We start from the raw sequence: 144,179 nt of genomic DNA, 5'->3' as shown, positions 1-144,179 counted from the left end.
TCAGGTAGTGTAGCCAATCAGGCAGCCTATAACAGGCCAGCTGTGTTTGTTAGGGCCCACAGACTGGCTCTGCCACAAGGCCTGATTCCTGACGCTATATTCAGAGAGTACAACCCTCCATCCCATGACAAGGGCATTTTAGCCACAGGTTGAGGAGTGGGCTGGTAGAAATCCCTGCAGTAAATAGTATCCAGCAGTAACTTCAGTTATTGCCTCAGTCTTCTGGCATGAAGTACAGTATCCCCCAGTGTGTGCCTGGAATAGGGGAACATGTTCTTTGAGACAGAGTGCTCAGTTCTGCAGAAGAAAGGAATATTTCACTTGGACCTGGCTCATTTGAATCATCATCAAAAGTGGATCTTTGGCTTAAGTTATCCTTTCTTCTGTGCACCAAATAAAATCATTAGTCAAGATATTGTTACCAGCTGATCTGTCCCATTTAGCACTGAACATTCAGAAGCATCCTCATTTATTTAACATATTTGTTCCAATTTATAGGAGTGCTGCAATGGCACCCATCCATATACTCTCGATGCCCTCGACATAATTTAAAAACACAAGTTGTGACCATTTAAGATTACCCACCATGAACCTTCCTCTTCCTGAACTATTTCCAACCCATATAACGACCTTTATCATGCCATAATATAACAGCTTTATTTCACTTTCATTTTTGATACAAATTGTATCACAGAACTCTTTATGTATTTTTATATATGTATTTGAATATCACAAAGTTAAGAAATAGTTTTTCTCTCTCCCATGTATTAACTTGTATAGGACTGAGGGGAAAAGATCTGGTTCCAAACTTTTCCATAGGGAGTTAGGGCATGTTTGCACTCGCAACATTAAAGTGCTTCTGCGTCAGGTCTCTCGCAGCACTGAAAAAAACCCACCCCCACGAGGGGAGTAGCTCCCAGCTGTCACTTTACAGCGCTAAAACTTGCAGTGCTTGGTGGGGGTGCGTGTGTTTTTTCACACCCCTGAGCGAGAAAGTTGCAGCTCTGTAATGTGGCAGTGTAGACAAGGCCTTAGAGAAAGCAGGTAATAAATATAACAACAACTAGCTCTCATATAGCACTTTTCATCAGTAGATCTCAAACTGTTTTAAAAAGGAGGCCAGTATCCTTATCCCCATTTTATAAATGGAAAATTGGAGGTACAGAGATTAAATGACTTGCCCAAGGTCACCAAGGAGGCCAGTGGCAGAGCCAGGAATAGAATCCAGGAGTCCTGAGACCCAGGCTAGTGCTCTATCCAGTACGCCACAGGCGAAGCAAAAGAAAAGGTGCTAATAATCAGCAGTGGTGAGGCTGTATGACGTGAGAGAGCAGAGGCTGGAGGCAGATGAGTGAAAGGTGATAGGGAGGGGAACAGAGGTAGACAATGAGCCTAGTTCAGTACTGCTGAAACTGGATACAACTCCATTGACTGTAATGGGCATAAGTATCACAGTGGGAGCTGCTGAGCAGTTAGAAAATCTGGACTTTATTTAATTGCTTAAATTGGAGCCAAAGTCTTATGAAAATGTGGCCCCGGTTGTGAGGGGGGAACACCTGAAGGTCTGGCCCTGAGCTCTTTTGAAAATTTAGCTCCACACCCTTGATTCTGACCTTGTGTAATGCCAGTGTAACTCCACTGAAGTCAATGGAGGTAGTGAGATCAGAATCGGGCTCTAAATCTTCTGCCACCATCACCCAAAAAAACCTCTCATGGACACAGGTAACTCCTAGGAAATAAAGTGAGATTAGAATGCTCTAGAGGCAACCAGGACTCCTGGGGGTTTCTTGGCTCTGCCACTGACTTGTTTTGTGCTCTTGATCGAGTCACCTAGCCTCTCGGTGCTTGTAAAATGGAAATAGTGATATTCACCTACCTCGCAGGATGTCACAAGGCTTAATTAACTAGAACCTGATTCTGCAACCCTTATGTTGAATACTGGCTCACAAGAATGGTCCCACTGAGTTCAGTGGGAGTAAGTATTACTTGTTACAAGTAGGCTGACAAAATCAGGCTCTTAGAGTTCGTAAGGAACAATGTGTACAGATCAGCAGAGCAAGGACAACTTAAATATACAGTTGTTAACAAAGGAACATTAAGTGAATCTCTCTGTTAATGGCCATTACCTTAGCTTCCTTTTATCTCTCTTCCCTCCCCTCAGTGAACCTTGGCAACATGTTGAAACTCTTCCAGAGAGGAAACAAAAGCTTCTAACAGGTGACAGGTGTAGAAATCTCACAGGGTATGTCTACACTGCAATTAAACACCAGCTGCTGGCCCATGTCAGCCGGCTTGGGCTCACAGGGCTATAAAATTGTGGTGTAAACATTTGGGCTGGAGCCCACGCTCTGAGACCCTCCTCCACTGCAGGATCCCAGAGCTCAGGCTCCAGCCAGAGTGTCTACACCTCACTTTTACAGCCTGAGCCTGAGTCAGCAGACCCAGGCCAGATGTGGGTGTTTAACTGCAGTGTAACAGGTTTCAGAGTAACAGCCGTGTTAGTCTGTATTCGCAAAAAGAAAAGGAGTACTTGTGGCACCTTAGAGACTAACCAATTTATTTGAGCATGAGCTTTCGTGAGCTACAACTCACTTCATCCGATGAAGTGAGCTGTAGCTCACGAAAGCTCATGCTCAAATAAATTGGTTAGTCTCTAAGGTGCCACAAGTACTCCTTTTCTTTCTTCTAACTGCAGTGTAGACATACCTACAGCAGCCTCTCCATGTAGCGACAGCAGAGGGCTAACTCTAAGGTCATGCCTCTGGTTTTTCTAATTGCAAACACAGTAGCAGCTTTGTTGAATATTTGTACTGAAATACAAGAAAATAAATGTTTCCAAACTAGGCTGATTATATATGGGACTTTTATGGTCCCCACTATCATAGCACCTCAATCTTTTAATGCATTTATCTTCTCAACACCCCTGCAAGGTAGGGCAGTGCTATTATCCTTATTTTACAGATGAGGAACTGAAGCACAGAGCATCTGAGAGTCTTGCCCAAGGTCACACAGGAGTACCCACCAATCCATTTCTGCCAAGGCCTAGGCTAGTGCTCTAATCACGGGACCACCCTTTCTTATTTAGCTGGGTCCAGTGGATTGCATAGGTATAATGGAAGACAGGCTTGGGACTTTGGGTGGGATCCACAAAATTACTTAGGTACCTAATTCCCAGTTTTGGCTCCACTGAGACCCACAAAATGCCCGCTGATCCCTGTAGGCCCCTAAATTCACTCAGTGCCTAAGTTTTTAGAGTAAAAGATTTGCCCATCCAACAAGCTGGAGACTCTAGGTCCAGTCCCCCTGCTCCAATCATTCTTTATCCAGAGTGCAACAGCTTCAACAGGAGAGGTTGAGGGAGTCCCACCACAGAATATCCCAGAACTAAGTGGTTAGCGTATTCTCCTCAGAGATGGGAGACCCTTGTTCCGGTGTTTTCTCCCCCCTGGTAGAGAGGAGGCAGTTGAACTTGGGTTTCCTACATCCCAGGCAAGTGCTCCAACCACGCAGCTAAAAGTTATAAGGTGCGCCCCACCACCTCCTTGTTGGGCTGTTTTGTGTGGCACGAGGCAGGCACCTAACTCATTCCTGCAAGAAATGCTTTAGGCACCTAAGCTGTCTGACGCCAGATGGCCAGTTCCCATTCATGGGTCGCTAAGCAGAGCTAGGCACCTCCCTGCAGCCTGGACTTAGGGGCTTACCTCTGAGACAGGACAGGACTTATGACACATCCTTGTCATCAGCATTTCCCATTGGCTAGCTTAGGTGGCTCTCCACCCAGTGTGCTGGCTTTTGTGGATCACATTCTGAGGCACCTCTCTCTCTCTCCCCATTCACCCAAACCTCTAACTCAGCTTTTGTGAATCGCCGTGTTGTTCCTGTGATTTTTCTAGGAGCCATGACACTTAGCGTTGCAAGACCTAAGTCCCTTTGTCAATCCCACCCGCTGTCTCTAGTGTAGTTAACATTTCTGCTGAGCCACGAGCCAGAATAGACGCCAGCTCACTCTCCCACAGCTGTGACTGATTTGCAGGGCTAACGGGAGTTAAAAGCAATAGTGATTTATTTGGATTCCGAACATAGGGAGATCTTACTCTGAATCCACCCAGGGAGCAGCGCTGAGGGGACAGAAGGTGCCAAATGCAGCCACTTTTCAGAGTTAGGGTGATCTTTAAACAAATGTTCTCCTTTTCTTTTCTGTATTACTGAGTAAGGCATTACAATTTGCCATTGTGGCAAGGAGGATGAGATCTGCTTTTCGTTCTCAACTCGGAATATTCGCCTTGGGAGGGTTTAAGCTTTTAAACCTAAAAATGAATTCCTGCTGTTTTGCTTCCTTTCTTTGCAGCATGTGTTCCACAGCTGGGACAGACATTGGAGTGATTACAAAAGCTGGGGAGGAAATTAGTGGTACTACAGTACTTTCTGCATAACCTTTGTCTGTTTGTCTTGATGATTTTTTGGATCAGCAGCATCCTTCTCAAACACATTGTACTTCACTAAGCCTTCCCCCTGCTCCAAGAAATTGCTAGGAAAAACCAATTTCCCTGCTCCTTATTACAAGTAGTAAATATTTATATTATGGGCACATCCAAAGACCTCAAGTGGGACAAGGCCCCATTGTGCTAGGTGCTTTATAAACAGAGATACATCCCTGCCTGGAGGACTTAGCGTTTAAAGACTCAAACAGAAAAAGGCTAGGGGATTGGGATACAACATACACACAAATTAATATGGTGAAGAATTGGCACAGTTTTTAGTTACATGTATTAGATTACACTCCCCACCCAAAGCTGGGAACAGAACCCAGGCGTCCTGCCTTCCAGCCCTTCCTTTGATGTTTTCCCAGGCTCACAGACCCCTCAGCACTGGAGGGGGGGCAGTTCCTGACCTCCCCCTGCTTCCTGTCCCTCATAGTCGCCCCCTGCAAAAAAATTCACACACCCATAGCCAAGGGTGAAGTCACCCACAGTCAACCCTGCACGTGCAGTTCTTGTGCTACTGACATCTGTGGCAGCTACTAATATTTATCTGTTTTAATGATTCTGCCTTCAGTTATTGTCAAGCTTTTGAATAAGTCAGAATGAAAAGAATGATAAAAACCCAAAGGCATCCCACTAACTATATTTAGCGTACAATATCCTCCCCCAGGCAGAGTTTATATTCCCCAGAGATTTCATAGTGTCCATCATGGACTTCGCTATTGGTATAAATTTTATGAGAGGTGCTCAGATACTGTGGTGATGGGCCAAAATATAAAATCTTAAAGTAGATGAAAATCCCTGTATCCATTTCACAAGTAACCATATAAAATAAATGAGGTCAGCATTTTCTCCTGCTTAAATACTTTTTATTTAGGGATAACTTGAAGACCCCCCTTATGCAGAATAAGCAGCATTGTGCTTAATTTGTATTGTTCAATTGCTTTGTGCTCTTCAGATGAAAGACATTATGTGAAAAAACGTTATCATCACTATTAATAACTTACTTCAAGATCTGTGAATGTTAGTACAAAAAGCCCGTACTTCTTGAAATACAACAAACCTTCAGAAGTTATAATTATATATATAACTATATTTGTATATTATATATCTTTTCTCTCTCTTCTTGGACCAATCTTTATAAAGTGGAGGGACTACGAGCCTGATCCAAAGCCTGTTGAAATCAGAGGCAAAGCTCTATAGACGGACTGATGTTGATATCAGGGCTCCCAGATCTCTATGCTTACAGAAGTGCTACAATAACATGGTTTGTTTTCTATCAGGGTCTTTAAACTTTTTCTTCCAGCTCCCAGAACTCTGTAAACAGATGCTTAATTAAGACAAATAATTATGATTTGTACCTTCCCCCCTCCATATAAGGCTACTTCATTTGATCACTGCTTACTGACATTTTTCACTGTATCTTCTTATAATTATAGATACAATAGAGTTTAAAAAGAATGTAACTCTAGCTAGTGATAAGGTTTGGTGGGAGCTCCCTTCTCTGCTAGGTTGTTCCAGACTCTTGCAACCTTTAGGGAGGCAGGAATTCTGCCAGGAATGACAACAATTGATATATCTGCCCCAATGCCTTTATTAGCACGTGGCTAATGGCTTAAGTGTGGTGCAGGTTAGTGGAACTATGCACTCAGGTTGTTCCCTGGGTCTGTTCCCCAGCCCCAAGCTCAAACTCTCAGCCTGCTGCATCCCAGCAAAGGGTAAATGCCATTTCCTGCAGCCCATGCCATCTCTTCTACAAAATTCCAAACCTATCCTCCTGTGTCGGAGGAGAGCTGGCCGCAGGAAGTAGAGGAGGGATTTCCTGTCCATTTTCTAGCCAACCGCGGCCCTGAGGAATGGAGAGGCCAGCCTCTCTGCTCTGCTCATCCCCAGCCAGCCAAAGCTCCAGAGACTGGACCAGCCTTCCCAGCACTGCTGCTGATTTGTAGTGTCAGGACTCCACGAAGTTGACTATGAAGCTTGATAGGTCATAATTCTATGGGCTATTCCCTACAGTCCAATCCTTCTGCCACTGAATTCTGTGGGAGCTTTGACACTGACTTTGATTACAGCAGTTCCAGGCCTGTAGCTAGTTTGTTGCTGACCGTGCTAAGGGACAAGTGCTGCTAAGGGATTTCTACAATGCTTCACTAGTCCTGGAGTGGAGTGTTCTACACATACAGTGCTCAAAGCTTCATTGCCCTCACTGGAGCCAGGACCTATTTAGCAGTGCTGAAATTGATTTAGTTGGGGCTAATTACATGCCATTTCCCCAGGGAGCACTGTATCAGTTTTGGAGCTCTTGGTGGGATAGGACTTAAACAGCACATTAAGTAGCATTTCTGCTGGGTTTTGTACCAAATTTAGACCTACTACAGCTTTTCAGCACTGGCTCCCTCACTGTGATGATGCTGGAGCCACCACATGGGAAGTGGCATTTTGCTTTGGGTCTCTTCCATGGTGCTGCTTAACGGTACATTTAACTTTCTGGTGATGTCTTCGAAAATCATGCCACTGGGACCCATTATCCTGTCCCGCTGGCTGTTACTTACCATTACTAGGAGCAATTCTAAAAGTGGTCGAAAGCAATTTTCAATTAATTTTACAACCTTGCTGCTTCTTTCTCATTTACAATATAAGAGCGATCAAAGGATGGGCAAAATATTTATATACGCAATGATCCAGTTATCTCATTGGTAGACATTACCCCACCTTTGATCCCAGCTTATCCACAGGAGAACCAGATTGCCTCATAAAAGAGCATATCGCCTTCCATTACTGCTGAAATAAACTAGTATGTCAGGCTCTTGCATTGCAGAATTGTTCTTGACAGAGGAATCTGAATCCTTGGGCAGGAAACAAAGTTTATTTTCTCTGTCTTTGAATTCTGCATGTAAAATAATGCCTGGTTTTATTGTACCTTATCTTCCTTCTTTGTGTGTTTGTGAGTCTAACAGGACCGATAAGGTGAAATAACTCAAACCTGTAATACTACACAAATAACTCAGATCAGTGCATGAGAGGAAATAGGTTTCAGAGTAACAGCCGTGTTAGTCTGTATTCGCAAAAAGAAAAGGAGGACTTGTGGCACCTTAGAGACTAACCAATTTATTAGAGCATAAGCTTTCGTGAGCTACAGCTCACTTCTTCAGATGCATATCGTGGAAACTGCAGCAGGCTTTATATATATATTCTCTGTGTATATATAAAGCCTGCTGCAGTTTCCACGATATGCATCTGAAGAAGTGAGCTGTAGCTCACGAAAGCTTATGCTCTAATAAATTGGTTAGTCTCTAAGGTGCCACAAGTCCTCCTTTTCTTTTTGAGAGGAAATAGTTTGTCCTGCTATGTTTACCAAAGGATAATAATGCAACTTATAGAGAAATTGACTGTCCGTCTGTGATGTTATTTGAAGGCAGAATTTTCAGTGTGCAGATGCCTCTTGGCACAAGTAAATAAAAAAACAAAAACCACCCCCCGCCCCAGAACTGTGCACTTATTTGCATGTGCCTTTGCTGCAGTTGTATGATTACATTTGCATGTAGGTTTACTACAACTAGGAGTGTAAATAAGTACTTGTACATTTAAATATCCATTACCATGCACATGTGAAGCAATTTCCCTTTGCAATCATGGCAAAAGAAACACTGAAAAAGTAGATTTCAATGTATAAAACTAGGAAACATGTTTAGAGGGGCCAAGAACTTTGGCTTTTCCATCCCCTTTCATCCCTACAAATAAATCACTGTTTTTGCAATGCAGATTTGGTTCTTTTCACTTTGACTAGCCATTCCCTTCAGAACATAAAGAGCAAACTGGCACATAATCTCAGACAGGATATCCTCTGGGGAAAAGACTCCATGCTACATACAAACAATAGATTTCTGACTTTTGAATCATAGGCAGCTTTTTAAAGGATATATGGTATGCCCATTCTTTATCTCTCTGTCCCTCTCATATTTTGTATATGTCTATTATCCACATAACAGCCATCAGCATAGTATCAGGTCCAGGGCATCATTTGCTTCCTGTAGGATGTGAGTAATTCCCATCCACTTTTGAGGTGCTCCAGTTTTGAATGCCTGAATGATCCATTTAAAATAATTTGGGGTGAAATCCACTACTCTGCTATGAGCCAGCCCAAGGCCCATGCATGACTCTGCACCGGGGCATATTTCAAGTTTGATCTTGTATTCAGAAAATCAAGTAAGAGAGGAACAATGTACTGATATTTGCAGGTGTGTTGTAGCCATGTTGGTCCCAGGATATTAGAGAGTCAAGAAAGGTGAGATAATATGTTTTATTGGATCAACTTGTGTTGGTGAAAGAGACAATCTTTGGAGCTTACACCAAGCGAGCTTAACTCTCACCAACATTAGTTGGTCCAGTAACAGATATTACCTCAGTCACCTGGTCTCTAACCTACTGATATGTGATTCTCTTATACAGAGGTGCAGATGATCATGTTTTGCTAAAACACAAAAGTATTACTAGGAAATAAAAAGTTATTGAAAGGGGTGGGTCACTATTTCAGTCAACAAATCTAGGACCTTAGAATCTTCTTCACTCCTGCTCTGTTTGGCTTGGTTCCTGTCCTTAGACCAACAGATTTTTTCCCCCTGTGAAATACGTCTGGATTTGGAAACAAACTTCCCCAAAGCTCCATAGCGGGTGTTCAGACTCAGATTTCAAGTGGGGGTCCATTTAAAAACAAAGATAGTCTCTATATGACACAATATATTGTTAAAACTCAAAGAAGTTATATCATCTGTTTCACCTTCTGCCTTTTTATTTTTGGCACTTCCGCTTGGACTTGTTTATTGCGTGCAGGTTTGACCCTTCACACATTGAACTCAATAGCAAAACTCCTCTCAAGTTCATTGGGAGCAGGATTCGGCCCTTGATGTCAAAATGCACGTTGTTCATATGCTGAATTCAGACCAATAGTTTTGTTGTCTCTCTCTTTTCCCAGAGAGATTAAAGAACCAGTGAGTCCTTCTAGAGTTGCTGTCACAGGTCTTGTGCCAGAATTACTTACTGCTTCTTTGGTGTCAAGATGCTTGCAGATGTGCAGTGATATCATATTGAAATTCTTCCAAAAGTACTAAAGAGGCCTCTTGAAGAATTTTTGGATCACCTGAAGCACCAGGTGGTGTAGCAATTTGTTCAAAGTAATGACCATAAAATCCTAGGAGATTCCAGCCACCCATGCAGTATATATTGGACACGAAACAACACATGTTAAAGACTGTTCATATTCTGCTCTCAGTTATGCTAGTATAAAACTGGTGTAACTCAGTTGACTTCGGTGGAGATGCCAGTATAAATTAGGAATAATGTCACTGATTGTAGTGGTGTCACTATATATTTACCCCAATGTCATGAAAAGTAGGATTTGGCTTGCTCTCTGGATTCATACTGCTCTAATGCAGGGCGGATCTGAACCTTGGGCTCATTAGCACTCTTCATCTATAAAGTAAGAGAAAAATGATTGAAAATCTAGTCCTCACTGGGTAAACATTTCCCAAACATGTTTTGAACTATGGTGCTGGAAGCTGTTTGACCTTGTCTACACTTACAGTTTGGCCTGCAGTTGGTGGCTCCCAGAGTCCACAGGTCCATAGGAGGAGAGCAGTGCAAATCCCTGGGCCCAAAGGGAGTGACTTTATTTCAAGTTTATTTGAATTTAATAAAGTAGAACCCCATCAGAGTAATTTTGGACTGTATGGAGTTGTTGAGGGGCCCTGAGAAAAGAGAAACTGAGGCAGAGAGTGCCTGCCACACCACACTAAGTCAGCATGGGGCACTATAGAGCAGACATACTTTGTGACACAGATCAACTGTGGTCAGACATCTATTCTTACCAATGGGCAACTTTTGTAGCGTAGAAAAGGCTTAAGTTTGTCTGACAAGGCACAGGAGAGAGATTCCTTTAGGAAGCCTTCTCGGTGTTAAAACGAAGTGTCAAAATGCAGTACATGTGTCCAATGGAAATCAAGGGGAATTTTGCCATTGACTTCCATGGACCCAGAACTTGGCCTGGACTTAGCAAGCAAGTCTAGGATGGTAATAATTCACTCAGCAGCATGAGATGATGAATTTAAAGAATTATAGTGATTTTTCTTGGACATGATATACTCACATTTTATCTTTCTGGTAAGTTCATTAGAAGTGATTTGTTGACCTACCCATTTGAGTGAAGCCTGTTTACCCTGCATTTTGGAAAGAAAATCATTAGTAGAAATCCATGCTACTGTGAGTAGGTTCCATGCAAACCCAGATGTCTTTTCTCTGGCAAATGTTGTGTTATCTTTGGTGTGCCCTTCCCTGCAATGAAAACAGAGCCACTCACAGGCTTTACTAGCATGAAGATAAATTATATTTAGTCCAATAGAAGAGAAACAGGAATAGGAAAATGATACCATTTGTCTCACAGCCAAAGTAACACCACTGTATGAGCAAGAAAAGAGGTGGTACTGTTAGCTACTTGATAAAGCAGAAGACTAAGGGCTGGGAAGGATGGTCTAGTGGTTAAAATGCTAACCAGGGCTGCGGGAGACCTGGGTTCAACTCTCTGTCACAGACTCTGTGTGACCATGGATAAATCACTAATGCCGTGTCTATGCTATGCAGCTTTGTCAACATAAGGCAGCTGATGTTGCCCTTAACTAATGAGGTGTATGCACGGCAATGCTTATCCTGCTGCTTTAACTTGCTGGCTAGGCCAATATAATGAAACCCCCACAATGAGAGGCTTAGAGCGACACCGGCTCGGTATAAACATTGCATTGCTTACATTGACCTAAGAGGCCTCCAGGAGGTAACCTGTTGTGACCACTCTGGTCATCGTTTTGAACTCTGCTGCCCTGCAGCTGGGTATTCAGGTGAAAGCCCCTGTCCCTGTTAAAGCCCTGGGAAGTTTTGAACTTTCTCTTTCTGTTTGCTCGGTGTGGAGCACTCACATAGCAACTGCCCAGCTGAGCATGCCAGCTCCATGCAGCAAACATGCTCCTGCCTGGAGTACAAGGGAGGGAGTGGATCTCCTGGGTCTGTGGGGAGAGGAGGCTTTGCTGGCACAGTACAGCTCCAGCCACAGGAACTTGCTTGGGGAATGGAGGGCAAGGGCTATGATAGGGACATGCAAGAGTCCCGTGTAAAACTCAGAGAGCTGCAGCAGGCATAGCAGAATGTAATGGCCGCGGACATGCTGCCCCTACAAGGAGAGGCCTTGGGTCAGAGTGGTGGTGAATAGCCCCTCCGCCTTTGAGCTCCTCTGATAGCCTTGTGTTCATAACACACAGCACAGTGCTGAAGAGCAGTGCAGGATCCATGCTTTCTGACAAACCAAGCTGAAAGGTTATATCATGTGGGGTCCTGCGGGGATCCATCCTAGGTCTGGTTCTATTCAATATCTTCATAAATTATTTGGATAAGGGCATACAGAATACACATATAAAGCTTGCAGACAATATCAAGCTGGGAGGAGTTGGAAGCACTTTGGTGGACAGGATTAGAATTCAAAATGACCTTGACAAACGGGAGAAATGCTCTGAAATAAATAGGATGAAATTCAATAAAGATAAATGCAAAGTTCTACACTTAGGAAGGAATAATCAATTGCACAAATACAAAATGGGAAATGACTGCCTAGGAAGGAGTACTGAGGAAAGGATCTGGGGGTTATAATGGATCACAAACTAAATATGAGGCAACAATGTAACTATGTTGCAAAAAAAGCAAACAACATTCTGAGATGTATTAGTAGGTGTATTGTAAGCAAGACATGAAATGTAATTCTATTGCTATATTCAGCACTGATAAGGCCTCAGCTAGAACCCTGCCTCAGGGCAGGGGACTAGACTAGACGACCTATCAAGGTCCCTTCCAGTCCTACACTTTTGTGATTCTGTTCCTGGGTTCTGTTCCTAGCTCCATCTACAATTTGTTTAGTGTCAGGTTTTTGACACACTTGCTCATGATGAGGAGTACTTTACTCTGCACTTAGGCCCACTGGCTTCAGTGGAACTACTCAGAGAAAGATAGTTGTCAATGAGCCATTTTCCAAGCTGGTGTAAACCTCAGCTGAGGACCTGGCTTAGAGAGAGTCCGAGTGTTAGGCCCAGACGCTTTGTGACGCTGGGTCTTCCTTGAAGTCAATGGAGCTGTGATAGTTTACACCAGCTGAGGATGTGCCCTGGTGCGCCTCAATTTTCCTATCTTTGCAATGGGCTAATATACCCACTTTGTCTAAGTATATTAATGAATTGGAAAGCATTTTGAGATCCTTAGATGAAAGAAACTATAGAAATGAAAAGTCCAAGGAGGCCCAGCAGAAGGCAATTTACAAATAATATATCACAGGTGGAATTCTGTAAGTGTAGCATTTATCTTTCTGGGAAGAGTGTTGGAGTTGCAATTTTCATGAAAAATTATATCAAAAACTCTCAAATTCAATCACAGCACATTGAAAACTAATTGCATTTCACATTGATAGGAATGTCTCACCTCAGGTCCCAAGAGGAAATGACCACGTCAATGTGCAGTTACTCTAGTGGGTACATTTATTTCATTTTTCCTCTGGCAGCCACTGCAGGATTTGCAAACATTTAATGATTCTAAGAGCAAGCGCATTATAATCACAGAGCAAAGGGAAAGCACTTTTCCTGCCAATGAGGCATTTTATTGTCAAAATCCTATTGTTGTAGTCACACTCACCACCCTTCAAAGTGGTTAATGGATAAATCAGATTTTTGTGTGTGGCATGTCTGTAGGTGGAGTCTACTCCCATCCTTATCTAAGCAGTTGATCTTTCCCACCAAAAACCTGGTGCCAGGGTGTCCCATAACTCACTAACTGCTGGAAGCCCACTTCAGAACAAACAAATTGAATTACCAGGAGGATATTTACAATTGCTGACCAACCCAATTTCCTTGGTAAGCCTCACAAGACAATGCACTCCAAGCATTGGCCTCCAATTGTACTGTCACAAATTGATCCAAGCCCAAGAATGGGAAAATACTGTGTTTAGCTTTGTGATATGCAAGCCAAACAAGGGAGCACAGTTTCTCGAGGGTTCTTTTGCTTTGTGTTTGTTTGTTTTTGTAATGATATCATTGGTAGATGTGAGCTCAGAGCTTCTCCTCCTTAAACATCCTGCCCAGTCTGTGGACAACAACTTATGCAGCATGCTTTGAGAGCTGGCAATAGACTGTGATTTCCCAACTATTCAGAAAGATGGGGGCACGGTTCTTTGATCATAATCCTGTATATCACGTAGTGTGCTGGGTGGAATTCATGATCTCTAGGCTGAAACTTTAATTCCTATATTGATCTCATTAAAATATAGTTCCTCCTGTGTTTGGAAAACAAGCTCCAGTTCCATTGTGTGCTAGCTTTGTGATACAAGAATGTAAAGGGACCTTCACCTCTTTTTGGAAGTATACTGCTACACTTGATACAGAGATGGGCCTGGCTCCTGTGGGATGCTGAGCAATGCTAATCGCCTGTGGGAGCTGCAGGCAAGGCACGCTGATCTCATGAACATCCCTGTGTGTGTCAGTTCCAATTCCAAATGTGCATGAGGAGTTAGGTTTTATGATGAACAAGGGTACAATTCTCCTCTGGGTCCAGGATATGAAAAGGAGGCCAGGATGTGAAAGGCAACTGTACAGATAGCAAAATAAGTCTTTGCTCAATGGTACTGATTTGGACACATTATTAATAGAGGTCCCTTCGAAAATTCCAGCCATAAGTGGTGAAGTGGAAATCTCATTTTCATCGTCTTTCTCTATGGGCAAATAGAGCACAGGTGATAACAGTTCAGTGGACTCCATGCAAATCTCATTCAATTTGCCCTTAAACAACTGTTGTTATTCAGGGAGCTAACAATGGACATGAAACAGCATTTGGAAAATGTTAAGCAATATACTGTATAGCAGTACACGCCCAAAACCTGCTTTAGTAACTGCTCTTGCTCCCACGGGGAGAATTTTCCATTGACTTCAGTGGTACAGAATCAGGCCCTTAGCTCTCAGGGTTGCTATAGCCAATTGTGTGTATTGCATCAATGGGGCTGATTCACTTCATAAAAACCACCTGGAGAGTTAAGGTTTTTGAGTCAAAATCAGCCATTACTGCTGGTTTTAAAACCAAAATTCTGAATCAGAATAATCCTTCATCATGGATTTTGTTAGGAAAATGCTACTGATAATAAAAGACCACTCATTAAACAGGGTGACAAATCTATCCCTGCCAAACAGTCTCCCACACTGAAATGAAGCATGTTGGAGGTTTTATATAGATACTCAGGGCCTGAGTCTCATTTACATTTAAAGTTACTCTACACTACTCTGGCAGCACAGCGAGGCCTTGAGGTAGGAATGAGTTATGCTTCCACTCACTTTAAGGCACCTTTACACCACCAGAGTGATCTCAAGTGATCTTACTGTCAATGAGAATCAGACCCTCAATTTCACTCTTGAAATTGTTGGTGTTGAATGCAAATTTTAGTTATAGGTGGAGCTATTGTTTTATTTAGACCATTCAAAGACTGCACATCATTACTCCTGGGGGAATTCTGCGCCACTGCACATGCGCAGAACTTATGTCCCCTGCAGATTTCTTTGCTTCCCTGCAGAAAAATGACTTTCTGATGGGGAATCAAAGGCAGCCACAAGAGTGGTCACACAACCCTTCCCAGCAGTATGTTTCAGGGGCCTAGGGCAGCCAGCAGAGAGGTAAATCACTGCTGGGCAGCAGACAGGACTGGGGAAGACCCGGCTGGTGGCTCCTACCCTGTTCCAGACTCAGCTGATAGTCCCAGCTGGGTGGGGCGGAGGGGACTTCCTCTTCCCTTGCACAGCATCTAGGGCCGGGTCAGACCCACCCCCAGATTTCTCCCCTAGCTGCAGGAAGCTCTGCAAAGTCCCTGCCCCCCCCTCCCGCTTCCAGCATCCATTGCTCCTCAGCTGCAGTGGGAGGGATCTCTGTACAGGGAGCTGCTCCCCCATTTGCCCAACCCCCCGTGCATCCAGACCCCCTCATACTTAGATCTTCCTGCTGAGCCTCACCTCCCCCACACTCAGAACCCCTCGCCCCCATCAAGCCCCACTCCCCCTGCACTTGGACCACCCCGCTGAGCCACCTGCACCTGGATCCTCACCCCACCAAGCCCCAACCAGCTGCACCTGGATTGCCACCCCACTTAGCCCCAGTCCCCCAGCATCTGGACCCCGCATTGAGCCCCCCACACCCAACACCCCTGACAAGCTCTACCCCACACATACACTCAGACCCCCCCCTGCTGAGCCGCAATCACCTTCCCCTGGACCCCCCTGCAGAGTCCATTACTGTTACACCCAGAATCCCACAATAAGCCCCCATGCATCCAGATCCCCCCTGCACCTGGATCACCCACTGAGCCACCCATACCCAAACTGCCCCACACAGAACCCCTCAAGCCACACCTGGATCCTTCCACACTTGGATCCTGCCTTGCTAAGCCTGCCTGACCTCACCTGGTGCACCTGGCACAGACGGGCAAGGCACCCACCCGACCCTAAAAGTCCCTCCCCCAGCCTTGCAGGAGGAACCACTGGACCTGGGATCCACCTGAATATGGGGAACAACTAAGTCAGTGGTTCCCAAACTTGTTCCGCTGGTTGTGCAGGGAAAGCCCCTGGCGGGCTGGGCTGGTTTGTTTACCTGCCGCGTCCGCAGGTTCGGCCTATCGCGGCTCCCAGTGGCTGCAGTTCGCTGCTCCAGGCCAATGGGAGCTGCTGGAAGCAGCGGCCAGTATGTCCCTCTGCCCTCGCCGCTTCCAGCAGTTCCCATTGGCCTGGAGCAGCGAACCGCGGCCACTGGGAACCGTGATCGGCCGAACCTACGGACGCAGCAGGTAAACAAACCTGCCCAGCCCACCAGGGGCTTTCCCTGCACAAGCGGCGGAACAAGTTTGGGAACCACTGAACTAAGGAATAACAGGGATGGGAGTAGAGGTCACAGGTTCAAAACCAGGGATCCAGAGAGGCGCGGACAGATGGGCAAGGCCCTGGGGTATTTCTGGGGCAGGCCCAGTCCTTGTACTGTGTCACAGTTGGGTGCAGCCTCACCGCTAAGTCCATGTCTCGGGGGAACTGCAAAGTGATCTCCCATCTCTGTGCAGTCAGTGGCCTGTGATCTCCAATGCCATGCTGGCACATTTATTTGACAAATAAAATTTGTAGAATTTTACAGAATTCTAAAATATTTTGTGCAGAATTTTTATTTTTTTGGCGCAGAATTTTTTATTTTTTGGTGCAGAATGCCCTCAGCCATGTCCTTACATGTTATGGACGTATTTATCACTTCTGTCACACAGGGGTGCCCAGATTCTGCACAGTGAAGCTGGTGTAAATTAAAATCAGTTACTCCAGACTTGCACTGGTGTAACACAGCAGAATTTGACCCATTGTGGTCTCATTTTCATTTCAGTAGTGTTCCTAGGAAAATTCTGCTGTTCTTTACACCAGTGTAAATCTGGAGTGACTGCACTGAAGAAAGTTACTTAAGTTTACATCAGTGTAAAGGAGACCTGAACTTGGCTCTGCATCTTAAGTGATAATAACTCACCCTGTATTCGCTGCCAATACAATAATGACTTCCAGCAGTACAAATCTCTCTCCAAAACCTTTATAAACCTTCCCTCATAGGTTATACAGGGATCAAGGTCTTAATGTGGAAAATTTGTAAAACAGACAAGCTGTGCAAGATGTGAGTTTTGTGTAGCACAGATTTTCTTAACACTGTACTCATTTGTTTGCTTGAAAGCCTCCATGATTCATTTAATAGATTAAGAAAAATCTGCTAAAAGAGAGGCAGACGGGCAGATTCTGATCTAAGTCAGGTGCCAATTCAGCAAAGCACTTAGATCCAGATTTTTAACACCATCCTGGCTACTATGGATGTAGAAGCCCTCTACACCAACATTCCACACAAAGATGGACTACAAGCCGTCAAGAACACTATCCCCGATAATGTCACGGCTAACCTGGTGGCTGAACTTTGTGACTTTGTCCTTACCCATAACTATTTCACATTTGGGGACAATGTATACCTTCAGATCAGCGGCACTGCTATGGGTACCCGCATGGCCCCACAGTATGCCAACATTTTTATGGCTGATTTAGAACAACGCTTCCTCAGCTCTCGTCCCCTAAAGCCCCTACTCTACTTGCGCTATATTGATGACATCTTCATCATCTGGACCCATGGAAAAGAAGCCCTTGAGGAATTCCACCATGATTTCAACAATTTCCATCCCACCACCAACCTCAGCCTGGTCCAGTCCACACAAGAGATCCACTTCCTGGACACTACAGTGCTAATAAACAATGGCCACATAAACACCACCCTATACCGTAAACCTACTGACCGCTATTCCTACCTGCATGCCTCCAGCTTTCACCCTGACCACACCACACGATCCATCGTCTACAGCCAAGCTCTGCGATACAACCGCATTTGCTCCAACCCCTCAGACAGAGACAAACACCTACAAGATCTCTGTCAAGCATTCTTACAACTACAATACCCACCTGCAGAAGTAAAGAAACAGATTGATAGAGCCAGAAGAGTTCCCAGAAGTTACCTACTACAGGACAGGCCTAACAAAGAAAATAACAGAACGCCACTAGCCGTCACCTTCAGCCCCCAACTAAAACCCCTCCAACGCATTATTAAGGATCTACAACCTATCCTAAAGGATGACCCAACACTCTCACAAGTCTTGGGAGACAGGCCAGTCCTTGCCTACAGACAGCCCCGCAACCTGAAGCAAATACTCACCAACAACCACATACCACACAACAGAACCACTAACCCAGGAACTTATCCTTGCAACAAAGCCCGTTGCCAATTGTGCCCACATATCTATTCAGGGGACACCATCACAGGGCCTAATAACATCAGCCACACTATCAGAGGCTCGTTCACCTGCACATCCACCAATGTGATCTATGCCATCATGTGCCAGCAATGCCCCTCTGCCATGTACATTGGTCAAACTGGACAGTCTCTACGTAAAAGAATAAATGGACACAAATCAGATGTCAAGAATTATAACATTCATAAACCAGTCGGAGAACACTTCAATCTCTCTGGTCACGCAATCACAGACATGAAGGTCGCTATCTTAAAACAAAAAAACTTCAAATCCAGACTCCAGCGAGAAACTGCTGAATTGGAATTCATTTGCAAATTGGATACTATTAATTTAGGCTTAAATAGAGACTGGGAGTGGCTAAGTCATTATGCAAGGTAGCCTGTTTCCTCTTGTTTTTTCCTACCCCCCCCCCAGATGTTCTGGTTTAACTTGGATTTAAACCTGGAGAATGGTCAGTTTAGATGAGCTATTACCAGCAGGAGAGTGAGTTTGTGTGTGTATGGGGGTGGGGGGGATGTGAGAAAACCTTGATCTATGCAGGAAATAGCCCGACTTGATTATGTAAAGAGTTGTCACTTTGGATGGGCTAGCACCAGCAGGAGAGTGAATTTGTGTGGGGGGGTGGAGGGTGAGAAAACCTGGATTTGTGCTGGAAATGGCCCACCTGTTGATCACTTTAGATAAGCTATTACCAGCAGGACAGTGGGGTGGGAGGAGGTATTGTTTCATGATTTCTGTGTGTATATAAAGTCTGCTGCAGTTTCCACGGTAAACATCTGATGAAGTGAGCTGTAGCTCACGAAAGCTCATGCTCAAATAAATTGGTTAGTCTCTAAGGTGCCACAAGTACTCCTTTTCTTTTTGAGATTTTTAAGTGTAAATCCACAATAACTTCACTCATTTCAATGAAGTTACCTATGACTTTTAGAGGAGTTATTCCACCAAGGTGAAATCAAATTCTGGCCTCAAAAGAGAGAGTAAATTATCCATTTAATGAGATCTGGCTGGATTCTGTAGGAATCGTATACTCTACTTTTTCCTCGCTCTCATAATTAACTGCAGGCAACCCAGACTAATAACTAAGACATATGACAGACACATTGTGTGTATTTATACTGGTTCATGTTGTAATCTCCTTCAGGGTATGACCCATCCTACATCACTCAACAGACCTACTCTATCACAATCTGGCCTGTTTCCTTGTGCAATTATAACATATACAGTGCTTTTCAAATTACTGTTACTGCACATTTGGAAAATCAGAGGAGAGAAACTGGTTACATGAAATCAGCCTTGCAGGCTCTGTGCAGATGTACCATTGGTTAGGGGTTCCTGCAAACATTTATTGGCATGGAGTACAGACAGACAATTGTTCCCTATCACCAATAACGGCATCTTCAGAGCATGCCTGGAAGTTATGAGCATTCGCGTCTGCTTCATTTGCCATGCCTGGTGAATTACACATATCTCAAAGCCTGAGTAATTCATCATTTTGACCATCGCAAAAGATCATGCAAAGAGATTAGAGTGGAAGTAAAATCGGATTAAATTGTGGGTGGAAATCTGATTGTAAAGGAATAACAAAACATCCTCTAACATTATTTCAGCTTTCCTAATGCCTTAAAACAGCTTGTACATATGGTCCTCTGAGGCAGAAGCTGTTAAGGTCAATTTACATCTGCTTAGAATTGTTTAAAAATCATGGAGAAGATTCTGACCTTATTTCTAAGACCAGATCCTCAGATGGCATAAACTGGCATAGCTACATTGCCAGTGTAAATCTAGAGTAACTCCCCAACTTCAACAGTTACTCCAGATTCACACGGGTGTAAGCAAGGGCAGAATCATGCAACCTATTAGTACATTAGGGAGGCAGAATGGAGCAGTGGACTGGGAGTCAGGATGGAGACTGAGATTCTCTCCTCGTTCCGCCACTGACCTGCTGTGTGACTTGTGGCAAGTCACTCCAGCCTCTGTGCCTCTGTTTCCTCTTTGGCTTTGCCTGCCTTGTCTATTTAGACTGTGAGCTGTTTGAGGCAGGGACTAGGGGTATGTACATGTAAAATGGGGCCCCTCGTATTGGCCGGGACTTCTAGGAGCTGGCATAAGGTAAGTAAAATCTTGAAGCAATTTTTTTTCTTTCATTAGTTCAAGAGGGTTTTGTTTGTGTGTGTGTGTCTCTTGAAACCAAGAAAATCAATGAACCATTGGAATTCACACTGGAGTGGCCCCACTTTCTGACACCAATGGTAGTTAAACATTTTCAATTTCCAGTTACTTGGATTACTGTAGCTGTTGAGGAAGGAAGGCCCAGGAGTGGGACAAGGAAGGAGAAATACCTGTTGTTGAGTTTAACAAATTACAAACTTTGGGCCAGATCCTCTACTAGTATCAAAGGAGCTAGCCTGATTTACACCAGCTGAGGATCTGGCCCAAGAAGTAAAGGCCAAAATGCATGGTCCTTAATCGAGGAAAAAAAAATCCCCACTGACTTCAGTTAAGGACCTTGGAAACTGGCCCTAACTACTCTGATACTGATTGTCTCCTAGATCAGGGGTTCTCAAAGCCGGTCCGCCGCTTGTGCAGGGAAAGCCCCCAGCAGGCCGAGCCGGTTTGTTTACCTGCCCCGTCCGCAGGTTCGGCCGATTGTGGCTCCCACTGGCCGCGGTTTGCCGCTCCAGGCCAAAGAGGGCTGCGGGAAGCGGTGAAGGCCGAGGGATGTGCTGGCCACCTCACCTCCCAATTTCTTAAACGGAAAATGAGGGAACTCAGCACTTTGCAGGCTCTATGGTGCTTGTCCCAAAACAGAGCTCCTTCCATCCTTTCCAAGGACAGGATTGCGCCCCAAATAAGCACACAGGGTTGCAGAGATTTTTGAAAAGGAGATCACCTCAGAGATTTTGATTCATGATTTTGTAACATCCAGGCTTGGTTATGAACATTTTTCTCTCTTCTGGATTTCCTGCTAAAATGGTGTATAGGCTGCTCCTATAAAATGCCTCTGAAAGGCTTTCTGCTAACCTAGTAAGCCCCTGACCTAGACAGAACACCCCAAGGAGTGAGAAGATAGGTCAGCCTGTCTGAGAAAGGGTATCCAGCTCTTCTGGTGTCACCAGAAATAACTCCTTCAGCAAGTCAGGCAGGAGCATGGAGTATTTGAGGGTAACTCCTGACAAGGATTCAGGTGACACACCCAACTGGTAGCTACCTGGGGGCAGCTGAGCCTAATCAGGTAATGCAAAGAGAAGCTGGGTTAGCCCTAGAGGAGCCAGAGTATTGGGATCTTGCTGACTAGGCTCCAGGAGTGGGAGCTTTGTTTGTGTATTTGATTTAGCTATAGAGATGGAATGTAACTGGCAGAGACTTTTGTCAAGTTTGTGTTATTCAGGTAAAACAAAGCTTCTGAAGCAAGCCCCTGTAACAGGCTTTTGTCTTTACCCTGAAGCTTCTTATGATCTCTCTCTAGACTCCTCCCTGGCCTTGCCATGCTGCTTTTCTGCCAACAAAGGTATTTTCTGTTTGTTTGTTTAACATGAACATGTATGTGAGAAGATATAGACTGAGAGCACCATTCATTTCATAAGGGGCTTTGAACATCTGTTGAGTTATGTCTGACCCACCCAGTGCCTTAGAACTATGGGGACCTGAAGTTTGGGACACTGATGAAAGAGATGAGTAGGGGCCAGCTAGAGGGGGGTGATGACATCAAAGATACTAGAGAGCAGGAAACAATAGCAGTGAGCATGGAATGCGACCTGTGGTCTACTGCCTTAGACTCTGGGATGGAAGCAAAGGGTTGAATTGTGGAGATGTCGACGGAAGACATAACAGGGTTTGGTCTTCCTAATATCTCAGAAGCTTCTGTTTCCCTTGTGGCTGCTAATCCCTAGCTTGACCCTTCACCAGACCATGGAATTGAAGATCCTGGAGTGTCAGACTAGGAAGAGATTCTTGTTATATATAAGCAGATGGAATCTATCACACACTAGCCACCTCCATCTCTGCTGTGGCCTGCTGTGTGCCTGGTTATATGCTGTCATAAATACGTGTGTGTGTCTGGGAGTTGCTCTAGTCCTCTGTTTTCTCTTCCGCCAGAGGTGGCTTCTATGGTGGGAATGCAGAGAACTCTTGAAAATACTAAGAATGTTGTGCTAGAAATTGATCAGCTGGTGCATGAAAGGGTTTTAGGCTCTTGACATTTTGCCAAAACCAGATTTCCAGGTGAGATGAATTAGCAAGTTTTCTCTCACAGTTTTACTTTCACCCAGCCTCACTCTGAAGTGCATGAACTCAACTTGCTTTTTGGCTACTCTTCTCTCTTCCTTATTATTTGTAACCATTGTAAAGGACTCTGTCCCAGATCCTCATAGCTATTTAAATCCCTAACTCCCATTGAGGATCTGGGCCTTAGTCCCTGATCCTTCATACATCTAACCATGTTGTCAGAGGGTGAACTGCCTCTTTAAGAATCAGCCTGAAGCCAGGGCATTCTGGGACTTGTGGTTCCCAGGGAGCAAAGGAACTGGCACAGCGAGATAAGCTAGGAGAGTTCTCACGGGGGTTAGTAGAAGCAAACTTGGTGCAGAACCAAGAGGGTCTTAGTGTCTCCTCAAGCAGAGATGCTGGAAATGGCTTAGAGGAATCATAGAATCATAGAATATCAGGGTTGGAAGGGACCTCAGGAGGTCATCTAGTCCAACCCCCTGCTCAAAAGCAGGACCAATCCCCAATTAAATCATCCCAGCCAGGGCTTTGTCAAGCCTGACCTTAAAAACTTCTAAGGAAGGAGATTCCACCACCTCCCTAGGTAACGCATTCCAGTGTTTCACCACCCTCCTAGTGAAAAAGTTTTTCCTAATATCCAACCTAAACCTCCCCCACTGCAACTTGAGACCATTACTCCTTGTCCTGTCCTCTTCTACCACTGAGAATAGTCTAGAACCATCCTCTCTGGAACCACCTCTCAGGTAGTTGAAAGCAGCTATCAAATCCCCCCTCATTCTTCTCTTCTGCAGACTAAACAATCCCAGTTCCCTCAGCCTCTCCTCATAAGTCATGTGTTCCAGACCCCTAATCATTTTTGTTGCCCTTCGCTGGACTCTTTCCAATTTATCCACATCCTTCTTGTAGTGTGGGGCCCAAAACTGGACACAGTACTCCAGATGAGGCCTCACCAATGTCGAATAGAGGGGGACGATCACGTCCCTCGATCTGCTCGCTATGCCCCTACTTACACATCCCAAAATGCCATTGGCCTTCTTGGCAACAAGGGCACACTGCTGACTCATATCCAGCTTCTTGTCCACTGTCACCCCTAGGTCCTTTTCCGCAGAACTGCTGCCTAGCCATTCGGTCCCTAGTCTGTAGCTGTGCATTGGGTTCTTCCGTCCTAAGTGCAGGACCCTGCACTTATCCTTATTGAACCTCATCAGATTTCTTTTGGCCCAATCCTCCAATTTGTCTAGAGGAATGCTTAAAAGACTGGAAAGAACTCCCAGCAAGAGGTGGTGTTTTTCATCTCAAAAGATGGAGACTGGGGAGACCTGTAGCAGTGTGTAGATTGCAACCAGAAGGCATTGGAGGAAATCCAATGATCAATATTTGTGAGTCCCTGTGGTAAGGGGAAGAAGTTTTCTGGCCTTCTGTTAGACTACTTGGAACTCCTGGAAGAACAGGGGAGCTCTGTTCTTTAGCTCATGGGTGAAGCTACTACCCATTGAAAGGAAACTCTGCAGCAACCATCTATCATGCTTGACCAGATAAGTTACCATGCACGTAACTCTCTTCATATGAGTGAAATCACTGAGATTGCTGCATATGAGTGATGTTTATGGATGTACTTCAGCATTTGCAATCCTGGGGCAGCATCTTGTATTTAGGTCTTTTTTTTTTTTTTCTTTCTAAACAGCTAAAATTCTAGAAATGGAGTAACTATACTACTCCGGGGAGTTAAATCAGAGTCTAAATCCCACTGAGGAGAATTCTAAGAGTTCTCTGATGTCCATATCTCTCTAAACCAAACACAGATTTATAACCTTTGATTTCTTCGCAAATGAAGCTCCAGTCTCCAAACTCTCAAAGGATTTTTTAAAAAAGTTAACGATATTGAAAAAGGGGGGTGTGGGGAAGAACGTGCTAGCTATGTAGTTTCACTCTGTGTCTTTAAGCTATTTATTCTTAATTCTGCTTCTCATTATGCTCCTCTTGAGCTTTAGATGGAAAGGAAGAAGTTATTAAAAGTCCTCTGAAGGCTCTCTTGGTTGGATGAGTCTAAACTGAAATTCCTGGAGGATTCCTGAGGAATCTGGAGTTGAATCTCATATCTGGGACTTGTCTATATTTGACCAAATCAATCAGTGTATCCTCTTCAAGATCCCTCTAAAAACGACTGAACGCTAAGTGAATACTAGAGGGTGTTCTGAATTTTCATGTGAACATGCTTTGTGTTCAAGATCCTTTTTATATATTTCAGCTGATTGGTAGAAACTTCAAAAGTGTTAGCACCAAGCTGCTTGGTCAGGAGTTAGTGCCTTCTGCAATGCCCGCTGAAGTCAGTAGGACTTAATGTGCTGGGAGAAACTACTAATAGGGATGAGAGATTAAGCTAAAACTCCTTGTACGGATTACAAAGTCCCTGCATAACAATGCAGCTTTACAAGATAAAGTCAACAGAGACAATAGTTTATTAGAAGGAAGTTTAAACCCTATACTCCCACATGGATGTGCTGTACATAAAGAGAAAGTATTCCTCTTAAGACTTGATTCAACTTCTACTGAATTTAAAGACACACATAAACATACATACACCTATATATAATTTTTTTAATCGTTTGACAGCCCTAATTTATATAATGATTAATCGCACTTAATCACACTGTTAATAGAATACTATTTATTTAAATATTTTTGGATGTTTTCTACATTTTCAAATATATTGATTTCAGTTACAACACAGAATACAATGTGTACACTGCTCACTTTATATTTATTTTTGATTACAAGTATTTGCACTGTAAAAACGCAAAAGAAATAGTATTTTTCAATTCACCTAATACAAGTACTGTAGTGCAATCTCTTTATCATGAAAGTTGAACTTACAAATGTAGAATTATGTACAAAAAACCTGGTTTCAGAGTAACAGCCGTGTTAGTCTGTATTCGCAAAAAGAAAAGGAGTACTTGTGGCACCTTAGAGACTAACCAATTTATTTGATCCGATGAAGTGAGCTGTAGCTCACGAAAGCTTATGCTCAAATAAATTGGTTAGTCTCTAAGGTGCCACAAGTCCTCCTTTTCTTTTTGTACAAAAAAACTGTTTGTCATCAAAAATGAATCTAAAATTTTAGAGCCTGCAAGTCCACTCAGTCCTACTTGTTCAGCCAATCGCTCAGACAAACAAGTTTTGTTACATTTGCAGGAGATAATGCTGCCATCTTCTTCTTTACAATGTCACCTGAAAGTGAAAACAGGCATTCTTATGGCACTGTTGTAGCTGGCGTTGTAAGCTATTTACGTGCCAGATGTGCTAAAGATTCATATGTCCCTTCATGCTTCAACCACCATCAGAGCCGCCCCTAGGGTATGGTGAATCAGGGCAATCGCACTGGGCCCCACGCTTTGGCTGGCCTGGGGGGTTAGCGGGGGGTCTGGTGTTGGCAGCGGGGGTCGGGCCCACACTCAGCGGTGGGAAGTAGCAGCACCGACCCCAGCCCACCCCGCTGGCTTCTGGCATCGCCCGGGGGGTTGAAGCCAGAAAGAGGCGGAGCAGGGGTGGGAAGAGGCGGGGCGGGGGTTTGGGGGAAGGGGTGGAGTGGGGTGGGGCCTGGGGTGGATGGGGGCATGTCCTGGACCCTCCCCCCCCCCCCCAGGGATGGCCCTGACCACCACCTAAGTGACACAGTTCGGATCCAGATGACTCTGAACACCAAGATTTGAGGGTGTTTGGGTCTGAATGTCTGGGGTCAGGAAAATTTTTAAAAGAAACTAGACCCAATAGGGCAGTATCAGAATTTACCTCTGTAATCAAAAGTGTGCTGTGTAATGCTGCTGATTGCCTTTAACAGCACAGCTTCAGACAAGAAACTCTCCTAGAATGGGAAAACCTCTTATTCAAACACCACAGTATAAATTCCAGCTGCCTAAAATGGTGTCATTCTTATTCAGGTCAGTACTTCTGACTTCTTATGCTTGTGAAATTCCCAGGACAACTAAAGCCTGTAGCAACTCCAAAGATTGCAGTTTTCCATATTGTTTCTATTTGATGTGATGTTGATTTTTTGAGGCAGTATTTTCTTCAGTGTCCTTCAATCAATATCTAATAAAAGGAGAAAGGAAAGGAATCTAGTTGTGGATGTGTATTTTCTCTTTCTGAATACTTATTCAGTTGTTCTCCTTTAACGTCTTCTGCTGACTCTTGCACCCTAAGAGCTGAATGGAGTTAAAGTCCCATTTTTGTAACCCTTGCACTAAGTAGCACGAACCTGAAGTGAATCGGCTTAATCATACATCGGACTGGTACAAAATAAAATATATACTGGTGAAGTAGCTGGACTTCAAAGTCAGTTGTATATGCCATTTAAATACAATAACCCTTCGACTAGCTTCTTGGAAAACCATTGTTATACATGCAAACTACATTTGAGAATGGCAACAAGTGCTGATTTTCAACCACTGAACTATCTATGATGTAACACGGGTAATAGCTTTTACACTAAACTTAAATGACTGCATGGCAAGTTACATTACTAGAAAGTCTCGTAACGTTCCAGAGTCCTGGGGCTGAAGAAGTGGCACTCATAAATGAGTTAACTTGAGAAAGACAGCTTTAAGAAGCTGTTACCCTTAGGGAAAAACCCTGGAGAGGTTAATATGGATAGAATCAATAGGAGTTAATTTGTGTACCATAAAAATTATTCTAGAAGATCAAAGAAGGTAATAAAGAATTACATCTCTTCTATAGACTTTCTAAACCATCCTGTAGGACTAAATAGAGAATCATATAAACTCTATTGAATTATAGAGGCTGGCTTAAAAGTTGTATAGAGGGCTATTTCTTTCATTTCTCTAGGACTTTCCCATAAGGGAGCAATTACATGTTAATGATCCATTGACATCTGGTTGGTGACTCTCCAAAGTGGAATACTGTGGCAGCTCACAATTTTCTCTCTGCCATATGCAGTTCACTTACTCTGATCCAGCAAAGCATCTAACCATGTGCATAATTTTAAACACAAATTGACTTACTGAAGTTGGTACAATTATTAGCATTCTTCAGACTACATATGTGCGTACACAGCTTGTATATGAGGGTCTTAATTCCCTTAAATCATCTCCTTTCTTAGCTCTTAATTACTCCTACTCTGAGCATAATACAAACTCACCACACTTATTTGCTTTTAAAAATGAAGGCATATATTGGTCATTTGAATGCCTGTTCCCTCTTGAACATGTTAGGATTTAAAAAATACAAAGCAGTAGAGAGGTCTGAAAAATGTATGCCTGTGTGTGGGGGAGGGGGTTAATGAATATGATATACAAGACATGCTCTGACTGCTGCTAAAAATTATTTCCTAAGTTTAAAATTTTAGTAAACTGACTTAGAGAACCACAACAATGTAGCCCAATGTTTCCTGTAAATACCTCAGCTCTCTTAAAAGGAACTGTGTTTATTTTTCATTGACCTTTTCCTCAGGAACTGTGCCAGCACAAATTTGGAGAAACTGGATTTTTTTCTCTGGAAATGCTTCAGAGGTAAACATGTTGTTTTTTGAAATGGCTGTAGAAACCGCATCTTACATGTACCACACAGCATATTGTTCTTGTGTACATCTAGTATCAACAGTGAAATAGCTTGCAGTTAGCTTATTGGAAAGAAGTGCCTTCTGCCTAGGTTTGAGCCATCTGAGTACACAAGGCTTCAGCATTCATCAGTGGAAATACCTTTGTGCAACAGAGTAGCATGCGCTCAAATGAGTAACATCTTAGTCCAAAAGCTCTCTTCCTTGTGGCAGGGAGCACTAAGTTACCGACTGATGGTTTCCTGCCCCAGTCTACAATGCGATACGTGGACTGAACTCGTGTCTTTATGAGAAATATTTCTTCACCTGGACACTTTTTTTCACATCCACAGTTGTTATAATGCAAGAGTCTTCCTGTCAGATCTGACATCCCAGCCCAAAGGCTATGCTGAAAACCATTCTGCTGTTGTAATGAACTCAGCTGTCATGGAGTTTACTGTGCAGACACAAATTACTATGAGCAGCACTATTGGTACCATAGGCACCCTTGCTACTGGCTGACTAATACTGTATTCAGGTTACATATGTGCTTACACAGCTTGTGAATGAGGGTCTTAATTCCCTTAAATCCTCTACGTGTAGAAAGGAAAGATGGTCTCGCAGTTAAGGCACTTGACTTGGACTCAAGAAATCAAAGTTCAGTTTCAAACTCTACCACAGGCTCTATATGTGGAGGGAGGAAGGGGAGAGGGCAAAATTGGTTTATTCTCTGTTGCTAAGTTCCTCATGTGAAAAATGAGGGGTTAATATTTTAAAGCCTAACATGAGTTTTGAGTGTACATTCATTAATGTTTGTAAGGTGATCGGCTCTTACTGTGATATGGGACATACAAATACTTAAGGATAAAACCAATACCATCCAACAAATATCTCATAAAGGCACAATGGATGAAACATAAGACTATACCTGTGTTCAGTAAATGGTCTAAAATGAGTGAGCCAATTTGGTGGTTCTTAAAATCTTAAAGGACTGGTTCAAATTCCTCAAATCGTTAACACACACACATTCTCTGGGAGCATTTTTCCATGGAACCTGGGGATGTTGTAACACTGCAAATCCAAAATTAGCAGGGGTAAGTGGAGGAATCATTTATCATCTTCTGGCCTCCTGAACCATCTTTTTAAAATGTCATAGATACATTGACACTTCTGCTGATGATTTTAAATAGTAACCACTGTCCAGCATCAACTGCTTTCTGAGCAGGCCAATATGTAGTTTCGGTCTGACTTCTTCTATATCAGATGACTCATCAGCATGCCTGAGAAACTCCCTGAGACTACAGACTCCAGTAGCAACCCCACAACAAACAGTTGTCCAGGGCTTTTGATAGCATATGGGGTTTAGGATGTAATCCTCTGGTTGCTCAGAGAATTGCTGCTAAACTTGATGAGATGATAGTTCTTGTTGGCCAGCTGTTATAGGTGTCCTGTGACTAAACCACTGGATTAGGTCTTGAGTGATCTAGGTTGAATTCCCAACTTTACCACAACTTCCTGTGTGACCTCAGGTAAGTCACTCAAATTGGTTTGTCCAATTTTGCCATCAGTAAAATGTGGACAGCACTATTTCCTTTGCCTGGCTTGTCTGTTTAGATCCTAAGTTCTTCAGGGCAGGGGTGGTCTCTTACTAGGCATATGTATTGTGCCCAACAATAGGACTTGCTATTGTAACTCAGTAATTTAGCTGGGGCCTCTAACTGCTATTCAAACTATCCCTTTTAGATACTTACAAGGGACCCCAACTACCATAGCAACTGTTTCATAATCTTTTAAAGGTCGTATCCTCACAACACGCCTGTGAGATTTCAAAGTACTACTTACTTATTTTATGGATAGGAAACTGAATCACAGGGAATCTGACAGAGCCGAGACTTGAACCCTGGTCTCCAGTGTTGCAGACAAGTGCCCTTACCACCGGGCAATTCTTCCCCTCTATTGGAATTCTCAATACACTATGGGCTGCCTCAGGGGTGGCCAACCTGAGCCTGAGAAGGAGCCAGAATTTACCAATGGACATTGCCAAAGAGCCACAGTAATACGTCAGCAGCCCCCCATGAGCTTTCCCCGCCCCACTCCCAGTGCCCCCCAGCCACCGGCAGCCCCTCCGATCAGCTCTTCCCCTTCCTCCCCGCGCCTCCCGCTCAGTTGTTCTGTGGCATGCAGGAAGCTTGGGGGAGGGGGAACAGTGAGGGCACGGCAGGCCCAAGGGAGGGGGCGGGAAGAGGTGGAGTGGGGGCAGGGCCTGTGGCAGAGCCAGGGGTTCAGCAGTGAGCCCCCCCCCAGCACATTGGAAAGTTGGCACCTGTAGCTCCAGCCCTGGAGTCGGTGCCTGTACAAGGAGCCGCATATTAACGTCCGAAGAGCCGCACGTGGCTCCGGAGCTACAGGTTGGCCACCCCTGGAGTGGCTCAGTATACCCTTATGGCTTTGGGCTCTTACATTGGGCTAAAGTTCTGTTTGATGGAGGTATATCGTTGTTGTCTGTCTATATCACGGCACCCATCAAATAAAAATACACTCAGCCATAGACCATTATGGTACATTTGTGTTGTCAAAGTGCCGCTTGATGTGCCCTAAAGAGATGGAAAGAATTTTATTATAGCCCAGTTTAAAAAAAAAAAAAAGGAAACTAGCTACAAAAGGCTGCCTTAAAATAACATGAAGGTTCTGACTCTAATTGGGAGGGGAAGGAAATTCCGAGTTCAGGCTGTCCCACTTGGGCCTGCGTTCCCGGTTGTGCTATGGTGTTCTGGTAAGACATATGAAACGCTGATCCAATACCCTTATGATTCCTAGGCACAGAAGGGTCAGTTAAGAAGAGTGGCAGAATGCACTCTGAATGGGTTTATTTCAGTCAGTTCGAGACTGGCTCTTCAGATGATTGTCTTGATACTTAATAGGTAATGCTTAGCCCTCTCCTAATTTCTTTAGCATGGCCAATATTTCATTGGAATCATCTGTCAATTCTGTATTTTCAAATTCAGGATACAAAGTTCCTAACGTGAACTTGGCAAATACTCTTTCACCCACGCTATCAAGTGCAGGAGCTTTGGTTGCAAAAGCCCTGTATGAGTTCCAATTCTCCCTCCTAAATGCTAATTGCAAAACTTATGACTCTGCCTTTACCCTCCTCTGGGGAAGACACTGCTAAACAAACATCTAGACAAAGAGAAACTGCAGAACTTCCCGTTACATCACTTAACCATTCTGTGACCCTCTTGCAGCTGCATCACGCACCTTAATATTTCTGTAAAAGCAATCCAAGACCCTGAACCTGCGAACCTTTACACTCTGGTAGTCTGTGCTCATATGTAGTTTCACTGGCTTTAGTGGAGCTATAGGCTTGAGTAAGACAACTATGGAGTAAGGGTTTGTAGAATCAGGTCCCAAATTCTTTAAATTATCAGGATCATTTTAGTGCACTGATAAAATATTTTTTTCCAGCTGCTAGAATATCAGACATTTCTGAGCACTAGTAGGAAAAAGAATTGTAATTGAGTCATTCATTAGGACAGTGACGTTCTACTAGATGAATAATTTCATATTCTGTACAAATTGGCATCCCATCAGTTTTATATAAACCCTTCAAAGAAGCTTTTACTTCTGGCGCTCCCAGTTTATATAAACTTGATGTAACAGGTACCCAAAACCATTTGTCAATATGAAAATGTAGCTAGTATCTTGGAATAGGAAATCAACTTCCTGTAGTAAAGACAATACTAAACTCTCATTTTCCAGTTCCGAGAACATAACACCCAGACCAGATATAGCAATCTCTTTTTTTAAATACTATAAAGAGTTTGTCTTCCATGGAGACTGTAAAAAAAATATTTTTTTTTGAGTTGGGGAGTCAGCTGAAGTTTGATGAAAAGTTTCCTCCAAAAATTCTGAAATTAAAACTGTTTCCATTTTGAAATCATTTGGCTTCTTGACAAGTGCTAAAGCTGGCCAAAACATTTTGGATTTTTCTTTAAATTGTCCAAAATGTGGAAGAAAAAAAATTAAAAACTTTGAAAACGTTTTTGCAGGAACAGATCCTTGGCTTGTAATTTGAACAGGTACATAAGGGAGGGGTGAAAGGTCAGGGAGATACCAATTTAGATATAGTCAGGATAAGTAGGAAGTATAAATCCCTTCCAGATCTCTGTGTTAGCCTTGAGCACCCATTCAAAGTACCAACAAAAAATGTTTGGTTCTAATAAAGATGGGTTAGAATTGTACTGAATATGGGCACAACCCTGCAACAGTTATACCCCTTATTACTTAACAGTAGGACTGTCTTGCCTGCCATTGCACTTTTGAGTGATCTGTTAGGTCAGAAGGGTGCTCTACAAGGATGCATTCTCATACAGGCTGTAGTCTCATATAATTTGCTATTGAACGCTGTCTTTGGAGTCAATACCCTGAGTTACGAAGTGAGCCTACATTGCTGAGAACAATGTTTCAACGACTAATATTATTAACTTCTAACTAGTATATACATGTGTTTATAAACAGGAGTGGCTGCTCCTTATTATCCATAGTACTAGAACTGCTATCAGTACCTGATGTGGAATTAATTGGTCCCCTGTATTCAACAGACACTAAGTTATGTCTTTGTATACATTCAGATGGATTTTTAATTAGCAGCCCCTTCCTAGCACCATCTATTATACAATAAGAAAAGGAGTACTTGTGGCACCTTAGAGACTAACCAATTTATTTGAGCATAAGCTTTCGTGAGCTACAGCTCACTTCATCGGATGCATCGGATGCTGTAGCTCACGAAAGCTCATGCTCAAATAAATTGGTTAGTCTCTAAGGTGCCACAAGTACTCCTTTTCTTTTTGCAAATACAGACTAACATGGCTGTTACTCTGAAACCTATTATACAATGTTTATCGGGACTTGCAGCTCACTTCCTCCTTTAAGAAAAATATTGAAATTGGTACAATAAACAACTTTCCCAATAAACAAATCCATATGCACTCCTGTTTTAGGAAGTCCTCAGCCTTTCTTTCAAAGCAAACAAAACCTGATTTTACTTATTTAATAGTAGTGGTTCGGGTGGGCTGTTTTTTTGGGTACTGCAGGAAACTTGACTGAAGGCTTAAAAGGTCATCTACCCTGATATCTTGCAATATTGTGGGGCTTGAATGTGATGTACATGTGTGTTTGAGATCTCTCTTGGTGTATCATTTCTTTTTATCCCCCTTGAATCTAGGGGTTGCCCTCAGCAGACCTCAAAGTTTAAAACAAAGTCAGTTTAAAAACAGCCAAACGCTACCTGCTCCCAAGTGTACTCTATAGAAAACCAGCAGCCCACTGGAGCAAGTATTTCCATTTTTCGGAAACCCCTTTATAGTCTTGGTGTCCATGTGTTTCCCTTTGTAACAGATTTGCTATGGTACCTCAGCATTGTGAACTAAGTAAAAGTCTCGGTCCTGCAATAGTGTGAGGGCAAAGACTCACGGAAGTCAATGAGACACTGCACAGGCTCAGGAGTTATGTATATCACATTGTGGACACATGTGTTTCCCTTAAACAGTGTCCTGCAGATCCTACTCACTAGCATTATTCTTAAGGTGCATATGCTTACCATCACTGTCACTTAACCATTAAAGTGATTAGTCTGGCAATTTCTCAAATAGCTCTTGTAAAATTGAATTTCATTTATGAAAATACCAATCTTGGTTTTGTTTTATTTCTCATGTAAATTCTACTACACGGAAACTGAATGGAAAAGCTTTAATGTCAATTACAGTAAAGTTATGGATTTGGGTAATGTCACTGCAACTAGCAATATGGGAAAATGTCTATTTTTAATTGGGGTTGAATTTGTGCTTCTGCGCAAGGGATAAGACCAGTGTCCCAGTTAAGTAGTGTATCTCCTTGTGCTGACCCTCTGCAAAAGGGTGCATTAGAAAAAGCCTTCCTGTAACCGTTCATCAATGCTGAAGTGATGTGTAGCTGCTTTGTTGACTTTAGACTGAGGCAAATTTCCTAGGAGCTACTCAGCACCTGGCCAGGTCAGGTCCAAAGTTATAAACCTACGATATCTCTCCCCCATTATATGTGCCATTTAAGCCTGTATACAGTGTGGAAACAAAGAACCAGCTGCATGTGTCTTGTCATAGCAAGCGGTTGCCAAAATATTTTTTTGGCTTTGGCAAGAAGAGAGGAAATCTAATTATTTCTTAGCTTTCAGTCTTCAGTACGTCAAGGCTTTTGGAGCTTAATGCATATACACTATAGGCCAGATCCTCAGCTGGTGTAAACTGGTGTACGTCTGTTTGGCTACAATGGACTTGGGCCAGTTTACACCAGCTCAGGATCTGGATCCGAGTTTTTTAGCATCAGAATGAACTTGGAATCTGTCTTCACAAAGCTATTACATGGGCAGAGATGCATAATACTTTGGATGAAGGATGACTTTTAAAGTAGCATCTTTCTGTTGGATTTGGGCATCATATGGGCTATTTAACCTTGTGCAGAAAGAGACTCATTGGTAATGGATTTTCAGCAAACCATCAAATACACTTTTTTCCCCCTTTCCTGGGTGCAGATAGTTGCAGGCATAGGCACTGACGTCCTGAGTTCCCAGGGGGTGGGGTGCTTGAACCCCACTCTGCCCCAGGCCCTGCCCCATTCCACCCCCTCTCCTCAACTCTTTCTGCTCCCCTCCTTTCCCTCCCCCCAGCACCTCCTGTACACCACTGAACAGCTGATTACCACCAGGCAGGAGGCGCTGGCAGAATGGGGGAGGAGCTGATTGGCGAGGCTTTTTTTTTTTTCCCATGGGTGCTCCAACCCTAGAACACCCACAGAGTCAGTGCCTATGATTGCATGTGAATTTTATAGACTCTAGATGTTTAACTATGTGGCTTGTAGGTGCATTCAGGGAGCTAGATGTCTCTGAGCTACACAGTGAACTTGCAATTATTTATACTTCTTTGGCACTGGATGAGAAGTTTACAGGTAAACCTCAGAAGTGACATTGTCTTCTGTATTACCCACAAAGAGAAAACACCCAAATCAGTGCTTGGTACTCTACCAGAGAAGCTTTTTTCAAAATAGGTCTTCAGACATAGCAACGACCCTGGGAACATAAGAGAAGATTTGTAACGAGCTTTGAAATTTTTCAACAAAAAACATTATAGATGTGGAAGTGTTAAGTGAGTAATAAATGGATTATGATTAAGCACCTCGAGGTTGTTAATGTCCTCTACATGAAAGGAGAGAGAATTTCCTTTCTTCTTTTCTTGATAGCACAAATTAAAAACAAAGCCAGCTGTTCGGTCTAAAATGACTTTAGTTTAAATCTTTCTTGCTCAATAATCTTTTCATTATATGCTTCCTGCTGGGATAATTTTGAGCCAACCCATGCTACTAACCATGCAGTACAGTCTCTTAGCAGTAAGTATGTGCTCAGTCAGTTCAGAATCCACTCTTTTCCTCAGCCTTGAATCATTAAAATTTCTTTGTCTGTCTAACAAAGCAGAGCAGAGATTTTTCTTTTTAAAGCAAGAAACAAAGCCCCCTTCATGAGAGGCTAATCGTGTGCTGGACACTTATGTAACATTCTGCAGGGGAGTCACGAATAGGACAAACAGAGAGAAGCCCACAGTGGGAAGCATACGGATCTGTATGTGTAACAGGCTCTGCCTGTTGTCCTGAACTGGGTTACACTTCTAACATAGGCCCTTCCAGTCCTACATTTCTGTGATTCTATAAGCTTTCAAACTGCAATAAGTCTCCTCCACCTATGGGCCTGGTCCAAAGCCCATTGAGGTCAATGGGGAAATGCCCAATGACCTGAATGAGCTTTGGATCAAGCTCTATATAGGGTGTGTGGAGAGGGGGGGAGGAATATGAAACAGATCAATCAAGAGGCCCAAGTAACAAATCTTGGATCTAGATTAGCATCTGACCCTCCAAAGTTCGGGAGGGAGATCAGGTAGTTCTACGCCTGATGGTCCAGTGTGGATAACAAGAACTGTGACAAGCGAGTCCAGCTAGAATAACGGGCTCGCTGGCTCATGTTATTTCAGGGAGAAGCTGTTTCAGTTGAATGGGGTTACTGATCTGTGGCTATGCAGAATGCAAAAATGAACTGGCAGGATCATTTTAACTCTAGTTATTGAACTACTTTTGCATTTTGTTCATATTAATGTCAAAGAATTCCGTTCTGTGTCAAGGATGATGACTAAATGCTCAGAACTCCACATCTGGATCTTTAATGTGGCTGCCACTGTTTTTCATTGCAAAAGATTCACTTGCAAAAAATGACAAATTTCACCCTGGATACTCTTTTGAATAACCACAGTCTCAAAGCCCTGGTCTATGGCAATCTGTATTTATTGATGTATGTATGGGACATCATCATTTTCTTTGTTCTGCGTTCCACCCACCCCCACTCCCCAGGGACCACTAGAATGGTGCAACGGGTCATATACAATTCTCCTTGGATACTATAATCGCATCTAAAGTTGAGCTGGGTAAATAATGGAAAATACGTTCCATTTATATTCATTCTGCTTTGAAACTCACTTGCTTCCTCTTTTACAGCCATTTTGTGTGTTCATGTTTCGTTTGGCTTTTCACAAACATTCTAGTGAATTGCTAAATGAGTGAGAAACCAGAAAATGTTAAGCAAATACTCATGAAAAACACCCTTTGAGTTCACAAAGATAAGTCTTCAAACCAGATGCCATGGGCCAGGTCAGAATGGAAGGATTTTATATTTGCTCTGCACTTGCTGCATATTGGTGTAAATGAATACATAAAGTGCAGGGCAAACCTGAACCTGGCCTGATGAGTCATGATTATCCACTCTGGAAAAAGAACTACGCCACGAGATATGAACGAGCTACAGCCACCAAAGCCCAGATCTACAAAGCTGTTTAGGCTCCTAACTTCCATCGGGGCCCAAATGACTCCGTAAATTTCAATTAAAAATTCCAACCTGTTCAGATAATTAGCATAATCCATTGGAAAAAAATGTTTTAAATGATTCACCGACCTCTAATCTAAACACAGAGTACTCCAGATAACTTTTAATTTATATAGATATAACAATTGTTCGTGATGGGTTATACATCTGCATTCTGTAATTCCCCAAACTGCCTTTCACATGACTTGTCTCTGAATTGCTTGGTATTTTCAAGTGTAATTACTAAGGGTCACATTTTTAACTTTTGACTTCAATGGGAGTTAGGCACCTACATGGTTTTAAAAATCTAGCCCTTAACAAACTTATTTAACTGTGTATCTATATGTTACTTTATAAATACATGGCAAATATCTTGGTTATATGGTGTTTGGCCTTTTAGAATAAAGTAATTCAAAGAATGATAATGTAATTCCAGGGAATTTGTTGATGCAGATGAGCATGGACATGTTATCATAAGCCCTGAGCGGGGCAGAAGTATCTTAGAAAACTCCATCTCTGACTATGTTGCTGGAGGACTCTTTCTGTGTAAAAGTGGTCTCTCATTATCTGAAGGCAGTTAATAGATTACATGTAGAGAAGTCAACTGTGCCCAGATCTTGCAATAAATTGTTCTGCCACAACTTCCCCCTATGCATTTGTCGTAGTATGTTGTTATATTAAAGAAACTTCAGATGCTATTGAAGCAAACAAATGAATGGTGCTAATTTTCTGGCCTTCCCCCCCTCCCCAGAGAGCTCTAATTCAAATTCCTCAGCTGACTGCTGATAGGTCCTTTGTTTCAAGACATGTAGTGGAAATGTTTTACAGTGCATCAGAAAACACTTTTTGTGTCACAGAACACCCCCTTTTAATTAGAACAGTGGCTCATCAGTGGCTGGGACATGTGCTGAGAATGGAAAAAAGAACGCTTACCAAATACCGCCCTTGAATGGAAGCCAGAGAACTGAAGAAGAAAGAGAGGAAGACTGCGAATTACGTGGAAATGAAGAGTTCTGAATGACATGAAGCACCTCAACATGAAATGGGAAGATTTGGAGAAAAGGGCAGTTGACAGACAAGGATGGCAAATGTGAGTAGCCCAATGGTGCAGCAAAGCACAGGATGGACTAAGGTCCAAGGAAGGTCACGAGAATGAGTTCAATTATTTCAGATGTAAATTTTCTTTTAAATTGGTTATAATCTCAATTTCCCATATTTTAGAGGATTTTTTCCAAATATTACTCAACACAAATAGATTTGCCTGTTTGCACTAGTTCAGTTGGTTGTCCCTTAAGAATGCATTAAAATGAATTAATCTTCTAAAAGGTTGGTCCTCGCTTCGAATAGACCTGTACTATAGCGTGGGGGGACAGGAGTTTAATTGTTTCACTAAGAACACTGGACGTGACCAGGGCTAGCTCCAGCTTTTTTGCCACCCCAAGCAGCTAAGAAAAAAAAAAAAAAACCTGATTGAGCTGCCGCCAAAGTGCCGCCGAAGAGGAAGAGAGGGAATGAAAGACCCACTGCTGAATTGCTGCCGAAGACCCAAACGTGCCACCCCAATAATGCACGAAGTGCCGCCCCTTTCTATTGGCCACCCCAGGCACCTTCTCCCTTCGCTGGTGCCTGGAGCTGGCCCTGGACGTGACTCTGATGTATAGTTCTTAGAGACCCCAATAGAAAGCACAGTTAAATCCTCCAGCAGGTTTTGTTTTATTACTTCCAGGGAGAAGTGTTCCTAGTCACATTATGTGCAAGAAATATGATGTAAAGTGTAATTCTTTGAAGCTGTTGCACCTCAGCGTGTCTAAGCATATCAGGAACCTGTGATCACCCAAGGCCCCACAACATCATATCCTCACTGTGCTTCCAAACATAAAGGGGACCAGGATGCCAGCAAAACAATGTGCTGACCAATCGACTAACTCCAGACCAGTTGCAAAATTGTGATGGGACTGAAGCTACCTTTGGGGGAAAGTTTGCTTTAGCAACAGAATACATACAGTGCATCAAAACAGCCCGAGCACCTCAAGTCCTTCGTATCGCAAATAGCTCGAAATCAACTCTTCTGCAAAGCATCAGACAATGGCCAACTGCAAATGGTCATGTTCACGGCTCGAACAGCATGCACACAGTGGGTTTTCATAAACTGATCAGCACTTTAAACAGGAAAGGCCAAATCTACTGTGTTATTGCCATGTAACCTTATTGCCTGCAGTGGCATGTGCTCTCAATTACACTCATGCAACAAAGTTGTTTGTTTTGTTTGTTTAAATGCTTTTGGACCCAACCAAGTTGATAGAATCAGGGAAATTCCTATTGGTCCCCAGGAAAATGACTAAGTTACTTATGTTAAAGAAGGCTCGGTACATTTTCATTAGCTGTCACTTTCTCCCACTCGATTGGACGCGTTTGGCACCGTTGCTGTAGTGCTGCCATGCCTGAGGTCTGCTGACCTAACTGACTAGACCACAGAGGACTTTTCCCACACACGCAGTCTAACAGGCTGACTGTGTTTGGATTCCTTGGGGGTTTATATACAGTAGAGCAGACCTCCCAGCGAGCTGAATGTGGTTCTGCCTCTCCTAGATCAATCGGTGGTGGTGGTGGCGGCAGCTGACCTCTTGTAACACAAGAGTCTAAATAAAATCCTCCTGCTCATTCATTTAACGTAGTAATGAACATGTTCCATTTTCAGAATGTATGCTGCTCAACAGTACAAGACTGACTTATATTTAGGTGGACTAACAACAGTGGGATTCCACTGTGCAACTGAGATGAGACACTCTGGAAAAAATTATCCCAGCTGCTAAGTTCCCATGACTTTTGGTACACTTTCATACACTGTAAGAGACCATTATAATAATCTAGTCTGACCCCTGCATAACAGAGGCCATAAAATCTTACCCAGTAATTTTTGCATCGTGGCAGTGACCTTATGGCTGAGCTAGAGCATATCTCTTAGGCTTCATCTTGTTTATAAGACTTCAAGCGATAGAAAACGCGTCAAATCCAATGCCTTTAAGGGCAAAACATCCATTGACTGAAGTACTCCTCTGTGGTGGTTCTGCTTTTAGTGGAGTGTGACAGGGCGCACTCACCCCGCATTGACCTGGCAAGGGTTAACCCTACATTGTGGGCTGAGGAAGCCATGCCCCCTCAACCCTACTGGGCATGCTCTAAATGCACCAGTATAAAAGGGAGCAGCTCAGCTCAGTTGGGGCTGATCGCCAGAGAGGAAGGACGCACGCTGCTGGCTCCAGCCAAGGATCAGACAAAGCCACAAGCCAGGGGAGCTGGAGACACCACAAGCCAGGCAGATGCCAGGCCACCCACAGAGGCCCCGCAGAGTCCGGAGTCACTGGGGACAGCACAGCCTGGGGAACCTAGAAGCAGCTGAGATGCTCAGACCACAGCAGCGAAAAAGACAGTAGGAAGCAGCTCAGGGGAAACAGATAGTGGCCTGGTTAGTGAACCAGAACATTGAGTCAGCATGTTTCAGTCAGATTCCCCCCGCCCCAGCGCTGACTCAGGGGCACGCACTTCTGCCATACCTGGGCTGGGGCCCGGTGGAGAGAGAGGGCCCAGGCCACCACTACTCCCACTTTCTGGGCATGGCGGCCCCCTTCCCCGAATGAGGCCACTTGGCTGCAAGGTCTTACTGCCCTGGGAACTGGGACAAATCCAGTGGCTGTGGCCACTGGGCCATACTGCCCTCGAACTGGGACGAATCCAGTGGCTGTGGCCACTGGGCCATACTGGCCTGCGAACTGGGACGGTTCTAATTGACTTCGGCCACGAGACCCTACTGGCCTGCTAAGAAGGGCCAACCTATTGACTCTGGGCCCTGTGCTGCGCTTCCCAGCTAACAGGGGCAGATACAATGCAAGGCCTGGAGACCAAAGTCAGCCCAGCGAACTGGGGTGAATCCATTGACCCTGGCTGCCAGGTATTACTGCCCTGACAAGAGGGGGGATCCACTGACTCTGGCCATTAGGCCATACATTAGTCCCGCAAAGCGAGGCTAATACATTGACTTTGGCCATTAGGCCTCATTACCACACTAACAGAAGCGATTGTATTGACTCTGGTTATGGAGACATAGACTCAGGTGGCATACACTCTGTGCCTACACGCTCAGGGAGACAGGTCCCGCCAACCCTGTCACGCTGAGCTAAACTAAAATTGAAATTAAAAATACAAATTTTTGACCCAGTCTAGCTTTTAGATATATCAAGTAAAGCTATGTACAAGCAAAATAAATAGTACAACTACAAAGCAGAAAAAGTTGTCTCTAAAGTTCAATAGTTCTTCACGATGTGATTACTATTACATATGCAGTTAAATCATCAAAATCTGCCAAAGAGATGTTCTCACACACCGTAGTCAGATGCAGATCATAGCCCTTCGAGAACAGCTGTGTTTTCTGGAAATGACTTCATATTTCTGTGTGTTGTCTACCACACTGAATCTAACACTTTCAACAGCAAATAAAGCTCTTCCTTTCATCCCTGTATTCCATTTCCTCAATGTAGTAAAGGTGGTAGATAATTGTTAACTATGCAGTGAAATATTTTGGCTGCCTTTCCCTAAAACATTCTTTGCAATGGTTCAGTAGCTGCAAATGTCATGCAAGCCTGTGAAGTTTCCCCCCCGGATTGGAACAGGGGCTATGCACACTGGGTCTAATTTGCCTCCAATTTTCACCAGTTGCACTCTGGTGCAAGTCGTTTGATTTCAACAGCGCTATTCCTTCACACTAACAACTGTGGACATGTCTACACTGCACACTAAGTCTGAGCACTGGGTCAAGTTGGAGCCTAAGCCCTGCAGTAATCCAGACACAAATCAGTCTGACTCGGGTCACCAAGCCTCAGGACCCAGGTCCTAGGACCTTGCTAAGGGGAAAGGTCAGAGCCTGATTTCAACTGGGACTCATGTCCAATCCCTGTCATTTTGCAATGTGGATGCAGTTCATGACACAGACATGAGTCAGAAGGTCTGCATAGTGCAATATGGATGCATTAGCATGGCTGGGAGACTCAGGTCCTGCAATTGTAAGCCCATATTTACATTGCAGTGTGGACGTTCAAGTGTGGGCTTGGAAACTCTCTGAGTTCCCAAGCCAGGGTCCCACAGACCTGCGTTCACAGGGCTGAATTTATACCAATTGTGCTTATGACAAAGTGAAAAGGAGAAAATATGGCCTTCTCCACATGACTATGCAGGCTCCACAGGCAAGAGAACAGCTGCTGAGCAGAAGGAAGATTTGGGGATCTCAAAGAGAGGTCCATAACCCTCCCCATTAGAGTCTAGTTTGTGGTTCTGTGGCAGTCATGTGTGTGTGGGCACGCACTTCTGTGACAGGAAGAAGGGCAGAAATTTTACCCTCAGGCTAGGAATTGGCAGCGGGGCTTGGGAAATGGGGTTAGTTGGTTGGAAGAGGGTGCAGGCAGTGCAAAGCATGTGGAAAACTGTCCTGAGCAGAAGTTAGGGATTCCCCTTGAGCTGGGGACACTCTAAGGTGGGTTAGGGTATGTGCCCACTTCCATCAATCCTGGACCAACAAAGTGGCTCCTAGGGAACTATTCCAGTTGATGCAATTGCTTCAAGTTACAGCAGGGGCTGAATTGGCTCTGAAGAGCAAGGATGCAGAAAGTACAGTTGGGCTAGACCTGAGCCTTTGGTCCTTCATGCACAGTTTGCCATCACTGCCCCGAGTGGAGAATAGGTTACACGTCTATACCACGGATGGAGAGGGACTCAGCTGTGCCATTCATCAGAGAGAATGTCTATAGGATAGTAACTGTTTCAAAGTTGGTCCTTCCCTGCTCTTTATTAGTGTTACCTTGAAATTAATGAAGTGCACAGTGCATTCAGCAGCACTAGCTATGTGGATTCATGTATACCACCCGCCATTGTGGCACAGACCAACTGTGTTCTATCTGGAAAGCTGAGGCATCATCAACTTGCTGAAGCCAGGACAAATGCTGCGTTTAATTATACCTGTTCTTTCCCCAGCACCTTAACAGGAGTCAATGAGATTAGCCCCGCTACTTTTACTTCTTGCCAGGTAGCGACAGCTTTAGTATTATTCTGTCTTCCCCTGTCATTAGCTAAGTAGTCCCTCAACAGCTGACATAGCCACTACTTACACAAATGGAATTTGCTAGCTGGGTGGAATCCTCAAGCTTTCACAGCTGTGCACCATCTATGATCTCTACTGACAAGATCACATGGATGTCCTTTCTGCAGGTGTCCATCACAGTTCTAGCATACACTTAAGCAGCCCGTTCAGTCTGACAGATGGAAGTGAATGCGGAATTCCAACGACAAAACATTTCGTCAGTGCGGCTGCGAGAAAAGATATCCATGAGCTGACATTTTGTGCGTACTCAACCTGAAAGGGCCTAAGAAGAAACAGACTGTGATAAAGTGGCAGGAATGCAACGTTCCTTTGCTGAATTACCCTAAATCCAGGACCTAGAAATCAGAAGAGATGCAGAGTAATTACTGCTGACTCAAGCTGGCAGGCTGATCATGCTAGCTCCGAACAGAAGCTAATTGGGGCTGAGCATTGCTCTGGGACAAAGGAGAGCCTACACGGTAATCTTAGGACCAATCATGCTTTGGAAAAAAAGTCTAAATGTGTGGTTTATGTTCTGTTGCTTGAGTTATTAATAAAGCCACACCTCAAGAAGGAAAAAGTGGGGTTGATTCCCCTTTTACTTCCATCAGTGCCTAGGTACTGGAACTTGAGGTGGGGGGTGCTGCAGCCCCTGACTTGAAGTGGTTTCCATTATATGCAGGGTTTACAGTTTGGGTCAATGACACTCCCACTGTAAAAATTGTTCCAGCACCCCTGCATCAGTGTAACTCAGCACCCCTGGACCAACAAAGTGACTTAGTGTGCAGTATAGACCATGTCCACAGTTGTTAGTGTGAAGCACTCTCTGAAGTCAAGGACATAACTTAGCTTTAAGCTCCCTGCATCATTCTTATCATGTCTTGTTTGATGATCTGCTCCTTTTCCACCTCCTAATTGCAAATAGGAACTACAAATGACTTCTCTGTTCTTTCTGCTAGCTTATGTGGGAGAAATTAATATGAATAAATGTTGCTTTAAATGAGGCTGTCTCCTGAGCATACTGCTGCCTCATACTTGGCATTCTGCCTCCTCTGATGGCCATTAACCAGGAAGGCTGCTGGATCCCTGTGAAAGCCAAATAGATTTGTGGTGAATGGAGATTTTAGAAGAGTTGAAGGAATGTTGTACTGAATACTCAGTAGCTTTATATGCAGGATTTACCCAGGGCTGCTAATAATCATCTACACTGGGTTTTAAACCAATGGATTATTTAGGATTATTTAGTCTGCAGAAGAGAAGAATGAGGGGGGATTTGATAGCTTAACTACTTGAAAGGGGGTTCCAAAGAGGATGGATCTAGATTGTTCTCAGTGGTACCAGATGACAGAACAAGGAGTAACGGTCTTAAGTTGCAGTGGTGGAGGTTTAGGTTGGATATTAGGAAAAACTTTTTCATTAGGAGGGTGATGAAGCACTGAGATGGGTTACCTAGGAAGATGGTGGAATCTCCTTCCTTACAGGTTTGTTAAGGTCAGGCTTGACAAAGCCCTGGCTGGGATGATTTAGTTGGGGATTGGTCCTGCTTTGAGCAGGGGGTTGGACTAGATGACCTCTTGAGGTCCCTTCCAACCCTGATATTCTACGATTCTGAGATCTGTCTTTAGTCCAGTTCAGTGCATGCTGGTCTTTATTCTGTCCCCCGGCCTTTCTAAGAGGACCAATGACCATGAGTTCTCTGCCTGAGTATACTGAAAGATAATTAGTTCTGTGTGATATTCACCTCTACCTGGGAGCAATAGAAGTGCATTCAACATTTTTTTTTTTTTTAACCCAGTCACACTGGAACGTTAGGACCTTGAAAAGCTCTCAGCTGATTTAACTCAATTGATTTCTCTCTCCCCTTCCCCCCCACCTCAGACTATTAGATCCAATGGACCTTATGGGGCATATTTTTCAAGGCATTTCCAAGGTAAACTATCAACAGGAGATAGGTGCCTAGTGAGATTTTTCAAAGGTATCTAGGTGCCTATCTGCATCTTTAGGCACCTATGCTTAACAAATCCGGCCCTTTGTGACTTAGGAGCCCAAAGCTCATCAACTTTCAATGTGTTTATGCTCCTAACATTTGCCTTGTGATACCAAAGCATGTACCAATTCTCTACACTGAGAATAATGTCTGAGACTAGTGAGAATGGTGGCCTAGTTAATTATTAAACAACAAATGAATCTGTCCCACATACAATATCAGAGACACGCAGAAAGGACATTACAGAGAACATCTTGTATAAGTATATGTTCTATCTACTTTAAATACTAAGGACAGCAATGGGAAGGAAAGTCTCCACAGAGTAGGAAACACAGGCAGGATGGATAACAGAAAAGACCTACTGATCCTGACACCCTACACTATCGTGATTAGTCTTAAAGAAATAATTTGCAAAAGACTACGGAAGGGTTCGCAGAATGGAGACCCTAGATATTTGTAAGATACTTCATCCCAGTGTGATGTAGTGACCTGATCTCTTGGTAGCGCTGGCCTCCTACTGAAGTCAATAGTTGTGTCCAGACAAAACCTCTGAAAAAGCAGGCTATAAGCACCTCAGTAGAATAAATCACTGTTAAAGAGTGTACTTCCCCAAATATCCAAACTAATCATTGGAAGGTTTGCATTCACAGATGCTATTACAAAGTGGAAATAAAGCTCATGCATCATTTAAATGCTGAGTACTTTAGAAACAGAAAATAAAATATTTATGCTCAAGAGCACAAAGAGTGCAAGTCTTGACATTGTTTCAGATGAGCAAACTCACTTTATTGCTTGAGTTTGCTAAACAGTTGAAAAGTCAGTTGTCCACTGTAATCACTGTAGATGCCCTTCAGCTTGCATCCATAACAACAATATGGGGAGGATGCAGAAGTCCAAGCTCAGACTGTCCTATCAGAGACTGGTGTTCCATTTGGGAGCCTCATGTCTAGTTTTAGTGGCCAAGGGTCGGGTCTTGAATTGAAAAATATACATGTGAAATGCTCCTGGCCAAGAAGCAAGGTAAACAAGGAAGTGGTCAGGAATTGGGGCTGGCTGGGTATATTTTAGTTATCTAAGGTATTAACTAACCCAAAGGGTTTATTTTTCCTGTTTTAAAAAACAGATACAGTAAAATAAAGGTCAGCAGGGGAGTTGATTACATTCACATTTCTCTGATATGATTGCTGTACAAGATCTAGTCCTCTCCAAAACATTTTAAGGATATGTTTTACCTCCAGATACTTCCGCATCAATCCATGATCCTGGCTACACAAGTCTCAGAGAGAGATGTGCATTGTAGACACAAGATTTACAGTGCAAGCTGGAGAGTAGAATTGTGTACTATTTGTGTATTTAAATAATGCAACGTGGAGGTCTAATCCTATAATGTGATGAAAAGGTACTGCAGAGTTACCTATTGACATCAAAGCTGATTGCCTCATACTGTACAATACTCTAGTGCATTTCTAGTGATCGTGGAATGGAAATTCCCTGTTATGAAAAGATCTTATTGATTAGATGTCTTCTGTACCAGGGAACATGCAAACTGGAAAATAATCTAAAATTAAATGGAACAACTGCTCATTGAACATGGGACAAAATTGATTATTGCTTGGACTTAGTAACAAGGAATATTTAATCATACTCAAGTCTTCAGATGAAAGATTCTTGAAGAGACTTCTAATAATGGAATAAAAAAATCAATCTGACTTCCACAGCTATGGGAAGGCTGGGACGCCAAGCATGAAATCTTTCTTTTAAAATCCAAACTGAATGCTCCCTCCTCCCTTTTATCATAAAAACCACATGTTGCAAAATCTTTTTGGGTGGCTTATTCCGGTCCAGGAATTTCAAAACACATATGGAGACTCTCCAAATCTTCCTTGAAGGGCAGGAGATGAGAGTGCACTCTCATTAGCTTGGAAACTATATTTGAATCCTATGCCAATTCCTTTTGTAGCCTATAGGGAATAACACGTTATGGTTCACCCTTGAATTAGAAGGTTTAACTGAAAAATATCTGATCTGTAATTTAGTACATATCTCAGATGTATAACTAAAACTATTTTCTCTTCTCTGCATGACTGGTTGTGGTATCCTATCCCTAAATGATGAAGGTATGAGCATCAAGCAAGTTTTATTTGGGTGTAATATGCACTTGCTTAAGCCTCGATCCAGCAAAGCACTTGCTTAACTTTAAGCATCTGAGTATTGTTGGCTGACTCTGAGATTAAAGCAACATGATTTCTCAAAGTTCAATTCCTATAATGTCTTTTATCGGAACCAAATGCATTCCACAGTTTTCAGACCAAATACATAGACAAGGGAATAAGGGGGTTTGGTGTCAAATTTAATTCTGGTTGTATAAATATGAAAATAAGGTATCACTGTGGTACACCAGAGTGGCCCTCTGATATCTGTATAACAATATAAACCTCTTATGGGAGACAGCTGGATGCATGATAGATATTTTTTATTTTTTTTAAATTATGGGTTCAGTTAACAAAATCTCCATGTTGTGCTGATCTATTAGCAATTATCACAGAGGAAGTTTGTCTAGGATCAGGCCCAGCTATCCCAAAACTGGGTTTGTAAACAGTCTGGAAGTTGATTTTCCTATTGGTGATAGAAAGATTGACATTTAACAGCAGGCTTTCCTTCAGCAATGACAAGTGTGATTGTTCTGCAGTTTCACCAAGCGTGTGGTGAGATTAGATTGTGGTTTTACAGGAGGCTGGATTTTTCGATTGATAGGTGGCCAAAACCCAAAGGATTTTCTGCATGGGAACAATCTGTATGGACTGTATTTTTTTAGTCTCTGTATCAAAGGAGCTTCCTATTTTTATATACACTTTGGACCTGATCCAAGTCAAGGGGAAGACTCTTATTTATTTCAGTGGACACTGGATCAGGCACTTGAGTGAATATACGTAAGATCTGTATTGCTAAATAATTTTTCAACTGGTATGTGAGAAACAATTCCTCTACTTTGATAAGGAAATTTGAAAGACTGTTAAAAAATTTCCTTTCCTCAGAGCCATAGAGCAGCCATGAACATCAGATGTCTCTTATAATGATAAAAACCGTTGGTGCCCACAGGGGAAAATATAGTGGATGAAACCTTGGCTCCATGGACGTCAATGTGAGTTTTGCAATTAATGTCAGTGGGGCCAGGATTTCCCCCAGAGAACCTTGTGTGTGATAGAAAGACCAGCCACACCACTTTACATCATACATAATGTAAAGAACAATTCATCTAAGGCATGTTTCCAGACTTCGAGAGTTAAGATGCACAACACATTTAGTTTATTGAAGAAAAGATTGAGGTGACACGATCATGGAGTGTGAGCACCTATCAAGAGAGAAGATTATCCTTCATTTAGGAGAAAAGGGCGTTTAAAAAAAGCCAAGAGTTGGAAGCAAAAGTTAGAAATATGCAGACTGGAAATAAGATGCAAGCGTCTAACAAATCCTGTTTTTAATTATGTAAATGTACCCAGAAGCTTGAGCAATAGACACGTTTGGCAAATGCATTAAAATGTTCTATCATCTTGTTATGAAATTGTTATGCAGGGAGGGGGGGAGCCAGCGTGTGAAATGGCTGCCTATGTACGTTTTGTACTGTAAATAAATACAAATAAGGATGAAGGGAAAATACTAAAATGGAAAAAGATCTGGGGAAAAAAGGCACTTTCCAGTGTTCACAAATGCAGGTGACTTGTAGAGGAGACAGATACAGGGAGTGAGCTCCATTCATATACTAAAGAGCAAAAGCTCTGCATTGGAAATGTGATCCAATGTTTTGTCCCTACCTTAACCCCCATTTCTAGCATCTTCGAATGTTCTTCATACAGAATTTTAACTAGAAAAAAACACACTCTGGACGAATGCACAATTTTTATCTATTTATTTATTTTTAGCAGACTTTAAAATCCCTTTAAATATTCTCCACAGTGGAAATGGTAAATGACTTAAAACATTCCTTCTTCATTAGAAGTCTTGATGGTTTCTCTCCAGTTCATGGCCATCAGCTATCAGCTGCCACCTACATTATTACCCTCTTGTAACCCCACTCATTCAGGCATCCCTTAACGAATGCTTGCCAGTACTTTAAGTTACCCCACCCCAAGTGCTTCTCCCAAAGACAATTGTCAGATGGCCATGACTCCTGAGTTGTGATACAGTTCACGTGGCCAAGGAATGTGACTTGCAGGTCTCTGAACTGAAAGTTCCGAGTTTTGACTTCATGGTACTTAATGCTTTCCATATCAAACTTTGCTTCAATGGCATCCTTTATTTTGAGGTCCCCATGCTACGTTAGCCTGAGGGACATAATAGGGTTGCATCTGAGAGCTCGCCTTTAAAATGAACCAAAATTCCGCTTAATTAAAAACATTTATTGTATCCTCTTTATTTACACTTTCGGATGTTGACTTTTTAAAGTCATTCTTCTTCATTAACAGTTGACAAGAGCCTTTGTTTTATGCCTGACTTAAAATCACACTATACTAGATCACTGGACACATGATCTCTTCCTGACGATCAGTTAGATATAAATGAGGATGGCTGCTACTTGTAGGTTTGCAATACTTATCCTCCACTAAATACTTCTAAGGCAAAGAAAATAATATTTTAAATGACAGGTTTCAGAGTAGCAGCCCTGTTAGTCTGTATCCGCCAAAAGAACAGGAGTACCTGTGGCACTCACAAATTTATTAGAGCATAAGCTTTCATGGGCTACAGCCCACTTCATCGGATGCAAAGAATGGAACATATAGTATGAAGATATATATACACATACAGATAAGTTGGAAGTTGCCATACAAACTGTAAGAGGCTAATTAGTTAAGATGAGCTATTATCAGCAGGAGAAAAAAAACTTTTGTAGTGATAATCAAGATGGCCCATTTAGACAGTTGGCAAGAAGGTGTGAGGATACTTAACTTTAGGGAACTAGATTCAATATGTGTAATGACCCAGCCACTCCCAGTCTCTATTCAAACCCAAGTTAATGGTATCTAGTTTGCATATTAATTCAAGCTCAGCAGTTTCTCCTTGGAGTCTGTTTTTGAAGCTTTCCTGTTGCAGAATTGCCACCCTTAAGTCTTTTACTGAGTGGCCAGAGAGGTTGAAGTGTTCTCCTACCAGTTTTTGAATGTTATGATTCCTGATGTCAGATTTGTGTCCAGTTATTCTTTGCGTAGAGACTGTCTGGTTTGGCCAGTGTACATGGCAGGGGGGCATTGCTGGCACATGATGGCATAGATCACATTGGTAGATAAATTTTAAAAGGTTTGTCTCTCTTACGTTAAATGCCTGGTTGTTAAGTTGATGTAGCATGACTGCACCTAAAGACTCCAGCAGAGAGTTGTGCATGGTACTGTACGTACCTATATTGGAAGAGACTCTCCCTGCCCTGAAGAGTTTGCACAAGACAGACAAAGGGTGGGAGAATGTTATTCCCATTTGCATATGGGCAACTGAGGCAGAGAGAGAAGGGGAATCTATGGCAGAGCCAGGAACTGAACATAAATATCCTGAGTCCCCCTCATCTAGTGTCTTGACCATAAAACCACACTCGTGTTACCAGTGTTCCAGCCGGAGAGACAGCGAAGTACCTGGGATGAGAGGAATGTGACGAGTATCTTGGTAAGCAATATGGCCTTTCAAATTGCTCATACTGCCAGGTCCTTAGGTTTAGAATTGTGATTGAATTATGTCTAGAAACAATTAGCACTACCCAATCAATTAAAACAGGCATGATGGAGCGAGATGGGAGTAATTAATTGTACACAGAGAGGAGATTGGGGCATATCGAGCTTTGGAAGTTGATTAATCTGAATCACTTGGTCTCTCCTTTGTTCTGATAAAAACTGGCTACACTTTAAAAAGGCAAGGCGTGGGCTGGCTGGGGCTGCTGCTGACTGTATCAAATACAACAGTTTCACTGTTGCCTTCTCCCCTCCCCCCAATCTGTTTTATTTGTCTCAATTTGCTGCCTCTCACCATGTGTTTTAAATTGTAAGCTCTCTGGAACAGTTCTATTATGATATATGTACAGTGTGTACATGGGGGTCTGATTGGGGCCTCTAGCTGCTACCAAAATACTAATAAATAGGTCCAAAAATGCATGGTTTTTATTCCTTTCCAAATGACAGCTAAATAGAAGAAAGAGCTCTGTCAAATTAACCGGCAAAACTGCTGCTGGTTATATTTGCAGCATTCTAGTGTTAAACTAGGTGCATGGACCACACCTGGAGACAATACCACAATCCAGCCAAGGACCCGACACAGCCATACTTACAAATCTATATGCCAGATGTCCATGTTGTTACGTTTACGGTTACTGGAGTTCTTTTGTACTCCTTGCCCGATGGCCTGCGATGTGTGTCTCTCTGAAAGGCAGCTGCAGAGGCTCTGCAAGCTTGTAACACCAGTAAAAGAAAACAGACCAAAAGGGAAAAGTACAAAAGACTTGATTCAGCCACAGGAAACTGAAACTGCCAACACTCTACTTCAGCTAAATGAGTGACATAGTCAGAATCAGAGTTTTAGCAAAGTGTCAACAGTGTGTGCATAGATATTGATCAGAGTGGGTCATTTCTTGGGTCAGGTTGTTGTCTTTCCTGCCAGGGCAAATTGACTAGGTGAATAGATGCAAAGGAATAACAGTGAGAGCTGTCACCTGTCCTGTGGGAAATTCTGAGATTTTGAAATGTTGCTTCAGCCCAAACTGGGACAAAAGGTTAAAATTTCAGATGTTTTTGCAAAACTAAATATTCTTGATTTTTATGGTTTTGACACAAAACATGACATTAACGTAAAACTCAGACCGATAACACTGAAACATTTCAACTGTCTCTAAATTTCCCATGATGTTTTTTTTTTTACCAAATCGATTGTGTTTCTACAAAACATCTAGATTTTAATCAAATCACCATTTTCCAATGAAACCTTGGTCAGTCAGAAAACATGTCAACCAGTTCTAATAACGACACTCCGAAAGCTCCTTTCCCCCAAGGATATCCAAGCACTTTAGGAGCGTTTAACTAATACCCTCAACCTCCTGTCTGAGGGCAGGAAATAGTAGTCACTTTATAGTACAATTGGGAAAACTGAGTGTGTCTGTTTGTTTGTCTTCAGAAGTGCACCCTCATTTTTGTGCGCTCCGCTTTTTGGGTGCCCATCTTCAATGCCTAAAATTTGGCATCCAAAATTAATGGAGACTTTTTTTGAAAGTGTAAGACTGGCTTGGCAACGTTGCACAGGGAGTCAACGCATGGGGCGGCGGGGCACGCAGGGTCACGTGCCCACCGGATTTGCTGCTTTGCTTGTACTGAGCATGGTCACACAGACTGAGCATGCTCAGTAACACTACTGAAGCTGGCTGCCCTCATTCTGTTCCCCCCCCCCCCCCCACACACACACACTGCATGATCCTATGGCTGTGCATGTGAGTGACAGACAGCAGAAAAAGACTGACCATATTGGAATTCCTGATCTCCTCCTCCCCATCAACCCCCCCCCCACTTGAAATCCTTTGTCCCTGTTGCAGGAGTGCTCTATAAACGAGAGGTGTACGGGTATGTATGTAAATAGATGTCACTCAAGAATATACAGCATTGTTCTTGCACTTGGTAGGACCACTAGAACTTCTTGTGTGTAGCTCTTTATGTGCAGCTCTTAATAATACCAGCATTTTTGACATAGACGCTATATTACTTATTTTGTTGAAGGGGAGGGGAAGTGCCTTTGGTTGTGTGCTGGCAGCTCATATAGACTTCACTGAGATTCAGAGGGATGCTGCTAGTCGTAGAACTCAGCCCTATGTACCTTGTGATGAAAATATCTCTCGTCCCAATGTGTATGAAGCAGGCATTGCTAGGGTGATCAAAGTTTTGTGAGCATAGCTGTGTCTGGATACCATGTGTGGGTGTTTAAGGCATTCTAGTGAAACCGGTGGGCAGCTGAAAAAATTCTGTTCTGGACCCCAAAATTAACGACTTCTGATTCAAAGGGGTTCAGCTCATTGCAATGCAGGCTCAGTAGGGATTCTTCAACAGAAAAGCAAAGAGTTAGCAAGGGAATTTTATTTTTATTTTTTATTTAGGCCAGTGAACTGCAAGACTAGATGGAAAGCTGATCCCTCTGAGTCACTGTTTAGTGGCCTGTGCGCCCAGTTCCTATTGGAGAGCTGTCCCCAGCATAAAAGCAACCACCACAATTGGCAGTAGCAAATATGCCCTGTGATTTAGCCAGGCCGCACAAGAAGTCTAGCAAAGCTATGCATAGAAACCAGATCTCCTGACTCAGTCATGTGCTTTATTCAAAAGTAAAACCAAGCCTCTTCTCTATCCATGGATCAGGGACATCTTGAGCCGCAGGGCTGCAGGCCTCTCCAAGCTATCTGCCAACATGTTTCAGGACTTGTCTATAGTACGCTAAGCCATACTCCAGGACTGTCACCGTGCTATAGCAGCGTCCACACAGCAAGTTAGTGCGCCATAATCTGGTGACCTGTAGATTCACACCCTGGCTCGCTGCATGCTAACTCGCCATGCAGACAAACCCTCAATCCTGACCTGCACATTTCATTCATGGGTTAAGAAGATAAGTCTCTGTGCCCATTCATTTTCTGCTGAGACTGAACTATGTCTCATCCCATAGATGAAAATTTCAGGTCAGGACTGAGGCCTTCGTCTACCCTTGATGGCAGTAGGAAAGAGGAGAGCTTCCACCAGGAATGTGTTATTCCATAAGGCTTTAACATGGAAGATATTCCTCTGACTGGAACTTTTAAGTTTCCCCCATTGCTTTAACCATTGGACAACATTCTGTCCCAGTCAGTACATCTTTGCTGTGCATGCCACAAAGAGGTTTGAAAGAAAAACTGCAAAAATTTAGTGTGTTGCATGTTTTTGTTTGTTTGTTTTTTAAAAAAAATGTTGTAAACACCCCAAATCATTTGCAGAATTTTAAAACCTGTAAACATGTATTAAAACAAGTAGCTAGGGGGAAAATCTGTCCTTCCTTCTTCTTCTTCTTCTTCTTCTTTTTTTTTTTCCCCCTGTTAAGTCCTGAGCTCAGGGCTCTGTGCATCTCCTCAGCAGTTCTTCACTTTACAACCACTTGACAATTGAAGTGGATTTTTGAGTGTCCTGGGATATTCCCCTCTATTCCTGTCCAGGATGTTAGAACAACCAAAAAAAGAGGCTGACCGCAAAGATCCTATCTGACACTTTACTCAACTCTCAGAGTGGTAGCCATGTTAGTCTGTATCGGCAAAAACAAGGAGTCCACCTTAGAGACTAACACATGTATTTGGGCATAAGCTTTCGTGGGCTAAAACCCACTTCGTCAGATGCATGGAGTGGAAAATACAGTAAGCAGAATATATATTCTAGCACATGAAAAGATGGGAGTTGCCTTACCACGTGGGGGGGGCAGTGCTAACGAGCCAATTCCACCTTAATTGAATAGGCTCGTTAGCACTGACCTCCCCCCACTTGGTAAGGCAACTCCCATCTTTTCATGTGCTGTGTATTTATACCTGCTTCTGTATTTTCCACTCCATGCATCTGATGAAGTGGATTATATCCCACAAAAGCTTATGCCCAAATACGTGTTAGTCTCTAAGATGCCACAAGGACTCCTCCTTGTTTTTACTCAACTCTGTGCACACTGGGCCAGGACTTTAGTCAGCACTGTGTGAATAGCTCCTAGAGTGCCAGAGAGTTTTCAGTTTATGTATCTCACAATCCTTGATTTAAGAGGCTTCTAGTAATCAGGGAACGATAGCTATGGTGTGATCAGCTATTGCAATCAAAGACTGAGCCCTGGACTCAAGTGCTGGCAAATAGAGGGGGAAGTTAATTTTCTAGGATTTTATTTTAAAAGAAAAATCAAGATATTTATCTTCTAAAACTTTGAAGCTGATCTAACAAACAACTGAAATGTTACCAATGATGTGTCTAATCTTACAGTCATTGCAGAGGTTAAACACTCACTGCCTCTAACAGTTTTGCCTGCATAAGGTTGAAGGGTAGGGGGTGATTTGACTGTCTATTTCTAGCATGGATTTTATTAACCCTTTTGCATGTGGTAATCTAGCTGCACCAGTTTCATTTCCGGATCAGGAAGCAATCGATCCAATTGTTGGAATTTCTTACGAAAACTGTCTATTTATAGTTAAGTGGCTATGACAGCAGGATGTCTATTTACAAACTTATTTCAATGATGACTGAAATGATGACTGAAAGGCCTTTCTGCTTGCGTGATGGATACAGATAACAGATATTTAACTTAGCAGAAAAACTAAGCTTACTTTTCTTTTTAAAGGGCCAGATTCCCATCTGATGTAAATTGGCATAGTTTCACTGATGCCAATGGAACAACATCAGTTTACACCAACGAAGGATCTGGCCCCAGGTATTCTAAAACAATAGGCTCTTCTCTTGAGCGAAGTAATTGGAAATTGTCAGAGATCTTTGCTCTGCCATTAGGTGGGGAGCAGCACTTGCATAACCCTAACGGCAAGATACAGAGCTTGTCAGTTTCAGCTTGTATGGGGTTTTGGGTTAACTTTTTCTCAATCCATTTTGCTTTAGGTTTCAGATTCATTACATCCAGTTTGATGGAACAGACAAGTTTGCTTAAGCGTTGTGAGTTGTAGAGATGGGTAAGCTACTTTCCTGGTTAGAGGCAGCTTATTACACTGGAGCACTGAGAAGTAACAGTGAGGTACCTTGCTATGACAGCCCAGATGCCGCCTCCCACAGAGAAAGTCAGAGGAATGAACTGGATGGGCATAGAAACTCAGTGAGGCATAAGTCCTGGAGATCCCTACACACTGCCTGCACAAGAGGAATATGGGATGGAGGGGCCACGTCTGATCCCTTCTACTCATTTTCCCAGGTCTGCATGGACCAGTCTTGCCTCTGTACTGTTGCAATGGACTGTCACAGGAAATGCAAACCCATCAGATTTCCCGTGACAGTCTGGCAAGGAATTAGTAGGGCTTAACTCCCTCTGGGACCCCTCCTAGTTGTGTGTGGCCTGGGTTCCCAGTGGGAGTTAAGCCCTACTAATTCCTTGCCAGACTGTCACGGGAAATCTGATGGGTTTGCAGGAGAAGGCGCTGCAGATCAGGCCCAGCGCCTGCCTGCCTCTTTCTGCCCTCAACCTTGGTGCCAAAAGGCCATGGAGACCCAAACACAGCAGAGGGGAACCTCTTGGTTGCTAGACAGCACTTCACTGTGGGCATGGAGGAGAGTCCTGCATGGAAGGTGAATCTCCACTGCATCAGAACTTCAGATCTTCTGTAGTGTCTCCCTCTAGTCACGTGACCTTCGCTCATCTCACGATTTAAAGCGATACTAACAATATTTTTAAACTAGCAGACGGTTGCCTTTCCCTCCTTTCTTGGGAGACTGCACTTTTCTGGGGCTATTATGAACCTTGTTTTAAACGAGAAGTAAATCTAGTTGGTTGCACAAGGGATGGGGCGGGCTTGCAAAGATTGGTTCAGCTCGGAAGACCTACAATGTGACTAGCAGTCATAGGTTTTGTTATGAAACTAAGAAACGTAATCTCAGAAATGCCATGCCTGTCAGGAGACGGTAAACAATTTTGCTTTGCTCTTCAAGGAATGTTGTGGAGCGGGAGGTGAGGGGAGTCCATAAAAGACAAGCATGAAACTCTCCTGGGTTAGTTCCAGGTGGTTTGGCAGCTTTGAGATGAGAGGCTGGCACTATTCTAGCAGCACAGGAAAAGCTATGACCACTGGATTCCTTTGGGCAGAAATCTCATTGAAAGTGAACAGGAATTTTGCCAGAGGAGGGACTGTGGGATCAGCCAGGCTAAAAGAGGGAGGATGATTGCTGGCTTACAAACAAAGAGTTTCCTTTCAGCTGCAATCCCAGCGTGCCATTCCAGCGCGTCTTCTGGCTCCCGTCCACCGGCCCCGGAAATGAGGGTTCTTTTTTCTGTAGCACTCTTGTACGTTTCAGTTATTCGACTCCATGCATCGGGCTCCATGACTCCCTGCATCTGAAGAAGTGGTTTTTTTTTACCCACAAAAGCCCAAATAAATCTGTTAGTCTTTTAGGTGCCATCAGACTCCACGTTGTTTCAATTATTAGTTACCCGGCTCAGCTATTTGCTCCTCTGTGCAATCAGGGAAGCATGTTGTTTTTATTCAGCGTCTGAGGGCTCAAGATTTTCAAAAGTGACTTGTGACTTTGGATGTCAGGATGAGATGCCTTTAAAGTGGCCTGATCCTCACAGGGCTGGTGCTCAGAAGACCCTTCAGGCTCCTTCAAGGTATCCGAAGTCAGACACCCGACAACCGTTGTACCTCAAATCGGAAGCCAGTTTGGACCGTTTGGCTGTGTGCTCCAGCTTTATGGTCTTAAGGCTTGGGGATGCCATGATGGGGAGTTGTCACAGAAGAACCTAGATTGTGCCCTGCTCTACACGGGGACAGAGCATAAAGAGAATTCCTGCTGCCTTGTGACAGGGCTCTATCTAAACCTGTTGGGGCACTCGGGCGCTGTTCTCTGTTAGCACCCTGGCCTTATGGATGCTAGCTTGCCAGTGAGGCATGGCAATGCTGGCCAAGCATGGAAGAATGCACACTGCAGTGCACACGCTGAAAGGACCGGAGAGCGGCCACTGCCACAGGCTGTCTCCAGTAGCAATTCCTTCCTTGGCCTCTCCTGTAGCATTTCCTGAACCACTCTCCAGCAACAGCTGCAGCTTCAAAACCACAGTCTGGTCCTAAATCTCTCTTTCAGGGTGGCTTTCATTTCTCCCAGGAAACTGCTAAAGCTACCAATGACACCTGCTGCACTGGTACAGTTTCAGTTACCAGATTGATGACAAACAGCTATAAAATAGAGAATAATGGGTCTGAAAACAATCTCTGGCTGTAAGAGTTTTTTTGTTTTGTTCTGTTTGCTTGTTTTGTTTGTTTGTTTTTTCAACATGTTTGATATATTTCTTCATCTGCTGGAAAACTGGATCTTAATGGTGGAAATTGTTAGCTGCAGTTTTTGGGTTTGTCTTTGAGAATTTCAGCTCATTCAGACACTGATGGACCAGAAATTAGTATTTTTGTTCTTGTTTTAACTAGCCGTTGTATAACTCCCTGCCTTTGAGAGGGCAGGCAAAAGAACAAAGAGCTGCATTACAGTAATAGCCAGAGACAATGCACCACTGTCTCTTCCCATACAGTGCGGTTTCTGCAGCCCAGCCGGCTGGATGTTATTTTAATAGCTGTGCATCCCACCCATACATTTCTGTGGCCCAGAAGCCGATCCGCTGTGACGCCTTGCAAGCTCAAAACTTATTCATGTTCAGGAATGGGAGGGTCAGGGCCACTGACACACACCAGTATCCTGCTGCCTATTATTTCCTGCCAGTGCTGGCGTCGTACCAAGCACTAACATGACAGGTGGATGGAGTTCACAAGGAAATAATGTCATGGGCCAGTTTTCCAGGAAAGCTGTTAACTCAATTCACAAACCTGGGACCTTAGACTGAAGGGTAGCATGGCTGGGCCGAGCACTGGTGGCCTTTAAATAAATAAATAAAGTCTGTTAATTGTTTTACTGTATAAAGTGGCTCTGACTCTTGGAGATTAAATTGCAGTTTAGCTATGGCCATGTGTCTATTTCACTAGAACCTGGGACATTCTTTGTGAGTTTCAAAGAGCCCTGTGCTTGATTGTAATGAATTCACCTAGCCAGGGTGGTTATTACATGATGGTAGCACATTAAACACATTATGATGGGATGACTCTAGTGATTGGGGTGGGGGGCTGTTGGGAAATGGAACAGGGGGAGGAGGGGAGCAGATCTTAATCTGGTGGAAATGGTGAAGCCTCGTTAACTTCTTTGGAGCTGAGCTGATTTACACCAGCTGGTGATCTGGCCCAATGTGTCTTACAAACAAGACTTTATCTTCCATAAACTGTTAAATGTATTTCCTCCAGCTGGGCAATCTACACACACTTTAAAAGCTACGGTATCTTTCCATATTCTTACATATGGTGTAGATATTCTATATAAAATCAGAGTATCAATATAGTCTCTACAGAACCATATTTTTAAGGTGGTTTTACACAGTTTTGGGCTTTTACTGCACAAAGCACTTGGGCGTGAACTGAATTGACAGAAGAAAGGTGCTTTGTGAAACAGAAATGCAAATCTCCCCATAAGAAATATTTCAATGCATTGGCTAGCACACAAGGATTTCAATTTCCCTCACATAAGAGAGGTGATCGGTCCTCACTCGCGTTAATAGTGACATTAATTATCTCAATAAGAGCCTAAAATTCAAATCGATGCTGCAGTTTAAGCAGCAATTTCTGCCCTATGTATTCTTGTCTATAAAGGCTGGTCTACACACACGTTTACTGTCAGTTAGGGATGTGTATGCAGTGGTTGTGTAGCTGAGTTGGTCCCAAGATATTAGAGAGACAAGGTGAGCGAAGTAATATGTTTTATTGGACCAACTTCTGTTGGTGAGAGAGACAAGCTTTCACGCTTACACAAAATTCTTCAGGTCTGGGAACTGTATTCTTGTCACAGCTAAATACAAGGTGGAACAAATTGTTGAGCATAAGTATTTAACACATCTTTCAAAAGACAATTCAAGGTGAAGTAGCCAGTTAACACCTCTCCATTCAGAGGGGGGAAAGGAAAGGGAAAAAAAAAAGTGGGTTGTTTAGTGAGTTATAGATTGTTGTAATAAACCAAAAATCTAGGGTCTTCATTAAGACCACGATTTTTAGTGTCTGGCAAAGTTATGAACTTAAGCTCCCAGGCTTGTCTTTTGAAAGTTTTGTGCAGGTTTCCTTTGAGGATGAAGACTGATAGGTCAGATATAGAGTGGTCACTTCGTGAAAAGTGTTCACCCACTGGCGATATGGTGTTTTTGTCTTTTATCATTTTCCTGTGTGAGTTGATTTGAGAGTGTAGTGATTGTCTCATTTCGCCCACATAGTTGTTGTTAGGGCATTTAGTGCAGCTAGTGAGGTATGCCACATGTTGTGATAGGCATGTGTAGGATCCAGGGATCTTGAAATGTGAGTTGTGGTGGCTGTTGATCATCATAGCAGTGAAGATATGCCTATACATTTTGCATCTGTTGATCTGGTAGTGTCTTGTGCCGCTTCGAGTTGGTGTGTCCTGGTCTGTGGGGAGCTTGTGTCTGATGATGAGCTTGGAGAAGTTGAGGGGTTATTTAAAGGCCAGAAGAGGGGCGCAAGAAAGATATCTTTCAGGATGTGATGTCCATCAAGCATGGGCTGTAATTGTTTGTTTATATGCTGTAGGGGTTCCAGTATCAGATAGTAGGTGACAACTAGGGGTGTGTCGCTGGAGGGGAGTTTTAGTTCCATATTGAAACAGGTTCTCTTGGAGTATTTGGGTGGCCCATTCTATGTTGTGATCTACTTTTCTGGTGGAGTGTCCTTGTATGGTGAAGGTGGTTTTGTGTGTTAAAGCGTATGTCCTGGACTTTCTCATCAGAGCATATTCTATGGCATAGGTGCCGACTTCCACTGTTCCCGCGGGGTGTTTGACCCCACCCTGGCCCCGCCCCTGCACCAGCCTCACCCCGTTGTCATTCCATCTCCTTCTCCCAAGTCCCTGTCCCTGCCGTGCCTCTTCTCCGCCTCCTCACCGCTCCTCCCCTGTCCCTCCTAGAAAGTCCTAAGTACCATGGGAACTCCAGCCCCAAAGCACCCACGGAGTCGGTGCCTATGCTTATCTGACTGCTTGGCTGTAGATAACATTTATTGGTATGTTTGGGGTAGTCACTGGATCTGTGAAGGGAGGGGTGGTGATCCATAGATTTCTTGTATATAGCCTTCTGTAAGGTTACATTGCTGAAGCTGACTGTGGTGTCCAGGAAGTTGATGCTACTGTGGGAATGTTCTATAGAGAGTTGAACAGATGGCGGTGGTTGCTGAAGTTGTGGTGGAAATCTATGAGGTAGTTTAGGTCACCTGTCCAGAGGATGAAAATATCATTGATGTATCTCAGGTACATCATTCATTTCATGGTGCATTTGTCCACATTCAGGGATGTGATTGATTAATTAATTCATTAATTAATTTTTGCCAATATAGTTTTACCTGTAAAGCCCTAGCATGGATGCCATTAAACTGGAATAACGTGATCTTATACCAGTGTCGTTCATTTCGGTTCCCAAACCGGAATAAGCTATAGTATGATAAACACTTGTATTCCAGGGTAATGGCATCCAAATAGGGGGTTGTGCTGCTTTATTTATGGCAACGCTGTTAAAGTGGCAACTTGTAGATAAGTCCTAAGATAACTCCAGGCTATAACAGGCGTTGTGTACAATAGCAACACAGGGTGTAGTTACAGACACAATTTCCTGTACTTAGATTTTTAAATTATTATTTAAGATCCCCACGTTTGCTCTGGTGCACCAGAGCAATTCCCAATTAGATAATTTTCTATCCGTGTGAAGGCAATTTTTTTTTCTTGTGTGATGCTGCCAGAGCTTTCAGGAAGGGAGAGACAAGCAGTGGAGACAATAAAATTTGCATGGACTCCCACACAACCTCACCCAAAACTGAAGTATCATTTGTTGCATTCAATGTCTTTTCATACAAGAAGGGAAGGCATTTTAACTGGAAACTAGTGTTGATCTCTGAGGAGGCTGTATCCTGAGTTCTGGATTTCTAATGAAAAATGCCAAGTGGAATTCAGTGGAAATTGTTGAGTTTCAAATGGTTTTGATGCAAAACCATGGGGACTGCATGACTTTGGCATGACACCATACATCAAATTCTGATTAGCTCAAAGGGCTCACGGGCTTCAGAAAAATTTCTGTCAAACATAGGCAGAGTTTTGTGTGTGCAGCTGCCTCATTTGGGGGGTTCACTGAGTGCAGCTTTGGTTTCGTCACAGAAGTTCAGAGCTACTTGAATGTGGTATCCCCATTTTCTGGTATAGTGAAAGTAATAACAACAACACTGTGGCCTTCTCTAGCCCTTGCCACGGAGGGCCCTTACAGCCCTTTGAACAGCATCAGTTATTTGAGTATTGCAACTTGTGGCAGGTAGGTATTGTCTCCATTTTACAGATGGGGAGCAAGCATAGAGGGAGACTGAGGAAAAGCTTTTCAAAAGTAGTCACATGCTTGTGTGCCTTTATCTTTGGGCGTGCAACGTGTGTTACCGACACGCCTCAAACTGCCCCAAAACTGAGCACCAAAAACGAACAGCCACTTTTTGGCAAAGGGTGGGCTAATCTTTAGGCCAATGGTACACAGTGTCTTAGTGATAAAACAGGGAACAGAACCTAGAACTTCCAGGCAAAGGAAGGAGTCCTCTGACCAATCCCCTGATAAACTCTGTCTCACTTCTGAATGAGACCAGAATAAGGGGCTTGTTTTTCCAGGGTATTATCTTTTTGCTTGCCTAAAGTAAGGAGAAATAGGGAAGAAACCTTTCCCTGTAATCATGTTACAGAGCATTAGATACACTTCCTCTCACCGGGGGAAGTCCAGGTGCACCTTCTCAGGCTGCCTGGGTGATGACTGAGTTCTGCAGATGGAGCTGCCGTGGTCCCACGCTCAGATACCTCTTCCGGCCTCAGTGTTTCTCTTCTGAGACACTCCCTTGGTATGAGAACCTATGCTGTACGTGCACTGGTGAACGTCAGAGGGCTTGGTCCTTGTACGCTAAAGGTTTGAAATGCAGTCCACCATTGTCTCCCAGAAGGCTAAGGTCTTACTGCCCCTCTTAGTAGCAATGCAGACACTGGCATAAGCAGCCTGCTCCTGCCCTGCAGGTGCAGATCTCCCATTGACAGCAGTGGGAATTACTCACCCAGGAGAGAATAGAATAGGCACTAGAGATTTGCCAGGCTGATCACAAAGGAAAATTCTGCCTCTGTATAAATGCCTACGGTCAATATGTGCCCTCACTTGCCCCCATCCAGCCCCCTTCATTTAACCACCATTGAATTTGGCCTTTTATGGATCCTAGTCTAGTTTGCATTTCTAATTTGCTTTCGTCCCGTGTGTGTCACATGCAAGCTCGCTTGTTGATACTTTAGTGTCTCCAAAGGAGAATCTATACCTTGAAAGACCTCTGCTGCTGAGAGTGAGCAGCCTGGGTGTCTTCTCCCACCAGTTCTATACCTGCGTGTCGCCAGATCTCAGTGCAGAAGCTGCCGAGTTACCCTAATGACACTGAAATCACTCTTGGACTTTCCATCTTGACCCAGACTCCAGCTGAAGGCATTCCCTTCACTGCGGTCCATAAAATTCCACTTTCAAAAAAGGGGCAGAAAAATTTATTTTCTTTCCCATAACACCCACTTGACAGGCCTGTTAGAGTCGTGTTTGACCAGCCCACCCCAGCTGCGCTGATGTCAATCACTTTTCTCATTTTTAACCAGGAAAGACACTTCTTGAATGCACCTGTTCAATTATTTAGCATGCTATAGGTTTCCTGTTAATTGTCAGTCATGCAAAGGCTTTATATTGTAAGGGGACACCCTAATATTTTTTAATGACCTTAAGCAAAGTGATTGACATTGGACACCGGTGTCAGATGTTCTGGTGACGCAACATGTTCTCCCAGTAGCAGGAAAGCTTCCTGCCGTGATTAAGTTGGTGCTATGAAAGTGCTAAAATGCGTTGTCAGCTTTCCTCTGATGGAAGCAGTTTTATTATCGTGTCAAGTAACCACGGAGTGTAGCAACGCAAATACTGACTCCAAACATCCCCTCCCACATGTACAGCCTGCTCTATTTAAAACACAGCGTGCGCTTCACAAGGCCCCAGATAAGTTAGGGAGTTTAGAAGCATAAGCCCTGCTAGGGAGGAGGGGAAGAAAGCTATCCAGGCATGGTCACTCCCAGGCCAGAGAGAGCCTGGGGAGGGATTCCCCTTACCGCACCTGTTCAACAGGTGTGGTCAGTGATCCCATCTATGAAGCCATCCTGGCATGCAGGGAGATGGGGGTATGTGGGAAGGAATGGGATCAGGCCAGGCCCTGGTACAGATGCATTTGAGGGGGAAAGGCCCACCTACAAACTCTCTCCCCTTTAGCATGTAGATGGAGGTGCTAGTTCAGTGACATCCCAATGACTTTAATGGGATTTTAGCATGTGTTTCAATATTTTGTTAAATTGGGGCCTCTGAGGGAAGCAGAATTTAGCCCATTATGTTGATTACGGTGACCAGGGGCTGGGTGAGAAGGGGGGGGGGTCATCGTGGCCACCAATGGCTAGGGGTGCCATACTGCTTGGCTGCTGTGAGGCAGGGAGGGGGGCTCTGAAAATATTTTCCACTCTTGCCTTCAAAACACCTAAGGCCATCCCCTGACCCGGCCGTTTCCCCTTCCCAATGTTTGCAGTGTCTGCCTTTGCCTTGAACAACAGTCCAGTCCTAGCTGACTTCTGGTTGTCCTTTTAAAGCCCATTTCAGCCACTTGGGTCTCACAAAAAGAAATGAAAATTCTGCCCATTGAACTGTAAGTGCCTGATACTACAACCTGTCTTTCAGGCAAACAGATCTGCCACTAGCTTCAAGAGAAGGTGTGGATCAGGGCTCTCACGTTGGTCCTAGATGGAAAGTCACCTGCATTTATCTTTCATGCTATCACTTGAGAATGTTTTGTTTTGCTTTCCTTCTGGACCAACCCACCCAATTAACCAATGGAGCAAGACAGCCTTGGTAGATAAAGCATTTCAGAGCAGAGAGCTGTGCCAGTGGGACAACTGCACCAGACAATGTCTATTGTCTCTGTTCCACCCAGTTTTGAACAGAAAATGATTTTGTGTAACCTGAGCCTGTAGTTGATGGCAGATCTTACCAGTTATCAGTGATTAAGTTGCCAGTGTTTGCCTGTCATGAATAATGACCAAAAAATTGTTTGCAAGGCTACAGCCTATTCCCTTCTATTAACTCAGAAGGGAATAGGGTGCCAAATAAAAACTGACTGCAGAGTCTTTACTTACTGCTGTAAAAACAGTATGGTCTTCAGTTACAATCCTGTTTTGCTTCAGTCTTTTCAGCAGTGCAAGCTGTTTTGTAAAGCAGTAGATAGAAGTGCAATCTCCTTTCTTTCAAAGGCCTTGGATCTCTTGATGAACATTTAAGGTTAGAGGGCTGACCAAAGGGACTGTAAAAATGGCACCTTCTTAGTCCACAAATCTGCTCGCTATGTGTAGTCAGTCAAATCTTTGTTTTTTCTCATTTTTGAAAGCATTTAAACTCATGCTTAAGTCCAACCCTATTCACTGCAGTATTTAAATGTGTGCTTAAATGCAATACTGAATAGGGGTGCTTTCCTAAATCAGGGCCCTACCCTAATTCTACTAGATGTTGTACATACAATTGTAAAATATAGAGACCTCTTTTTTCCTCTACATTCACATGCACCTGGAGAAATTCAAGATAATGTAAAATGGTATTCTGTTTAAATTCTGAGCCCCATTGCATAGTATCAGGGACTGTGCCTTTAAGGACTGAGCTTCCCAGACAGAGTCTGGGCAGGATTGAGTGAAGCTCCTGTAATGGACAGCCAGTTGGAACCACACACTGAATAAAGCAGAGCACTTGCAAGCACCTTAAGCACTGAGTGACCACAGAATATCACACATCGTATGTGCTTGCTACTGTGAGTAGATCCAATGACACCAATGGATCTACTTGTGGTGATGAGCACTACACCGGGTATAGAGTATCTGCAGGATTGGGCCCTACGTATCTAAACAGTGGTAATTGTGAGGCTGATCCTGTATATATTTATGTACATGAGTAACTTGTGAGTAACCTCATCGACTTCACAGTCTGAATGCTATTGCTGACATGCATAAGTCTTTGTAGGACCGAGCCTTACAATTTTGATGTAGCTCCATCTTTACTGAAGATGTAAATAAGGAAAACATATCAAATCAAACATAGGCTTTGTAAGTATAGATGAGACAGGACAGTCTGTGTTCAAAATTATTAACACAGCTATTGGTCTACACAGGGATGTGAAAAGAAATCGTAAAGCACGGGGATTGAAGCTGAAAGGACAAGCAGTCCTGATAACAATGAAAAATGCCAGACTTTCTAAAGCTCTAGCAGCACTGAATGTTTATTATTGTAAATGAACTGTACACTTTTCATCTTTTTTTATATCAAACTCATCAAAAGTGCTAAATCCGACCACTTTAATTTACAAAAAACTCACTTTTGTTTAAGCTATACTCATACCTCGTTATTTATGTTGGACAAATATAATTACAAATAGCGACCTACCTCTATTCAATAGTAAAACAAGTTTAATGTTACTGTTTTGTTTTTTGTTTTTTTTAAAAAAGTACCACCGATAACTCATTGGAACAAACCAAAATGACCTGCCATCCTCACATCAGCTTATTGAGCAATCACAGTTGTTTGTCCCTAGAACAACGTAAGTCAAAGGCAATCTACCACATGGGTTTTTTTTGTCATCTGTTCAAATGCTACAACTCCTCCCTTGGTCAGACCTCACAGTGAGTATTATTTTTAAGCAGGTTTCTGGCACATCAGATCAGGTTAAGTTATTTTCTTGATTGTTCACCGGGCTCCCTTTCCAATAGTATCTGAGTGTTGACTAATTCTCTTGACCGCAGTTATGACAAATTTGTTTTCTGTGAAGGAAAAAAAATAAAATCCACCTCTTTCCCCCCTCTGTCTTGGAAGAAATATCACTTTCTGTAAGTCTGTGAAATGACAGATACTAACAATTCCAAAGATGCTCCTAGAGTCTCTTAATCCAACCCTTTTTCACTCCAATCCAGTCAAAAACCTCCTGCAGTCTGACTTATCAATAAATAGTCAAATTGACTTACAAGGGAGCGCTCTTCTGTTCAATGTTTTCCTGGTAGTCTCTAACCAAACAAGCTTCTCTGATTCGCCACAAGCGCTGTCTGACTCTCACGCCTTTTGGCTTTCTTGTGCCGTTGCCTGATTTTCCAGCACAAGGCACTAGAAGCCAGCAAGAGGAGTCCAGATGACAAGAGGACCAGTCCAAACACTGAGATGATTGAGCCGTGGGAATTGAAGCTATACGCCACGGCGGTGACCACCACTCCAGCTATAAGAATGACCACGCCAAAGGGGATAGTGCAACGGTAACAGGACAGCTCCGCTCCTCCAGTTGCTGCAGTCAGCTGGCACTCACTGACCAAAGGGACAGTGGCTACCACACAGTCATTGTTATTGCTCTTCTCCATCGTTACGGGTTCAGGATACTTTGGAGCTCCCAGAATCTCTTTAATGGGCTCGTCTGTCATCTTGTGCTTCTGGACTTTCTAGGCAAATTCTTAGGCTAGACCAGGTTCTGCTGAATACGCCTTACACTGTGGAAAGAAGATGCAAGCATTCAGCTGACAAGTCTTTAACTATTACACACATTTAGGGTAGCACGGAAAGGTCCCAGTCCGGATCGGGGCCCAATTGTGATAGATGCTGCACAAACATAGCATCTTTGATTGTGCAAAGATATATGTCTGGGCTTAACTTTCAGCATGTGAGTATTTCCTCTTGATTGCAGTGGACTGGAGTTGATTTTAAATAGGGCTACCCCCAGGCCTGAAGTTAAGCACATGCATAAGTCTTTGAAGGAACTGAGCCACAGAGCTTGACAAATGCTTGCCCTGAAGGGTCTTGGGCCAAATCTTGTTTTCAGCTATATCTGTACAATCTAAAGTCAATAAGCTGGTGCTAAATCGGTGCGACTTCTTAGACTTCAGTGGAATTGGACCTGCTTATTGCTGTGGAGTTTGGCCCAGTGAGTTTGCTTGCTTGGCCTACTCTCTTCACCTTTTTAATATATAGGCATTGCTCATCACCACACCATCTACATTTACGCCCGGATCCTGGAAAGACTCGGGCACCCATTTAACTCTAAGCTTCTGAATAGTCCCACTGAGTTCAATGACGTTAGTCACCTACTTCAAGTTAGGCACATTAATAAGGCTTGGGGCATTAAAGGAAGGCGGAAGGTCTGATGCATTTTCACCCAAAATACATGAAGCATCGAGGCAGTTTAAAATAAAAATATAAACATAAACTAGGAAACAGTAATATAACAGCTTGATCCTGGGAGATTGAGTTTTTTATTTTTATAACAATTATCTGCTCTTCCTTCTATGATTTTATTTATACATATAAATAAAACCAGGAAGCTTTTTACAATAATAAATCTGATCTTTATTAACTGTTTATAAGTTATTAGATTCCACATCCTTCTTGCTTTTCTTGCATCTTTTTTCTCAATATATAAATAGCACGTCACTGACTCTAGATCAACGGATATCACCCATCAGTAGGGAACAGGTCAAATAAGCAATACTACGTATTTATTTAGTTTCATAACAGAGTGTTGCAACTTCCATAATTGTACTTAACTTGCATTCCTCCTGAGAGCCTTCTGTGAATTGGCTCTCGGAAATCATTTTATTACAGCTTCTTTGAAAGCAAATCATTACAATCATACAAAAGGGCCACGTTCTTCCCCCTTTACTCACACTGAGTAATAACTGAATAGCCCCACTGAGATAAGTAAGACTTTGCAGAATCAGGGCCTAAATGCAGACAGGAAGTCAGTAAGCAGTAATACCATCTGTCAATTTTTAATGGGAGTTGGGCATCCAAATCCCCAGGCGACACTGAAAATCTCAACCTAAATATATCTACAGAATAAACGCACAGTTTTGATCAAACCTATTTTGACAGTTCTAATATCTATTTCAATTTCCAGCCTTGAGTTGGAAGCAGAGTTTGAAGCTGTCCATGTAATGAATGAATAATTCAGAGAATAAATGTCTCATTTGATAGATCAAATATTTTACTTTTTGTTTTTATTTTTTTAAATGAACGAAAGTTACTCCTTTCCTTCAGGCTCTGCCACTCACGACAAGTAGAACTGCTTGTCTGAGTAATATTAAGTGTATGTGTAAACTGGTGCATGCTCAGGGCCTTATAAATATTTTAACTCATCTGGGATTTTCAAAAGAAAATAAGGGAATTAGGTGCCCAAATCTCATTGAATTTCAATGGCATTTGAGCACCTAACTCCTATAGGCTCAGTTGAAAATCCCAGGCTGTGGGCTCTCTGGAGCAGGAACTGCATTTGTTTTTCATCTGCATGGGACCTAGCACAACAAGGCTCTCATCTCATCCTTGCTCAGGGTTCCTAGTCACTATGGCCATGCAGTAATGTGCAAGGTGCCTAGCACTGTGGAATCAGTGCTGGGAAATACCAACGAGCACCTGGTTTATTTTAAACTATTCCAACTCCTCCGTCATCCAGACTCTCTCAACACCCCAGCCCCAAATCCCTGCTTATTTTGTATATTGACAGCTCACATTTCTCACCCACTGAGGCTGAGTCTGTCCCCTATTGGCATCGAACAATACGTTGTCTCTGAAGTTATGAGTTATTTAGAGAAAGGGGTTACTGTTGAACGTTTCTAAAAAAAAACAACTGCAAATGCACCTGTATCGGTGAAGGCTCATTCTATGCCATAATCTTGCAGCTTCAATACATCAGGCCTGGGATTGTCAAAGGGATTTAAGTTCCCATTGATTTTCAAACTCCCTTAGGCTTCTTTGAAAACTCCAGCCTAAAGCTGTTAAACTGGCCAATTGATCACTACAGCAGTCCTTAATGGGACACAGTCAGCTTGCCTGCAACTTAGCACACTTTAGCTAAGTGTCTACACTTGCAGCAAGGGGTGTGATTCCCTGCTCCCGTAGACATGCTCACACTAGCGCTCATTGAGCTAATGCGCTAAAAATAGGGTAGCCACCGTAGCATGGGCAGCAGCGAGCAGTGACACGGGCCAGCAGCCTCCTAATTACAAACCTGCCTGACCCCCATGGCTACGTACGTGAGGCTGCCGCTTGCCATGGATCCTGCTACTGTGGCTACATACTATTCATAGTGCACTAGCATGTACATATCACAGTCACATCCCCCAGCTTCAAGCACAGAAGTAGCCTTAAAGGACCCCAGAGATTGTGATGAATCTGGAGTCAGTGTGCTCCAATTAATTAATTGTATCGCATGTACTGAGGCATTTTCAGACCATAAACACCTGGTGTACACATGCCCCTTATTTGTTTAATGAACATGTAGTTTCAGGCCCTATGCCTGTCCCTGTGTGCCCCCTGCCAATTTTGTGGGTTAACAACCAGACTCGCCTGTTTCGATTACAACGTGTTTTCTTTCCTGAGGCCACGTGGCAAAACTTTACACGCACACCCCCCTGCCCTGCAGTGAGCAGGGCTTGGGCTGATCCCACTTGCCATCCATGGGCCTCCACACAGTCTTTCTGACCATTCAGGTGAATCTGACTCGACAACATCTGGGACGGTCAAAGGAGGCCATCGGCATTTGGTGCACACATCCCATTTGCTTTGAAGGGCAAGCTGAAGGAATGGAGAAACACCCACCTTTTCCTTTAATCTTGCTGTTCTGATTATCTTAGGCATTACTAAAAATTGCAAGCAAAAAGTCCTCTGTCTGATCCACTGTTGCTTTACCCTGTGAGCAGTGACTTACGCCCGTGTAAAGATGTGAAATGCTCCTGCGTCAGAATGGTGCCAGTGTATATTCAATATGTACCCATGTAAGTCACTACAGGAGGAGCAGGGCAATGGAGAACACGACTCGGAATGTTGTCTTTTAGCTTTGTTAGTGGGTCAAACCCTTTGTGTTATTTAGCTCCATTTCTGTCTTATTAAACTTCCCAGACATTATAAAAAGACATATTATTTACCACATCTCCCACAGTAATGATTTAGCACGTCTGGACTTGATCCATAGCCCACTGACAGCAGCAGGGAAGTTCCCATTCACTTCAAGAGGCTTTTGGATCAGGCCCATAATAAACTTGTTCATTTTCCAAAACATTCATTGTACCTCTCTTTTAAATGCCTGTTGCTGACTACCTAGCGTCCCTGTCCCTCTGCTCCCGTCCCAGTCTGTTATGTACATTCCTAATAAGCATTGTATCACCCTGGTGCATAGTATCAAACTTCACAAAGTCAGGACAAATATGCAGATTAAAAATATTATGGGAAGAAGCTAATTTGCCTGCCCAGTAAGCAATCTCTGTGTCAAACAACAAAAATGAACAATATGAAACATAAAATCCTCCCTAAAAAGTACCAAAATCACCTACAGCCTAACCCTGACCCCATCCAACTCTTTAGCAAAACTCCCATTGACTTCAAAGGGGCAGGATATGTTTCTACATGAGAGCATAAGTGCACAAATATTCATTTACAAAAATATGGTAAGCCACCTTGAGTTACTGGAACACAAATAAACTGAAACTGTTCCAAATGCATGTAGTAAACGTACACACTCCTGGAAAAGCAAGGACCAGATCCTCAGCCTGTGTAAACTGATGAAGATCAAGTGAAGTCAATCCTGATTGACATCACCTGGTCAACACACCCCGGGTTTATAAAGTAGGAACTTCTAGGAAGGGCACACTAACAATACCAACAGGATTGGGCCATTAGTTTGTTTTTAGTGAATACACATTTCTTTGTATTCAGTTTTTTTCCCAAGCAGCTATTTTCACTTGGGCAAAGGTGTCACATCAGTTATTCTATAGGAAAAGCTATTAAAGGGGTAGAGGAATGTTTTACTTTAGTATCCACTAATAAATGTAAGAGGAGATTTACTTAAAAGAGCTGAAAACAATATCCAGCTGTGTGCACCTACCATGTTCATCTGAAATCCATCACAGCAAATCACTTGGTAAGGGGCTGGGATGGGGGGGCAGGGGAGTCGGTTTTAAAAAGCCTCCTCTGTCACTCTGAGGTAAAGTCAGGCAGCAGAAAGAGCAGCTCCAGGCTTTGGGGTGCTAGTTGTTGCTGGATGATGAATTGGACATGATATGGCTCTAGCATGGAGGTTTCCTACAAGAACAGAGTTTGGGTAACATCAGCTCTTCAGAATAAGGCTCCTGCAAGGAAATAAGGGTCTGCTCTACACTGGCTTCTGAACAGGCTGGGGGACTTTTTACGACCCCTGCCTCTGCTCTTTAGTGCCTATTTCCTTGGTGACAGCAGCCTCTTGCTTTTGACCCTGGTATTTTTCCTCTGACAGCGTGTCACCTTCAGCGATGAGCATTGGAACTCAGGACATCCTTGTCCATTAAAGCCTCTGGCAAAAGAGCTCGAGGGGAGCTGGAGTGGAATCTGAATCTTTACTGCCCAATGTAACCCTTAAACCGATATCCATGATGAGGGGTTATCCCACTTAAAGACAGCTTAAAAGATAGAGTTCTGGATGCGACTCAGGCGATGTGGGTTCTAGACTCAGCTTTTCGGCTGGGTGACCTTGGGTATGTCACTTCACAGCTTGGTGCCTCAGTTTCCCTACATGTAAACTGTGGCTAGTGAGACTGACCTCCCTTTGTAAAGCGCTTTAAGCTCTACTGATAGTGCCCTGCTCTTATATAGGTTTATTACACTGAAAACTTCCCCTTTTATTCAGTAAACTGAATCCTATGTCCTAGGCTGATAAATACTGTTCCATTGTATTTAATATCAGGCTGTCATTTTCTTTTCTGAATCTTTTAAATAAGATTTCTAAGGGCTCAGAACCTAGAGCAGTTCAGTGGGACAGTTTTGAGAGCGGCAGAATGAGGGAAACTGTTATCGAGGGCAGTAACAGCTGTGAGATCACCAGGCAGCTGGGTTACCTCCCAAAACGGCAAAGATTTCTGTTATGAGGCTTATTCACCATTGCTTTTCTATAGGCATGGGAAGGTGGTAAAGTGTTAGGATCATTTTAACTCTGCAGCAGGGCCTTTGAGGATGGCAATGAATACATGGAATGATAAAACTGAAGTTGTTTTTAAATATCCCATAAATGTAAGTGTGCATTTACACAGATACCTTCTGTTATTCTCCAGATCCTTAAGATATTACACCCACGAATATCTAAAATACATTTAGCTTATGTCAGTGATCAGCTAAGAAGATCTCCTTTCTTATCCTTTTGAATAAGTTGTTGTGCCTGATGCCTAACAAAGTTACCAGCTGAACTTTAGACACTCCCCCTCCACCCATGAAACCTTTAACTAGGTATAGCATAGTCCTGCTGCAGGAGAAAGAAAGGAATATTCTGAATTAACTACCAACTGTGTACTTGAAGGTATTTTTAAAAACAGTTTTTGCCATCCACTGTATTCATTTTATAAGAAAGTCTATTCAAAAACCTCTAACTAAGATGTTTGTGCTAAACAAACCATGGTGCCTGTGGCATGCTTAGAAATAGATATGCTGTTCTGTGAGTGATTTGCATTTACCCTTGAATATGTTGCAGTGAAATAGCAGTGCCCCTCAGCAAACCTGAATCCACACAGCAAACTTATCTCCCATCAAAGTAGAAAAGTTGAGATGTGAAATCTATAAATCAAGTCTCATGTTCAAACTATGAAAGGTTCCAATGTGATGCTCTCTCAGGAGATCAGCTCCATGCCAAATACCATTGGAGAAGTGCAAATAGACGGAATGGGCCAGCTGCCACAGCCTTTGCACCTTTTTGCTTTTTATGCAATAGTGGAGGAAGGTGATTAAGACTTTTTGCATAGATGTTCTGGGCCTGATTGTTGTCCTGCACCTTCTGTAGTTCTTTGTAGTCACTCTGTGCTTACTCACAGGAGTAAGCCTGTAGGATCAGGACAAAAAAGGTAGCAGAGGTACATGTAATATACATGCAGGCTGCATCCCAGTGTGGACGGGGGTGCTGATATTGGTTGCTACACAAAATTCCTGTATGCAAGAATTACAAAAAGTTTATTCGCAAAAAGAAAAGGAGGACTTGTGGCACCTTAGAGACTAACCAATTTATTAGAGCATAAGCTTTCGTGAGCTACAGCTCACTTCTTCAGGTGAGCTGTAGCTCACGAAAGCTTATGCTCTAATAAATTGGTTAGTCTCTAAGGTGCCACAAGTCCTCCTTTTCTTTTTGCGAATACAGACTAACACAGCTGTTACTCTGAAAAAAGTTTATTGTAGTTTTTCATTTCTCAGCCATAATCTTAGGGGGCTAGGGATGGGGGAAGAATCTGCACTGTATGCGATTTAGCAATTGAAAATTTTTCAAGAGGGAGACTTTACAACATACCATGCACCCCTATGGTCCTGTAAACTAATAACCTGTCCTGTCTATAGTCAAATATAAGAGAGTGGGCATGACCAGGCACAAAACGGTGGTCATACACTCCCCTATGAGAGAAAAGAAGCAACTCTCTCCAAGTACAAGAGTATTGGTATCAGAAATTCATACATCACCTTAAAGTTAAGAAGGATATGTGCTACACATTGTACCTTTATGGGGGAAAGTCCTCCTGAATGTAACAAGGATTAAACCAACAGACATTGAATAGGGTTCTGTAGAAGTTACTCTACATCTAAACAACTCCAGGGTTTATTAGCGAACGAAATCCTTTTCTTGGGGTCGCTCCCCCCACCCCTGGCTTGACCAACCCCATAGAAGGTTACACCAGGTAGACACGTCCTCGATGAACCGCAGCTGACTGGATCAAACCCACCTCTCCCAAGTGGAGCGCGGTCGCTTACATTCGGGCGGACCTTCCTACCGGGCACGCCGCGGGTTTGTTCCAGCGGCGCTCCCAACAGTTGTGCCCAAGGAAAGAATTCCTGGACCTGCAGGACAGTGACCGCTCACCTGTACCGGCGCAGCAAAGACCCGCATCCCTCGTGATTCCCTTTACACCCAGAAAATCCCCCTCAACAGCGCCGCAGCTCTGGGTCCCATTCAACAAAGCGCACATGCTCCCGCTCCTCCAGGAACGCGCCTGAGCCAGCCGCGGGCTGGTGCACAAAACCCCGGCTCAGTACCCAGCGGGCGTGAACTTTGGGCCCGCAGATGCCGCTGGGTGCCCGGGCGGTCGGAGCCCAGAGCCTGGGCGCGCCGCTTACCTTCGCCTCGGCCGGAGTGGAACTGGGGCAGCCAGCCCCTCGCACCGCGCACACAGCGGAGGGGGGGGGGGGCGCACATCGCAGCGCAAGGGAGTGTAAGCAAAGTGCGGAGCCAGGCTGGAAGACCATTAAGGGACCGGGGGAAATTCGGCGGAAGGGAGCGTGGCTGGGAAGGGCTGAGCCGCTTTGGAGCAGGCGGGCGGGCCGGAGGTTTGGAAAGCTGCTTGGCTGGTTTCTTCTCTGGGGTCCGACTCTCCGCTGGGCAGGAGGGGAGCAGGCTCGGCCGTCCAGCCCCCAGCCTGGGCAAACGTGCCCCTGCGGAGATCCCAACCTGGCCCCTGGGTGCTCGGATAACAGAAATAATAACAACAATACTCCCTCCTCATCCACCCACCCGCTCCAGCACGGAACCCCCCTTTCAGGTCCTCTGAAATGCACTCAAAGACCATGGTGATGGGCGCCCTATATGAACGTAGATCCAGCAAGTCTGGGGAAACAGGTGCATTTTACAGCAGCTCCGGATATCTGACAAACCCAAATCAAAACACACACACACACACACACACACTCTCTTGTATGAAGTTTAATTGAAAAGTGGTGTAAGGCTCTGATCCAAGTGGCAGGACTGCTGAGGCAGTGCTGAGCCCTAGAGACTTCAGTGGGGCACGGAGGAGGGGGGGGTGTTTGGGGGGTGGGGGTCTGCTCAAGTGGAGTTCGTTGCAGGATCAGTGTCTTATGGTTGTTTAAAAGCTCTGCCGGAGCACAGTGCGCTTTGAAATCCAGAGGGGCTCCCAACTGGCTTCTACTTGCTCAAAAATCACGTTGGAAGGAATGCAGCTTGCATCAGGTTTAGAACGATGTTCTTAGTGCAATAAAGTTTGAGGCTGTTTATCAATCTTATTTAAAAACTTTTAAAGGGAATTTCTAGCCTTCAATCTGTCAGTCAATATAATATCAAGAATTTAGTTATTTTTAATCTTGTGGCTTCCTTTGTTTCCTTAGATATAAGCGGGAAATTTTGCCTTAAATGTTGGGGGAAGGGTCTGTTTGATTTTTGTGGTTAAGTTTAGCCACAGCTTACATTTAAAAGGCACTATTTAATCAATGCTTGATAGACCAGCAATGCACCGGAGGTATTTAATCAGTCTCTGTCGCTGAGAATGTACATGTACTTTTGACTCCCCTTTCTGGGGTGAAATCCTGAGCCCAGTGAAGTCAATGGAAATTTTGCCATTAATGTTTCTGGGGCCAGGATTTCACCCTCTTCCTGTTGTGTTAACTTCTTTCTGGTGGTGGAGATGCAATCCCTTAAATTATCCCACCATGGGTTGTGTCTCATTCAGTCAAAGTCAGGCCAGAGGTGTTCTGGAGAACTGCCACCAATTTATACAAGAAGTCTGCTATTTTCACCTTTTGTCCAGCACTCCTTTCTGATTCTTATGTTTGCAGCACCTTTCATCCACCCCAAAAGACAGGCCAGCTCCCTCAGAATGGAATCTAATGTAAGTGGAGCTTAGTGTATGAGACGTGGGGTGTATTTCACCCCAATGTTTTAGGCCAACGCTTTCATAGCCCTGTATGAATATATCACAAAGCAACGGTAGTTCTACCTAACCTTGTCACTGGTAGAATGCCTTGATGACGTGACTTCAGGACAGTCACTGGAGTCCTGGACAGACCTCAGGACCCCTGTCCTCTTCTCCAGATCTCAGGTATTTCATCCCATCACTCATCTCACCCGAGCTGTCTCTCTTTAGCAGAGCTGTCTGGTGTGAGCAAGATTTCCCCTGTAGCTTCTCCTCCCACCTACAGGGGACTACTTGGGTTGAGCAGGCAACCAAGGCTGCTTCCTCTTCCTCCATCCCCTTCTCCCAGCTTACTATCACAGTGAGTTAGAGATGGGGGAGAAGAAGATAGTAGACACTGTTTGCCCCACGCACTTTCTCTCATCACCCCCTTCGCTCATCATAGGGAGGGCTGATGGGAGTTCCATATGCTTATGAGGTAAAGAGAATTAAGACCTGAGGAGGGAACAACGGTAGATGGAGATGAGTGGGGAAAAAGGATCTAGGATGCAGAGATTTGGGGAAGGAGACAGAGCAGAGAGAGAAATGCAGGGCTGGCAGAGAACTGCAGTGGGCGAGGACCAGTGAAGTAGGGGAAAGAAAGACCAGGTGTCAGGCAGAGAAAGAGAGACAATGGCAGAGAATAAAAAGTGACAGGAGAGACTGGGACAGAGATAAAGAGGAGGAATCGCTGTAGGTAAATATAAAGGAAAGGTGGTTTTGTGGTTAATATAAAGGAGTTGGTGCCAGAACTCCTGGTTTCTATTCCTGGCTCTACTAGAGATTCACTGGACAACCTTGGGTGAGTTACTTCACCTTTTTGTGCCTCAGTTTCCCTAGCAGTGAGATACTTACCAACCTCACTGATCCTTGGATGGAAGGTATTAAGTAAATGCCTGGTGCAGGCATTCCTATATTATTATTAGACAAGGGGAGACCAGCTGAATCAGAAAAACCTAGTCGCAGCTATGAACAGGTTACTGGAGGAAGGAGTTCGGCTCCCATTCTGGTAGCCAGGGGTACTGCAGAGCCATGCTGACAACAGACTGAATTGTTCATGGACAACTCCTCTCCACACTTTTCCAGAAGATGACTTCAGCCTAGGCTGTCTCTGCAGCGGCTGACAGGAAACTAGAGGGGATTAGAAATGAAATGGCTGGGAAATGACAAGCCCCTGTCTGGCCTACCTTTGCACTCACGCAGCTGCTTTGGGGAGGTGCAGCCCACTGTTGCTGGAACAACAGGCGAGGAAACATCATGCATGAGTGTTTGAAGTCCTCCCAGTGTAAACTCTCATGGGCTTTTAAAAAAGTAGAGGGTGGTACCCCTAAATTGAGCAGCACTGTTGCTCCACTTATTAAATGACACACTTGCAATGCTTTGTGGCTGCCTTTGAGATTCTGACTGCATATTAACAGCCTCCCAGGCTCTACATCACAGCAAAGCAGAAAGTGATTCATTGGTCTAGCGAAGTATGACCATGATGGGTTCCATATTCAATTATCTCTTCTTCCCTTTTCCCCACCCTCTACTGCTTTTTTCCTTTTGTGGGTCTCCACCCTCCTCTGCCCCAGTTGATTTTGCTTTCTGGAACTTTTGGAGAATGATCTGTGATTTTAATATATTTAAATATGTTTTAAGTTGTCCTTATGCTGTTGTGGAATGTGAGTGCTGTGGGATGGAAAAGTAGCGATTAATAAAGTCCATTAATACTATGGGCTGGATCCTCACGGGGGACAAATCAGCACAGCTCCACTGACGTTAAAGCCGCTACATCAGTTTGCACCAGCTGAGAATCTGGCCTTGTTCATTAATATTTGCACCTATTTTATATGTCATCACACCAACAGTGAAATTGATGAGCTGCTAATTATAAAAGGATGCACCCTGGGATGACAGCAATATGTTAAGGGCTTTTCTTCATCTCCCTTAGATGAGTTATTCCATTGACTTCAATATACACAAGTGCTTTGCAGGACTGGGGCATTCATTTCTGCCTTTTTTGACTTTCACTTGCTCCTCTTGATGCGCTGGGAAGCACAGGACCCTTCATCTGTAACTGCACGTGATCATTCTTATGTCCAGCTACTTTTATGATGACACACATTTGCATCGGAAGAGCTGCATTCCTTGTGTGTACAGTTTTAATTAGCAAGGGCTGCATGAGGGTGACCAGAAGCTAAATCCAAAACCTGATAGAAGTAGGTTGCAGAACGTTCTGACTCTTTCACTTCCATTGCCGCTCTCCAGTTGGTGGCGTTAATTGAGCACAAGTATTATGACAGACAAGCAGATTACATGATTTCAGTGCATTTTCGATGCTGCTGTAAATTATTTTATTGCACTACAGCACAGCCTAGAGGTTTCAGGTGAGATTAGGGCCTCACCATGCCATTGTTGTAAAAAAACAAACCAAAAAAGCCACATAGCAAGAGACAGTGCCCGCCCTGAAGAGTTTACAAGACCAGGGACAGCTCTACAGTTTTTGCCGCCTCAAGCAGTGAAAAAAAACTGCCACCGTGGATGGCGAAAGGAAGAAGCTGCCGCCAAATTGCCGCCCCGACCGGAGGAACTGCCGACCCAAGCACCTGCTTGGAACGCTGGTGCCTGGAGCCGGCCCTGTACAAGACAGCCAAAAGTAGGAAGGGAACAGAGGCACAAGGAGGTGAAGTGCGTTGCCCAAGGTCACACAGCAGGTCAGTGACAGTCTGGGACTAGAACCCATGTACCTTAGCTCCCAGGCTGCTGCCCTCCAATATGAATAATAAGATTGGTCCCACTAGTTAACACTAAATAATAAAAATGTGCAAGTGATGTTATACTCACGCTTCTTCAGGACATAATCCAATCACTAATTACCTGGATTAAGGAAGAAACTTCCCCGCCAGACATTATATTACAAAATTGCCCATAATAGAGGCTTTACATTTTTCTTTGAAGCATCTGGCCACTGTCAGAGACTAAATGGATAAACTCTGGCTGTTCCTATGTTCCTAGAGGCTGGCAGAAGCTCTGCTGTAGAAACCCTGTGTGCTAAGTAACAGCATTTTGGTGGTGTGTGAGAGCAGCAGCAAGGGCTATTGATACATAGATTCATAGATTTAAGGCCAGAAGGGACGATTTTATCATTTAGTCTGACCTCTTCTATAACACAAGCCATAGAATTTCATCTGATTACTCCTGTGTTGATCTCAGTAACTTCTGTTTGGCTAAAGGTATCTAGTCTTGATTTGTAGAATCCAGCACTTCCCTGGTAGTTCATCCTAATGGTTAGTCAACCCACACTGTTAAAAAATATGTGCCTTATTTCTAATTTGAATATGTCTGGCTTTAACTTCCTCCCATTGGTTCCCATTATGGCTTTCTCCTGTAGTTCCACTGGTGAACACAACCCCAGACAGGATCTGTCAGAACGAACAGGCACACTTTCTATAGTTCAAAAGGAGACTTTTCCTGTACTTAATATGTGTTTTCTATGTAAACAGTCAAATGCTCAACACAAGGAAAGCCTTTTAGAGCAGAAAGAATTGTTTTAGCAGAACACAGGACTTCACATATGTTTGTTCAGAACCCTATCACATGCTATAGGAAATGTTTAGAAATCTTTCTCCATCCATTTCAGAGTCTTTGATAGTTATAGGATGTGGAGCGGGAAAGAGAAGCATCTGCCAAACCAAATCAAGATCTAAATCGACTTGTTTATCTTTTGGCTAGATGGCTTTGGACAAGAGAGAATACTTTTAACCCTTTCTTTCCTTGCCCTAACTTTTTAAGTGACCCTCCTCTCTACCAAGCGGCTTGCGCCTCATAGGCTCCTGTTTATTTACCCAATAAGGGAAGCACACAGGAAGTGGACATTATTTTCTTTAGAGTCTTTGAAAAAGCACGTCACAGATTAGCACCCACAGTGAAAGAGAGAAACCCTACACACACAGTTCAGCCAACTAAAGCCTCCAGGAGAGACAGAAATACTTAGTACTTAGAGGCAGCAGCTAGTCAGTTACAGCTAGAGTGCAGGCCCTGATTCTGCACTGAGCTCTGTGCAGGAGGATTCTCTATCTCTATGTTTAACCCCATTGAAGCTAGATACTTGCATATGGATTTAGGATGATATTCACTCCTGTGTAGTCTTATGCATCACTTAAGTTCCACTTAAAACCTATTTTGAGGGCTTAAAGGGTACATACGCTTTCTGCTGGCTCTCTACAAAGAAGTGAAATTCACACTCAGGTGCCTAAATGTAGGTGACCTCTCTGTCTGTGTGAAATGGAGATGGCCTCAATCCAATAGGCATCTGCATCACATCTGGCACTACTCGCTTCTCTTGATGACAATCCCAGCAGAGAAGCCAGTGACTGAATGGGCCGTGGGGACCGAATGACCCATTCACTCTTAGAAGTGGAACCTTGGGAGCAGGGTGTAGTCAGTGTGGGGAAGGTTGCACTACAGACTTTTCTGCAGGACTTTGGTCTTTATGGTAATTTGCAAGAAGTCATAAAAGAGTCCACAAAGCTATTTTCTATAAAAGTCCTGAAAAAACACCCCCAAAGTCCCAACCACCCCCAAAACTCTTGGACATGGGAATCTCATGTGTTTCAGTGGATGGCAATATCTTCAATTATTCTGCTTATGGATCTAGAAATGGCTCTGCTTTTCATTGCACAGCAAACCCCATTTTATCTTTACAAACATTTGCTTATTATTATAAATGATTAAATTGCTACATATGGGAACACACTTCCATCAATAATTATTTTACCCAAGGGAATCATGCACTTAAATAATGATGAAGGTTTTCACTAATTTTAATATCTTTCCTTTGAGGAGCTCATCAAAGTGTCTTAACAATTAATTAAGTGCATTAATTGAAAGAGCAATTACCATAGTAGGGTAAACTGTGGGCAGCAAATTCATTTGGTGGGAATTACCACTGCAAACTAGGTGTACCCTTTGCCTAACATGGGGACAGATTCCCAACTTGTTTAACAAGTATAGCTCAGCTGAAATCAATGGAGTTGTGACATTTTACACCAGCTGAGGATCTGGCCCATTAGTTGGGTACTGATTCACCATTGAAATCAAAGGAGCATAAGTCCCAAGTCAATGGGATCTGTGCTCCTAAATCAGTTAGGCACTATTGAAACCCCATCCACAACTCACATAATAGTGACCCACTGTTTTTAATTAGTTAGTTCTTTGCAGATGGATTTGTTTCTTGTTGTAACATTAAGAAAATAAACTCCTCTCTGAACAGCGCCTAGCACGGTAGGGCCTGATCCATGACTGGGGCTCCTAGGCACTGGTGCAATACAAATAATAAATAATTTTATAGAAGTGAACGAAACTTGACCCAGTAGAGTATATCAGCTCCTCTCAGAAGTCCTCGCACCCGTAATCACCACCCCACATGGCCACAGATGAAAACTGGAAGTTTATTTACAAGTTTTGCATGCTGGAATAACCTTGTAAGACAGACATCCTTTTTTGTCTGAGGGTGCTGGAGAGGTGGCAGTGAACAACAGCCACTTCAGTGTTATCCAGACAATATAATGAAGAACACACAGGCCCAGATCTACAAAGGTATTTAGCCTCCAAACGTCCATTGATTTCAATGGACGTTAGGAGTCTAACTATCTTCATGGATCTGAGCTTTACTGTAAAGTAGCAGGCAACATTAAGCAGTCCCCATATTAATTATTTACACTGCCAAGGCTTTTTAAGATAGGAGATCATGTAATCCATCAAGGTCATTTAGAGACTTTTGTTCTTGCTACATGTTAAAAACCTTCATCCTCTGACTTACACGTGCAAATTTTTTCTTCTTTTTAATATTAGGTGAAATTCTCCTCTGTACAGAGGCCCAGCACAAGGCCACCATGCACCACTTCAGTCTCACCTAAGCCCTGTTCTGAGAGTGTAAGTGGAACTTAAAAGTGATGTATAAGTCATGTTGTGATGGCCCTCTGCACAGGGGTGATTTTCACCCATTGATTTTTTTTTGTGGGGGGAGGTATTTATATTTATTGATCATAAAAGCAGTGCAGTATTTATAGAATTTAACCAAGCATATTGTGAAAGAACCAATAATTCCTTATCACATGAAAATCACCACACCATAGTCCACTCAATGGGCCAGATCCTCAGCTGATGTCAATCAGTGTAATTACACTGATGTCAGATGAGCTGTGCAGATTTATATCAGCTGAGGATTTTAGAGTTTAGCAACAAAGACATATTAACTTCCAAACATTATTGCCAAGCTATGGCTCGCCAAGTGAAGCAACTGATGACCCACAGAGCATAAAGACTACATGGCATTTCACAAAGAATACAAACCAGTAAAATATAGAAACTTTAGTCTGTTTCCCTAAGGATATGCAAGCAGCTGATCCATACACGGATGCAATTGAATCTGTATGGCATACCAACATTAGTAATCTCATTTGAGAAAGAAGGTACAGGTCCACACCTAGTGTCAAAATCACATGTTGGAGGAGGGATGTAAGATACCAGTCTGCCATCAGCCACAAGGCTCTCTCTAGAGCTCTTACAAACTTATTGCTCAGCGATCGCACCCAGCCGAGATGTCCAACACAATGGCAGACAGAAAGCCTCACAGCCTGATTATGGAGCAATTAGCTATAACTGGGAGGGATATCTGACATCACTGGACTCTGTCAAAGAAGCCAGCAATCAGGCAGGGAAACTAGAGAGAAATAACATTTGCTAAGCTTGCGTTTAGTTACCCATCCATGGGATGGTGATGATAATGGTGTTGTGAGACTGATTCTTTGCCCACCGCTAGTAGCTCAGGGATGCTTGAATCTTTCTTAACCAAGGGATACTGTGTGCAAGCAGGGGAATCTAGGAGGAGCTGTGTGAGCAGAACAATATTTCATATAGCAGTACGGCCTACGGAGACTATTCTACATGCACTGCCCCACTTTGCTCTACTGGCTGCTGTGGCTGTCTGTGTGAGGCTGCCATAGCAACACATCAATTGTACTTATATTGGTTTTCATCCCGAGAGACCCCAAAGCACTTTACAAACTGGGGGTCAAATTCAGAGGAGACTCTGTGCTGGTGTCACATACAGCCCCCTCTGCCCCACTCGGTATGTAAGCTACATAAACTTTTACCTAGGGCCACACCAAACTCACAGCCAAGAAAAACGTGTCATGGACCATGAAATCTGGTCTCCCACTGGGAAATCTGGTCTTTTGTGTGTTTTATCGTATACTGTATGGATTTCACAGGGGAGAGCAGCATTTCTCAAATTGGGGGTCCTGACCCAAAAGGGAGTTGCAGGGGGTCACAAGGTTATTTTAGGGGGGCCACAGTATTGCAACCCTTACTTCTGCGCTGCCTTCAGAGCTGGGTGGCCGGAGAGCTGTGGCTGTTGGCCAGGTGCCCAGCTCTGAAGGCAGCACCCTACCAGCAGCAGCACAGACGTAAGGGTGGAAATACCAATCCATGCCACCCTTACTTCTGCTTGTGGTGGCTCTGCCTTCAGAGCTGGGCTCCTGGCCAGCAGCCCTGCTCTCCAGTTGCCCAGCTCTGAAGGCAGTGCCGCTGCCAGCAACAGTGCAGAAGTAAGGGGAGCAGTACCGCAACCCCCCCCCAAATAACTTAGCAACCTCCAAAACTCCTTTTTGGGTCAAAATCCTTGTAATTACAACACTGTTAAATTTCAGATTTAAATAGCGGAAATCATGACATTTACTATTTTTTAAATCCTGTGACCGTGAAATTGACCAACATGGACTGTGAATTTGGTAGGGTTCTACTTATACCCCTTTGATTTCTACACCTTAGCTCTGCCTTGACACCATTTGCACTTATTCCTAGAAATTGCACCAAAGACAGAATGCAATAGGTGTTTAACAGACAAAGCAATGCTACAGTGTCCCTGCTATACATGTGGAGGGAGACAGTTCCCATACAAATGGCCCATGAGGGAGACTGCGCCTATACATAGAATCATAGAATATCAGGGTTGGACGGGACCTCAGGAAGTCATCTAGTCCACCCCCTGCTCAAAGCAGGACCAATCCCCAGTTTTTGCCCCAGATCCCTAAATGGCCCCCTCAAGGATTGAACTCACAAGCCTGGGTTTAGCAGGCCAATGCTCAAACCACTGACCTATCCCTCCCCCCCATGTGGGGTGGCAGTATCATACGTGGGGTGGGGAGGGCGTGACCCTATACACAAACTGGGGAGGGGGCAGGACCTATATGGCAGGGAGGAAGAGCATGCCCAACAATACATTGGATGGGGGAAGAGATAATATCCCCTATATATATGTGAGTGAGTGCCTCCCTATATATGTTGAGGGACGTGGTCCCTCTACACATGGGCAGGGAGTGTCCCCTATGTATGTAGGAGGAAGTGCCCGGAAGGAGGGGGGTGTTCCCCTATGTACCTTGGGGGAGGTGTCCCGTATGAATGCTGGAGGAAGTGCCCGGAAGGAGGGGTTGTTCCCCTATATCCCTTACAAGGGCAGGGAATGCCCCCTCTCTGCCGGCCTAGAGGCACAGGGCAGGCGGAGAGTCTCACGCACGGCGGGGAAAGGCCCCGCTGTACACGGGGGGGATCCCGCCCCACACCGCCGCAGGCCGGGGCTCGGCACTTCCCCCTCCCGGAACGAGCCGAGCGCCGGGTGCCCGCGATTGGCCGCCTGTGGCCCGGCCGGGGATATCACATGGCGCGCCGGGCCCGGCCCCGCAGAGCCGGGGGATGGAGGCGCAGCCGGGCTTCTCCGAGGAGCAGTTCCAGGCCGCCTGCCGGGAGCTGAGCCAGCCAGCGCCGGCCCCGGCCCCAGGGGGAGCCTGGCAGCTCCTGGTGGAGACTATGGGCATCAGTATCTACCGGCTCTACGACGAGGTACCCTGGAGAGGGCTCACCTGGCCGGCGGCCCCTATAGGATTGAGGGGTCCCTGATGTACGCGGGGGCGGGGCATGCCGTGTCTATGAGAGGCATTCATTCATTCAGTGTGGTATCCTCGGGGGGAGGGGCAGAGGCAGGGCCCCTCTTTTGGGGGCATTCCCTGGAGACATGGGGAGGTGGGGGCACCCCCTGTATCCTGGAGGAAGGGGGGCATACTTGATATCAGTGGGGAAGTGCTCCCTGTGTACGGGAGCAAAGGGCAAAAGTCCATAAAGGAGAGAGTATTCACACTGTGCCTGGGGAACTGGGCATGCTCTGTACAGGTGGTTAGTTGCCTGTATATGTGGGGCAAGGTGGGATGCCCTGTGTAGTGGGCATTCTCATTACATGAGGGAAAGGGGGAAGGACTCCATTATTTGGGGGAGGGGAGCACTATATATATATATATAAACTTGGGCATTTCCTTTATATGGGGAACATTCACAACACATAGGCTATACCCAGTTCCCGTATCTATGCTGGATAGGGGCATTCCCTATATAAATGGAGAAGGCATCTGTATATCGGGTGATGGCTCCCCCATATTCAGTGGAGGAGGGGGGAAGTGCTCATCCCTTATCTATGGGTGCATATCTATAGCTACAGCAGGTGAATACTGGGTATCCCCTACATCTAGGGAGAAACAGCACCCCTATATATTGATGGGAGGCAGAAATGATTGTCATCAGTATAACTGAATGGAAGTAGGACTAATTGTTAGCTGGAGACAGTTTACCACCTAGAAACTTTTATGTGGGGTTGCTCTCTGTAGAAGAGTATCCATGTTCATGAGTGGAAGAGGCTTGTGTATTTAACTAGATATTAAAAAGTGGGAACATGTTCTGCTGATTAGCTAGACAGGCTGAACTGCTCCCCTGTGCCAGGCACCTCTCTGTCATCTGTTTGAGCTCTAACACCCCTAGCTCAGTGTCTCCTGAGTCACAGAAAGCAGCTTTCAGGCTAATGCCATTAACTGCTGATGGGGAAAGCTGTTGCAGCTGCAAACACTGCCTGTTTCCCTAAAAGCTGTGGCAGGGCCTGCAGATTACTGAGAGTTTAAGGTTTAGTCAAACTTGGTAATTTGGAAACTCCTGATGGAGGGCTCTGCTTGGTGAGAGGAAGCCTTTTAGTCTGAAGGAAGTAGTTCACTGATTTCAGTGGGAAATACCCGTCTCCCCCTTCTTCCTCCCTCCAATAAAAATCTATCTCAGGGGAGAATGACAGTGGATCCCTTAAGGAGGAAGGCTAGGGAACTTATTACTCCACCTTCAAATACCATCTGTTCCTAATCTTAGAATCTTCAGTAATTTTCCAGGTACATGTCCTGTCTCCATCTCCTTCTCTTTTTAGCTGATGATGTTGTTCACTGCTGGCCACATCATCAAGATCCTGGCCCCAAATCAAGCAGAGCTTCAGAAAATATTGTAATAAATCCCCCATCAGCATTAAAATCTTCACTTCTTGGTTTTGAGGGAAGATTATGGCTGAGATGTCCAAAACTGCCTGAGTTGGTTTTGATACAGTTCAATGGTTATAAATGTTTTAAATATTCAAGGCTAGAATCTATCTTTAAAATTAGCTTGCAGTTGAATATAGATATTTTCTATCAGTGGCAGCTGATACTTTATTGTTACTTGGTAACTAATCCATTTTCCTGACTTATTCAAACATTTAGGTATAAATATGGTTCCAAAATGTCTTCATTTTTGTAGTTTTAGTTACTCTTCTTATCACATACTTAACAGGTCAGTGCTATTGTTGCATTGGAATTAAATTATATGATACCATGTAGGGCAAAGCTTTACAGAATCTAGTATTGTCATAAAATTGTTCATCAACTTATTTTTAAAAAGTCTGTGGAAGCAGTTTTGTTTCCTGCTGTCTCTGCAATCTGAACATTGCAATATTTTGGTAGTGCACAAGAATGGGAAAGAGAACTTGGCTTGAAACTGACCAAAATGAAGCCAACTAGCCTGTTTTCTCTTTCAGAGCTCAATAAAATAAAAAAAGCAAATGGCATAAATAATCAAAAGTAAATGACACTTTAAAAGTTAAATTCATTTTAATAATCTATGGTATCTTTACCTGAATTAGAGATAGCTTTTACATATGATTTTCTAGCTTCAGTGGCCTCTTAATTGCAATTTATATCATTCAGCTATTGAAAATGCAGAATTAATCAAATTGTATGTCACTTTCCAGCTAGATCAAATGTGGACTAATTCTCAAAACAAATTTTCTTGAACTATGAAAGGTAGACTTAGCTAAACTGAATTAGGAAATATATTTCCATTAGCAGTTACACTTGCTCATCATCCGATTTAAAACAGACAAGATTTGGTTAGATCCAAATAGCTTGCTAGGAGTGGGTAAGTTGAATTGAAATGGAAGGACTAGAAATATGGCTACTGTCACAACAGTAACACGGAGACTGATTACTGACTATCTACCCATGTATAATGTTTATACTTTCTCAGTGAGCTGCTTTGTAGCATGATTCCCTGAACACTGCTGGCAGTGAAGGCCTCTTCCCCATTTCTCCCCTTTCCTGGCTCCTACGGCTATGAAACTTGGTATATTTTTGTTATTAAATTGGGCTTTAAAAACCCACTAGTCTAAGAGTGGCAGCCTGGTGGTCATATCAGGCTGGGTCAGTTTGAGGTTCCAGCAGGCCTTCTTCCTAAATTGTCTGGGCTGACCTGCTGAGGACCAGCGTTAATTTTCTGTATAAAGAGCCATCATCTGCACTCTTGCAATCTCCACTTCAGGATTGGGTTGAAAGCCCTTTAGAGGATCACTTTGGTCTCCGCTCACAGCCACTCCAGTCTTCTCGTGTTTCTCGCTGCTTATTGTAGAAGGGTGCTGACGAATGTTGCTGATAAAGCTGTTCCAACTGTTCTGTGCTGCTGTCCTTGGAGCTCTGGTGTTCTCAGCACTAGCAGAGAGCGTAGCCTGCTAATTCAGCAGCCCTTGCTGTTGCTCATAAAAAAAGACCACTGGCACAGTTCAGTGACAAAGGCACTTGGCCAGCTTTATGGCCCTCAAGGTACAGTGCTAGTGTCCCACAGGAGCTACAGGTACACTAACACATGAGTGCCCAGTGGCAAAGAGCAGCTCAGTCAGCAGCGGGAGTTTCTGCTGTCCCCTTGGCCACACAAAGGGTTACGGTGAAGTACCGGCACATTTATAGACTGAGACAAACAACTGGGATAAACAATTTATGTACCATGTTACATGTTTCACGATATATAATTTTTTTTCCTCCCCTTGCTCCTGATATTTCAGACAAAACATCCCTATTCATTATTCTGTCAAACCATCTTCTCTTGTACTAGATTGGGGTGTATCTGTACTAGCCTTCTGGAATGAATTTACATAAATATCTAGTCCCTAGTATGCTAGCAACAACTTTGCCAAGTTAACGTACCACAAAGTGAATTTGTAAGATCTGTTTAATACACAGCCTGACTTTGGTTCATAGCCTCTGGTTCAGGCCTCAAATCTTGCACCAGGCCCAGTGCTCCAGGCTCTCTTTCTCTCCTACACTTGTGGCAGGCACTTATTTATTTGGGAATAAATATGTTCCACAACAGATGGTACTAGAGAGCAACTCCTGGCCACAGCTATAAAGGGTTCCAGGCAATGAGGTCTAGTATTGGAGGAAATCTCTCTGTATTTGGCATACACAACATCCTTAGCCAGGCTTGAGGGTTGGGTATAGTATTACAGTCAACAACAGCTGGAGTCAGTGGAAGCCTCCCTGATTTGTTCATGAGTCCCTTGGTCCTTCTCCCTTTCAAACTCCCGCTGGGCAGTCTCTCACTTGGGGATGGCTGCCGGTCCCCTGCAACATTAAATATCTTCTGCTGGTCTGTCTTTTTCCATGAACAGACCTCTCTGATGTGCAAATTCAACTCATCCTTCCTGCCTCTGCACCTGAGTGGAGGCTGCCAAGCACAGCACAGTGGGGAAGAACCTGGGAAACCGCTTATGGAGACCTCCTGCTAACAGCCTGTCATGCAAGTTGACCTTGAGTCCCCTGCAGTGTGCTGAGTACCAAAAGCCACCATTCACGGACCCTTCTTAGGAATGATGCGATGGAACTTTTGATTCGTTCTTTTTCTTTTTTCTTTTTCTCTCCTCCCCCCCCCCCCATGTGAGTGCTGCAAAAACTTCACTTGAGCTGCAGGAAGAAGTGATGAGTGTGCTATGGTAGCAAAGTTGGCAGTTGGGGTGCGGGGGAGGAAACCGAGCCTGATCAGCTGGGACAGTGTGGGAATATCCAATGACCATGTGATCAGTAGCTGGGCAGGATGCTTTTGAAGCACTCCGCTAGATGGTGGAGATCTTTGCACTACCTGTTAGTAAGGCCTGAGGAAGGGGCAGTGATAGGGCTCCCATGTTGTGAGCATCCTTAGGAAGGAGAGCCGAGGACTTCTGAAATAGTTAATGTGCCTCTTGGTTCTGGCAGGTTTTCAGCAGGGGGAGCTGCGCACGTTCTGTCTCCCGCCGGAGGTTGTGATTGATCAACCTCTTGACCTCCCAGAGAGAGAGGTGGATAGTTGGTCAAGATCCCATTGTAGAATCTCATTGATTTCAGTGCAGCATGGCAGAGCTTCCAGAATCTGCCTGTTGGATCTCCTTGCGTGATCAGGGCCTAAGAAATTGATCAGTTCCTTAGTTCACCAGTCTACGAAATGGGGATCATATTTGTACCACTGGTGTCCCCAAATTAATTTGTTTTGGAGGCATGGCAGATGAAAGATCGTTTAGGGTTAGACAAACAAAATATTCCAGTTATAGGTTCAAACATAGTGTCCTCCGCATTGGAACATCCTGCTCAGCTACACATAAATATACATGTTTTCCCCTAAATTCTGAAAGGTATCTCTAAGGAATAGTGAGATCAAAACGTGGAAGTCTTGTAATTACTTTTTAAGAAGCAAAAAATACATATTAAGGGATTAAACGTGGGTTCAGGAAACACCACCTCTTGACTCTGGTGGTTTAGGTGCCCTGTTTCTTGGGATGTTCTTTCCTAAAAGGAAAACATAAAGGAGAAAGCAAACAAATAGGTCATCCAGGTCCCTGTGAAAGGGGAAGGGTGGCTGGGGAAAGTCTGATTCATTCCCATTACAAGAAATAGAATTGTCACTTCAGGGTAATCTGTTTTTCTTCTGTCACTGTGTGGTAATGTATTCCCCTATTTATAGTATGGGAGTGGTAACCTGTAGTATTGAAATGAAAGCATGTTAGTGTGTGGAATACACACAGTAAATAGCTAGCTAATGAGGTTTGTCAGGTACTTGAAAGAAGTATAAAATAGGCAATTTTTTGGTGGAATCTATGAGGAGGGTACAAGTGTGCAGAACCGCATTGTCTGAGTAACTGGGTACCGCACAGTAGCTGCCAGTAAAGTTGGTCATAAAATAATAGTTGTTTTTGAGGAGAAACTTTAAATTTGCTCTTGAAATTTTGTTTGTTTCATCCTTCTCCCCCTGAAAACATCTGTCTTTCTCTTTCTCTCTCCTCACACTTTCCCTTCCCCCTCCCTGATAATTGCCAATTGAAAAAGGGGAAGGAGAGAGGGTGGGGGAACCCCCAAAAGCTTGGTTTTTGTTGAAAAAAAGGGAAAATTCTTAAATGTTTTTAGAAAAAATGTCATTTCCCATTTTATACGATTTTATATATCTTTTATAATAGGAAAAATATACCACTTCGAATTGCCAGTAAAATCAATTATAGTGCAATGGTGCAGTATTTCCGCGTAGTCTGATAACTGTGGGCGGATAATCTCTCTTAACCGGGTGTTATAAGTTACTAAAAATGGACGCTTTCAAACAAATTCAATAGAACTCCTGCTGACTATTGTCTAACTTGACCCTCACCAGTAGACTATTTTTAAGTCCTGACTCAACAGGCTGTACCCTGTGCTATGCTATGAAGCTTGCTAAACTTCCCCCTGATGAACCCTGGATGGAACTAGGCCTGCATTCAATCTACTATCTCACTAGGCATGCACTCCTGCAGAAACATCAAGAGCACTGGGCCTTTGACTTACTTCTGGAGAAATCATATGGGACTAAAAAATATTTTCCCTTTGAAAAATATTTTTAAGATGGAAATTCTTAAATATTGAAAATGGGGTCTCGGGTATATCTTTGATCAGCAGGACCCTCACCTTGACTTTAAGGGTCTGATCTAAAGTAGTTTGATTTCTCTTGTACCTCAGTTCCCCATCTGCAAAATAGGGAACTTTTATTATCCCCACCTTGTCGGGCTGATTATGAGGATAAATTCGTGTGTGGGCATGAGAGAGAAAGAGAGAGAATCATTCAGTGAAATTCTACAGACTGTCATGCAGAAGATCAGACTATTCTAGTGGTCTCATCTGACCCTAAAATGTATGAAGGGGGAAAAAAAAAAGTACTTGGGAATTCTTTCATAATCTTGCATTTCATACTGGCATTTGTTATAGTTGCAAGAATGACCCTCAAATATTAAACTGAAATTGAGGTGTGAATCGGGGGGTTATTGGGGATGGATGACTAGGATTCTCCATGTTCATCCAGAAATGGATAAATTCTGAGGGTGGGTGGAAATATAGGATGTACTTAAAGGAATTCAGGGTGCACATCAACAAAACGATGATCGTCACACAGATCTCTTGCACCTGCGAATTCTCTCCTTTTGGATTTTATTGTAGGATTGTGCTGAGTGCCTAAAACTTATGAAAAGGATGATTGGTCAAAATCCATTTCCACTCTGCAGATGAATGTTTGTAACGTTTTCTGGCAGATGTGGCATCAGTTTAGCTCTCTAACTAGCTCTTGCTAATGGCTGCAGTTCTGTGAAGATGCCTGATCTCGCTAACTGTAGGCAAAATAATAGAACTTGTACCCGGGTATAATGTTGCAGTGTGGATAGAATGTCTCATAGGTTACATCAGAAGAAGCAGAACTAGGAACACAATGTAAACTGTCCAAACTACTGAGGATCGCATAACTGGGGGAAACAGGCTCAGCAGGCATTAAGTCTGTGCTGGGCTAAGACTGGGCCAAATTTGGCTGTTACCCTGGATTTCAGCTGATCACCTCCAGTGATTCCAATGGACTAAAGCTGAAACTGAATTGGCGTACCTGAGAGAGCAGGCTTCAAAGCCTGCTGAGTTGGTTCCCTTGAATGTAGACATCTTGGTATTCTGCTTTAGTACATTAACTGTCTGCTATCCTACTGGCCAGATGGGAAGCTGGCTGGCCCTGCCTGTTCAGGGGCAGCACGGTTCAAGTAGTTGGCAGTGAATCCTGGGAGAAGGGACAAGTGCAGCCACAATTATCTAAATGTAGCTTCTCTGATTCTCTGGGGAGACGTGACAAGAGTTTGGATAGTTGAGGTTGGATTGTATACAAAGGTCATGTTTTGAAAAAGGGTAATAAAGATGCTAAGTTTAGTCTGGTTGTACAGTGTACCATCTCTAAATGTTTAGCTGGCACGTGACTCTGAAATCTTGAGAATTTCTGTCTTCAGGCTCTGTTAGCCTTGAACTCATTTTAAATTCCTGTCTCTCAACATGTCTCTTGCTACAGTAGATGTGTATGCATAGAGTGATCCTCCATTCCCCTTGCAAAGCCTGATCTAATAGTTTAAACCTTGGTAAGCAACTTGAGAAAATCCAATAATTTGGCAAGTACCCTTGATTATTGTAGTGTAGAGCTCTGTGAATGTTTGTTGCTTGCTGGCGGTTGCAAAAAGTAAAAAAAAAAAAAAAAAAAAAAAGAGAGAGAGAGAGAATTTTTAGACTTTTTGATTCACTGAAAATTCAAAATTTTGTTTTGTGCTGAATGAAATGTTTTGTTTGGACACTGCTTTTATGTTTTAAAGTTAGAAAATGAAATAAAGAGCTTGAATCATAGAATGGAGGAGGTGGTGGTGGGGTTATCCCCACTTACCCTCAGTGGCTGAGTGGTTAGAACTCTCGCCTGGGATGTGGGAGATCTATGTTTGAACCCAGGTGTCCCTCCCTCCCAGGCAAGTGCTGCTGTGGCTACTGGGCCTAAACATTTGCCCCAATTGTAGCTCATATGTAAAACAAGATGTGCAAGTTCATAACAGGTCACACTAACCTATAACATTTTGCCTGCTTGAAAACTTATCTCGGAAAATAGGTCAAGTTGTTTGTCAATAATGAATTTTATGAACAAGTGCAAGAGAACCAGACACACAAACTGGGTTAGTCCAGACAAAACGGGCCTCCTGATAAGGTTCAAGAACTGTTGATATCGTGCTTAGTAAAAATGGAAGATGTGGAGCCAGAAATGAATGAAACAAAATTGGTGTGGTGGCTATTAGGTGGACAAAATAATGAGGGGATTAACTCTGCTGCACATGTTTCCCTTTTTGGGGTTTAAAAAGAGACTTTGGGGGAAAAAAATCACAACCATCTTCCCAGCGTGTCTTCCACTCACCTAATCTTCCCTGAGCCTGAGACAGCAGGAGCAGACCAGATCAAAATATTTTTTCTGAGAGGGAGGCCATTAAGCCTTGTTCTTGTTCAAGGAGCTTTCTCACTTGAGTTCTTAAAATCACCATGCCATCCTGTCCTTACCCATCGGGGGGATACGTAACAGCCAGCATAGCAGAGATGTACAAGATGCTGTTCCGACCCCCCCCCCCCACCTCTCTCTCTTGGCTTTTCATCAAATCATAAAATCACCTGCCCTGCATCTGCACAGCAAGATGAGATGACCACAGCCCTGCCCTGTCTAAGGAGAAAAGACTCAAGCAGGTGACATCCCTGACTGGAATGTGAACCAGGATCCGAGCAACAGGTGCTGTAGTTGACCTAACAGCCAAAGCATCGATTTGTGACTGACCAGCTGTCCAGCATTCCAAAAACATCAACAAAAGCCATATTTCCCTCACCTTTTCTATCCCATCTCTCCTCCATATTCAGCCTGCTTGTCCATTAGAAACAGGTGAAATGAGTACCCTTTACACATCTGGACTGAGGGTAAAATTAACCCTTCACATCAAAAAGTTTGTTTTGAAAATAAGACTGATCTCCAAAGGGGGAGAGACTTTAAAGCAGGGGTGAGCAAACTACGGCCCACGGGACCATCCTGCCTGGCCCCTGAGCTCCTGGCCGGGGAGGCTGGCCACCGACCCCTCCCTTGCTGTCCCCCATCTCCCGCAGTTGCACTGCCGAGCAGGCAGCGCTCTGGGCAGCGGAGCTGCGTGCTCCTGCAGGGCAGAGCAGCAGCATGTGTAGCTCTGGCCAGGCAGCATGGCTCCCAGACATGCTGCTCTGAGCAGCATGGTAAGGGGGCCGGGGGGTTGGATAAGGGGCAGGGGATCCTGGGGGGCAGTCAGGGGACAGGGAGTAGGGGGCGGTTGGATGGGGTGGAGGTTCAGGGGGAGAGGGGGATAGATAGGGGGTGGGGTCCTGGGGGGGCGGTTAGGGGACAAGGAGCAGGAGGGGTTGGATGGGTCGGGGGTTCTGAGGGGGGCAGTCAGGGGGTGGGAAGTGGGAGGGGGTCTGATGGGGCAGGGGCCAGGCTGTTTGGGGAGGCACAGCTTTCCCTACCCGGCCCTCCATGCAGTTTTGCACCCCGATGTGGCCCTCAGGCCAAAAAGTTTGCCCACCCCTGCTTTCAAGGCTTTAAGTTTGTTTTGCATAATCACTCAATTCCAGGTTTCAGAGTAACAGCCGTGTTAGTCTGTATTCGCAAAAAGAAAAGGAGGACTTGTGGCACCTTAGAGACTAACCAATTTATTTGAGCATAAGCTGCATCCGATGAAGTGAGCTGTAGCTCACGAAAGCTTATGCTCAAATAAATTGGTTAGTCTCTGAGGTGCCACAAGTACTCCTTTTCTTTTCACTCAATTCCAGTAAAAATGCTTGTTTTTAATTTCTTGTGTTTGATCAATAAACTTTCAACTTGAGAAAGAACGTGTTCGCTGAGGAGCGAAATAAAACCAAGGCCTCTGTAGAAGAAAACTCCTGAACCTAAGTATCACTGTTTTTTAATGTTGGACAGTGAAAGCGCGTATAAACACCTTGAAATCAACACAACCTCGCCCTAGTCCAGAGGCTATGGGATATTCTGTGGTGGGACTCTGTCTGCCCTGCGGAAGCTGTTCCATGGGGGGAGAGCAGGGGAGAGAGCGAACACGGCTTTCTAGCCCTCAGGTAGGCCACTGAACCTGGGCTTCCCATGTTCCAGGTGAGTGCCCTAACTGCTGGACTACTAGACATAAGGGGAGGGCAGTGTTTTGTGAATGGTGCCTAAATCCCTTGTGCGTCTAGCCTGAAATATCAAAATGTTTTACGTTGGTAATATCCGAATGATTCATTTCAACACATCTGCAGTTTTTTTTTTCATTTTGACTGAAGCGGTCAGTCGAAATCCACGTTAATTCACAAAATGTTTTGGTTGACCTGGATCTGCATCTTCGGTGGGAGGAACAATATCGAATCAATTGGTCTCTCCACTTTCTGCCCTTACATAGCAGCATTTTGAACCTTCATACGGCATCTTAACCAGTGATGCTATATTTTTGGGAAGCCCAGATTGTCCTCTTGCACAGTGAATGCAGTTGAAGGCTTTGATGAAATCTCTCTGATGTTTAAGGCTAATCTTCTCTGGCACGCAAGCTCTTTCTCAGTCAAGCTATTAATGCAAGGGGGGTACAGCTACTCTGCTACTAACGGCACATTGGCTACCCTGTGCTGCTTGAATGGTATTTTGCAGTGTAGTCCCTCTCAAGCTCCTTCACGCTTGCTAATTGACCCAGATCCTTGTCTGGGGGTTGTTTTCGTAACTATGACATCTTTTACGTGGACATGTAGCTAGTCTGACTCTCAACCATAGACCCATAGCTCCTTATTTGTTATATGCAGATCAGGCCGTGCTATGTATCGGGTTTTCTCATCAGCCACCCAGGGGGCACATCTGGTAGTTTAGGGTGGCCCAGGTGAGTGAGAGTGGCTCCGCAGTGAAATAACACTCAGTCAGCGCTGAGTGACTTCCTTAGCATCACAAAGTAGCTCTGTCCCCATTGTAGTATTAGTTCAAGCATTAGCAGCACTTGAGGTTCGACCCACCTCCAGAATGGGCCAGCTGGTTCCTGTTTAAAGCACCACCAAATTCAAGCTAGAGAGCTGTGTCAATGGGAGTCAGGTTGGGGCAACACTTGGGTTGTACCTCAAGATAACCCACTAATCAAGACAAGCTCCGAGAGAGGGAAGAAGTGTAAAAACACAGCGCTGGATTTAGAATGTGTGGATGCTGCCATTGTAAGCTTAAATGAGAAGGAAGTGCTGTGTGGCATTTGTTTTCCCAAGCAGATAAACGGTAGGGGGATAAAGGGTTCAGTGAGATAAACTTTTTGCTTCTGTCCTTTTAACTTGCTCTACTACGTCCTAGCTTAAGTTATGGATGTTGACGGCAGGATTATAGTTTTCAGCAGGCTCAGTTTGTGGCTTTTCAAGAGACATGAAGAAACTGGAAGGGATCCAGCAAAAGAATAATAAAGATGATTCTTTTCCTGCGACAGCGTAGCAATGAGCTATTATATGAGAGACAAAGGGAATACAATTAATGTTTCCTAGCCCATTAGTGGGATTAGGGAAATGTGAGTGATTATCCTGCCTTGTATTATTTTTATAATGTAAATGCAGATAAACTGTTGAAATGGAAGAAAATCTTGAACCCCACACTGCATTTGACAGTGGATAGTTACCTCTCAAAACTGTAAATTTGAAAGTCTGTCCAACAAAGCAGTGCATACGCTTGTTACGGTGAAAGTTAGGGTCCGTTCTGCACTGGATAGACACGCCTATAACTCTGATCCACAGCCTCTTGACGTCAATGAGATTCTTTCGACTGTTGTCAGTTGCCTTTGCGTCACGCCCTGGATGAGGAGTTGTCAGCAAGCTTTCAGCTTTTCATCGTTGCTAAAGGCCCATTGGCAAGTCGAGATCTTTCATTGCATACCTTGGGCACAATGAGGGAAAGAGCAGTTACAGGGCATCTACTTGCTTTTGTAAGTTTGTCATAAACTTAGCATGATCGTGGAGTTTAACTGTATTACTTGTGGAACTATAGTTGTTAATTGGAGGGGCATTTACTTAACTTTTGGGATTTGTCTCGTTTAAAGTAATTTGTACTAATATAGCTACTACAGTGTAAATGCTTAACACAGACACACTCTGCTGGTGCAACGTGCTCCAGTAGCTTACTGGGTAAGTTAGAGTGGTACAAGCCTCATCTGGGGCCAATGCTGCTCACATTGGCAGTTTGCACTCCCCCATTGTAAATTAAACAGGTGCGGGGGGGGGGACAGAACAACCCAGTGTAGACAGAGCCTTAGTGGTGTGTGCTTTAAAATAACGGTGGCGATTATATATTCTCTCTCTCTCTTTATAGGTATTTCTCCCTACCACCATTCTTCGTAATGTAATATTATTTCATGTGATCAGGATCAGATACAGAAGATTCCATTACGAGTTCAGTAGCATTGATCATCTTTGGTAGTGTGTTTTCAGGGAATCCTAATCCTGTTAAAGTATCCCTACATTTTTATTTGCTCTTATGAGTAATAGAGGAACCAAATTAATGAGAGGGGGGAAATAGCAGAAAAATATACTGTGCTGTCGGAATGCGTCAAATGTTGGCTTCCTCTTGTGTATAAAAAGGAGTTGCCAAATTTTTGGTGACCAAATAAGGGAGGCTTGTGCTGCCATCTTACCTGGATTGGAAAAACACACGTCAGACTCTAAGGGTGTAGACTGGTTATTTTGTTGTCTCTTGTCAATGGAAATACAGGGTAAGGCTCAGGAATGTCTTTGTTATATGTGTTCTGTTGTTTTGTTTTTTAATATTTAACAATACGGACAGCTCCTGAATCCTGTGTTTTTTTTCATGACCTTTTATGAACACAATGGAACCTGTCACGTAAGAAGCCATTCTAACGTCCAAAAGTTACATAAAACGCTCCCAAAGGGTGGGGTGGGGTGGGGGTGGAGAGGAAGTTACTGGTAAAATTTAAAATTAGGGAGAGTGTTTAGAATCCTTGTAGGAATAAGGAAAAATATCCTCTTACCTGATACTAATCCCTTTATTTATTAAAAAATCCTTTTAATATCCAAAGTAGGATATATATATATATTAGACTCAATCATTAAAACCTCTTTCAGTGCTCCTCTTGTAAAGCTAGCTACTGTACATTTACAGGATGTATCTCTGAGGACCAGATGGTCCCTAAATTTGCACATTAAGCTGAACGCACCAAATTGCATGTTAAGCTGAATACACCAAACTGGACACTCCAGTCCCGATCCTGCAGACTCTTACACATGTGACTGACATTTACAGGTGTCAATGATCCCACTAAGTACAATGCCACTGCTTACATTTGTAAAACTACACACACGCATAGGTATTCTAGCAAGGCTGGGACAGTAAATTTATTTCAGGAAGATCTATCTATCTAAAATATGCACGGTTGGAAAAACCTGAAATAACTGACAAGGTCTACCGCAAGGTCTTCCATAGAGGAATGGGATACTTTGAAACACCATGATAATCACAAAATTACATGTCACCAGCTTCCAAACTTCCTTCTTTTTAGGCTTAAAAGCTATTTCTAAAGCTGCTGCCATTGGATAACTATAGATTCAGTGCATCATTCCTCTTAGCTGTCTGGAAGGGACTTACTTGGATATTGGCTCGGTGAAGTGTACCATTTTGCCAAAATTACCCCGAGATGGTCTCATAAAAATGGAAATATATTAGTAATGCCTTATTACAAATGTGGTATGAATCATGCTGTATCTTTTTTTAAATATTTCCTTTTCTTTAAATATTGTGCATGTAAAAGGCTGAGTTGATGACACTGGCACCCAGGAATGAAGTGTTACCCTGAATGTACCCTATTCTGTGGATAACCGAAGTAAGACTACCCGAGTGGGCTCTGATTCACTTTGTCCAACTCCATTAAAGTCAATGGGATTACACCGGCTGTAAGGCAGTTCAGGATTGGAACTAATGGGCCAGATTGTGATCTCAGTTACGCTCTTCAGGGAATAGGCAACTCTCAGGATGAAGGTGCTGAAACTACATACCCATCCATTATTTGTCTCTTGATGTATTGGGTGTTCTAGTTCCAGTGGTGGATTTGTGGTGTGGACAGGTAGGCCCCGAACAAAGACCAACAATTCTGTTCACACAGACCATTGAATAGCTATAATATTCCCCACCCCCCTTGGGATTGCTCGCTCTTATAGTTGACACTTAAAAATCTTATTCTCATTGTTTTAATTAGTACTGACGTAGTAGTAACAATAGTGTAAACACTGCTCCATATGCACAGATGGAATTTCCATATGTTATGTGAAACTTTAAAAGCATTAACACACGAAATTGTGTGCTAGGGGAATTGAGGGCTGGGATTTCAGGATGCTTGCAGAAGGAAAACAGCTAATATCCAAGACTCTCAAAATATGACTCTCTCTCTCTCTCTCTCTCTCTCTCTCTCCCCCTTACTTATAGGTATAGCCTGTGTTACAACTATACATCAAAATTAGGAATAAGATTCCCACTGTGCTTAACATTTTACAGCAGTAGTGATTACTGTGGGTCATGCATTACCTTGTCATGTTTCACAACAAAAAATGCCTATTTATAGGTCAGATTGTGATACCTTGATACTGTGCCACTGAAGTCAATGGGAACAGGATCAGTCCTATCCTTTATACTGCCATTTACCCCAAGCAGTCCCACTGAGTTCCTGGGAACTATTTGATGTGAGGCACTAGTTGATGTGAGTAAGGGAACTGTGAAGTGGCTCTGTGTGAGGGAGTCTGATTGTTACACTTCCATATACAAACATAAAAACAAGGCCATATTGCAAATAGATTGCATTGGGGATTGTTTTTAAAAGGATTTGCTTTCCCAGCTTACGTAGGTTTGCAATAAGTGCCCCACCTTGCTTCCTTCAGCTGCTTTTCATGCAATAGAATGTTTCCCTTTCCTGTGTGATGCCTTTTTTCGTCTGTTCCATTTCCACAGCAATCAGGACTTTATGAGTATAAAATCTTTGGTGGCCTTGCCGATTGTCCCCCAGAGTTGCTTGCAGATGTCTATATGGATTTAGACTACAGAAAACAATGGGATCAATATGTTAAAGGTTAGTAAATAATCAAATAACTTATTTTTTAACTTTTAAAAAGTATTATCTTTAACTCTCCCCCCCCCCCCCCCCGGAAGGCTTTCTAAAATTTCTCTCTTCTCTTAGGGCCACGTTCCCCAAAGGACTTGAGGTCACATTTTCAGGTGCTCAGCATTTACAATTGAAGCCAGATTATCAAAAGCACTCGTCACCCAACAGGCACCCAATGTTATACCAATAAGTAAAAATGTGGCGTATAACAGATACATTCTTGCCTAGTCATGGCCAAACTTCAAATATCAAGGGAGAGCACCCCACAGCATCAGTCCTTGCCACTCCGAAGTACTTACGTGGCCCTCATTACCACAGGATCCAAGTTCCTAACCATTGCAAGTGTCTTTATCCTTGCATCACCCAGGGAGGTGGAAGTGGTATTATTTCCATTTTACAGATGGGCAAAACTCAGGCATGAAGAGGCTAAGTGACTTGCCTGAGGAGGCAGAAGAAGTCTCCAGAGTTGAACCCAGGTCTCCCAAGGAGGAGGTTGGCACCTAAACCATTACTCTGTTCTGGCAATGGGGGAACATCTTCCTTTGAAGTGCTCTTTACCTGGTGATACCGTACCCAGAAGGCCTGAATGACAGTGCTGGTGCTCACATTCTCATCCATCCGTGTTGTCTCTTGGAGGCTGGGTCAGCACAAGCTTTGTACTATAATTTTTAATTTACAATCTTTAGAAACATTAGATGGCCTAATTGACATCAAATGCTCAGAATAGCTGTCAATTCGATGGTAGTTTTGGGGGCCTGTTTGGCAGTGGTGAGGTCAGGGTTAGCGGTCATATGCCCCACTTTTGTCTTTTTTTGCGGGGGGAAGGAGGGATTGGCAACCATCCTACCTTCCTGGGTGCTTTACAAAAATAGTGACTGTCCAACTGAAAAACCTAGAACACCTACGGTGGCCTCCCCAGAAAATAACAGTACACCTGACCACCTCCAGAACAATAACACTTCAGCCATTATTATCCACACAACAAATTCCCATGCCATCAACACCTCTATTTCTGCAAACACCTGGAGGGGGGGGAGGGAGGGGGGGGGAGGAATTTGCAGGGTGTCTAGAAGACTAACAGACCTGGACTTTAGAGGGGCAAGGACTCAAGCATATGCTTACACTGAAGTCAATAGAACTTAAGCACATGCATGAAGTATTTTCCTGAATAGGGGCCCAAAGAAGCAAGTTTGAAAGCCAAGGAAAATGCTGCCAGATGCCTTCCCTTGGTTTTAAACCATGGGGGCTCTAGCCTGCATAGTTCTGTTGATTGCACCTTGGGCAGTATTGTGGAGAGCTACTTAACCTATGGAAAATGAGATGTTGATCTAAGTCCGCCTGTAGCTTCACTAGTAGAATAGGTGTGAGCTAACACACAATAACTTTTTCACTATAAAAGGCACTCACCTTTTCTACTAGCAAAGACATATCCAAAAGAAGCTTCAAGTGGAACCTTAATTCATGCACAGTATCGTACACCAAGACACAGCAATCTGTCTTTCTAATTTTCCGTTTAAATGACTTTATCAGATTCTGGTTTGTAAAACACTTAGCTAAGGCAACTACAACCTATAGTGTCTGAAGCCAACATGCTGATATCTTTTTATAATGCCTTTTTTATTCTAAGAGAATAGAAAGGAAGCAGTTGGGAAGTTACACCCTTTAAATTCTAAAATGTAGATAATGTTGCAGGGTTGGCTTCTACACCCTCATTGACTAGGGAAATAGTCTGGCTCCCTGAACTGTATCCAGAACTTGTGTATGTTTGAAACAATGATTTGATACAAGTTTGAGAATTGCTGGCTTAATGGTAAAAAGAAAAGGAGTACTTGTGGCACCTTAGAGACTAACCAATTTATTTGAGCATGAGCTTCGTGAGCTACAGCTCACTTCATCGGATGCATGCCGTGGAAACTGTAGCAGACTTTATATATACACAGAGAATATGAAAAAATACCTCCTCCCACCCCACTATCCAGCTGGTAATAGCTTATCTAAAGTGATCATCATGTGGGCCATTTCCAGCACAAATCCAGGTTTTCTCACCCTCCACCCCCCCACACAAATTCACTCTCCTGCTGGTGATAGCCCATCCAAAGTGACAACTCTTTACACAATGTGCATGATAATAAAGTTGGGCCATTTCCTGCACAAATCCAGGTTCTCTCACCCCCTCACCCCCCTCCCAAAAACCACACACACAAACTCACTATCCTGCTGGTAATAGCTCATCCAAAGTGACCATTCTCCCTACAATGTGCATAATTAAGGTGGGCCATTTCCAGCACAAATCCAGGTTTTCTCACATCCCCCCCACCCCCATACACACACAAACTCACTCTCCTGCTGGTAAAACCCCTTCAAAACTGACCACTCTCCAAGTTTAAATCCAAGTTAAACCAGAACATCTGGGGGGGGGGGGTAGGAAAAAACAAGAGGAAATAGGCTACCTTGCATAATGACTTAGCCACTCCCAGTCTCTATTTAAGCCTAAATTAATAGTATCCAATTTGCAAATGAATTCCAATTCAGCAGTTTCTCACTGGAGTCTGGATTTGAAGTTTTTTTGTTTTAAGATAGCGACCTTCATGTCTGTGATTGCGTGACCTGAGAGATTGAAGTGTTCTCCGACTGGCTTATGAATGTTATAATTCTTGACATCTGATTTGTGTCCATTTATTCTTTTACGTAGAGACTGTCCAGTTTGACCAATATACATGGCAGAGGGGCATTGCTGGCATATGATGGCATATATCACATTGGTGGATGTGCAGGTATACGAGCCTCTGATAGTGTGGCTGATGTTATTAGGCCCTGTGATGGTGTCCCCTGAATAGATATGTGGGCACAATTGGCAACGGGCTTTGTTGCAAGGATAAGTTCCTGGATAAGTAACTTGGATTTAAACTTGGAGAGTGGTCAGTTTTGAAGGGGTTTTACCAGCAGGAGAGTGAGTTTGTGTGTGTATGGGGGTGGGGGGGATGTGAGAGAACCTGGATTTGTGCTGGAAATGGCCCACCTTAATTATGCACATTGTAGGGAGAATGGTCACTTTGGATGAGCTATTACCAGCAGGATAGTGAGTTTGTGTGTGTGGTTTTTGGGAGGGGGGTGAGGGGGTGAGAGAACCTGGATTTGTGCAGGAAATGGCCCAACTTTATTATCATGCACATTGTGTAAAGAGTTGTCACTTTGGATGGGCTATCACCAGCAGGAGAGTGAATTTGTGTGGGGGGGTGGAGGGTGAGAAAACCTGGATTTGTGCTGGAAATGGCCCACATGATGATCACTTTAGATAAGCTATTACCAGCTGGATAGTGGGGTGGGAGGAGGTATTTTTTCATATTCTCTGTGTATATATAAAGTCTGCTACAGTTTCCACGGCATGCATCCGATGAAGTGAGCTGTAGCTCACGAAAGCTCATGCTCAAATAAATTGGTTAGTCTCTAAGGTGCCACAAGTACTCCTTTTCTTTTTGTGAATACAGACTAACATGGCTGTTACTCTGAAACCTGGCTTAATGGTATTTCATACTCCAAGGTTGGACGAGTTAACTCCCTGATGGCAGAAGGCTTACTCTAGTACTTCTTTTTAAAATACTCTGGGTAGATAGCAGAAAACTGGAGCCATTGAATATGCCCATTGTTTCAAGGGGTGGTAACGCTGATATCAGTGAAGCTTTAAATGTTGACACTCTGAACAACTTTACTGCTCATCAAAGCATGTAAGAAAGCAAGCGCCATATTATGAAGACTTATGCAATCTATTCTGAGTGATAGCTCATTTTTTGGCTAGGCCCATAACAACACATGGCAGAGTGGAAGGTGGTTTTGCTTTCCTGAAAAGTGGACTGAGCTTTCAAAAGACGGGCATACGCAGAGCATGCATTGCTACATTGGGTCTGATTTGTGGTTTCATCCTACAGTGATCTCCATCTCAATGTCAAAGCTTTGGACTATAAGCTGTAGATTTGCCTTTGTCTATAAAGCACCAAACACTCCTATGGCGCAGTATAATAATTCACATGTTCATGGCTCATATACAAAAATCAGCCATTCTTCACTGCAGCACTTCATTAAAATTTTGCAGTGAAACAAGCATGTCCCTGCTTTAACAAGCTGAACTACCCGATGTTTACATTCTGTATTATAAACAAAACTGAACAGTGCTGTGGACTAAGTGAAGTACATTTTGTAATATAGCCTTGGGGGTTTGTTTTGTTTTTTGAAAAAAATTGAATGCTGCATTTTAGCAAGTGTGCAATTTTCAGTATAATATGTATCTCTTGGGCTCTTCAGAATGGATTATTGAAGTTCTGTTTGGTCATTCTGTCCAATGCATATTGGCATGGCACTCTCAAATTGACCTCTCTTTTGAAAAGGAGGAAGACTCACTTCTTAGCATTTTAGCTAAGAAGAATTAAATGAAAGCAATAGTTAAAAGGCAACAAATTAATACTCCAGTGACCTCTGGTGGAAAACACGATACTGTGTGGTTTGTCGTTGCATTGCAGGGACTGCAGCATACTGTGTGCACATCTTAAATGTTAGCGAAATTGCAAGTGGGCTGGGGAAAGGAAATGGGATTTTTTTTGTGTGTGTGTGGGACACCTGGTACATACATATGCACTGGGTATAATGGTAACTCTCTTTTTAGATGCACCATTTTCCCCCTCCCTCTTTCATTTTCTTTCCCACATGAAAGCCACTCTCCCCATCCTCTGTGGCATCGTTCTTTGTTCATTTGGAAGGGTAAATGCATGGTGTTTCCTCCTGTGCTACTTTCAAAGCCATTTTGTAAACACGCCCAAGAAGCTGTGAATGAGGATGACACTACAGTCTTGCAATATCTGTATGTATCGTTCAAACACTACCTTGGGTTGGGAGTGGGAGTTCCTAGGAGACAGCTGAATGGTTCCAGCATGAAAAATTATAGTGGATGCTTCCTTTGATATGAGCACACACAAGTGTCTTAACCCTGTTGGTGCTAACTCACTGGTACTGTTAACATCCTTGGGCACAATCCGACCACATGCAACTAACACTGATGGCTCTTTGTGTGTCCTTCATCTTGGTTTTTTCAGGGGCATCAGCGGACATGGTTGCCTTCCTGGTCAGATAGGAAATGCCATCCTGGCTCAGACCCAGGATCATCCTAGTCCAGTGTCCTGCCTTTGACAATGGCCAGTATTGGCTGCATCAGAAGAAAACCCTGCAGTGGACCGTTAGGGGGGGATAACTTACTCCACGGAAAGCTTCCTTCTAACCTCCAATGATTTAGTTTGGCTTAAGCTCCCTCACTCTCTCCTTCCTGCTGCTTTCTTCCCATCTGATCTCCTTAGTGAGTCATCTTGTCTCTTGAACTCTGATTCTGTTCCCAGGCGCTCCCACTCAGACTGCCTCCTATTTCAGCTTCTAGTATGCAGAGCAAACATTGGTGCCTGCTGGTAACTCTGGAACAGAGTTAACTTATCACTTGCCAATGAATGACAAAAATGGAATTTTTTAAAAAGGGTAACCTTCCCCCCACCACACACCCCAAATTCTGCTCATCGCTCGCTTTAATTGGGAGCCTCTCTTTTTCATACTTGCCACATGTTCTAATTCCATGTTAGATTGGACTGGCTGTCAAGGATATAAAGTGATTACCTGTTTTGTTTCAAATGCATGTTCAGCAACAGAGCTGTTCTGAACTTCTAGCTACAGGATGTGCATTAAAAGGAACCTATTCTTATGCACAGGTTTACACAAGAGGTGGGACAGGCTGTGAATGAGTTAATTCTCTGGGTGGGAGTTTGACTTGGGCACCTCAAAGACTATTGTTCTCTTCTTTAATCGATGAAATCAGTAGAAATGGAGATATGATTCTTCCTGCAATTTCTGGTACAATTGTTTTACTTAATTCTTGAATGGAACGGTCTACAGTAGAAACAAACTTTTCTCTTGACCTGGCTTTACTAGACCTAGCATATCCTGGTACAACTGTGCTGCGATGCAAACAGATTTTTAAATTCTTGCCACTGCTAATCTAAGTGGTGTTTTGGTATTACATATGTATAAATGTTGCAGCTGGAATTAACTCAGCGATGGCCAACACTGTTTTCCCCTCTGCCAATTGTAGAGTTGTGTGAGAAGATTTATGATGAGAAGAGAATAATCTACTGGGAAGTGAAGTACCCTTTCCCTTTGTCAAATAGAGATGTATCCTTTCAAATCTTTGTCTTGGTGGCAAAGCAACTTATTCAAGAGTTCATGCAGGCAGCTCTAAGAGTTTCGCTTGTCTCTTACTGTGGGAGTTGAAGAAGAGCCAAACCTGAGACGAGAATGAAGAGTTTAAAAGCTTGATCCTGCCATCCTTATTTGCGCTTGTGCAATGTGAATCACTCACCTGGGTATCCCGTTGATTTCAATTAAATGCATGTTCAAATGCGAGAGTCTGCAGGATCAGACCTACAATAATGCAAACGCTAAGATTCATTTAATAGACCGAGGTGAAACATAGATTGAAACAGGTCAGAGACTGCACACAACATAAAGGCAGTGTCTGTCATGATGGGGCTGCTGGGTGCTACTGTAATACAAGTTGATGATGATAATAATAATATTGTGAAACTGATCATAGTTGTATAAGAACAGCCACACTGTGTCAGACCAATGGTCCATTAGCCCAGTATACTGTCTCCTGACAGTGGCTAGTGCCAGATGTTTGAGGGAGTGAAAAGAACAGGGCAACTTATTGAGTGATCAACCCCATGTCATTCAATCCCAGCCCCTTGCAGTCAGGGGTTTAGGGACACCCAGAGTATGGAGTTGCATATCTGACCATCTTGGCTAATAACCATTGATGGACCTATCCTCCATGGATTTATCTACTTCTTTTTTGAACCCAGTTATACTTTTGTGTGTGTGCATGCATCTTTCTTCAACTTGCAGGCATCTTTCTTAACTTGCAATACAGTATGTGTATATTCGTGAACGTCGTGATATGGAGGTTGATGGGCGGAAGATCTGGGTTATGCTGGCTAAAAGCATGTCTCTTCCTCAGTGTCCAGAAAAACCTGGGATTATCAGAGTAAATAGTTATGTGCAAAGTCTGGTGCTTGAGAGTGATGGCAAGACTGGATCCAAAGGTAAGAAATATCACTTATTACAGCTAAGTAAAGTAGAGCAAGTTTTCAAATTTTATTCTACATTTATTAAGGAAATGAAATGTAAAATCTCAGATACCATCAAAGCAGGAGAGGCTAAGGACTTGAAGATACATGCAAAGGATATGGTAAAGATGTATATCAAGAGTTTTATAATCTCTGAAAATCCATGCTGAAAGAAGCATGTCTGGGAATGTTACATTGGACTTCATCTGTTAGGTAACTCTAACTGGACTTGCACAATTAAGAACAGTCCAATTAGTCATTTCCCTCCACTAAATGGAGAACAGATGTCATTCATTTGAACTTATTGGATATTGGTTATTCTATTTTGATCACTGATAGCAAATGGAAAGTGGGTAACCCAGTGAAGACTCCATTAATTGAAAAGTCACTTATTAATCTCTGTGGAACCAATCTTGAAGTTCTTCTAAATAGACTGAAGGATATTTTGGGACAAAGTTGATCTTTAAGAAAAAATGTTTTATTTGGTAACAATGTGTGTATGTAACATAGGGCTAAATCCTGCATTCCATAGTAAGGCAAAAACTATGGTTGTAATCAATATAGCTGCAGGCAAGAAGTAAACTGCTAATGATTTTGTTATAATAAACTCTATTCCCTTTGATGTCTGTCTCTTTAAGTTTACATGTATTACTTCGATAATCCTGGTGGCATGATTCCGTCATGGCTCATTAACTGGGCAGCCAAGGTAAGCAGGAAGCTGGGGGCAATATCTTTCTTTGTGTTGTCTAACTTGTTCCTGTGGATCCAGGATCCAAATCTGGCCTCCATAAATCAGACAAGATAAGCCAATCTTTATCTGAAGTCTTCTTCCCTCTTGGCCACTCTGTCTTGTCTTTCAGGCCTCCCTTCTGATAGCTGTCTCTTTTTAACTGTTCCTTCCCCCACACCTCAAGAAAGCTCACTCTTGATACTAAAACTCATCAGAGTTGTTTCTGCACCACTGTGGCCAGAAAAACTCATGTTCCAAAATACGAGCAGACAGATTTAGTAGTTTTCAAACTCCTGAAATACAATGTGATGTTCTAGGAACAAATACAGAATTTACTGCTTTGTAGTAAATTTAATCCTTTTGTTAGAAGCACTGTCTTCTGTTATCTCTTGGAATATTTGTAGTGTAAAATAGTGTCTATATATAGCTTTTCTCTGCGGTGTCTTTTTTACCAGCATCAGAGAATAACCACTGCATACTTTTTTTTTTTTTTTTAAAACAGAGTGGAGTACCTGCTTTCCTCAAAGACCTGCAGAAGGCTTGCTTTAATTATTGCAAGAAAACTTGAATTGCTGCTTCGATTCTCTCTCTGAACTTGTTTCTTGATTTGATTCCCAAAATTGGATGCTTCCAAGGACAACTATTGTGAAACATTGTTGGATAAAATCTACCTCCTGAGATCTTCTACTCATTATAGTTAGGTTCCATTGGCATATGCCTTCAAAGTGGTCAAGCCTTTATTTTTTCATTTGCCATCTCTTGTGCACTTTAGCTAGATAGCTGCGCATCCTTGCTTCAACTGCTGATGCAATTACTCCCTGCTTTTCAAATAGTTTCCTTCCTTTTTATCCCATCCTTCCTCCACCACCCCCAATTCTGTATGCTTTCTACCATAGGTCCATTAGGGAAGTTATGTTAAATCCTCAACAGAGTAGAGCCCGTTACTGCTTGTTGGAGAAAAATACTGTAAAATGGCAGCTTTTTAAAGTAAATTTTGATTCTTGTGATAAATCAGGTCTCTGTACCCATTAGGTAACCAGTTCTGGCAGGTGTTGCCTTGCTAATAAAGTCCTTCTGCCAAAACTGGCTGCCCCTTGAAGGCACACTCAGGTCTAATGCACTGGATACTTTCCATGATCCTAAGTATGTTTCTTTATCCCGTCTTTTCCTAAATTATATCCTGTATTTATTGGGAGCTTAGATTCATTGATCAGAAATACACATCCTGCTTGCTGACCATCCAGGTGGAGGATATTTGCTATATGTGTTGATAAATAACCTGCAGCCCGCACTGGGACTCATGCTATTACAGGGTATAATTAAGAGTTTTGCTATGATCATGTCTAAGTCCCAATACTGGCATTTTTGTATCTGTCAAATCTAATAGTTTGTACCTACCATGCTTTTGCCACATCCAGTTAGTTGAGGAGAGGATGGAAGAGACCTACATGTAATAAGTAAAATTGTGATGAAATAAGACAGAATGAGTCAGTTCCTTGTTCTGCTCTAATGAAAACCAATTAGCATATTAAAAGTCTATCAAGCCCTTACCTGGAAGAGTTCTGTGAGAAACACAGCTCAGATATCAACTATAACTTGAAATCCTTTTAGGACTGTCCCAGTATCAGACATTATCAGGGGATCTCCTAACTGTCATGCTAGGGACTAATTTTAAGGTTCTGCTTCCTCATTCTTGATCCTGACATGGCTTGATCCTGCCATGGGGATCAATGGCTGTCTTAAGGATAGCTCATGTTTCCAAGTCTGATACAAGGAGAGAAGGCCAAGAACCAAACTTTCCAGCTGATACTATAACTTAAGAAATCCCAGTAAAAGAGGGGAGGAAAATCACATGTAGAACCTCCATGTGGGTGTGTCTGTGTGGGGAGAATATTGAGGGAAAACACTTTCACAAAGGTGATGATCTCAGGGACATAGCCCATGCTGTTAATCTAGCCAGATGCACAGCCTTCAGTGGAATGGCAGATCTTCTCTGTAACTAACGACCTATAAGCATTTCTGTATATAAAAGTAATGATGTAAGTTATTTGCCTTTATACCTTATGTGCTCTGAATGGTAGTTGATGAATTAAAAACAAAACCTTGAAATTACAGATTTGTACGAGTAGCTTTTTTAAAAAAAATCTTTGCTATAAAGTTTTTGCTCCTTAATCATTTCCACATGTAGCCATAGTAATGCTGACTAATGGACATGGCAGATCATCAATTGCACTTCAGCATGAACACTGTGAGATTGTGTGACTTTTTTTTTTTTTGAAAGGTGAGTAAACTGATTAATCTGCTTGTTTTTTTTAAAGTTGTAAACAGTAATCATTGTCAGTTATGAGTTCAGATAGCTTCTCCACTAGAAGAAGCTGAAAATACCATAATATAAAATATATTGGAACTGATTCTCAAGTGCTGTAAAGCAGCAAATTTATCCCAGCTGAGACTCTGTCCCTGGTTTTGTAAACAGTTACTCCATCAGTCTAACTGGTGCCTTTGATACATTTTGTTTTGCAAGGCTTGAAGGCTATTCAAACACACGTGGCATCATATCATGAAGTCTACGGCTCTCTAGACTTAAGTCAGTGCAGATACACTAGTGATTAATTTGACCCACTGATAGGAATATTGATCCCACTTTGACTGGGCTTTCTCTGCCCTGTGCTGATTGGCTGCTTTGCCCTAATCCTCTCCCTCCATCTCCCTCAGTCTCTTCACCTCAGCTTCATTTCACACCGGCCCCTCTCACCCCCTATTTCTCCTACCCTGGCCCCTTCAGCCTCCTTCCCTTTTTTCCATTCAGCTTATCCCTGCCCAAGTGAACCCACCCAAAAATAAAACTAGCATGATGTTTTCTGCCCTCCTATTGTTCACTCAGCTTGTTCGTTCTGCCCAATTCTCTCCCACCCTGCATTTGTCTTGTCTATTTAGAGTGTAAGTTTTTCACAGCAGGGACTGTCTGCTATGTGTCTGTAAAGTGCTGAGCACAATGGGGTCCCGTTCTTGGTTGGTGCTTAGGCCCCACCATAATAAACATGCTGTTGCATGGCTGAAATTCTGCGCTGTGCCTCTCAGAGGCAAGGCACCGGGACATGGACAAAGGTGCTGTAAACTACCTTTATGCCCTCGATGGAGTGTATGGAAGCTCTGGAGGCCACAAGTTAATGTTTTCCGCCTTTTTGGTAACTATAACGTAGGTAAAATGCAGCATTCTGATCTCCTTAAAACCTCATTTGCTTTGCATTCTATTACTCAAACTATCTGAGTCAGGCACATGATTATAGGAGAGCATCAGCCTTATTTTCATTTACAGATACAATTTGCTGCATATAATGACATATACCCCAGAATTAATTTTTGCAAAAAAATATTTGCATACAGTGCTATGACTATTTAAAAAAAAAATCACAAGATAAGGGCTTGAGGCAGGAATTCCTTGGTGAAATCCTGTGGCTTGGGTTCTTCTATGTAAGTCAGACTCAATGATGCAGTAATGGTCTCTTCTGGCCCTAATCACAGATTCATAGAATTTAATTTATAATGAACTGAAACTGTCCCTGGTCGTCTTACAAAGGGTCGAGGAGGAAACTGGTCAGATCCTATCTATTTATCTCTGGTGGAACTTTCGTAACTGTATAAGAAATAATTCGGAGAATTATTAAGAATAGATGAGAAATCCCCTCTAGTTCTTCTGGCTGTATCTCCGTGTGCTTCATGCATGCTGCAGTAGGCTTTGAGATAAACAATTTCCTCACAGCACTGGTGTAAGGAGAAAACCTAGCATTGTACGAGTTTTGCTTTAGGTTTTTACAGAATGGGGTGGGTTTTGGGTTTGTGGGTGTTTTTTGTTTTTTTTTTTTTTGTGTGGCGGGGAGGGTGTTAATTTAAAATGCTGCTGCCTTCAAAACCTTATGTGTGGTAGTCAGGGGTGTGTTTTGTTACTGTGTGCCTTACTTGTGAAGTGCACATAACATAGCACCATGGTTAAGACATTTAAAGGGTCTATGCTGTTGTGTGCATAACTTTTTTGGAATATTCAATTTACCCTTTGAAATCAGCTCTCTGAATCGGTTAGCCTCCGATCTTGCTTCTGGATGGGGCCAATAGCTTTGTCTTCAGAGGAAGATAAAAAAACAAACCATAATGCATCTAGCACTGAGCAATTCTGCACAATAAAGTCCTTCCCCTTGCAGACAACCATCTTTCATTGAAGCATAAGACTTGATTACCCTTATTATCCAGGCTTGACCTGTTCCCAATGGTATTTAAAGGTCGTACAATTTCTGAGTCCTTTTTAAATCCACAGTATGTCTCTACCTCCGTTGTTGCTAAATTTCCCAGCTTGACTGTTCAGTTCATAAAGCACTAAACCTTTTATTCCCTTTAATTTTTATCAAGTGTCCCCTTGTTCCCACATTCTATAACAAGGTCTATGAAAGGCGGTGATACACTTCAGTATACCTTTGTCTCCCGCGAGAGCTGTGCATGCAAATAGAACAGCCCTTCGTGTCTGCAAGGTTTCCTGCTGAAGCAATGTACTATGCTGCTGATTATGTTCATCTGTTTTATAGAGTTTTTTTAATTTCCACACTCCATCCTTTATAATATTTCCACAGGCTTGTAGCTTTTCTACATTTTCCTCTGGTTCTAAGGGAATGAAGTGAAATAAATACTTCATAAAAGAGAAGGGTCATTTGACATTTCTGTACTTATTGTAGCAAACAGTGGGTGTTTGCCAGAGAAGCCTGGGTTCTAGCATATGTGTTCTCCAACCTCCTCTGCAATTGCAGTTACATAATTCCCATAATGAGTCCACGCACTAAGGTTTTAAATGCACAGTGGTGGCGTGGTCTTAATAACTTGTTCAAAAGCAAGCTTGGGAAAGCCAGGAACTCCAAAGAGAAGGCTGAGCTGGATTGGTCACTCAGGTCTTCCTGTTCTGGTTAGTAAGGGGAGTACACATCTACTGGCTTCAATAAAAAAAGAAAAAGAGAGAACTGGCTGCCTGTTGTGCCCAATTGCTCCTAGGAATGCAGCTATGATGGCTGTGAAGCTGCTCTGCAGTGTCTGAATACTGTATGTTGAGCTGCTTATTGGGATGCTTACTGCACAAATCTATTTAATTAGCTTAATACTGGGCTGCAAGGAAAAACACACAGGAAATGAATGGCTCAAGATAGCCACCTCTCAGCAAATACATGAGGGATGCTAATGGACAATGGTAGAGCCATTGGGTTTGAGGCCTCTGGCTTGGCTTCTTGCTTAGTATTCAGGACTGGTTTTGCCCAGGAATGTAGAATAACAAATACTATAGCAGTTTAAAAAGGAGGCCTCTCTCTTGGGAGGGAGAAAAGAGGTTGGGGAACTAGGCTGAGAGAGGGGCATCTGCTGGGGCAGCTGAAGAAGTTAGGCCTGCCCAGGTTACCATCAGGGGATGCTCGGCTTTTTAGTAAGATAAGTCTACATGTTTGTCTTTGTTTTTTAAAACCTCCTCTCCATGCTTTGTTCCTACTGCTAAAATAACCAATACTTTGGTTTTAAGAAGGCTGGGTGGTCACTGTCTCAGGTTCCCAAAGGGAAGAACTGCAGATGTCTGAACTCAGTTGGACCTCCTGGGTGAACATAATTGATCCACAGGGTGCAGTAGCCCAGGGTCAGGTCAAGGAGTGGGAGACTTATGGAATTGCACCCCAGGAGAGGGTTGACGTCTGCGGTGGGGGGGTTTACACTCAGATGCAAACGGGCAGAGGTGCAGCTAGCCCTCTAGCTGTGGCAAGAGGTATTGCATACACAAGTGCACGCCCGTCTCGCCCCATCAGGAATGGCATCCTTCAGCGCTGCCCGGGTGCGGGGAGGGCTGGAGACGCGCGTGCCCAGTGACTGGAACGGACTGTACCACTGCTTAGCCAGTCCCGGCCCTTCCTGCACGGAGTGGTGGGAAAACATGGTACAGTCCCAGCCGGGGTGGAAACAGTCTGAGGTAAAATTGTCCTGGGAGCTGCCAATGGCGGGAAAAACCGGTTGGATCCAGTTATGACTGGGCCATGATCACCGTAAACAACAAGATGGCGGTCACAAGACGGCAGTTCAGACGCCATCTTGGATTGCTGCTCTGTCTTTACAAACCCCATATTGAATTTAATATACACATATTTTAACAGACTATAATCCTATAACAAAACACATCCAACAGTATACAGAGCAGTATAAACAAGTCATTGTCTGTATGACATTTTAGTTTGTCCTGACTTCGCTAAAGCTTTTTGTGTAGCCTGTTGGTGTACCCCCTGGAAGACCACTGCGTACCTCCAGGGGTACCCGTAACCCTGGTTGAGAACCACTGGGTTAGAGAAACGTGGGTGTCTAGGAATCAGGACTCCTGGGGTCTATCCTGACTGCGAGCGGAGTGGGGTCTAATGGTTAGAGCAGAGAGCTGGCAGGTAGGATTCCTGGGTTCTAGTCCAGGCTATGCAATTGATTCGTTCTGTGACATGGTTCGTTCTGCCTTGTCCTCCTGTGACATGTGGAGCGCAAAGACCTGCCCCAGCCCTTCCCTTCCGGCTGGGTGGTGCAGGAATTAATGGCCGTAGAGCCTGGGCTCTAAGATCCTGGAGCAAAGCGTCCTGGAGAAGGAATTTGTTCCCCAAGCTTGACTGGCCCCCTGCCCCATCCCTCCCTCCATCAATCAGAACGAATCCCTCATGGCAGAGCTGATGTCTGGTTACCCGCAGTGCAGACCCAATCTATTGTGTCCTGGCTGCTGTTCAGCTCAGGTTAACAGCATGGTCTGTTTCTGTAAACTCCCCCAGAGCTTTCGAATGGAAGTGAGAGACTTCTTCACATCCTGCTCTAAACTGTGAGTGGTGTCGCTCTGTGGCTGTTCAACAGCTGCTGCATTCCTACCCCAGAGGGTGACATCATTTCAGTGCTGGGCGAGTGATCCCTGTGTAGTGTTGTTGAGTGCTGTTGCACATCAGCTATGCTCCATCCAGAGACGTCTGCATTTCAATGCCAGGTGAGTGATCCCTGTATTGTGTTGGGGGGGGGGGGGAGAGGGATAGCTCAGTGGTTTGAGCATTGACCTGCTAAACCTAGGGTTGTGAGTTCAATCCTTGAGGGGGGGCGCATTTAGGGATCTGGGGCAAAAATTGGGAATTGGCCCTGCTTTGAGCAGGGGGTTGGACTAGATGATCTCCTGAGGTCCCTTCCAACCTTCATGTTCTATGATAAGTGGATCTGTAAATGTTTTAGGTGTAACATCGGGTATGTCTGCACGGCAGCTGAAGGTGTGACTGCTGCTCCAGTAGGCCTGCCATACCTTGCTTTAATATCGTTAGCACACTACTAATTAGTAGTGAAGATGGAGCGGCGCAGGTTACCAATGTGCGTGTGTACATACCAGAGTTCCCATACTTCTTTATCTTCACTCTGATTTTTGAGCAGAAGATTGCAGCTCAGGTAGGCATACCCACCCTAGAATTAATCACCCCTCTGATTGCAGTGTAGACACACCCTTAGGTCCGCATTCCTTTTTGTGTCCCTGAGGTGACAAGATGCCAATGAAGAGGAAGCAACAGGAGAATGACGAAAAAGCCTCCTTTTGGTGCTAGATCAAACTATCCACATAAGGAGTGGGAGGAGACGGCATTCCAGGCCACTGTAGTGAAAATGACCATTTCTCTGATCACATGAGTCAGGATCATACCAACATACCCCTGTAGTCTTCCCAGCAAGTATTATATTGACCTTAAGGTCATGAAATTGAATTACAATTTATATTGCATAGTACTTAAGGATTTGGTTTGTATAGTGCCTAGTACAGTAGACAGTTCCTTCTTAAAGCGTCTGTCATCTAAACAGAGGGGAAATGCAGGCACAGAGGGAGGTGAAATGATTTCCACACGGTCCCAGAGCAAGGAATAGAACCCAGGTCTACTGACTGCTACTCCAGGTCCATAGCTGCTAGACATGTTGCAACGGTCTTCAGTGCAAGCAATGGTAGTAAGGACAAGGAAAGGGTGGGAAAACTGACTCATTGGAGCTTTCAATGTGAAAAGTACATGGGCGTGAGGGTTGTGATTCCCATTTGTTTTAATGAGTTGCACAGGGCAACTGGGAGGCCATCTTATAAGATAAGTGTTTAATACCTGTATTCAAAGCAGTTCAGGATCATGCTGCTGCTTATGGCCAATTCCCCTGTGATGGATATTAACAGAATGCAATTCTAAATAGTCGTTGCCACTCTTTAAATGGAAGTGACTCTCCCCTAAAAATCTTCATTTCCAATGTTCCTGTCCCACAGCAGGAGTCTTGATCCATTTCCCTAATTTGGATATCTAGCCCAAAATATTTGATTGATAAGCTTACACTTGAGTTGGCAGAAGACAAAGTACTGTACTAAACTATAGGGGTGGGGGGGGGGAAGACTTGTTTGTTTGTTCCTCCCTCTTTTATGTTTTCACTTGTATGTCTCATTACTACATACCGTGGAATTTACAGCAGCCTAGAAATCCTTGTCTGTAACATCCATTTTAGCTATCTCCCAGCTCAGGGCTCTTCCTAAATCTCCATACAGCCATTTAGCAACAGCAGTGTGAAAATGTCTGCAACGAAAACTGAAATTCATCTGACTCCTTTGTTCCAGAAGTATCCCTTTAAATAGCTTGAGAGTCCTTTTGTGGTGCTCACTGTGTTCTGTGATTTTTAGGAGCTACCCAAAACCAGTTGGATCAGCAGCATGTTTGTAACTAAGCTGTGCAGGTTTGTGAGTGCCTTCATATTGCTGTGTATACCAAACGGAGTTTGACGTTGAATTTATTGGTCAAGACACCAGATGAAACTGGGACGGTGGTGAGAACCTGAACTGACTTGCTCTGGGCGGATCAAAAATGGAAAACCTGTGCTCATGATTGCAAAGTGAAGCCACCAAGTTTCACTTCCAGCATGAGCCAGTCTCCACAAAACTGTGTCTTCAATCCATTTTAATATAAGGCTGTGTTGATTTGCCTGCTGGTAAAGCCTCGCCTTCATATTTATCTGGTGCTTCTCTTCCTCCAATTTTCTGTTATGGGGGTGGGGGAAAGCAAAGAGACAGTGTCTGAAGGTTTGATGAACTGATATCTGTTAGTGGCTCTGTGGTAGGAAGAAACTTTCAGGAAGCTGGTATCTGCAGTACAGTAGCAGACGACTGTTAACTTTTCTCATATACAATGGGAAGCAAGATTGTGCTGGCTGAAGAGAAGATTATGCTCAGCTTAAACAGAGTAGCCCATCACTGACCCTGCACAGTGAGAGAGAGAGAGAGTGTGTAATTCTAACACAGGGGAAAGTAATGGTGAGGGTGGCCAGGAGATACTAATGAAGATTGGATCAACTTGCTTGACTTCATTTGAGTGTGAAAGCTGTGGAATCCCAATGCAGAGGGAAGGAGATGGTGAAATCCCATTGCAGGAGAAAAGAGAATATTTTAGAACTTTTCAACAGTGTTTCTTAGATAGTTTATCTTAGTCTCCTAGTTATTTTCTTTTAACTGGTGGACTCCTTGTGCAAGAATGCTATCTTGGAAGTCTCCAGATTCTTCCCCCTCCTCTCCCTCCTCGCTACTGCACAGATAACTTTACTTTCCCATTGCAGCTCCTTTTAGCTTTGTAAACAGTATAGGTTTTCCATTGCAAGCTAGAAAATGTGACTGTATGTTGCAGCAGTGAGCAAGTCCCCGGAGAAGCAGTAAAAGGGAGGACATTTCCTCACATCTATTTTTTTTCTTTCAGTCTGTAGCTGCCCACTAGGCAGAATAATATCAGAGGGCTATACCCCTGTCTTCCCACACTTTTCTGTTCCACTAAGCTCTAAAATAGCCAATGACCTGCTTGAGAATTGAAGTATCCACCAGATGTTTCCTGAGCAAAGACAGCTAGTGTTTCCCTTTGCACATCATCTTGTGAGAGGCAGTTCTACAATGAGCACATGTCTGACATCATTCAGTATGTTGACATTAGTCTAGTGGGAATCTTTCTCTTACTCTACCTTCCAACTCAAATACAGCATCTTTTCAGGAAGATTATATAGATAGAACAGACTTGTAAAGAACTCAAATAGATACAGTGCAGATGAAGAGTCCTTGCTGTAACAAAGTGTGTATAAGCCAAGCCAGTTGCTGTCAATCTGTCAAATATTAAATCATTTTTAATGCGTTTTTCTCATCAGATACATTTTAGGGGCTTGGGAAAGTTGATCTCCGTTATCCTGCACTCCCTCTATTGCTTGGTTTGGAAACCAGGGATGGATGGATGGATGAGGATGAATTATTTCCCCCATCCATCCCAAAAAAAGAAAACCAGCACTAATTCTCTTCTGCAAAGCAAAACGCACATTAAGCCTTGTTAGAGGTTTGGAAAAGGTTTGGTTAACTTTAAAACTCTATTTTGATTTATGCACTTGGAGTCTGATCTGAAGCCCAGTAAAGTTAATGGAAAGTTTCTGATTAGTGAGCTTTGCAGCAGACCCGTGTCCTTTTTCAGGAATTGCACGGGCTTTCCAGTCCAACTGGAACCAGTATAAATAGCACTGGCAAGCTCCGAGGTAGCCTGGGCTCTTTTTGGTTTGAAGCTCAATTTTAGCAACTTAGGAGCATTGCATAAAGTTCTGATAAGCTTCTGAGTGTTCATCCAAACCCAACCTTTCCACGTTTCCCTACCGTTAATGGAAATGTATAAGGTTTTGGTATTGAGCATCTGTATTGTCTACTGGACTTTTCATTTCTGATTCTGAACTAAATACTCTTGGTTTTATTCATATCAGTCTAAGTCCAGAGTGACATTTTGGTATGTTCCAAAAAGAAAGAGGACAACTTGGGGAGAAAGTAACTAAACTTGCACTGGAATTCAAAAGTTTACATCATTAGAGCAAAAAGAAAAGGAGTATTTGTGGCACCTTAGAGACTAACCAATTTATTTGAGCATGAGCTTTCGTGAGCTACAGCTCACTTCATCGGATGCATGCCGTGGAAACTGCAGCAGACTTTATTTATACACAGAGAATATGAAAAAATACCTCCTCCCACCCCACTGTCCTGCTGGTAATAGCTTATCTAAAGTGATCATCAGGTGGGCCATTTCCTGCACAAATCCAGGTTCTCTCACCCCCTCACCCCCCTCCCAAAAACCACACACACAAACTCACTATCCTGCACGTTTGTGTGTGTGTGGTGGGGGGGTGAGAAAACCTTGATTTGTGCTGGAAATGGCCCAACTTGATTATCATACACATTGTAAGGAGAGTGATCACTTTAGATAAGCTATTAGCAGCAGGAGAGTGGGGTGGGAGGAGGTATTTTTTCATGCTTTGTGTGTATATAAAAAGATCTTCTACACTTTCCACAGTATGCATCCGATGAAGTGAGCTGTAGCTCACGAAAGCTTATGCTCAAATAAATTGGTTAGTCTCTAAGGTGCCACAAGTACTCCTTTTCTTTTTGCGAATACAGACTAACATGGCTGTTACTCTGAAACCTGTTATTATGGAATGGTCTCCTAAGGAAAGTAGTGGAAACCACGTGACCCAGGATACTTAACACCAGACTAGATAATGCACTAGTACATTGGTTCTCAACCTTTCCAGACTACTGTACCCCTTTCAGGAGTCTGAAGCCCAAGCCCCGCTGCCCGGGGCTGAAGCATGTAACTTAGCTTCATGTTGCCCTCTGTGGTGTAGGGCCCCAGGCAATTGCCATGCACTTGCAGACCACCTCTTCTTTCCCCCCCCCCCCCTGGAAAATAAAGAAACCAACCTGTCCCATCACCCCTAGGTTGAGAAACACTGATCTAGATGAGTTGATATACTCCCTGGACAACCTTTGTGTACCCCCAGGGGTTAAGAACCACTTCATTAGTAGATGTGCCATAGGGAATGAAGCTATGTTAGCAGAGGAATTTGCTAAAAGCACTCCTTTCTCAGACCAAGCTCAGGGAGGGCAGGTTTAAGCTCTACATGACTTACCAGTGTTTTCTTTTTTTCATCTAACTTCTGTGCTGCCCAGCCCCTAATACACGGTGACTTATGCCCTGCACAAAGGGGGAATTTTTGTTCAAGTTGTCCAGGAAAAATTCACATGACCCTCATGTAATTTACACAAGATCAATATTTATCAGTCATGAATAGAGCTCTAAGATGCTTTATGAATAAGGCTCTCGCATTCAATACTGAAGTATTTTTTCTAGTTGTAGTCTCTAATTAAAAACAAGCAGTTGCCATACACATAGATACAATGGCTTTTTGTTCACTAGTAATATGAGATAGGTGTAATTTTACTTCAGACCTAATATTCTAGGTCTTAAAAATAAACCAAATGCAATGTCACTGCATATTTATGTCACTATGGAAGCTGATGGAGAGCTAAATTTAATAGAAACATCTGATGATGTATTCATCACACATCACTGTTTAGTTGCTTGTGGAAAGAAGGAAAAAAAATCTGTTTTCAGTAGCTACTATGTAATCAAATTCTTGGTTTAATTTGGAAAGTTGTGACGGGAACAATAAACTGCCTGTCTGAAGGATTTTAATATGGATACAAGGGCAGCAACCACTCCATTTTCTGTGGCTGTTAGTGTGAGGTCTTTAGGAAATTGTGATTTCAGCTGGATTGACAACGGATCCATTCAGACTTTAAAAAGATTATGTAAATGTTTATTTTTTAATGTTTCAACATAGCCCAAACAAACACCCCCTGTATCGCAATGAAAGATAGCCAGAGAGATGATAAAGATGCAATAAGGAGAATTATGGGTATAAAAAACGCTTTCCCTTCTCAGGTATGAATACTACCATTTTAAGGTGGTGGCGATGAACAAGATACATCGAATAGTTGGGAAGAATGTCTCATTTGTGAGTAAGTGAAAATCACTGACACAGATGAGTTGCAGTTATTCTCTATGCACAGGGCTAACTTAAGGCCTAGCCACTACCTATGACTCACTTAAATTTTATTTTGAGGATTTCAGTTAGCCTTAAGTGGTGCATGGGGTTTATGCTAAGTCAGTTACGGGTCTGACTCCCTCTGCCATTGCAGTACAATTCCTTAGTATGTCATCTACTTTAGCTGTAAATACCACCTTACTCCTACCTGTGTCCATCCTGTATTCCATCCCCTTTCCCTCTGTGACTTCAACAGGTGCTCAGCTACCTTACTGAGGAGAGTAGTGTAAGAACTTCCATAGACCCTCCCTAACACCTGGATCCAATGCCCACTGAACTGAATTAAAAGCTTCCAGTTGGCTTCAGTGGATGTTGGTTTGGGCCCTAAATGCCTGCAAGAAAAGATATAGGCTTTATAGTTTAACTGGTAGGTTAACTATCCAGGCTGTCCCCATGGAGCGGAATGAAAGCCACAGTGAGGATCCTTAAGAAAAAAACTTTACCAACAGAAATCTTAAAATGATTGTATGTTCACCCGTGTCCTGTTTGTCACTGCGGCGGTTTTGCACACTAAACGGCCATCTGCTTATGTCACCTCTGAGAATGCCACCAACGTATAGAGTGGTTGGTTTGACCTTTCAGATTTTCTAATAATAAGAAACCTAGGAGAAGCTTTCCACATGTGCGCAGCTGGAAGACTCCAGTACCATCCACAATCCTCTTTTGAGCAGCTTGAATAAGCCAAATTCCCATTTTGTGCAGTGAGAGTCAGCGCTGGGGATCTTGGGAGTATGATCCACATTAAAAGCCTACCAAGAAGTGGAAAATTCTGTGACTATGTACAAATGCTGTCGGAGGCACTCCATTGTTTTCTTTAGTTTGGGATCTAGCAGAAAAGTCTTAAAAGCTTGATTTAATGAAAACAAAATTTCAGATCTCTGCTGCACAAGCTTAATATGAATAATAACCCCTCCCCTACTATCTAGAACAATAATTTGATAACTGCTTCTGGAAAAGGATAGTGGAACAGCAGCAGCAAACAAACCAGGTTTGTGTTGCAGAGTCAAACAAGTTATTGACAACAGCTTCTACGGTTCATTTCCTGTCACCTCTAGCAGCTGTAGATCATGTTCAGAAGGGTAAAGCTGAGGGGGAAACCACGTTTGGATAAATATGAAAACCAGAAATTCAAGCATTGCACAAAACATAACTAGTTTAACCTTCATCTTCCTGGCAAGTATTTTAAGCAGATAACACACTGATCAGTATAGCAAGGTGCCATGACAGGGTGGGTTAGTAAATTACTGGTCCAAATCCATAGTCTAATATGATGGGATTCTCTGTCAGATGGGGACAGTTATTCCTTAAAACTAGAAGTCGGGCTTTCCTGGCACCACCCTCCCAGTTCAGCCAGTAACCTCTAGTGCTGGGAGGTTAATAAATGGTTGGGTTGATTCCATATTGGAATCTTTCTTTATGGCACAAATTAATTTCTTCAAATCAGTGCTTAGCGGCCATCACAGCACCTTACTCTCTGATGCTACTACCTCTCCCTTCCCCCTTCAATATTGTACTGTAAGTGTCAGCATTTGGTATGAGCCCAAATCGCAGCGTGTGCCTGAACTTCTGACCTTCTAGCCCAGCATGCTACTAACCTAGTCACACTTCCTGCTGTGGCGAGGAAAGTGCATAAATTATTCTAAGCATCTTCCTCTACGCACCTACTTATTTTTGGCTCAGTGAGTTCTAATGTAGTGTGTGTGTTTTAAAAAAAATAAATAAAAAAAAATTAAAGCCTCATCTTTGTTTTTCCTTTCTCAAGGAAAGAGTATAGTTTGATTTACATTAGTAAGCAATGATTATACATTTTGAGACTGGCACTTGTGTGTTAGGAGAAAATGGGAAAGTTGAGAAAAAACTGAGAATATGCTGTATGGGGAAAAAAATAGACAAAATATAGCCAGTGTTAATCACTGTAAGCCAGTATAGCATTTGTGTTTCAAGGGATCTAATAAAATAACTTGCATTACCAGACTATTTCCATGAGAGCACATTTCACAAATCTTAATAGCAGAGCAGATCAAAACCAAGAAGAATATTTCGTGTATTTTCTTCCTTTTTTTCATTAAAATTTAACACATTTTGAAATGTGCATGGTTTTGACCAGCTGAATAGTTGGTCAAAAAAAGGGATCTGTTTTACTTTTTTTGTTGAAGTTTGAAATATCAACTAAAATGTCAATTGCAATTTTTGACCATTTTTGATCAGCCTACTTCATAATCACACCATAGTGTTAAGTAGAATGAGAGAGCCCTTTAACACATTTGTGTCGTTGTCTTTGTGAATTATAAACACTGGTTAATGTGCAATCATAATGCTACATTAATAATACCCAATTCTTGTAGTACTTTGCATCAGCATATCTCAAAGCACTTTACATGAGAGGGCAGTATCTCATTCCTCATTTTATAGATGGGGAAACTAAGGCACAGATGGGACACTTACTAATTAAGCCTCACAATGTTCCTGTGTGGTCAGTAAGGCATATATGCATATAGTAGAGCTGGTTGAAATTCTTCATTTCAAACTTCTTTTGAAGAAAAAAAAATTAAAAATATTCCTGGATTTTTTTTAAAAGAAATGAATAAATACTAAAATTGTAAATGTGTTTTTCTTTCCCCTCCTTTCTCTTTTGCTGGTGAACAGGGGAGGGAAGAGAGAGCAGGTTGGGGGAAGGGAGCAAGGGGAGGGAGAAATAAAAACCTTAAAAATCGTTTGGGAGATGATGTGGAAAAACTGGGGAAAAAAATTAAAATCACAGAAAATTTTGGAACAAACTACAACTTTGGATCTGTTTTAATGGTTAACTTCACATGGCACTGAAATCCAGACCAGCTGGAGTGGAATGCCATGTCTGCTTAATAGCAAGCTGTGTAGTATTTTGGGGGAGAAAGTGAGGAGGCCCTGTACCTAACTAAAACTGCAGTTTGATGCCACAAACAAACCGCTGCACCTCTTCAGCAATGCAGTATCTCCAACACCACACTGAGGTATGGATTTAGTATTGATCCTTTGTAAGTGGCACCTTCTGCCTATTGACCAACATCACTGCACTGTCTTCTTGTTCCTTGAAGATTCCCATTCACCTTGTGAGCCAGTTTGATTCTGCTTAGCTGATAGAACTGAGGAGAATCGCAGCACAAGGTGGCATAGCCCCAACTTAAAAGTCCTAAGTGAGTTTTTGATGCTCAATATACATTTTAGTGCAACATTACCATCTCTGCGTGGTAACGCCCAACCAACTTCCTCCTCCTCTCCCCCATTCCCAAAGCTGTCTCCAAATAAAATGAACCAGTCTCATGTGCTGCTTCAAGAAATGGGGATCAAAAACATCGCCCAAGAAAACACAAGGGCTTTGCATCCTGATAAGGAATACATTTGTCATAAACGTGACGTTTGCTTCAGTAAAGTTCTGTGCAGAATCAATCGCCTCCGCACGGGAGAAGAGATCTTCATGGATTAGTGGACTCAAGGACTTCATCTGCCAGCATATTACCCTGAGACAGCCCAGAACAAAAATCATCGTACTAATCAGCTGGACGGTAATTCTACATCAGCAGTCTCATTGTCTCTTTTGGAAGCCTCAATCTAGAATGACCCGGCATGCACACGCTGGTGAGTAAACTGGCAGAGAACACAAGAATGGAATTTTTTGAGTCTGAAATGTGGAGGGTGAAGGAAAACAGACATGCCCGTGCACAGACAGGCATGTATGTGCAGTGAGCCAGGGCACTGTTGCACCTGGAAAAGAGCACCAAAATAGAGCTGAAGAGTGAGGAAAGGCTCCAGGAAGCTGGGTACCAGAAGACAGTAGGCCAGGAAGGAGGATCAAAGCCTGAGGAAAGGGCTTCAGGTAGAGTAAAACAAACAAGGGCGCTGCTGGGCACAGACTGCGCTGTGCGGACTCTAACGTCAGCAGGGGGTTGGAAACAGAAGTAGCACAGACACAGTGGGGTTCTTTTATCTGCCAAGTCACATCAGCACTTGGTTTCCTTTTCCTGACACTTTCCTGATGTTTCGCCAGTGATTGGAAGTAAACCAGAAAAGATGGGGGTGGGAAATGATTTGGCTAAAAAAAAAAAAGTACATGATGGAGATTTTGATAATTCAACCCATGGGGAGGCAAAATGATAGCCCTCTGGGTGAGAGGAAGCTTGAGGTAGCCATGAAATCCAGGGGATGCCCTCTAGTTCATTAAGTGCCTCTGGCAACTTTTGAGAGGAGCATGTCAGGTACCAGAAAGGGATCTCTTCTTGGCGGGTGCACACATGAATTTTAACACCTCTTAACTAACAAGGTTGTAAATTCTATTGTAGATGCCTCCGGGGCACGTGCCCCTGCAGTAGCACCAACCCTAATCATTCAAAAATCACAAGTCAGGTGCCAGAACCCATGCAACTTAAAAAATAATAATGCAGGGTTGGTTTTATTTGTTTTCTGGCATGAGAGACTTTGGGCTTCACATTTTCAAGCTTTTCTCTGCACCCGTGGGGGTTAGAAACTTTCTTTACAAACAAACAAACAAGCACAGCTGAGATTCTTATGCAATAACATGATTCCAGCAGCTGGGAGGTTTTAAGGATACGTCTACACAGCCTGTCAGTGAGTGTCAGTGTCAACAAACTTGGGCTCACGCTGTGGTGCTGAAAATAGGTACGTAGATGTTCCTACTCAGGCTCTGAAACCCTCCCTGCCCCCTGGGGTCTTGAACAGGAATGTACTCAGGGCAACTAGCCCCTCCCACCGCTTGTGCTGTCTCAATGATGCTCATGCTAGCTTGAGGGAAGCTAGCACGGGTATGTCTCCTTGAACTGGGAATCACGCCCTCAGCTTGAAGTGCAGACATATCCTTAGACTTCCTAGTACTTCATCATCCAAGGCTGGGGAGAATAATAATCTCACACCCTAATGGCTGTTTATAGAGCACTGTGAGAGTGTTTTGGTGAATTACAAAACTCCAGGACCAAGATTTTCAAAAACCATTAGTGATTTTTTTTTTTGGATTATCCAAACAGGCACAGTGTAAAGGGGCCAGCTTTTCAGAAACTGCCATGCAGCCCCCGTGTTTGAAGTCCTGTGACTTTTAGCATGAGACTGATCATACTTGGTGACTTCCTAAAAGCTCTAGCTCCTAAAGTAATGCAAAGTCATGAGAATTTCAGGGGGAGAGGGGTTAATGAAAGTTTCTACCCCTGAGGCTATGGAAAAAAGCTTGAACATATGACCTGATTGTAACCCTAAAGTTCAAAACCCAGAAGGTTTAAAAAAAGAAAAGGGAAAAAAAAAAAGAATCCCAAATTGATTTAAAAAAAAATCTTTGTGATTTTTAAAACTGCTCAAAATTTTTTGGGACCTGCCATGTGATTTTTGACTAATTGGAGTTGGCAACAGCGCATCCACCCTCTGGAAATCAGGCTCCCTTTTCAAGTATTTCAAGCTGGACACCCAAAATCACTAGGCACCTTTAAAAATGTTGGCCACGATTCCTGCTCTGAAGAACTCATGATTTAACTTTCTCCAGGCTATAGCCTTTTATTCTCTTTCAAAACAAACTGCCTCAGTCACCTGGCAGCTCATTTGTCAGCTGGGTTACCATAATAGTACAAAGGGCAATGTTGGAAATCTTTGCTATCCCTAAAGAACACTGTATGTGGGAACCTCATGCTGTGCCGTGTGAATGACTATCATGCAGAGTCAGATCATAAATACAGAGCTAAGAGACAAAGAAATTCCTTTCATTTCTGCTGAACAAGAGCCTGATTTTAAAATCCAGCCTCCAACGCTGCACCCCCAATTGCCTGTTGCCACAGTTAATTGCAGCTGCAGGTTACCATCTGTGTACATATTTGATTGTGATCTCAAAAATATGGAGCAATTTTTAAAAATCAGCCGAATATGCCTATAGCAGGGAAGGGGAGTGTTTAGTGTCAGATCCTCAGTTGATGTAAATCTGCATAGCTCCCCTGAAGTTAGCTAAGGAGTTACACCAGCTGTGGATGTAATCCTGAATCTGCTAGTGAGGCTAGGAATGAGGATTATGGGGTTACTTTCCCAGCTCTGCCACTGACTAGCTATGTCACCTTAGGAAAGTCACTTTTTTTGTGTGCTTCCACTTTGTCATCTGTCAAATAAAGGCTGATGATCACACCGGAGATTGACGTTTGCAAAGCATTTTGACATCCCTGAATGGAACATGTTATAGATGCGCAAAGAATTATCATGGAAAAGGGGGAGCAGACATTCTAAGCCTTGTGATGCTTGCTTCATTCCTGGCTGAAATTATTATGTGATCCACTGAAAGAAATTTATCACTACTACAAAGGTAAGTGATAAAAGGGCAAGTAAAGACAAATTTAGCAGCAGATTCAGACCATTTAACCATTTCTGCTCCTTAAAGTAAATGACCACAAGTGGCATTGGCTGGGTTTTCTTTCCTGTCTTTTCTTTTTTGTCACGTTGCACAATGATTACATTCCAGATCCAGTTCTAACCTCAATCAGCAAAGGTGATACTGCACTATCGAAAGTCAAAGTATTATCTTTTGTCTCAAGGTATCTAACTAAATACCTTAATAATATGTTCATCACAGCAAGGGAAAGGGAGATTAGAATGTTGTTTCCTACCTCCTGGGGATTGATGGATGCTAACTGCCACATCTCAAAAAGAACAGGAGGACTTGTGGCACCTTAGAGATGAACAAATTTATTTGAGCATAAGCTTTCATGAGCTACAGCCCACTTCACGGATGCATGCAGTGGAATTTTCTACTCAAATAAATTTGTTCTTCTCTAAGGTGCCGCAAGTACTCCTGTTCTTTTTGCCGATACAGACTAACAGGGATGCTACTCTGAAAAACTGCCACATCTCAGCAGCTATGTAGCCAGGATTAACATACCAGCAACACCTGTAGCCTGCTATGGGTGCTAATCACAGATGGCAATCAGCAAAGCAGTGCAGTAAACGGTTCTGTGCTATTTTGCCTTCATAAGAAAAGTGGGGGTTTTTGCCAGCTGCTGAAGGCAATTCACAAAGAGAACACTATTCTGGAAATTCCAAGAAACTGAATTTGATCTGTTTGACATTTGGGGTGTTATGGTCCTAAGTGAGCCACATTAGATTTGTAAAAGCCAATTGACAATTTGGGGGAGGGGATAAAGGGAAAATGTTTAAATTCTGTTTTAGGCAAAATAAAGAGCACACAGATAGTGGCAGATTTTTAGGTTACTTATCTATTTAGATGCTAAATAAAAAGCACTTATCCAAGCATTTAGGGCCCTGAGCCCTTGACATCAGTGAGTTTTGGGAGTCCTTCCATTGACTTCAGTCAGTTTTGGATCAGATTCTAAATGCTTTTACATATTATCTGTACCTAGGAGGTATCACTAAAAATCTGCAATGTGGAAAAATGTCAATTCTGTGTAAAACCAGGTTTGCTTCTCCAACTATAAATCATCTTTTTAACCAGCCCAACTTAGTCTGATGCGGAAAGGTATTATTTATCTCATATCCTCTAACCTACCCTTTCAGCAAAAGCTCCTTTTGAACCAAGAAGATGGCACAATTTATCTGCTTTCTCCTTTAAATCAAGGTTTCTGTTATCTTTAGGTCTTCAGACTGACATATGGCACTGGAGCAGAGGGGATCTCTTCATGAACATTCATTTGCTCCCCTGCACTACTGTATTAGGAACTGATACTGCACTCTTAGAGTTAATGGAAAGATTGACATAGTCTTAAGGGGGAGCAGAGATGGGTTCTTTAATGGGATACAGTGTGATCTAGTGAATAGAGTTCAGGAGATCTTGGTTCTGTTTCTGGCTCTGCCTGCAGGATGACCTGGAGCAAGTCAGTTCACCTCTTTGTGCCTCACTTTCCCTTTCTGTAAAATGAGGATGGTGATCTTGATACTCTTTTTAAAGTGCATTGAGATCGATGGATGAGACGCACTACAGAAGAGCTAGGCATTATTATGATTATTTATTTATTTATTTATTATGTATTCTCAATCACTTTGGGCTAGACGCTGATCCTTTTAGTGCTGATGAATGATACCTTGCTCCATGAAGAGTTGCACTGAAGTCGATGGAACTTCTCATAGAGAAAAGGGCCAGTCAGCAATGAGCACTGGCATCAGAATCTGCCGTTGTGAGTTCCGTTGCATTAAAGAAAAATGTAGTCCCTGTTAATGCAACGTAAGGAGGATTTTAAGGAAGTTCCCTGCAGTTTATTAAGTAGTGAGACTGAAATAATAGGATACCACTGAATTCTAGGAAACTGTAGATTGATGGCTCCAGAGTAAGAGTCTGACAACAAACTTTGCGGTTCTAAGGAGGAATGATGATGATGGAAGGGTCTATATTGTTGTTCTCACACTATATATCTCCAACCCTGCTGGATTCATGTGTGGGAGAGAGCGGGGGGAAGAAGGACCCTGCCCCAAAGAGTTTCCAATCTAAATAGAAAAAGAAAATACAACAGTGGGGTAGGAAGACATGGTGTGAAAGCAAAGTGACTGAGTGGTTGCGTTTGGCAAACACCTTGCAATCACGAAAACTGTTTTAGAAGAACATGTTGATTTTTGCACTGGGAACTGATTAAAAGATTATACAGTGAGGCATGAGCCCAAAGGGTGGGATGTAAACCTCAGTCTGGTCAACACAGAATGAGATGACCTGTCTTTTAATAATAGTAAATAACAAAAGCTAGGTCTTAGAGAGAGTTCTTTATCAATATATCTAAAAGTGCCCTCCAAAGGAGGTCAGGATCATTATCTTTTATAAAGATGGGGAAAATGAGGCCCCAAATGAAATGATTTGCCAAAGGTCAGCAGCAAAGCAAGGAATAGAATCTCATCTCCTGGATTACAGTCCAGTGCCCTAACAGCTAGCCCATGTTGCCTATACAGTTTTGGATAAAAATACCCAAACACTCCTCCTCCCGAGGCAGGAGTGGGGATGAGTGAACTGAATAAAACAATCTCCTAATATAAGAGCTGGTCAAACATTAAAACTATTGTTGTGGGGAAAAAGTAATTTTCCTTTCAAAGGATTCCTTTGGGTGGGTGGGTTTTTTCAATTTTTTCTCCAAAGTTTTTATGAAAAATATTATAGAAATTGTTACTGGAAAAATGCTTACTGAAACCTAGGTTTCTGGTTAATAAAAAAAAGTATCCGTAAGTAAAGTAGAGTAAAGTAAAACTATATCCAAAAATAGTTTTTGTCATCTTTGTTATGGTGAAAAACATTGACAATGTCAATATGTTTTTTTCCCTGCAAAAATTCTAATTTGGAAAAAGGAAAAAAAATAGCTTGCAAAATATTGAGTAGCTCTAGGGAATATTGGCCCCACTCAGAAATAATTGTTTGCACACAATAATCATGAAAATATTTAGTTCAGAAAATTCAGTTTCCTATCCTTGTCCCCATACTCCTCCCCTTACCCTGGAGACCAACACCCTGTCCCCTCCTTCCCCACCTCATACTGTCCTCAGGATCCTGTAGCCCACCAGCTCTTAGTCTGGGCTCGACTCCCATCTCTTTAAGGGCATGTCTACGCAGCAACTAGACACCCACGGCTGGCATGTGCCAGCTAACTTGGGCTTGGACTATGGGGCTGTTTTGTTGCTGTTTAAACTTCTAGGCTCAGGCTGAAGCCTGAGCTCTGGGACCTCCTGCTTCACAGAATCCAGCCTGAGCCCAAACATCTACCCAGCAATGAAACAACCCTGTAGTCCAAGCCCCGTGAGCCTGAGTCGGCTGGCACGGACCACCCACAGGTATCTAGCTGCTGTGTAGAGATACCCTAAGTCTCTTGCCCATGGGTCTTCTCCAGAACCCCCACTCCTGGGCAAGCTCATTGTTCCCTGTGGCAGTTGAGTTCTCTCCCAGGTTACTTTCCGAGTCTAACTATTTCCAGTCCCTGGTACTGCTCTTCAGGTCCAGCAACAGGGCAGTGATGGAGAGCAGACATCCAGATCCCTGCTCAGGGGTGCAGTGTCTGTCTGCCCCAAACCAAGTCGGGGGAAAGCGAAGGCTCATCACTCCCCTTTCTGCTGGGCTCCCTAGCAGTCTCCAGCATCCTCTCTTCTTGGGCAACCATCCCCTTTAGATCTGTGGCCAGCTTCATCTTTTTAAGCTGCCCTTCTCCAAGCACAGTATGCTCTATAGATGGGTCTAATTGGTACTGCCCGAGTGCAGGGCTGCTCATTAGACTTGCTGTCAGTGGCATGGGGGCAGGTCCCATCACAGACCCCTCACCTTAGTTTGAAAGTTGTCCTGCAACCTGTAAGCATATGTCTACACTGCACATTCCTTACTGTGGCATGTAGAATACATACAGTGCAAGCCCCCCTAGCATCAGTATAAATAGCAATGAAGAGAGTGAGGTACAGTTTTTAGATGAGTAGAGTAAAAACACCTCTGAATCCATAGTGTATGTACCCTACATGGCTCTTGACACGCCCAAGCAATGCCTCTCCCATCTACACTGTTTTTAGCAGCATAGTGTCCCACTCCGCAGTGTAGTATAGTCCCGCAGTATAGTGTCCCCACTGCAAGGAAAGGCTCCATCACCAGGGAAAGCCTCCAGCAGCCTCCCCGCACCGCCTTTCACTGCGGTGCGTAGCTACACGCTGCAGTGTGGACACAGTCTGCTTTTCACTGTGGTGTGTAGCTACATATACCCTACACACCGCCACCAGTGGTGGCAATGTAGATATACCCTAAGTCCCTCTCCCTCTCAGCTCTTTGTCTCAAACCGAGGTGAGCACCTCATCTTCTCTTCAATGGCTCCAGCTGGCTGTTCCCCTAATCTTGAACCATCAGAGGAAGCAAATTCTCCTCACTTAGCCTGAGGCTGGAAGTTAAAACATGTTCTTTGGTGCATCACAGAAGGTGGGGCGTTTTGGTGTAGGCGAGAGGAAGCCATATATATCTTGGGGGTCTGGCTATTCCTTGAGTAATACAAATATCAACTGAAAATTTGCACATTCCAAGATGCACCTCTCCAGCCATGCAATGGTGGGGGTTAGCAGCACACAGCAATACCATACAGCTGCTTAGGACAGCAAGAGTACTGTGTCTCAATAGAGCAACATCAGTTTACACCAGCTGAGGATGTGGCTCAGTGACCTGCAGTTGTGTCCAGGTTTCACCTTAATTTACCAATTCATGTCAATTACAACTGGATGATGACAGTTTTGGCTAGATGTGAAGTGTATAAACCCCTGTTTAATTTTTGCCATTGCCTGAGGTAACGGTATTCAGTTTTCTTGGCAAAGGCACAGAGAACCTGCTCAGCTTTCCCTTGCAGTGCAGTGTACTGCATGTAGCATGAGAAATGGCTTTTTGTGGTTTAGCTTAAATCAACTTCATACCATAGACCAAAACAAACTTTAAAAAAAATCTGTTTCTATTTTGCACTTAATTTATGGTTCCCAACACAGATGACTAATGACATGCAAAAATTGACTGAGTTAATTGGAAAATGTAATGTGACTGCCATCTAGTGCTGTACAACAGTCTCAACCCTTGTCATGCAACTGAAAGAAAGTGTGGTACTTTTCAGCACTAGGAGAAAAGGGTTACCGGTCCTCCCAGCTGATCTATAAAACTGAAGATACATCCGAGCAACATTTTGACATTTGGTCTGCTCCAGCGAATCAGTCCTCTCTCTGTTCGTGTTTTCAGAGTATGCTGAACTCAGATATCATGAGAGAAGAGATCTGAGGCAAGATCAGAAGGAAGTCAGCAAAAGGCTGAGACAAAAGACAGAGTCCCAAATTAATACTATAGCTTGTAGGACAGAGATGACCAGGCAATCCAGTGATCCATTCACCTGTGGGTTGGATAGTCCAAGGCCTATAGCAACATTAAGTAAGAAACAACTTTCAGTTGGTCTTCAGACGATTTCTCATCAAGCTTATCCCCTCTTTATGTTGATTTGACTCAGCTGTGTGTTGGCTCATGACTCCTTTGGAGAGAGATGGAAGGAATTTGTCAAAATTCAAAACTTTGCCAAATTCTCTTGCACAAAATTTAGAATTTTGACCAAAACAAGGGAAGAATATTTTACAAAAAAAAAAAAATTCCCCATTTTTTTTCATCCTGCCCAGTTTTTGGATGTTCCTAGGTCACTGGGATGTTGTGTATTTACAATGGGTGGGAGCAGTGTTGGGAGCACTAGTATAAGACCAACCATATTTAACCCTGATGTTATGTAGACCTGTCCTGATACTGCTCCTCCATATTTTCACAGCATGGTGATAAACTGGACATAAGTGATAGCTCTGAGCTTGACTTAATGCCCAATGAAGTTAATAGAAGCCTTCCAGTTGATTTCAGTAGCCATTTAATTGGGCCCCAATGGCAAAAGTATAAGGCTGAAATGACATTTAGAGTTTCAAAGACCCCAAAGATTCGTTTGTCTCAACGAATTAATTTACCACAGGTTAAGGTAAAAAGTAACGAATCCCATACTGTATTAAACCCTAATATTGGACCAAATCCTGACGTCCTTATTTGCTCCCTTTTACTGAAACTACTGCACAGTAACTTCAGGGTTTGTTCCACTGAGACTAAATGACTTAGTAAATTATACATTGCATCAAATAAACATGCCGTTACAATTGCTGTTCTGCAGAGCCAAAGGGTGAAATCCCAGTCCAGCTGCTGACAAGTGCTCTAAAATGGAGGCCTTTCATTGTTTGGGTATTGCCTAGTGCAGTGAGTCATGTTCTTCGTTAGAGATTTCGGCCTGCCTATGAGAATAATCCTTTTTTTACACAATTTAGCTCATCAGCTCTAAAGTTCTTTATGGTTTTTTCTAGGCTTGTATGGTGAAAGCCCATTACAAAGTCATCCTATGCTAGGTAATGAAATGGCATTGCTATTGCCGACAAATAGAGTAAGACTAATTCTTCACAGTAATTTCTGGGAGAGCAATTTGGGATGTCCCCTGTCATCGAGCAATCTTGGCATTATATGGACAATCCTATCCTATGTCTAGCTGCTTTCTACCTTGCAATATACAGTAATCCTACAACAGCAGCTATCAAAACACATAGGTCAAATAATAGCTTATATTGGCTGGAACGCAGCAAACAGCGAGGTCCAAGCCACGTTTTTAGCTTTGCTTGGATTTTTCTGTAAAGGTAGAAGGTATGCTTGTGAGATGTGTAATTAGCACCTTTGTACTATAAAAAGCAAAGTCTAGATGAAGTGCCTTGTTCCCATTGTCCTGCACTTACATAACTGTATAGGTCAGTGCAAAATGGGTATACACTGCTATAAAACCAGAATAGTATTACACGTGTGCTTTTGCACTGGTGCAAATGACTATCCAGGATGTGAGCCAGTGGAGAATCCAACTCAAACTGGAAGCTTTTGGTAAGAATTTATGTCCTCAGTTCATGAGGTTTTGTAGTCCTCTTCCTGTCCGGCAGCTAATGTTCTGGTTCTACCATGCACTCTACCCATCCTCCTCATTCCATGGGCTCATCAATCCTCAATCCCATCAGGATATGACAGAGCAATAATGTGTATAGCAAGTTCTGTAATATACCTATTTGTGATTCATCTGAATCAAAGGCCTATAATTTTTGGTCCTCTTAAAGTCTGAGGATGTTCAGATGTAGGGTTCGGGGGCAGGCCCTCCTTCTCTAATTATTATTGCTTGTATGAGTCCAGCTCTCTTTTGCCTTCATCACAAAACCGGGACCAATCTTGCAAGGTAGTGAGCACCCTCGAGTGCTGTTGACCCTGAGATTCTCAGCACCTCAAAGCTGGTCTTCAGCGCCTCATAGGATCAACACCTCCTAGCATTTGACCCTGCTCACGATGGATCAGAACTGAAATGCAGGGCATGCTGTGGGCTAGGAATGAGGCACTGCATTGGAAGAGCTGCTGTGAGAGGAGTCTTGCATAGCACTTGCCCACACTATTGCTAGCTCAAATCTGTATTGTAAATCCTTTGCTTTCACGAACAATAAATTCACCCGTAAGCTACCAAGGAAGAAAGAAAGCCTCCAGAAAACCTGCTCATTAGCAATGAATAGAACCCCAAATAATGGTAAATATAGTTCTTGCTCACTGAAGGGAGACTTTATTTCCTTTCCTTACTTTATGATCAAAACAGGCTTGATGTGCATTGACAAACCAATATTCCTTTCAAGGTGAACAATCTCCCATTGTTGCCACCAAGGCAATAGAAAAGGAAGCAGAGTAACAGAAGTAACAACACCGGGAGCTGTTAATGATAGATCTGGAACTGTTTTTGTTTGGCAAGCTTAATGATAGGCGTGATACAATGAGAAAAGCTGCTGAAGTATGTAGGGAGCAGCCCTCCTCACCAATCGGATTTGCTGAAAATTCAGCATCCAGGGAAAAGATTTGAGAGGGCAAGTCACGTTGCAAGATAAAAGGGAAGGCAATTTTATCTGCTCCACTGGCATAGTGGAGATGAGGTCCTCAAGCCTGGAAGAGAGATGACTTCAATGCTCAGATACTGTACCATGTGATTTTTGTTTCTTTTGGTACAAAGACCAACATTTCTCTCTTATGGTGTGATTCTCAATCTCCAAAGGGTACATTAAGCAGGTTAAGAAGTTCTGCAGATTTCAAGCAACACACCTGCATAAATGGAATAAGTTTGACAAGACAACTCAGTAAGGATCTTAGCTATAAAAATGACACTGCTGGGCTAAGATGGGCAAATAGCAGGTCTATAATGGTGAGACAGCAGCCAGGACAATCATAGTTAATGCTTCTGTCTCTACTAAACTCTACTGATTAAACATGCTGCACATGTGTTCCTCTCTGAGCCTGCAAAAATGTGTTGTGTTCTGATGATTGGATGTCCTTCCGTCACATTTATATGTGAGTAGTAGATGGGAATTACTAACAGCATGGGAAAGTTTGCTCTAATCACAAGGGACTGGAAATATGGGCAAAGCTACTAAAAAGGCAACCAGGGATTGTCCCTGCGGTCAAGATTCTCCTGGTTGAGATTTCAGACTAATTTTGTAGGGAGAATTAGGTTTTCTGATGGGCGTTTATTATTTTCCTTTTCCCTTGAAAAATTCCATCTCTTCCTTGTTATGTGTTTCAGATGTTCTGGATGAGTGAAGCCCAACAGTGTTTTGTTGACAAAAATCCAGCACCAGAGAAGATAAACTCACCATTGCTGTAAGTAAATTCACCAAACAGAAAATTATTGTAAACTGATGAAAATGCTCTGCTCCTGTATGCTATCCAGAATAAATATCATGCTTTAAAGCAAGTCCTTCATGTTTCCGTCATCAAGCCATATGGTTTAATGTGTATTTCTCTCAAATTAGAAAGTCACTTCTGAGTAGTCTGTAGACCCGAAATATTTACTGTACAGTTGTATCTGCCAGGAAGGCTGTTTTGCATGGGAAATTGATTGCAATTTATTTTTATGCTGCACATACAACTGGCTTCTCACAGCATTTGATTTATATTAATTAGTGTTTTCCTACTAGGATTTGCTCCCAATTTGTATAACAGACTGGTTCTGCTGCACTGAATGATAGTAATAGTTTTAGAATATCAGATATGATTAAAGTAGGAGTTTGCATTCTGTGGGATTTTATGACCTATTATGCTTCTTGTCAAGTGATTCCATGGAGAATATCGACTCTTTTGGTTTAATGTAATTGTTTATTTCATTGTGTTAATGCTTTCATTCACAGAGAAGGATGTTAGAAATCAGTTATTAAATCTACACAGATGTAAGACTCTTTCTCTCTGCATGTGAAATCCTAGGCGTCTTCAGGACTGACACATGAGCAATACAGCCATATGTACTGCATCCAAAACCTGGGTACAAAATGAAATGTTTGTGGGTAGTGATATTAGAGCGGTGCCATGGGAATTTTGGCTCGGAGACTCAGGAGTCAGTGTTAATATTATTAGATCTATGAGCTGCTTTTCATTGTTGGTGAGATGTTGTTGACTCTCCTGTGGACCTTTTGCAGAGGTCTTTTCTCTCTGAGAGATTGCAACAGGTAATTGTAGGCAATTGATCTGCTTACCCAAGTGCAGGGTGCCTCAGGGTTCTGTTTTGCCACACACACCCCCAACCCCACTACTATTCAACATGTATAGGAGGTTACTAGAAGGGTTAATGAAGAGGCAGGAGGCAAGGTGTTTTCAGTATGCAGGTCACACATGGAAGGTCAGAATGCTGTTTTCCATTTGCTAGAAGGAATGAGATCTTGGCGATCATTGCATCCCTGGCACACTCCTAACTCAGTGGTGATGTGCGAGGATTGTTCTGGAGGAATGGCCAGTGACATGTGTCACAGACCCACTATGCCCCCACTTTTAAACACTCTCTTGGGGAAACCCCATTTGTGTGTTAGAGCTGGCCATACAGCCACACCGCCTCTGAGATGGAGCCTCTGGGCTCCCACCCTCCTGCCTCATGCCATGAGCTCTACCCAGCCAGTCCAGCCGAGATACCCTCCTGGTGAGGGACTTGGTCACGCTTCAGGACTAATGCACACCAGCAAGTGTAACCCACACACCTCCCGGGTGTGGTGTTTTGCCCCATCTAGTGGCACTGAGACCACTTAGAGAGAGAGTTAAATGAGTCTGCTCTACAGCCTTAGCTAACAGGCAGTTGGCTTTTGGCTCATGTGGTAAAGGCTCATGCACTAAGCTCCAGAGGTTCCCAGTTCAATCCTGCCTGCCGACGACTGGGGTCTGTCGTTACACATGTATTTGCAGTGACGCCAAGCTGTGTTTTCAAAACAGAGCATGATTTATTAGTCAATTGGAACAGAGCATTGGAAGTCCTTAGCTTAGGACAGAGAAATGAAGGTTAAAACATAGTCCGTCTGGCCAAGTCAGAACAATCCATTGGCCAAGCCAGAATGATCCATTGGCCAAGATGCTATAGATTCCATCTCAGGCTCGGTCTCTCTCTGACTCCATAGTCAGTCCCAGAAGAAAGCAGCCCGCCTCTTCCAGAAGCCCATACTTTATTTCCTGATGGTCACCTCCCAGTCCTTTGTCTCCAGGCAAGGCCATGCTGTTCACAACCCCACCTGCCCGAGCTTCTCATGGCTGAGTGTCGATTTGTTGAGTCGTTGTGGGCTTCCATTTTCCCTTTGGACCCCTTGTTAAAGTGGGTCAGTTTCAACCAGTTCCTTAACAACCCTAGTGGTTGTGGCCTAGACAGCAAGGCAACACCCACACTTCATATCCTGGACTCCTCCCCATGAGCAGACTTAACCCTTTTGCACCCACTGGGTAGCAATGCCAAGTACAGAGGAAAACTGAGGCACACATCGGATTCATAAAAATATTACAGAAAACTCCCACTTCTTCACAGCATGCACCTATACTGGTCATCCTCTAACTCTATGAAGGGGGCATGCTGGAGGGCAGGTGCAGTTACCACAGAGCAACTATACAGCAGTTCCATGACCTGCCCTTAGGTTGAGGGTAGAATTTCTTCCATCATTTTACCCCAATCAATTAATTATCGGTACAAAGCCCATTTACCATTGCCTTAGCCTTGGCATTGGCCATTTGATCTCTTTTCAGTGGCATGTAGCACAATCTAAGAACCAAGATAGATAGATGGATTCTGAACTCTTCTGACCTTCCATTTCTTGCTTTTTCCTTTAAAATATCTGGACTCCAATGGTTTACACTATAACAGATGCCGAGAGCCATGAAATTGAAGGATTGTTCAGCAATGAAATTCTAAAACATCATCTTGATAGTTTTTGAGTAGGAAAGATGATTTAAAAGAAAGGACCTTGAAGTTTGTGGGCCAGACCGTTAGCTGGTGTAAATCAGCATAGCTCCACTGAAGTTAATGGAGCAATGCCGATTTCCTCCAGGTGGATAAGGCCTTTTGTGAGGTAGTGCAGGGAAAGTAATCACATTGACTACATTCTCAAAGAATGGATGCTCTCATTTGGACTGTACCCTTCTTCCACTATATCACAGGACAATGGGCATGTAATAGGCTATTTCCTACCTTTTTACTGGGGGGGGAAGGTTTCAATGAAAAATGTTCAACCCGGAGCTATTTTAAACAATGTAGATACATTACTCTTCACTAAAACTAGAGATGACTCATTTTATAGTCGAGTTCCTGATGCCTTTGCCATCTTACCTCGGCCCATTGTCTTTCAAGAGTAGAACCAGACCTGGTCAGTAGCTGGCTAGAAGACCTTCAAGCAAAGCCGCTCCTGAAATTGGTGGTTATGGTTCTGTAGAGGGCACTCCTCCCTGAATCAGTGCCTACCTGTGGCGTTAGTGGGTCTATACCATTGGAGCGACCAACCTTCAGATAAGCAATAATAATGGCGTATGTTAACTGAGGTGTCTTGGGTAACTGCTAGAGCCAGTCAGGAATTTTTGAATTACAAGTTTATTGGAAATGCCCATTTGTCAAAACCAAAATGTTTTGCAGAAACATATTGGGTTACTGAAAACTTCCCAGGCCCAGAAACATGACAGAAAGGAACTGACTCCATAGTCCAGTGGTCAGGGCACTCACCTGGGATGTGGGACATGTAGATTCAAGTCCCTGCTCTTTCTGATTCAGAGCTGGGACTCGAACCTGGGTCTCCCATGTCCCGTGTGTGTGCCCTAAATCAGGCTGTTCTGGGTTAGAGGTCCCTGTCTGAGCTTTTCATAAAATGTTTAGAAAGGTCTCGTTTTCATTCCAATGCAGGATGAAAACAAATTTCAAACCCTCAATGTTTTTCATAAAATGGAAATCTTGTTTTCTGACCATCTCTAATCATTAAATGTTTCCTGCCTGAATTTCCCCCTCCATTTCAGCTGGAGAAGTTATTCTTTGTTTCACCTTCTAAATACTATTGTATTTTGCGTCTGGTACAGAATTGCTCTCATTTTTTCCTCCAGAGATGACTGCATTGTAACAGTGGGTGGGTGCTCTCTGTCAATGGTCTGTAAAGTACTTTGCATTCAGATTGGGCATTACTATATAATTGTAAGTTATTATTATTGCATCACTACAAACTAAATATGATGCCAAGTGTCAGAAATTGTTTACTGGGTGATAAGTTTGTGCGGGTGGGGCAGTCACTTCCTGCAGGGAAGGCTTCTTCTGAATTGTGTAGTGCCTGCCATTTCCTCTATCAGAGCTTAGCATTAAAGAAATGCTGACCGTGATTATGGGTTTCTTAGTTACAGAAAGCAGAGAACAAAACATCCCCTAAGAGAGATTTCACATCTCATCGTTTACTCTTACAATTTGCCTGTCTGATTTGCAGTATTTAAATCTTTGTAACATTACAGTGTGTACAGGGGAAGGAAGTTGGGGAAACGGATTTCAACTGGTGTAAATCACCATAGCTCTGTTGCTTCAATGGAGCTACAGAAATCTACAGCAGCCGAGGATCTGTCTCATAGATCCTAAACTAATCCAGACATGGCAATTTCATCCAATTCTTTGTATTGATTCTTCTGTATAAATACTTTATCAAAACAAAGTGAATATCAGTTTTGACAGCTCTCTGATTTGAGGTAGGAAGGTATGTCTTGACAAAATCCAGTTTTTTTCACTCACAAGACATTCATAATAAATCATTTCTACCTGCTTTATCCCTCCTGCAAAGAGTGGACATATCAGTATATTTGTTAGGGGGCTGAAAATGTGTTCAGCATTGTCCAGGATACACAAGAAGATGTATTCCCTATCCTGAAGAACTTATGAACAGATGTCTGAATTTGACTTCAGAATTCAAACAATAGAAGGGTATGCAACTCCATCTCCCTCCAGCTTCCAACGGGTTTGAAACCGAACCCCAGCTTTCCTGGATGAAAAGCTCGTCCCCTTTCATATACCCCTCCTCCCCCTCTCCATCCCATTTCTATGTAAGTTCTATTTAAGTTCCATCCTCATCGGATGGAAATGAGCTGGTGTCAAAGGCCAAACAAGAACTGAGCAATTTAATGTAGTGACTTCTCATTGAAACTATCCTTTTTTTTTCCTGGCTTTTTTCCAGCCATTACTGGAGGTTTGTTTTTTGTTCAGTTCCTCTTAGAACACCATCAACAGCGGTAGAATCAGATGTTGCATTATTCAACTCAGTTTTTTATAAAAGGAGGACTTGTGGCACCTTAGAGACTAACAAATTTATTTGAGCATAAGCTTTCATGAGCTACAGCTCACTTCATCGGATGCTGTAGCTCACGAAAGCTTATGCTCAAATAAATTTGTTCATCTCTAAGGTGCCACACGTACTCCTTTTCTTTTTGCGGATACAGACTAACACGGCTGCTACTCTGAAATCAGTTTTTTATGTCTCTCTGCCTTTCTCCTCTACCATATGTGATTTCATTAACCTCAGTCAAGGTTTCACTGTGGATTTACATGGTGACATCTCTCCTCCTCTCATGGAAATTATCTTTCTGACTTTTGTGTATGAAATAGATTACAGGACTCTTTCAGCTACAGCTATAGCTTACCCTCTCCCCCTGAGGTGAGTGCCAGGGCTTTTATAACTGCAAATACATCAGCCATAATACTGGCTCCCGGCATCAAAGTGATTTTATTATTTGTACCATGCGTCGGAGCTCTTTGTCTCTCCTCACAGCTCGCTCAGGGGGTTCCCACTGCACACAGCAGCAGGATGCTCTTTGCTCGCCCTGTCTTATTTTCTTTAGCGTCTCTTCGTTCTTCTGTCCGGCAAATTGAACAGACATGGCTGATAGGAGAGTTTAAGTCATTTCTGGTGATTCTTAAACTTTGTGAGCTGTATCTGTTAGTACTATAGGCTTGAAGCTTGAAATTCCACCTGTTCCACAGACAGAGGCGTGCCCCTTTTTAAGGAACTCTTAGTTATTCAATGCATATCACCCCCACAAGCCAGGAAGCACCTAATACTACAGGGTGAATTTCAGTGATCCAGGACTATAGCTAGAACACCAACTATTATTATGGAACTTGTCATGTAGTTTAACAGGGTAGTACAAAACTATGCAGATAAAATGTTCTGTAGCTATCCAACAATTAGGGCACTAGCCTGGGACTTGGGAGACCTGGGTTCAATTCCCTGCTCCACTACAGACTTCCTGTGTGACCTTGGGCAAGTCATTTAGTCTCAGAGTCTCAGTTCCTCACCTGTAAAATGGGGATAATAGCCTTGCCCTTCCTCACAGGGGAGCTCTTCTCCAGACCTTTCACATGGCTCTAGCCTGCAATAACGTCACCATGTTCCATGCATTTCCCAATTATTTGTTTACCTGCCCATCTGGCTTTGATATTTGTTCAAACGGCTCTTGCAAATAAACAGGATTAGAAACTAAATCCTTCTGTAGTCATTTTTTTTCTTCAGTTCACCCAGTGAATGATTCTGCAAGCTTAATATCAAAGCCAAGTGGCCTTTGGCTCTGACCTTTGCCTCCTAATTTTGTGGCTATGACAACACAGCATGACTGACTGGCAGATAAAGCAGGTTGGTCTTATTCTGGTTTGCCTGACTACAGACTATGAAGATATCATTACTACCATTGAAACAAAAGCATCCCATAAAAGACAAGGGTATGTAACTGTTGGGAGCAGCGGGAACTGTGCATGAGTTTGATCAGAGCCTGAGGTGTAGTTTTAATCACAGGATCTACAAGGAAACCTACCCTGCAAGTTCTTTCTCTTGGAAGTTCATGTTTGACGAATTCAGGCCACTAAGGGGAACTCCCCTAGAGCTGACCCTTTGGTGCCCCACCCAAACAATTCCAAGGCAAAAATTTTTTACCCTAGTTGTTGTTAAGGGCAGCCTGGCTCTTGCTGGTGGAGATGAGATGTCTGCTAGGGCTGGATGCAAGGGAGGGTGGGCCTGGAAAAGGAGGTTGACCAGCTTTCAGGCTGTGCAGAGAACTTCCATCCTTTCCAGAAACAAGTGCCGGGGTTCATGGCCATAGCAAACTGCCAACCCAAGGCTGAGTCTGAGAAGGCTTAAAACTTAGTGCAAATATTTCTCAGAACAGCTCTAGCTTTGGGAACTGATCTGAGTATGTCCGGTTCCTTTTAGTTATTGCAAACTATTCTCATTGTGAAGGACAAATTATGGAAGTGGATCCAGTGTCTCATTGTCTCAGCCCTGTGACAGGGTGGACTAGGCCTTGAGGCCCCCTGCTGGAGGCCTTGTGGCCTCGCCACACTCCACCCCAGAAAAGGGCAGTACAGAGGTCCTCCAACCTACATAGAGTGGCTGTGTGGGAAGCAGCCAATGGGGGCCCAGCAGGCTAGTATAAAAAGAGCTGCAGGACCAGACTAAAATCAGTTTCTTGCTAGAGCTGGAGGAGAGTGGATGGTGCTCTGGTCTGGCTGCTGAGACACCACCAGGACAAGGCCCTGAGGTAAGGGTGAAG

At 43.3% G+C, this 144,179-nt stretch overlaps 2 protein-coding genes across 5 annotated transcripts; one reads left to right on the top strand and one right to left on the bottom strand.

Moving 5' to 3' along the window:
• Positions 1 to 66,366: 66,366 nt before the first annotated feature.
• TMEM100 (transmembrane protein 100) lies at positions 66,367 to 75,571 on the bottom strand. Of its 2 annotated transcripts, none has more exons than XM_073310605.1 (2): positions 75,224 to 75,571; positions 66,367 to 67,608 (listed from the first exon to the last, which is right to left on the bottom strand). In XM_073310605.1, the coding sequence occupies exon 2, from the start codon at positions 67,540 to 67,542 to the stop codon at positions 67,138 to 67,140; it is 405 nt and encodes a 134-aa protein (XP_073166706.1). In that variant the 5' UTR covers positions 67,543 to 67,608; positions 75,224 to 75,571; the 3' UTR covers positions 66,367 to 67,137. The 2 variants fall into 2 exon arrangements, with proteins under 2 accessions (XP_073166706.1, XP_073166707.1); XM_073310606.1 differs by lacking the exon at positions 75,224 to 75,571 and adding an exon at positions 74,970 to 75,217.
• A 9,725-nt stretch (positions 75,572 to 85,296) lies between these two features.
• Positions 85,297 to 137,293, top strand: PCTP (phosphatidylcholine transfer protein). 3 transcript variants are annotated; one of them, XM_073310820.1, is made up of 6 exons: positions 85,297 to 85,671; positions 100,786 to 100,903; positions 107,058 to 107,137; positions 107,895 to 108,066; positions 108,729 to 108,796; positions 109,323 to 110,932. In XM_073310820.1, the coding sequence occupies exons 1-6, from the start codon at positions 85,525 to 85,527 to the stop codon at positions 109,386 to 109,388; spliced, it is 651 nt and encodes a 216-aa protein (XP_073166921.1). In that variant the 5' UTR covers positions 85,297 to 85,524; the 3' UTR covers positions 109,389 to 110,932. The 3 variants fall into 3 exon arrangements, with proteins under 3 accessions (XP_073166921.1, XP_073166922.1, XP_073166923.1); XM_073310822.1 differs by lacking the exon at positions 85,297 to 85,671 and adding an exon at positions 98,937 to 99,907; XM_073310821.1 differs by lacking the exons at positions 108,729 to 108,796; positions 109,323 to 110,932 and adding an exon at positions 136,906 to 137,293.
• The last annotated feature ends 6,886 nt before the right edge of the window (positions 137,294 to 144,179 follow it).

This window comes from Lepidochelys kempii, chromosome 14 (genome assembly GCF_965140265.1).
Source record: "Lepidochelys kempii isolate rLepKem1 chromosome 14, rLepKem1.hap2, whole genome shotgun sequence".
NCBI classification, from domain to species: Eukaryota; Metazoa; Chordata; order Testudines; family Cheloniidae; genus Lepidochelys; species Lepidochelys kempii.
The sequence above is the reverse complement of the archived record's forward strand: the minus strand, read 5'-3'. Positions and strand labels throughout refer to the sequence as shown.

What these genes read in the sequence shown, in the direction of transcription:
- TMEM100 (XM_073310605.1), bottom strand. Translation starts at nt 67,542, where the DNA reads ATGACAGACGAGCCCATTAAAGAGATTCTGGGAGCTCCAAAGTATCCT.
- PCTP (XM_073310820.1), top strand. Translation starts at nt 85,525, where the DNA reads ATGGAGGCGCAGCCGGGCTTCTCCGAGGAGCAGTTCCAGGCCGCCTGC. An exon ending in TCCCTTTGTCAAATAGAGAT is followed by an intron (nt 107,138 to 107,894) that starts GTATCCTTTCAA and finishes CTTGCAATACAG; the next exon opens with TATGTGTATATTCGTGAACG. An exon ending in TGGCAAGACTGGATCCAAAG is followed by an intron (nt 108,067 to 108,728) that starts GTAAGAAATATC and finishes TGTCTCTTTAAG; the next exon opens with TTTACATGTATTACTTCGAT.